The following is a 144,179-nucleotide window of genomic DNA, read 5'->3' as shown; positions in this document are numbered from 1 at the left end:
AGATAGATATCTATTCCAAAATAACAAGTATAGGTGACAGAAAGTTCTCTCACCATTATGCGGTATGTACTATTGTTCCCTTTCATCTCTGTCTGCGACATGGCTTCTCATCATCACACACTCACAGATATATAAAAAAATGTTGATCACAGGACGTGACTTACAGATGTGAGTGAAAGGAAAGAGTCAAATTATTTCTTACTACCTGGTTTTACATTTCATAAATAGATGGGTGTTGGCATGGGAACATGCCCCTGACTGCTACCTGAATGGGGACGCAGGGCCTCGCAGTCAAAGGAGCGACCCAGCAGGCTGCACATTTTTACCTACAGCTGTATCCATGACAACACAGTCCCATGCCCACTACCGGCCTCTACTATTGAATATTTGATTGACAGATGTCCAAATGTCAACCACTCCCTCTCAGGTAAACAGTCCAGGGATTTAGCATTTTCATTTTTCTATCCTTCACTTGCACAGACTGTATGTGCCGCTTGGCAGTGTCACAGGTCATGCACATTTTTTTATTTATTTTTTTGGCATGAGTGTTTGTATGGGCTTTTACTTCTTTTTGAATTGACATCGGCTCTGACTGCCAGCTCGCTGCTTTACTTAGCGAGTCTATTTTTATATGTGATTCGCATTAGCAGAGACAGATCCGCTATACAGAGCTGGGACATCTTTTATAGAAAAGAGACTGTATTAATCTCTCTCCTCGGCCTAAAAGAGGCACTGAACTTAAAGTACCACAGTGTCTTCTGTATTAGAGCGTCAAAGTGGAGATTCAATCACAGTAATGGTCAGCGTCTCACGGCGCATCTCCATCGATCCAGGGGACAGTGTATTGGTTGCATTAGTGAAAAGGAAATTGAGTGCTATTTTCTAGTCGTCACAATCTATTTGTCATTCAGAATTGAGACATGCAGGTCTATGGTTTGAATTATGTATGTCAAAGCTGGCCCTATCTGTGTGTGTGTGTGTGTGTGTGTGTATATAGAATACATAGTTTTGTATTGCAGGAGAGAGAGAGAATTCCATGTAAAATATTTAGTATAATATACTATGATACTATATGCTATAAAGTTTTATTAATAAGCTTACAGTATTTTAAGTAGCATATTAGAAATTGAGTATTGTATATAAATATATAAATTGTACACACACACACACACACTCACATATTATAAAATACAATATATAAAATACTAAATAATAAAATACCAATAATATATAAAATACTTGATATTTATGTATCTTGTATTTGTATTTTTAATATAGAGTACATAAACACACACAGGAAAACTAATATGATGTTCGAATTTAGAAGGTCAATTAATAATATATATTAAATTGTTATTTACCTTCATTAATATCTGATATTAATTTAATAGCATATTATAATTCAGTATTTAATATATGTGTTTCAATTTTGTGTGTGTTATTTATCTTTATGTAATTTGAATGACAGAATTATATACTTATATACATTATATATATAACTATGTTTGTGTGTGTTTTTCATTAATAATATCTACATAATGATTTTGAGGGCATATTTTATATAAAATACATACAATTTTCTATATGTGTGTGTATTCTATATTGAAGACTTAATAATTTGCTGCTCAAATGAAGAAGGTCAAATGTGTATCTAACTGTTACGTAATGTGGCTTTATTGTGCTTTAAAGCATATTACACATGATTTTATTTAGGGCAGGTTATTTGTTTTTTTTAATAAAGACACAAGGCAGCACACAGCCTGCGTAAAACCTTTTGTTGTGAATCATTACGAGCTCTGTAAATTCTCTTATCTCCAGCTCTGATAACCCATTCACAATCTGGCCATAAAGAATTTGATAGGCTAATTGAATAGGGCTTCGATGCACACTTTTGTAATAGAGCATTATAAATCTGGAACGAAGGTGACAGGGGTACAAAAGGGAGTGCTTTAGGGCGAGACTCCCTCCCTTTCACCCGCTGACTTTACAATAAGTTTTGCAGCTTTGAATGTTGGGCTGTAAAAGAGTGCTCTCTGCTTGAATCGATTGCCCCCACCTAACAAGTCCTCTGTCCTCCAACACGAAGAGAGCGAGCCATGGATTTGTTGAGGGCAGTGATACAGAGGCCTGGCTGCTATCTTGATCCTTCATGTGCTGCAGGGCCATATGGACCATTAACCCTCACAGTTTTATCTAACAGTAGTGATTAGCGTCAAGACCTTGCAGTCCTATTGACGGCGTGTGTACGCAAAGGAGATGATGCACGACTATTACCTCTCTAACATTTATCTCCTTTTGTCTGTCCTTTCGTATTTAGGGAGAGAATTAGTGGAGGTCTGCTGACTTTCTGATGTGATGTTGATAGCATTATTTGCCAGTTTGAATGAATTGCTTCCTTAATTTGTCTCTTCTCTTGTGGTTGAGACGGTATAGGATGAGGTGTAGTACTTTTTCTTCTGTCTGGTAACACAATGAGTTACAGGTTTATCCGTTTCAGCCACACATTCCATGTTCCTTCTTTTTTTCTATTAAGTGTTATAAGATTTTTTCAGTGTGCAATATCATTTTTCTATCTATAATCTTAGACATAATGTTAACATTTTTTGATTCTCTCTAATACATGATAACTTGTGCATTCAAATTGATCAATATATTAAAATGTACTTAATTAGGTAAATATAATTATATCTAGCATGGAACAAGGGTATTTCTCACTCAGGATAGATTTGTATTTTTCTTGCATATACTTTGGCTACAAAAAGAAGCTATCAAATATTTACATTGCCTAGCAAAGCAGGTTTTATATATATATATATCTATATGTATAATACATGTTGACATAGCAGGTGCACGGTGTCACACTATGGGGTGATTTGTCACAATTGAACATATTGGGTTTCAGCAATTTAAACATTTCTGAAATTGTGAAACACAAAACTATTTATGAAACAGCAAAATGTAAAAGATAACAAAAATATTGATAAAGTGTGTAAATGTACAACTCACCCATATATGTATATGTATGTATGTATATTATATATATGGTGAGTTCAGGCATAATGTTTTTTTGACACAAAAGAGTGAGAACAAGAGTGGTATGTTTCTCTTTTAGTTTTTGAATGGCCCTTGCCTTTCCCATTCTCAGAGTTTTTAAATAATATATTTATTTTTCAAGGACAGTAATTTTAATAAGAGCTCACACAAAGGTGTTAATATTAATCATGTTTCCCCCCCGCTGTTATTCATGCTATTTTTGCCTAAAACCTGCTCTGCTTTGTTATTCATGCTAGAAAATATTACAGCAGTCTGACACCAGTGTAAGTGTCTTTCTTACTAAAATCTGTCTTCTGTTCATTCACACGAACACTGAATCCAGCGTTCAAAGTACAGTCAATTAAGCATTTTGAAATCAGCCTGGAGTTCACAATCTGATCATTAGGTAAGTTTTACAGATGGTCAACCTGGATGTCCTTTGCTTTATTTTTCTCAATATGCTGTAATATTTTCTTTCCTCTTATGAAATTAGAACTCTTTCAGCAAATCCGAAAGGGTATGTTTTAATACAAATGTGATTTTATACATTTTAAAAGTTATTTAATAATTTTCACCACTTGCCTTTTGCGTATGAGAGTAAAAATGGAGAAAGCCTATATCAGAAAGCAGAGGAAATAGATGGAAAATGGTCCAAAATTGTTCATAACATGTTAAGCTAAAGCTATCTTATTTGGAATAATATCACTATGTCAACATACATAACTTCCACTGAAGCTCTGCTACAGAGTTTGACACTGACCTGCTTAAGGAAGCTCAGTATGACATTTAACAGAGGGCTTTTACTTGTGTGCACCTTACAGTCTGCCAGGTTTTTGTTTCGGCTCTCTGCGCTGGGCACCCCACATATACTCACACACACTGCACTAATATTTACGTGTGTTTTATCTGTAATGGTGTTTAGTGTGCTCTTGAATACTGAGGGTTGTTGACAGTGAGAGGGGAGGTGTGCGCTGCCATCACTTTACCTGTCAGAGCGAACACACACATCCACACACACACGCACACACAAACCTGTCAGAGAGGACGCTTTGAGTCAATGGTGCTACATGGAGAGGCCCGTAATGGCGTCTATTTCGACACAAGTGCTGTTCTCTTAAATTGAGTGACACTTACATTTCTGTCACTGCAGCACAGACAGTGCAATTTACAGGATTCGGTGACTTTCACTTCATTTATTTGTTTATCTCAAAACTGGTTAAACAACATGGAGTTTAATTGATGGCTTGGACGTTTCGCTCACATTAAGCTAAATGGCTTTATTTGGTTGAAGAAGTTGGAGAACTTTTGAGTCAGTCTTAAACCAGATTGTTTTGGTCAAAGGGTCAATGGCACATAATGACAGTGTCCAGATAAAGAAAAAGAATATGTCATTTAAAAGGCTGCTCAGAAATGTATTTTTCTGTGTTTATGTTGGTTTTGAAAAACCTCTATAATGTTTTCAGGAAGAGTTTCACTGACTTTAAAACAACTGTGCGTTGTGACTATTAAGTAATATATAATACTAATGCATTTTCCTTACACAATGAATACATGGAGTGTGCACATCTTAATAATGAAGTATCCCAAATTATTTATTCATAAGTATCATTTAGCTTTTTAGTAGTTGCACCATGTCACATTTTAAACCTGACTTAACTTTTCCTGGTCATAAAAAAGTGATAGGTCAAAGTGTCTGATATTGTAAGACATGTACTGAGCTAGACACAGTCAAATATTTTATTTATTAAGAAATAATATCAAAAGATGATGTGAACTATTTCATAAAGTTTTCTTTAAAAAAATAATATTCAGTCCCACTATATATTAAGTGGCCTTAAATACAATGTACTTACATTCAAATAAATCATTTGATACCATGCCGTAATTGTGTACATACATGCATTTACATTGCACTCATAATTACATCTGTGATTAGTTTCTTTAATTACATTTATAGTTACATATATATTAATGTTGAACCACCTTACACCTTAAACCTACCCATACCACCAAAGCTGTCACTAACCTTACCCACATCCCACTTCAGCAGTAGCAAAAGTGCTTTACAATACAATACTAGGAAGAACATTGCACCTTTTTACTTTTTTATGTACTGTAAGTACATAGTAGTTAAGGCCACTTTATATAAAGTGGGAACTAATATTTTATTACTAATATTATTATTTATCATTATTGAGATGGTTTTGAATTTTTCTTCATTTTATGGCCCCTAATAATATAAAATAACTAAAAATTAAAACAAGCTTATAATAGAACAGGCATATTTAAGTCATTGTATGGGTTGCATTTTGATGTATTTTTGAATAAATTAATAGATCAGGACAGTCTAAATGTGTAAGGAGTGTGTCAGTGATCGAATAAAGCTGCAAGTGCACTAATTGGAACATGGGGATTGCTGGAAGTAGTAAGGAAAGAAAGGAAATGCAGATGATACGATGATGTGCAGTTGTGCAGTTCTCATTTCTGTTTGTAGGTGGTGCTTTAGCTGTGCATTTGGTCTGGAAGATAATTTACAATTTACTCCATTAGGGAATATATTCAAAGCCATAGCCAACTGAAATCTAATTTCAAGGGGGCCTTAATTTCACTTAATTTCGTCCTTACCTTAGATTAAATTTTCTCTCTATTGTTTGCGCAAACCTTGCCATATCCAGCGGCCCTCAGTTTTTGAATGCTAATCAAATTCAGTTCGACCCCCAAAGTAAATATACACTTTATTTTCTCTCTCATTTTTTCCATCTTTCCCTCCAGGCAAGCAACTTTCTCTGTGAAAAACGCCAGTCAGCGCGTGTTTGTTTGGATGTGCGCGCGTGGGGTGTTGTCTACGGGTGAGACAGGGATGTGAGTGATTTTGCCAGTTGCTGAAGTGGGATGCAAACTCATCTTATTTAGCCTACTGGAGAATAGGCCAATTAAGGCCGTGTCGGGAATGAGCTGTGGTGCAGGAAACCAAGTGAATGTTCCTTTGATTAGCAGCTCTCTTATTCACAGTCTCTCATGAGCTCACGTGCCGCTGTCAGCTGGGGCTTGCTCTCCACTCCTTTTCGAGGAGCAAAGGTTTGGGTGTCAGCGTGGAGGTGACACAGGCCAGTGATTACGTTTCCGTCTCCTCAAAGACATCAGGATGTCATCCAGAAAAATGAGGCGCGATTAGCTCCAGCAACTTTTCCTGCCGCATGAAAAACAAGAATTCCCAATTTGCAGGAAATGGGAAGTTTTCATTGAGAGATGGCTCTGAATGAGCGCTCATGCTGGCGTTACTCGCGTGTTTGTGGAGCGTAATGGATGGTGTAAAACATCAGCGCGTATTGACGCTCTTTCTCCTAAAGCCCTGCTTCCCCTTTTTTTTTCGAGCCTTGCCTAAATTTGCGCAAATTGAAAAGCGATAAAGAAGCAGACTCGTCTAATAAGCATTACTTATCATATTAATTAAAAGAGGATGACACAATATGGCTGACAGCTGTGGGTTTTGATTTGTTGTGTTGCTAATGTGACACTCATTATACAGGTCATGGTGAGACAAAGCCGCAGGGGTAGCCGTGGTAACATGCAGATGCTGAGACTGAGGCCTGCTACACAAACACCGGGGTCTCGCCTAAACAGCCCATAATTACCTCAACGCGCAGACAAACAGTAACCATGGAGAGGTGAGCTTCAGTTATGACCTCAGAGCGGGACATGGATTCAATTCTGTAATTGTTTTTTTAATGGAATTAGTTTTTGCCGGATTTTTCGAGAGGATCCGTCTTTCTGCGCGAAAGCTCGCATTCAAAGGCGCCGGCGTTAATGACAGGATGAATGCTGAACTGCCTGTGCTCGGCCCTTTATCTTCCATCTCTCTTTCATTTTATGAGGTTTGTTGAATATGTAGAGCAGCGCAGAAAACATATTAGCGCTCTGACCCGCGAGGCGACTGTATCTCCCTGTATTGCACCTATCCCGTTTTATTACCAGCCTACAATTCATTCGGATTATTAAAGGCAAGCATGTGAGTACAGAGGGAGCTTTCGGTCGCTTGGAGAGTTGCGAGTTGCTCCGAAAGGGTCCATGGTGGGACAAAATATTTTGGGGGGGGGGGGGGGGCTTCTATTTCTAAGGTTTTGATAATTGACTCTTAGATGAATGTTCGAAGTTACGCTCAATCCACCACCTAACTTTTACATCTCTCATTTTCTTAAAAAAATAATAAATAACTTGGCCTACATTGCAAAATCAGTATTACATTCTACTGTTTTTTTGACGTGGCAACCCATTGCTTAAAACCTTAAAACAACCATAAAATGAGCTTGCATAACAGAAGAATGGATGTAGTGCTTATGTAAAGTTATAAACTTCACATTTATTTGTTTAAATTCTCCAGAAAATTTTCCCATTCACTTCTGTTATTTTATTAAGAAAACAGGGACAAAATCAAATTATTTTTGCACCAATCAACATCTTGCTATATATCAACATTATTTCACAAGTATTGAAACTGAATATTACTTTTTCTTAGTCACTGTTATGTCATCTAAAACATATATATATATATATATATATATATATAGACACACACACACACACACACACATATAATACATAATGTATATGGATTCCATTTCCCTTCCCATGCAAATGTTGAAATGAAACTGCATTATGCAAATCTATTCATACTGTATGCTATATAAGGTAAACCTCTCTTAAAGCCTTTTGAATATTCATAGTTCCATATGTGTGTAATCTGATATGTTTGTAACAGTATCTGACTGACAAAACATATGTGCTTGATACTGTGAAGGTCGACATGGGCTGTGTGAATTATTATCCAGCATGCTGATCAAAAAGTCCTCTCATGCATATTGATTGTTGCGTTGGCATGCAGATGAAAATAATGTTGTTGGCTGCATACTAAGAGGGGGTGTGTGTGCGTGTATGAGAGCATGTTTTTAGATGAAAGACAATATAACTACACGTAATGACCTTTCAGTGTGTGGCCCAAGAGGTGGGACGTTTTCTGCCTATTTGAGCATTTAGGTAGCCGCTAGAGATGGTTCATCAACGCTGTGGTGTATTAAATGGGATCTGACAGGATCTTATGGAGATTCAGGCACAGACCAGACAGGGGAGCAAGTGAGGTGATGACGAGGGGTCAGGATTGGATGCCCTGAAACGCCAGAGGGCACACAGAGCTGGAGGTCACCGTGGTTGGGTCAGCTCAGAGGTGATTCAATTCCCCTCTAGTTTCAGCTTTTCTAGATTGTGCGAGATTGTGTGTGGGTCCTTTTGAACCCGCTCCACTCGAGGTCAACAGAAAGAGATGAAGAACCATAAAGTATCATAACAACCCTGTGTTTGTATGCTGGTGTGTGTTTGTGTAGCTGTGGTCATTTTTAAATTGATTTCCCACTAGTTGAGTGACAAGGGTCTGAGTGCACATGTAGAGTATATATATGTTTGCGTTTTTATATGTATAAATGTATGTGTGTATGGCACATTAGTGCTGGCACTTGTGAATCTAAGTGACATTGACTGGGCCAGACTGTAATTAGGGATTGGGTTGGATGGTCTGTGAAAGCAATGCATAATGGGATGTTTCCACTGACACTGAGCATTTCCCAACAGCTGCCTGTCAGTCTGATCTCGGTCCCTTTAAAAGAGGACACTTTAATTAGTCACAATCCCTAGAGGAGCCTCTCATTTACAGTCATGCCCATCTTGATGTAAATCAGCTTTCTACCCATCACTCTTTCTCCTTTCACTCTCTTTTTTATCTAGCGTTTCCCTGCATCACTCTGTGGCTCCATCATTATGTCATTTTATTCTCCGCAGTACACCTGTCTCTCTTTCTCTCCGTCTCCGAAGTTCATTTTCTCTGCCCTCTCCATCCCACCTATTCATTTCCATCATCTTCATTTCCTTCAGTCCTCTCAGACTTTAGCTCTGCCAAAATGACTTCTCTAGACCATCTTGGTCAGCCATGCTTTTTTAGTCCACACTTTTAGCAAAAGGAGCCAATAGCATCTTGCTCACTTTTTTGAATGCTTATATTAATGTATTCAAAACAGCATAAAACACTGCCACAACTTTATACATCTTCTATGATGAGCAAGTGAGCAATTTCTTTATTTTATTTTTAAATTAAATCTCATTTCCATGTATATTGGGGGTTATAAAATCTGAAATATATATTTGTGTATGCTTGTGTGTATATATTGTATATGCACACACACACACACACACACACGCACACACACACACACACACACACACACACACACACACACACACACACATATATGTATTATGTATGTTAGAATGGAACATTTCTTACCTGATTTTCATAACATTTCCATTTATTATTATTGTGGACACTCATTTGATCCATAAACCAGCATGGCAATTCATGTAAATCTGGTGTTTTCATACGCCACGTGATGCTTTGCTCATTTCTGTACATCATTCCTGTTCCAATTTTCTAATGTGTAGAACTGCCACTTACTTTCTCTCACCATCATCTTGTATTTTCGGTCAGACAACATGTTGGCCAGCCTGGTGTATTTTCTGCCGACCCCAAGAGTGTTTTTGTGTGGGAGGTGACATTGTTTCCTGACCCTGGGGAGATCCTGTCACGGTGCACACTCATCTGGTCCCTGATTGCTTTCTCTTTCTCCTTGTTTTTCAATAGCATGCAGTATCTCTCCCTTCATCTCAACACACATTGCCTCATGAGGAACAGTTTCACCTTGACCGGCACAGAGTTTGAACCGAGCACCTTGCTGCCCCATCCTTAGAAATACAGGATGTTTGCGGTTCAGTGAACTATTAATGACCGTTATTTAAGATTCTGGTTTGCCACGGATCTACAATTGAAAGCATCTTCTTTACTACATATAGTAAACCTCATGTCTGTCTTTTACCTTGGTTTCTACAGTACATTAGAGTTGTTTTCTGGCAATTTTGTCCTCATTGTTTTCTTTCCATTGTTCATGCTCTATTGTGAGCTCAGTGAATTGAACAACATCGCTGTGTGTTTCCTGTCAGTCACGTTGGTTTTAAAGGAGAGGGTGAACTCATCGGCTGTTGACTGTTGTGGTGCCGTCAGAGCTGTCCATCTCTCAGTGTCAGCCAGTGAAGTTGTCATTTCCAGTGTCATTCTGACATGGGAATAATCAAGTCAAATGTGTTTCACCCTTCTTTCTTCATCACCCTCTTTGAAAAGTGTTTGTGCTCCTACTCACTAACCTCATGTGGTTTGTTGATTGTCTTTATGAGGCTTTGCAACTTTGACATTGGAATTTTTTAATGGTTCTTCTGCTATGTTGGAGTTATGGCATGTGATAATTTTTTTGATGTGTCTAGCAAGTGTCAATATGCCCATCCCATAGCTTTTCACTCCAGATTGCCATGGTTACATTTTAAGGATAGACTGCATGACTTTAACATTTAAACAGATTTCAAAACACTTGTCGACTTTATAAATAGTAACAGAGAAAAACTGGGCCTCATACACTAAATGACTACACTACTAGTCATTCTGAACACAACAAACTCAAACAGAATCATGCACCCTTAAATGCTTGAAGATGCGTGACAACTGAAAATATTGTGTTTGAAAATTGGCACAAAGTATCAAACATGTTTGATTTATTCTGACTGGATGAAATCATTCAGACAGTTGACAGATTGGGTAGATTTCTGTGAAAACTCAACTTAGAATGCCCAAAATCTGCAGACTTTTGTCAAGTAGCGTAGACTTTTCCAAACTAAAAATCTTTTTGCATAAGATGTTCATTGCAGCCTTTAAAATGAATATTTCTACTCTAGTTTTCTTAGCAAATATAAAGATCTCTTGAATAATTTTTTGTTTTGTTTTTATTTCAATGTCTTTCAATAAGCCACCAATCATGGGTGAGAGTTATGACATCAAGAATGGAAAGCAGTTCAAATGCACTTGTATAATACCGGTATACTCTGATGTGTACAAAGAAATCAGCCTCTTTAGTGTGCTGCCAGAGCTCACAGCCGCTGGTTTGACAGTGTGTGTCCATTAGACTAGGGTCATTTTCACTTAGAGAAGGCCGAGACGGAGCCCTTGAGGCTTTGGAGTCAGAGGGTGAAGGTAACATAGAGAGGCTTTTTTAGATGTAATCCTTCTGAGGTACTGTAGACTCTTCATCTTCAGACAGATTAGGGTTGATCCAATATAGCTGCCAGAGGGATTACTGGCGGCTCTGTTTTTGTCATGCCCCCTTGATCCCTTTTTTGTCGGGAAGTGTCCCCCTGAGTCTCACGTCAGATGTCTTGGGCGCAGTAAGGCTATGTTCACATTACTGCTCTTAATGCTGACTTCCAATTTTTTTGTTCAGAAGTGATCCTTGTGCTGCTGCTCACACATTTATTTGTGTAGGAGAAACGTATTTGTCACTTGCCCTGCTCTCCAGCATTTCGTCAGTGACCCCTTACATGGGAGTGAGTAGAGTGGCATAGTGGTTATGTTAATGTGCTTAACTTATATGAGTATCATTGGATGTTATTAAAACCCCTTAAAAATTTACTTTAGAAAATATGAAAATGCTAATTGTAACAGCAACAAATCATTATTATTATTGGGTCTCTCATAAGGGTGTCTTTGGGTATTAAGGTACGTTTCCCCCATTTGTTTATTTGTAGTTTACTATTTTTATACTATTTTATTTTATACAATCATTTATACATTTTTTTTTATTATTATCGCAATAATAATAATAAAATGCTTTTGCCATTGTTAAAGTGTATGTTTTTAATGGGGAGTCTTTGCGCTAACTGCATGTTGGGTGTTGATGAATATTAGGGGAGATCCATCATCTGGTAATGATGGATTGAAGGACTTTAGTGAAATCATGTTTGTCCTGTCATTCCCAGCTGCATGGCTCCACCTTCGCCTGTTTACGCCATCACAGGCTGACACACTTGTCACAAAGCTAGAACATTTGTTATCCATCCTTAATGCAAATGAGCCCAAAATGACCCATTTATTTATGAGACGTCAGTTAGCACCCTTTTCATTCATTTTCATCATATCAGCTGGTTAAGAATGAGAGGAACCACATAGCATTTAAAGGGATAGCTTACCCAAAAAATGAAAATTCTGTGATCTTTTCATCTTTTTTGTTCCAAAGACTTTCTTTCTTGTGTGGGACATAAAATAATATATTCTGAGAAATGGAAGTCAGTGGTCAACAAAACTGTTGCTAAAATCTCTTCTTTTGTGTTCCACAGAAGAAAGAAGCCATACAGAATTGGAACGATGTGAAGGTGGATTTTACTTTAAACTTGAAGTTACAGCTTGTAGAGCAGAGAAAGAAATAGAAAGTGTAACCACCAGAGCATTGACAGAAAGATGTCCATCTAATCATCTCTTAAGTGCCATATGTGCTGAATTCTTATATAGCACTGTGTTACTCAGGGCCGATGTCCCATGAGTCTCTGTGGAACCGTCAAGCTGATGAGACAGCTTTATTTTTTCTCTTCTATTAAGTGATTTTTAATCAACCCAATGTTTGCATGCCCAGGGGAGCTGACCAGAAGGGGATGGGTTTTGGAAGGGTGGGCTCATGGGAGATTTAACTCCAGCAGTTCTTGAGATGCTCAAGATGAGGATGTCCTATTGCAGACGCCATAATTAAAAGGTTTAATCTCCTGCATTAAACATCACGGGTCAGAAACACGTCACATGTCGGTTTCAGCTCCCTAATTTTTTTCATTCAGATCAGCTAATGCGTATGCTGAAGGTCTTTTGGATGGATGTTGCCATCACACGACGGCGGACATTGGCTCGGTTTCAGAAAGAAGGTTGATGTATTTCATTTCTGTTTATTTAATCTGCGCTTTGCAAACAGACCTGGGGGCCACTGCTCTCCATTCCCCTTTTATTGTGTTACAGCCTCAATACACTCAGCCAATTCTTGGTGTCCCTTCTAAGAGAAAAACACATACGGGCTGCCATGGCCCCAGTGGCGGGGTTCAACAGAGAAGTGACGCTTTCTGAGGGACATTTATTGGGCATAAGGATACTTCTGTTTCTCTCCATCCTGGAAACCAATTATTGTGTCAGCCCTAGAAAGCACAGTGAGGTAAATGTCAATAAGTATCATGATAGATTTCTGAATATGTCCCTTTATTCACGTCAGCCATAGTTGCAGTCACGCATCCTTCCGCAGCACATGGCAGTGCACGAGCACATGCACGCAGTCCAACAGACAGTGCCGGGGAGATAACTCCTAACTTTGTTTTGACACTTTTGATTAAGGACCATTGAAGGGACACCTGTACTGCGGAGATGAACAATAACCGGGCCCCAGGAGAGATTGATTTTCTGCATGAGAAGAGGAGTCTTTGTCTAAAGCCACACGCTCCTTTCTTATGCTAACGAGCCGTGGAAGATTTCCAATTCAATTTCACCTGAGCGCTGGTCAGCTCTTCGCTCTTTTGTGTGCCGTCCCTCGAGCCCCCCGACACGCTCGCACACGCACGCCCAGCTGCAATTTGGCTTTGGTGGGTGGGGAGTCTGCGGGGAGGTGGATGGATGATTGACAGGTGGCTTGGAGCTGTGATATCTCTCGGCCCCATTGCATCACAGGAGAAGCGGTGTCAACCTCCCAGGCCTTCACCTCAAAAGGCGGATCAGGGGCATGCTGGGATTGATCTGAAATACCCGATGCTTACAGTCTGTGCATGTTTTTACTAAGCTATTAGTGTCAATTCTAATTTATCCACTCTAGCGTGACATATATATCACTGCACCGACTTATCCTGGACTGCACAGAGATATTAAGACGAAAAGATGACAATGAGCTCCAGTTATTTTCGTTTTTATTCATGGTATTACTGTAACTGGCAAGCATTGTTGGTGATGCAACAATTATACCCAAACAAAAACAATGTTGTAATCCTCCATGATGACTGTGCCTTCATATTTACAACAGGACTCTGGAGCTCAACTCACTCTCTCCAGCAGTTGTGCATTGTGCCTTTGACTCCTTAAATTGTATTTAATGTTTACCCTGTTGTGAATCTGGTTTGTTTTAGCCTATCCTTTATCACAAATATGATAGCTTATTACATCAGTTGCCTCTCCTCGACCTAAAGGGATAGTTCACCCAAAAAGGACATTTTTAACATCATTTATTCACCCTCATGTCTTTCTAAACCTGTAGGACTTCCTTTCTTCTACAGAAAGAAGGCCCCATTAGCTTTCATTGTATTGACAAAAAAGACAGTGAAAATAACTTGTTTTGTATTTATTATATTTTTATAAAAAATATACCGTAGTCATTTCACATACTGTGCTTTCAATATGAAATCAAACATTTCTCATAAGATACCAGATTTATTTTAAAGCTCTGTAATATTACTGTTTGCCAAAATGGACTAATTCCTATCCATTTTTACTATCTTAGGCAACTTTGGTTTTTAAATGAAGCATAAATTAGATTTCTATTAATCCCCATAAACCACAAAAGGGCAACCTTAGGCTTTTTGTTAAAACAAACAAGAGATACTAAACATACAAAAAATATTCCTATTTCTATTGTATCAGTGTGTAGATGAGAAATGAATTATCTTCAAACTTAATTGAAAATTTCCTCTTTTAAAGAGGACCTTAATTAAAGCATAGACGCATTATGGGGGTAAATGGCACAATGACTTTGCAGTATCTGAATGCAGGCAAAACAATAAAATATTAATACAATGCTCATCCTAAAGCAGAAAATGAAAATGCGAAATCTAACACTTGAATAGACTTTTTTGCCTCTTCTGCTGTTTTAATGCTACTATAGAAATTCACTAGAGATTTGCGCAGAGTTAGTCAGAAAAGCAAGTGCTGTCTAATTAATTTCTCTCAGTTGATAGAAAAGCACATATGGATGAATCTGATCCAAATAGTGCTTTGTTTTGGGTGAACGAGCGCAGAGCTCCATGAAACCTCATGGCCGAGTCCCTCAGATAATAAATCATCTCTTTCCAGATGTTGGGTTTGTGTAGGTGAATTATTAAGAGGATAGAGTTTGTCAGATTTTGTTTACACGATTTAGTGTAACTATTTAAACATTATACCAATGTGTTTTTACTGAAGTGTTGCCAAAACCTCATGGTGCCACCTCAAATGGCTTATATGAAAACAAGAAATTTATGATGCAATAATCTGCAATTATGTTGTGCTATCATGCAAGAGTGACTCAGCCATTAACAACCCCCCCCCACCACCACCACCATCGCATAGCAAACTCTTAATTAATTTGTTTGCTCATTTGAGCATATGAGTAGCTGGTTTTCGTTCTGTCTTTATTAGGTAATTCGATACCTCAGCTAAAGCAACATGTAATCTTTGCCTGAGGAAATGATATATTTAGTGGCAGGGGTATTGTTGGGCCTGTTACTGTGAATATGAAAAATAATTAAGGCTGTTTGATCCTGAATAGATGCATGACTGTTCTTTGAGATGTGCTTTCTTTGGACTCAGACTGTAAAATCGTTTGAGTGCTGTTTCCTGTGGCTCTTTGCAGTGTCCTCTGAGCACAGTCTGAAACATGCTCACCTTTGTAGCACACACAGGGCCCTACAGGCCCCTCTCAGAGCAAAAGGAAAGTGACTTAAAGAATAAAGGAAAAATTGAACAAACACCGTTCCTCCTGGGTTTAGTGTCTTGGTAAGATCCCAAATCCCCTCATTTTTAATTTTTTTTAGACTCCAATGCCGATTCTACGCTTGCCAGTCTTAAGAACAGGATTTCCTTGGTCTGTTTCCCATATTCCTGTCTTTCAGCCTCCCTCCTCCTCTCTGCAGTGCTGGAGGCATGATTAGGGGTGTGCAGCTCCTGCCCCCGCATGTTGGTTACAAGATGCCCCCTTCTCCTCTTCAACTCCCTCGAACACACGCTCACAACCTACATTCCTTACCTTAAGAAGCAGCGGCGCTCACACAAGCACTTGTTTTATTAATTCGGTCTGATTCACGTCTTCATCACCTTCAGTCATTGATTACTAAATTCAGATCTCGGGCTTCTTTGGCATTTTTAGGATGAGAGTTGATTCAAGGCTGCCGAATTACAGGACTGTCATCATCAGAGCTGAGAGACGAAACATGAAGTGAATAATCAATCAGCTCATCCAAGCGTCCAAAATACAGGACCAATATGAATTTTTGACTCCGCGACAAGACACAAAATTATAGGTCAGAATTTTGTGTCCTTAATTCTGACACTAATTATTATTATTTATTTATTTTTTGAGTCTGTTTTTTATGATCCCATATATAACACCCCTAATCCCTGTTTGTTTGAATGTTAGGGTTATGAATTCTAATGTTTTTTTTTCTTTGTGAAAATATGATATTCAGTCAAGTCAAAGTTTATAAATACAAATTTATTTATACAACATAAGTTATTTATTAACAGAAGTTGACCCAAAGTGCTCTTAAAGTTTGGTGAGTAACAAAACCTCAAACGCAAAGGATAAATTAAGGTAAAACAGGTGAAATACAACAATAAAAAAAAATACATGAACAACAACAGTAGTCGTATTAGATGGATTAGATAGATTCTGCTCACTTTTTTATCTTGTAACATAAATTTTATTTTTTTGCATTTATTTAGAATTACAAAATGTTGCTGTAATTGCTAGTAATTGTAAGTTTTCCATTTTGAGACTGAAGAGGTTAATAATGAAAAGTGTGATTGTTTTGCTCCTGGTTCTTGTGCACTATGAACTGGAAATAAGGCCGTGGATCAGACACATGACCTGTTCTTTGCTTTTCCCAAGTTTTAGTCCCCTAATGACCATTGGAGCTGTCATTCAGTCACTCTGTCTCATAGATCAAAGTCGGACACCCTTACCAGCCACTGGCCTTTCATCTATAGAAGATGAATTGAAAGCTGTTATGTGATGCCTCTCAAGTTCACGTGTAAGGTCAACAGTCACCCGAGGGTGTATCTGAGACAGGTAGAGGAGCCGAGGTAAAGTTTCACCTGTTAGACGAGACAGGTGCGGCGGTAATGATGTTTAATGTCTCTTCCTCCTCCTCTCCACCCACATTTACTTCATCTCTGTCCTTCTAGAAACCCACATCCTCCTTTAAACTTTTTTTCATCAACAGTGCTGTAAACAATCACATTTGTACCTTAAATGGCGAGCATACTGGTTTATATTATTTGTATGATGACTTGTAGCTGTAAACAATTCAGCACAGTGTGTGTCAATTAATAATAGTAGTAATTCAGCCGACGAGCTCATTAGCGTTAGACCCAAGAATGCCACTGTAATGCTTCTGGTTTAGATGTTAAGTGACTTTGTTGAGTGCTGCAGGGAAGACATATTTTTGTAGGTCAAAACCCAGACAAAGGTTTTTGATTTTCTTTTTAATGTGTTTTGGTTAAATGCCTGAAATAAGGTCTGTGGCTAACAAAAGCTCAATATATTTACACAATTTATCCCATGACATACAATACATTAGTAATACTTTGTCTAAAAAAAAGGTAGATGCTAACATGTGGCTAAATGGGATTACATGTTACGCTGAACAGGTACATTTATCTGCTATATAGTCCACTTTTACAGTTTGTGTTCATAATCATTCTATTGCAAACTAATCTAATTTTCTCTAACTATTTTCATTTTGAGTTAAAATGCTTTTAAATAAAGACTGAATGAGTTATCATAAGCCTAATAGTTGTGACGTTGGCATCATGGTGTAGTTCTCTGATAGCCTATGTTTAGCTTTTTACCTCTGGGTGACTGTATTCAAGGCTTCAAAATTAATCAAAACCTGTTCATTTGGGGAGGTTATTATGATGAACAAAACATGTAAGAATCATAAACTTTTATTAGTTGCAGAGTTTATTCTTCCAAAAGCCAATGGAAATCTCAGTGCCATTTCAGAGCCAAATAGTGCAGTGCAATGAAATGAAATAAATGAAATATTTAAGGCTGTTTAAACCAAATATAGGTGCATGATTGTCTTTTGAGATGTTTTCTTTCTGCAAAATAATGTCAAAATAGAAAGCCCCTCGTACTGTAAGGGTATTACTTGACCTTTGGTGTATACTTCATAAGCATACTGTAATTGTTGACCGGAGGGGTTGTTTATTGGATAATGTGTTAGTCCAGCAGTATTTATTGGCATAGAGTGGCGGGGCATTGGCGAGCAGCGTGCTGTAATTGTGTAATGTGGTTGCTGTGGTTGTGTATTGGTCGGACTGTTCATTGGCGTGTAATGGGATCATCCCTCTGTGCTGCTGGATATCACAAAACACCATCAGTGGAGGGAGCGGATGATGCACCGAGAGATGAGAGGCCTAATCCTCTCCCTCTGCTTTCTGCTGGAGGGGGAACGCGCTCTCTCTCTCTCTCTCTCTCTCTCTCTCTCTCTCTCCCTGCCTCTCTGTCTCTCTCTCCCTGTATTATTATCCCATGCTTGGCGTCCTTCCCCTGCTTCTCCCAGTGCCAGCCAGTGGGTAGAAGAGGCAGCAGGGGAATTTAGAGTCTAAATATACTCACCATGGGTAAATATGTCCGCTCACACTGAGAGAGAGCAGAATAATCCTACAGGCCTGAGAGAGATTAGAGATTTCCATGTTTAATCCACTCTCCCCCTCCCTCAGGTTGGCTGTTAGCAAGTGGGTCCTCTCCACTTGTCATGTTGCTCGTTTTTCCTGGCATATAATCAGGTCTTTTTTTAAAGTTGTCCTCAACACTCAAAATTTTCCAAATCAGCGAGAGGACAGGAGAAAAATTAGAGCCTCCGTTTTTTACTTCAGCCACCACACTGTGTACAACAAATGAGAACATTTTAACAGTGAACAAATGTGGTGAAAGTGAAATAAGTCGAGTCAAGTCAGTGAAGTGTTTCTATTATATTAAAAGTTTATTTATAAAATGCATAAATATAAAACATGATTGAGGGCAACGGAATGTTGTTTGTGCAAGCTCCAGATAAAACCTTTTTAGAATCACAAATATTAATGTAACACATAAATCAGTTCAAAAAAATTCTTTACATTGAGGTTGCATTTTTTTAACATTAGTTCCTGAACATAAAACGAACAGTAACTAAACATTAATTACATTTTACAATTATTAATTAATAGACACAATCTAGCATGAACTAACAATTGATAGTTGTATTTTTATTAATTAAAGTTGACAAAGAATAATAAATACTGTAAAAAAGTACTGATCTTTAATATTAGTTAATACAACTAATGGCACATAATTGTACTGTAAAGTGTTACCAAAAAGTTAATAATAAGCTAATAATAATAAAAATAGAATTAAGGAAGTGAAAGAAAAACAAGAAAAGAACATTATATATATATATATATATATATAGTGTAACTGTGTTGAGTATTGAGTATTGGTAGTGTTGAACATAAAATTTGAGTTGATCATTAAGTCACATCAATAGACAAACACTAAGAATGACACACAGTGTTTAGCAGCATCTTAACTGAAAATGGTATGTCAACATGTAAACAACATTCTATGTACATTTAAATATGGATATGAAAAAGAAAAGTGTGCACAATTTTAAAACTAACAGTTAAAAACAAATATACAATGTGCAACTGCAGGTGAGCAAATGTTCTGAAAAGTTAACTTTTTTAAGCATATTTATTTAGGCTAGTAAAAAGATTGAATCACCAATTTGCAGTTGATTTTAATTCTGTTTATTTTGTGTTCATGTAAACGAACACTATTGTTTTTAATTCTTATTTAAATTATTTTACATGATTTTATATTTCAGGTTTATATTGCACAATTGTTACAAAATTGCAGATTTAGCATTTACATTTTTGGCAGATTTAATTGCTAATCTGGAATTTGAGATCCCGGAGCACCCGTTAAATCCTCAGTCCTGGAGTCGAGAATGTGTCTCGTATGATACGGCTGCAGTGCTCAGTATGCAGCCAGAGTCAAGACTCTGCAGTGGCTCCTCAGTCAAAAACAGCCACCCCTGTTTTCACGCAGACCTTGATTAGTTTACTGTCGCCTGATTAGAAATTAATTAAAATGATGAAACAGACTCCAGAGGGGAGGTGGGGGGACGCTTTAAAGGGAGGGGGCTGATGACTTTCACACAGCTATTGTACCTCAGTCCGAAGGGATGCACTGTGTGTCTGTGTGTGTGTGTGTGTGTGTGTGTGTGTGTGTGTGTGTGTGTGTGTGTGTTTGTGTGTGTGTGTGTGTTTGTGTGGGTATATTTTTGAGCAGAACAATCAGAATTCCACTTATGGTTGTCAGAGTAAGGAAGAAGGCCGGTTCTGCGGTGTGCAGTCCCTTCCCCCATCGCTTCGTGTTTTCTCTTTTTCTCCACTCGTATTCGACATTTCCTCACAGATACTTTGCTTTCATGCCTCTATTTCTTTATTAATTTCATATTCTTTTAAAAGCCTCTTTTATTTTGTACAAATCTGATCAGCTGATTGATCATTTTAAATATATCTGTAGCTTTGTGCAACATATTCGCAGTCTAAACCTGCAGACTGAATCCTGAAGCACCAAAACATGGGCAGAGATACAGCCAGACCTGGACTTAATTATCAGAATTATTGTAGACAAGCCCTCTAACATTATGTAATGATAAATACTGTGCCATATTAGGGCCTGATAACATCAGTGTTGTGGATAGCAAGCAAATTGGCGCTCCATAAGCGGTTTATACAGCTGTTGCATTTCTGCATTTCACAGATGAATGAACCTGTAATTGGAGACTAATGAAGCCCGGAGGGGCTGTGTAGCACGGAGCGCTCACTTCGCTATTTATTTAACTGTGGACTCTTCAGATCAAAAGGCTCCTGTGTTTACCCCATGGCTCTGTGGATCATCTTTTCAATTTAGCCTGACAACCGCTGAACAGCAATCCCTCAGAGACAGACTCAGTCTCAAAAAGGTGAAGAAAGAGAGAGTGGTTAGAAGCGAGTGTGAGTGTAGGAGAGAGAAAGGGAAAGGTGGAGGAGACAGCCGTAGTGGGTGGAGGGAGACGCGGAGAGTATTGTTTTATGACAGGAATTTATTTGATAGAAAAAACACAGGATTTGTCTTGAATATTGACATGCCTGTCATGGTGTAAGTGTCGAGTGCTGCTGGGATTGACAATTTTCTCATCTGTCGCCAGTGACGTAGAAACCACTGGTTGCAGGCATAACTCTCAGATATTGTTTGTAGGAGCATCAACTTGATGTTTATGACTGTTTAAAGGCAAGTCCATGCTAGTTTTTAAGTTCTGTCATCATTTACTCACTCTCATGTTGTCCCAAATCATTGTTTTCTTTCTTCTGCAGAAAACAAAAGAAGATATTTAAAATAAACTGTTTTTGTCCACACACTTCAAGGGTTTCAAGGACATAAAAGTAGTGTAAAAGTAGCGAAACAATTCTAATGGTTTACTCTTAGTGTCCTGACGTGATATGCCATAAAAAATTTTTTTTTAAACCGACAGCTGTGCCAACAATTTACCGTGTCAGGTATGAATCATATAACATATTAATGCCTGTATATTTAACAACTTATATAACCATATATTAAGTGATGTAATGTTAATATTCAATTCTATGTGAAATACCAAAATGCTTTGTAACTTAAATGTACTTATAGCCACCATGATAATACAGGAGGCACAATAGAAGACAACATAATGAATCAGAGTTCACAGACAGTGGCTTGTCCATAAGACCTGGACAATACTCGTACACAGATGGTGCGCACCATACACACAAAGACAACACACCATCAGGGTGACACACATGACACTAAAAACTACATAACATCAAATAAAATACATCACTGAGAACAACAAAGAGGAGAAACTGGGTTATTTATTTAAAATATGATTTGTGTTACACTATGGTAATGTACTTTAACAGTTTTTCATTATTTATTTATTTTTTCTGCAGCATTTATATACATTAAGACTCATTTCATATGAGTTGATTGGTGATTTGATTTGATTTGAGGGTGAATCAAGTTTTGGATTACTTATATGTATAGCTTGAAATGCTTTGACCACTGACTTTTATTGCATAGACTAAAAGGTCGTACCGTTATTCAAAACATTTCTCTTGTCCCACTGGAGAAAGAAAGTCATACAGGCTTGGAATGACGTGAAGGTGAGTAAATGATCAAAGAAAGATGTTCATTTTTGAGTGAATTATCCGATTAAGGTTGCTGCATGGTTGTGAAACCAGTTTAGGTGGTGCTTTCCCCTTTATTAGGCAGAATCGGGGTTGAGGAAGAGTTAGAGGAAGTGTTCAGATACATTCACAGCTTTTTCTCTCCGTGAGCTCTTCCTGATGCATGGTGGTCTTTTTAAATGAGTGTGTAAAGCCTAATTGGAAAATGCTTTAAATAATTTCTAATTAGATGGAGTGTGGTTGTAATTGGTTTGGTAATCTCTGGATTTATTAGCAGTGCTGTGTAATGTGTGTATATGTGTGTGTGAACAGATGAATTAATGGGACTTGCAGGTTTCTTGCAGAGCTCCATCCACACAGCATGAGGCATCTTTGTTTGTGTTGTTGTTCTGTGGGTGGCCTGCTGCACCTGCCACACCACACATTTATTTCCCAGCATTAAACCGAGCCTATCAAAATACCTCAAACCCAATAGTCTTGTCTCTACTTCCTCCAAACCACACTTTTGCTTCTCAAAAGTCCATCTAAAATCTGCCTCAATTTAAGATGGGAATGGAGCATTTTAAACCTATCCTCTCGGCCTCTTCGATGTCTTCTTCATTTCCACCACTCTTCTGCATTTACTCCCTGTCTCTCATTCTCCGTGCCTTCTCCTCCTCCAAGCTTGGTCCTCTTGTACACAGTGCTAAGTGGCCACTCATGCAATGGATGGAGGAAATGAGGTGAGCTCTGGATCTCTAGACCCCCCTCCCCCCATTACTCCATTCTTACCTCACTAAGAAATGCAAGAGGAGATGAAAAGGAGTGAGAGGCCTCTGGACACTTGTTGCTTCAAGGCTCTTATTGAAAATATTTCTTCACAAATTGATTCAAGATGGTCATACGGGAGAAGAGCATCCCGGACATTTCAGGAATTACACATTGCTATTTTTAGACTGATTTTCATTTAAATTTAGGCATACTACATTTGTTTTTCTCTACCTTTGCTGTTACATTATTTCCTAATATTTCCTTAAGCTTTTCATGCTGTTTTATGTTTCTCTTTAACATACCACATACACTCCCACACACTGACTTTTAAAATCCTGTAATTTTTCCATTTATACTCAATTTCTAGTATATGTAACCATAAATTAATTATAGAGCACTTAATTACACTTCTTAACCACATTTCCGCCGTGACATAGAGAATAAGTATAAGGATCTCAATAACACAAAGTCTCTTTTTCGAAGATGTTTAGCAGTGAATATGACAAATATTTTCTGCAAAACACTGTTTTCTGATAGTGAATGTGTGAGACTAGCCCCATAGGTAAAAAACTAAAAGAATAATGAAGTGCAGTGTGTATATGATTACAATAACACATTTCTATAACATGACAACAAATACAACTTTGCAACATCAAGCAGCATAATGTACTGATTTTGTGCAACTAAAATACCTAGAAGCGGATAACACCAGAAGCCCTGCACGTTCAATAAAAAAATGTCCAAGCCCGGTCTTATGTTATAAATAAGGTGGATAAGTTGGAACTGACGTAATGCATTAATGTAATCTACCAATGCAAAAACCAGTGCCATGTTTCTAACCTCTATTCTTGGATTCTAAAGTACATCTAAAGGCAAGTTTTGTCTCTGGCTTGGCCCAACTTAATCCTGACCTGCATGCTTTATTCTAAAACCTAATGTATATAGGGGACGGCTGCTCCCCTGGCCTTTTCCCTGACATTTATTGGGCCTGTGCAAGGACATGCCCTTTTCTCCGTCTCCCCGGTTCCTCCCTGTTAATCGGAAGGGTGGATGGGGGGTATTGGGGGGTGGCGAAAAACAGGCAGATAAGCCCATTGTTTGGACTGACAATGTCCTGATGATACGGCCAGAGAGGATCGCTAGCCTGCGCCTCCCCTTTCAGAGCCCGCCTGCCACCAGAGAGAACTCATTACTACAGAGCAACCAGGTTAATTAGCTCACAGTGAAAAAAAAAAGAGACAGAGAGAGTGAGCGAAGATGGACAGAAGACCTCAGGGTATTTTAAAGAAAAATAGACTGACATCTGTATTTACTCTAGAACAAGTTTTTATGAACGGATTTCCATCTAGATGAAGGCTACTGTTCACTTGCTTCCTTGCATGAAGTGAGGATTCTGGCTAATACCAAAGCCTGTCATAGACTGTTAGCTTCCTAAATGTTTTGGCCATGCATATGGAAAATATGTTTTACTTTCAAAATTATCTTAGCAAATATCATGAAAATGTTGTACTTTAGGAACTGATCAACAGGGGGAGCTCCGCAACCCCACAACTCACAGCCCTAAGCAAAATAACCTGCAAGCAATCAGAGGTCATCCATGAGCACTTTATTTTATCATGGTTATTTACTGATGGGCCCTGTCTTTTTGTGTCCGTACGCCTGCAGCTTTATGGTGTATTTGGGAACACCTGTACTAGAGCTCCTGTAGCTCAATGATACTATCAAGGCCCAATTCAGACAACATGCATACTGAAAGAATAATTGACTTAAATGCACTGTAAGCTGCTTCGAATACAATTTAGTCATGCCAGCAAGCTGTATAACTGTAGATGTGTGCAAGGCATTGGGCAGCATAAATGTTTTTTTTTTGTTTTTTTTTTGAAGAATATTTGGCCACCCTTTTCAGTAAAATCAAGTGAATAAGTACTGGGGCTGTAAAGGTTGGAACAAGACAAAAATAATAATAAATAAATAGACATAATAAAAATGACTTAACATAATAAAAATGACACTATATTTAAAAGTGTTGTGTATGATACTTATGTGTGACAAACAGTATATAATCGTGAAGTTTTTAAAGTCAAATTGTGAATTCTTTTTTCTTTTGCATAAAAAAAGTGAAAAAAATGTGACGTGACATATAGCCAAGTATGATGACCCACACTCAGAATTTGTGCGCATTTAACCCATCCAAAGTGCACACACACCGAGTTCAGCCATTTATGCTGCAGCGTCCGGGAAGCAGTTGGGGGCTCTGTTACTTGTTCAAGGGCACCTCAGTCGTGGTATTGATGGAGGGAGAGAGCGCTGTACATTCACTCACCTACCTACAATCCTGGCAGCCTGAGACTTGAACTCGCAACTTTTTGGAATTTGGATTATAAGTCCAACTCTAACCATTAGGCCACAACTTTCCCCAAATGAACCCGTGAATCAATTAAGTCAGTTCACAAAGCGAGTTTGAATAATTTATTTTTGAATCTGTTCTCTATTTCAACTTACTGTGTCAATAATCTCAGCAGCCCATTGTAAGATTTTAAGTGAATAACGAATTAGTATTGTTTGTCGAACTAAGCTATAGTATGACAAGAGAATCCTTGAAATAGTACACAAGTGTTATAATACGGTGGCTCAGTAGAGCTCAACGAAATCTCCACAATGCGAGAAACAACCCGCAACAACTTGATCCAAGTGCAGATTATGATTTATTATTAAACAAAAGAAAATACAAAACAATACAGAGCAACTCTGAAACTTGGAAACTAAGAACGGAGCACAACACAGAGAAACAGGAGAAGTTGGAACACAAAAAACTAAGTACCAATACCAACAAAGTCAAGACCTGACCAAAAATATCGAAAACTCTGGTATAAATGCACAGAAAAATGGATTAATAAAAAGTTTATGTAAACATCCTTTTGTTTTCAGTGGATGAAAGAAAGTCGTACAGGTTTGAACTTTGGAATAACATGGAGGTGAGTAATTTAAGACAGAATTTTAAGCGTAACTATCCCTGGACAGCCAGTCTTCAGCAAATGCTCAGATGCACAGCAGGTAAAGATGCTGGGTTGAAATGTGTATTTGCAGCTCGTTTTTACTGTATCTGTAAGTCTACATCACTTATAAAACCAGTAAAAGTGCAATAGAAATACAGAAGTGTTTCTTCTAAGACTGCGTGTATGTATGTGTGTCCACTTTTTGAAACATGATATCAGCTAAACTAAATATCTGTGTTTCTGCAGCTCAGGGGGCTTTGTTAGATTCTTGCCTTCATCAGTGCGCTCCATAATTTGGATCACAGGGGGTGAGACACCTTTCAGCCCAGTCACTTTGCAGCCTACATTAGAGTACATTACTGAAATAGGGCACGACAACAGGCACCTGTTCAAGTCCTCTATAATCTTTGTCAGATTGACTCTTACCTCCCTCTCCTATACAATGCCATGAAGATGAGAGAGATCTAGAGGCATTTTCCCCCCTTTCTATATCATTATCCAATCATTTCTCATGTGTCTGTGATCCTCCTGATGCAAACAGATGCACTTTGCAGATGGTGAAATGACAGAGTTGGAGACGCAGCTAAACTGCACTCAGATGAGAGGTGTCCTGCCCATTTGAAAAAAGTGCTTGGTCAAAATACTTTTAATATGATTTAAAACAGTCATATTTGAGGAGCTGTGAGAAATGAGTCCAGATAGACAGAGATTATGCTTGCCGCTCAAAAATAAACTTTGAAATGCAATGCATCTTGTAAGGTATAATGGCTCTGTAAAGAACAATGTGCATTCACTACTTTACTACTTAAATTGTAACATATTTAGATATATGTTTATGATGTATTTTGCTTTTTGACCCTGACAACAACACAACTGACTCATTCAAGGCCCAGAAACTACTGATGTCACATGGACTATTTTAATGATGTCCTTAGTACCTTTGTGGGCTGTGAACGTTTCAGCTGCTTTGTTGTCTATGCAGGGTCAGAAAGCTCTCAGATTTCATCAAAAATAACTTAATTTGTGTTAAAAAGATGAACAACTGTCTTGTGGGTTTGGAACGACATGAGGGTGAGTAATTGATGACAGTATTTTCATCTTGGCTGAACTGTCTCTTTAAGGGACATAAATAGGATAATTTGCTAATTTAGTTGTCATAGCACAAAATGTAAAATTAATTATATTAAAATAACCCACTACTGGGGTAAGATGTCCTCCTATCTGGGACAAGAATCCCCCCAGGTAAACTATTATAGAATGTAGAATATCATTTTTATTAATATTTATATATATATTTATAGTGTAATTAATGTAATATGCTAAATCAGTTATTCTATTCAAAATTGTTTTGACAATTTGGTTGAATAACTAAATAATGATAGACAAGTCAAAGACATTCATTTGAAAGGTAAAATAATTATAAATGCATATACTTATATACAAGCATATGGATATTTACATATTTAATTGTCCATATTTATTTGAAGATATGTCTTATAATTGCTGAAATGTACATCTAATTCATGGAATTACTGAAAAATTATAATAAGTATTAAACTTAAAAACTATAACACTTGTACCAACATGCCACTCAAGGGTTTCTGTGGTAATTCTGTGGGTGCATCTTACTTCAAAATTATATTTGGAGAATGTGCTGCTAAATTTAGCAAGGATTCACAGTTTGTTCTGGCAACACTCTGTTCTGTTACAGTATCAGACAGGCAGCATGTGTGTCAGACTGTGAACATTATCTGCCTGCCACAGTATCAGAGCACAATCCCATCAGTAGGCTGGTGTAAGGGCCTGTTTAAACAGCTGATGGGAAATAATCCTCTCAGATCCTGCCCTTTGCAGTGTTTACAAGCGTGTGTTGTGTGTTTGCGTGTGCACGTGCCTGTAAATGAGGCTGTGTTTACCTACACCGGCCCCGTCGTTCTTTACCCCGGTTAAGTTACAGGTTTGATGGGCTGATTTCACTTCTCCTTCCCCTCCCTACAACCCTCCACCCATCCACTCCCCCTCCTCCTCCACCCCCCCCCACTCCTGTCTCTTCATTCTTTCTTTTCTTTAGAAAGAGCGAGAGGAGATGAGTGGAGCAGAGCGAGCCATTGTGTGTCAATCACAGTGTGTGTCATGGTCTCTCCCCTTTCTGGTGATTAGCTCTCTTAGAGCAGCTCCTCCGTATCTTCCCCAACAAATGCATCCAGTCTGCAGCCAGCCAGCGAGGCCTTGAGCATGAGCAGTACACACACACACACACACACACAATCCAATTACTCACCCTTTTTGTCACACCCAGCTAACACCACACAACACACTAACCGTACTATAAATTATGTTACTGTGCAGTTCTCCCACCATGACCACAGAACGGACAAAAATGTTACTGCAAGGAATATCATGCAGTGTTACAGCTGATAATGTGCACTTTAACACTCCCAGGGTCATTCATACAGAACACAGTTCACCAAATAATCCTTGCACTCCCATAGCACACTCTTAAAAATACTTTTTCTATTTTATTTTTTATTATTGACATTGATGGGTTCATGAAGAACATTATTGGAACCTTTCTATTGCACAAAATGTTCTTTATATTGTAAAATGTTCTTCACACTAAGGTTCTATTAAGAACTGTTCACTGAAAGGTTCTTTTGAGAATCAGAAGTGGTTCTTCTATGGAACCTCACTTTTTGAACCTTTATTTTTAAGAGTGTAGCACAATCCTATGAATACTATATGAAATTACTCCACTTGTTTAAATGTGAGGTAAGTCCACTCGTAAAGCCGCTTAGAGATCAAGGCGGCCTGACTCCAGCAGATACTCGCTAGAACAACAGGATAAGATGCTGGGGAGGTGATGGAGACAGTGAAATCGGTCTGTGTCTGTGGCTTCTGCCTTTGTGCTCTCTGTCAGTGAAACTTCAACATATACTTTGGTAGTGGGCAGCTGGAACGTTTCCTGCTTCACAGCAGGAAGTCTGGAAACAGGAGTCATCTAAATGTTCTGTTGTTTGGGTGTCGTTCCTGAGGATGTAATGAAAAAATTCTTAGCAAGTATTCATCTTGTCGCTTTTTGTTTCAGAGTTGTGGTGCATCGAGATTCAGAAAAGCGTGAAAAATGGTAGTGATTCTTCTTGAAAGTTTTTTTTTTGTCCTGCAATCAGATCATAATACTCGTAGTCACCCAATCAGATTTGATGCAGTTCTTGTCCACTAAATAGTACTTTGCAAATAAAAGTAAAGACTAAGTAAAGAAGTTTATTTTAGCATTTGAGAATACAGCTCATCTTTCCTCCAGCGTTGAGGGCTGTTTGAATGAAAGACAACAGAAATGGAGTTCAGCTCAAGAAAGAGGTCAAGAACAGCTATTTTCTATCTGTTCACAACATCTCTTTGTTCTTGAACAGATTAACCTTCCACTGCACTACATTATATATATATATATATATATATATATATATATATATATATATATATATATATATATATATATATATATATAGGGAATTATCATAATATTTTTAGAGTACCACCATTTAAAAAAATATATATATATATATTTAGAAATGAATCAAGACTGTTGTTGTCCTATAAAGATTAAAAAATGGGGGATACAATAACAGTTTCAGGCTGTTGCAGAACTTTTAATTGTTTAATGCAATTAAACCCTGATATGATTGCTGTTTTCAACTTAGTGAGCGTGAGTTTGGCTGATGTTTTTAGGTTAGAGCTGAAATCTATACAGTAATCATGACCTGGGGCTTGAATTCCCACGCCAGCTGTGGTGCCATCTTACCAATAACTGAACAGCAGAAAATCTGCCTTTGTTTCCAGATGATCTATATCTTAGATGCAGCAACGAGAGAAGATTATGAGGAGAAGAACACAACATGGCACATGAAAATAATTAGCATTTTTACTGCAGTTCAGGGGAAAAATGACTTTGGCAAATATACATGCAAAGAGTTTAACGAACATGTTTTATTTTTTTATTTTTTCTAAGAAAAGCATCCCATAATTTCAAAAGTATATAACATTATATAATTATATAATAAAAATCAGTTTGTATAAACGGTAAAGGTGATAATCATGTGTTTCAGTAATTGTATCTAACGAATTTATTTCACTCCTTGGGAGACCGTTGCTGATTTTGACATTTTATAATTTTTATTATAGGCCTAATTCCAATGCATCTAAGAAAAATAGTATAAAAAAATAAACCTGCTTTTAGGTCCACTTCAGTGTATTTCAATTGATTTGCTTTCTGATAATTATTTGTAATATTTCTTCTGAATCAGATCAAAGTGAACAAGTGTTTTATATTAAATACTGAGTTTGGTCATTTATTTATTTATTTTTATTATTATTATTAATGGCCAATTTATTCTTCTCTCCTAAATCCGTTCAACTGTACCCCATAATTTGTGTGAAATGGGCTAATGAATCAAATATCTCAGATAAATGAAAGGTGCATCGGTAGTCGCTCGCTCTCAGGAGTGAGCACCTGGTAAAAGTGATCGCGCGCCCGCGGAAATGACAGGCGCGCGGAAGAGCTCGCGCTTGCGGTGGGATGCTAGTGATGGAGCGGCTGCTGCTGCCGACACTGGAAGATTAGCGGTGAGCGGTGAGCTGCACTTTCAGTACACGCCGGTAATTTGGGTAATTTTATTGCAGGGTTTGTCTATCCTAAAATTACGGCGCCAGTGTCTTTGTGTGCGCTGTAATTTCCCTGTTTCCCTCGCAGTGATTGAAGTGAAATGGAGGCTACCGGCGCCCGGGTTTTTTTCTCAGAGAATAGCTGCTGCCTCTCACAGTTTCCCCCTTTCCTCTTCTGCCTCTCCACCTTAATTCATTCACCTCTCATCTCTTTTCAAGTGAGAAATAGAGAGTGAGTGCAAGTGTGTGTTACTTCGGAGGAGAAAACCAAACCCCTCTGCGTTCCCCTCTATTGCTGTCTACTAATATCATAATTTATCATCTAATTGGTTATTTCTTAAATAGTTTTAACAATTGTGGCTACATTCGAGCTGAATATTTTATTTGTTTATTTTTATTTAGCATCCTCATAATGGCAGTCTGAAGGCCGTTGTCTTTTAACTTCATTGGGTGACTTTTGGAGAACAGACCGGGACAGACAGGCTGGCTATGAAACAAGAGACCCACTTTGTAAAGCCATTATTAAAATACAGCTATTACAAGAAACTCAGAATCAGTCAGTTAGCATTGCTTAATGTTTTGCAGAAGACAAATTTTTTTTTTTTGCAAACAGGTGTTATTTAGGGCGTGGCTAAAATATAACAAACGTTCCTTAGCCAATTTTAACATTTTTAAACTATGTAGAAAATGTAGTTTGAGCATTGTGTTACATGCTGTAGTAACTGAAAAAAAAAAAAAAAAAAAAAAACTGCCCATATCATACAACTCATTTTAAAATAAATTAATAATTAATTTAACAAGCAAATTATCTAACTAAATTACAGAAATTTACATTGAATGTGCATATCAAAAATGTTTATCTTTGCATTTTTTTCTAATGCTGTCTCTACTGGAACGTGATATTTTTCTATACTATTTTTATTATTTTTTTGTATTTAAAGCCTGAGCCTGACATTAATGTTATAACGTAGTGCATTAACTATTGTACTTTTAATCTGTTTTTGACAGCAAGGTTTGGTGTATTTTTTTCTTTTTTTCTTTAGATTTGTGCAAATTGATTTAGTGTCATTGTCTGATCTAGTTAAACATTACATGCCCGGCGGCTGTATTCTGTGGATTTTGCGATGACGTGGAGTCTGGGACCATGAATAGAGAAAGCATATGGCAGGTTCTCTTGTAGCAAATAATGGTATAGGCCTACATTTTGTCCTGATTGTGGCCAAACTGTTAAATCCTGTTCAGGGTTTGAAAAGAGGTCTGTGACAAAATGCTCTGTTCTTTACCATGGAGACCCGGGTAGCACACTCTCCGTTTCTTTGGTAACCGAGGCCTTTCTCCGTAGCGACAGCAGTTGAGCTCCCAGGGAGAGACAAAGGAGCGACCAGCACTGGTAATTTCTTATCTGGAAAAACCCCATTAGTGCCTGAGTTTAACTGGAGCCCACTCAAATGTAAGGAGAAATTATTGGCATGCAGCCCTGCTGATGGGTAGGAGGAGGGATGGAGGGGCTTGTTAGGCCCTCTGTTTGTGTGTGTGTGTGTGTGTGTGTGTGTATGGGTTGGGGTGGCCTCTTGTCCCCTCCTTAGTTATATCAAAAACATACTCTTGCAAGTTGCTACTCTATCACAAACATGCTGTACAGAGAGCTTTAAAATTGTTTGCACTCATTTTATTCTGTGCTGTATGAGAAGAATATTTTGTTGCATCGGTCTAAAAACAGATAAACAGAAACTAAATAAGATTAATGAACAACCTTTTTAAGATATAGGTATAGATATACTGTAGATGTAAATGACTTTGTGTGTTTCAGCTGTGAGGTTTTAAAATTCAGATTTTGTTCTTAATTTCTAAAGATTCAAAAGAAAAGAAGTGTTTTCTTCTTTTCTTTATTAATTATCTAGATTATGAAGGAATGAAGTTTAAATTATTTGTGGACAATTTTTAACAGGCACCCCTTAAAGCTGTGATTAAGTAAGAAGAGAAAATCAGAAAAGAGGGATGAAGTCACATGACCATAGTAAAGAGTGATATTAACTTCTCTCCATTTCCCCCCAGAAATCCAGTGACCTCTCTTGTTGAAATGGCACAGCCCGCCCTTCTCTTGTCGCTGTGCACCGATGTGACATTTGACAGAATCGTTTGGAGAATATCTCTTTTTCATTTCGTCTGCCATTCTCTCGTCTTTCCCCTCTCCCTCTCTCTTCATCCATCTTGCAGAATACACATATTCAGAGGCAGAGTTGTACAAACAGAGCATGTAGGATCAAGTAGCCATTAGTTGCTTTGAAAGGATAGATGGGAGACAGGCCTGGGTGGCCAGAAAACATCTTCACTCTCTTATTGTTATTTCACTCTTAATAGACTTAATAGAGCTTTCTGGAGAGAGCAAAATCTTTTCGGTATTTCAAGAATGCTCACTTAAATTCCTCACTGTTTTAAAATACAAAAATAGTGTATAAAGCTTGCTTGGTTATAGAGGAGTAAGTATTATATGTAATATTATATTTATTTAGATAAAATAGCTTAGCCATGATACTGAATTACATTTAACTCTGTGTGTTTACTGTAGGTAGCTGGCATGCAGAATTGTGTCTATGGACCTTTTTGATTGACATAAAGATTTGAGGTTCAGTCCATATGGATATGTTAGAGAAAGTGTGCATTTTAGTTGCTATAACTGCTCTAAATTTTTCTTCATTTTTTCTTCATTTAGAAAAAAAAAATAGATATTAGTTCACACCAATATTTCTATTATTTGTTTAGAACTGTTGGTTATTGTTTGGGTCAGTGCAGCATTACTGAAAATCTTGTACATCATTTTTCTTTATGCCTTGCACACTTTTCAAATTTAAAAATTCTGCTAATTTACGTTTATTAATTTTAGCATTTTGTCAGCTAAATAATGCTATCTTGCTGGATGAGTTTTTATTGAAATAGCAAAACTGATGGGATCATTTGGAAAGCAGTAGTATGCCATAATTTTCCAGTAGAAGTGTGTTTATGAAAATATCAAGTTACATTATAGCTGTATGTAGATATTATAGTTTGTTGCATATTTTCTCTTAAGAAAAAAAATCAAAATTGATAATTATTTTGTGTTAGAGCCACTGAAAATGAGATGGAGTATAAGCATTTGGCAATGTATTAAATGTCATGTTCTCATTTTCTGATGTGTAAAGTGATATGCGCAGTGAAACATGTTTTATTTTATTTCTGCAATATATATAGCAGTTATTGCTGGCTGTAATAGCTAAATGGTGCTGAAAGCATCATACCGTTACCCCTTTTCTCCTCCCTCCCCGTTACCTCCACCTCCTCATTGCCACCCCCAAATTTCCCAAAGTGTATCGTTGCCCAGTCTTATCAAAGTCTCACAAGCCCTCTCATTAATATGTAGTCCAGACTGCTGACTCCAATGCATCATTGTCTAGCTGTAGAAGGCGGGCTAATCACTCAGCTCCTATCAGCAGGCGGACAGAAGGCAAGCAATCATGTCTGTCAGCCAGCAGGGAATCATGGGAGATCAGGAGAGGTTAAACAAGGCTGACAGACGTGATAATGACGACTCGGTAATAAATTAAGATGTGACGACGATAAAGAGGAGAACCGGCCAGAAAAGAAAAAGAACAACCTTATGCCATCTCCAAACCCAAGAGCTCCGTTTCGCTTCGTTTGTATGAGTTTGTTGCACCATCATCATTTTTGGTGGGGTGCTGAATGAGGCCGTCCCGAATCAGGACAGACATCTGATGATATGTCCAGCAAGTTTGCGCTATCTGACAGGAGTTTCCAGTTTGACAAGAGATGGAATTGGAATTAGAGAAGGAGGCAGAGGGGTTAAGAAAAGAAAGGGCGCAGTAATATGCTGTAATGAGTTGGGGACCATTTTGATTGCCAGTAGTCCAGTCAAGCCGCTATCTTCCTCTTAGATATAGAGGTAGGCAGCTGCGACTTCTCCTTCCCTATGGAGGAGATGGACTCTTATCTGATGGGAAGTTTTTCCAGTATATCTGTGTAATTCCAGATAAAGCGGATACAGAACTGACATTTTCCTTCTGTAGCGTGAGAGATTAGCATTGCAGGACCTTTAGTGAAAGCTGACAGGGAATTAGGAAAAGCCGGGGAAAAGTAATCCATCCTTTATTTTCTTTTGTTGTGTGATAGTCTGTTTGATCATAGCTGTGAGTACATGTGCGCTATATGAGATGCCTCTCTGTAATTGATAAGCTTCCTGAGGTGGAGCGGATTTTGCTTCAAGGATGATTGCATCACTCTGAGCGCTGTAGCTCTCTGTTCTCTCGCTCTCTTATTTATGAAATCTCCATTGTGTTTGTATCTCCGTTTGTCTTAGCGCCTCTGTTTATTTGTGTGTGTCAGAGGTTATTCCCATTTCCTGTACTTCAAACTCTGTCTCAGCTGGGGTCAGAGGTTAAAGGGACAGCGCTGTGTTTCACGCCCCTCTCATCCTCCATTTGACAGTAAGTACTCTCAGCTCGCTCTTCCGCACCACCACACCTCTCTCTCACACACACTACAACTGACACGAGCGCTCGGCCACTCAAATGCACACACAAAACAAACACACATAGTTTTACCTATTGAAGGGGGCCTTCTCGGCCTGAAATTAAAATAATTTGGCAGTTTTCAGTCGTTCGCCCCTCTGGTGGAGATCTGTTTCTCTTCAGTATTTCTTCTCTATTTTTCACATCAGTGTTGCATGAAGTCTTTTTTCTCCTCAGTGATAGTTAGCTGCTGTTTGAGCAGATTCCACAAAAAGAATAATCTCTGGAATGCATTTTTTTTTCACCAGAGAGAGAAAAAGAAAAGGAATCTCAGAAAATGAAAATTGGTCAAACTCAATGTCCCCCTTCTAGTTATTGGATTAATGATTTTTTGATTCTATTATATCAACTGTGAGTGAGAGCGAAAGAGGGATGAATTGATAGAGAGAGAGAGAGTGCTTATGGAGGCAGAGATATGCTGCTGTTGTTAATTTTTAAATTTCTGGTTAAGGCAGCAAATGTGGTCAAGATACTTAATTGTGCTGTTATGGAGGGAAAAACTGCATAATGTTAAAAAAATCTAGATAAATTCAGAAGGAAATTAAAAATGGAAAGAGCCCAGAAACCTCCCACAATTCCAGGTTTCCATTCTTTAAAGGAAACGGCAAGATCACTCAATAAATAAATAATTAATCAACCAACCATAATTTTACGAAGCTACGAGAATACTTTTTGTGCACAAAAGAACAATACATAACAACTTTATTTAACAATTTGTCTCCTCCTTGTCACCTTAGTGCCATTTTGGAGAGTGTTCACTGAACGCAAACAGTGTATGTTGTTCTGTGTCAGCCGGAATCACACGGATACGTTGTATTACGTCCAAATCAAAGCATAAACAACTTAGAAAATGTAGCTGCATAGCGCAATTGACGCAGAAAAGCACACGCTGTATGCGTTCAGTGGATACACTCCAAAATGTTGCTAGGGTTACACGGAGGAGACAGATTGTTGAATAACGTTATTTATTTTTCTTTTGCGCACAAAAAGTATTCTGGTAGCTTCATAAAATTATAGTTAACCCCTTATATCACAATTATTTGACTGATTTCCTTGCTACCTTTCTGAACGTTGATCGTGTAAGAACCCTTGCTGTCTATGATGGGAGGGTCAGAGAGCTGTTAGATTTAATCAAAAAATCGTAATTTGTGTTCTGAAAATGAACGGAGGTTTTAGGGGCTTGGAACTACACAAGGGTGAGTAATTAATGACAGAATTTTCATTTTTGGGTGAACTTAACCTTAAAACTTTGTGCTTACCCTGAAATTGCTCTAATTTAAATCCATTTTTTAAATCTGGTCTGCCTGTTCATTGTGGATTTATGTAATAACCATCAGTGCAGCACCAAAGCGCTAGCTTTTATATTATACTTGACAAATCGCATGATAATATATTAAATGGCATGGCTTCAAATGTAATTAATTTGTGTGAATGCACAGTTTATTTAAAATAACATTTATCTTAATTATAAATGTTTTGTCATGAAGTAAATCTATTAATTAAAACCATATTAAGTCAATAGAGTAATAGTACTCTCACAACCTTTTTGTTCAGACAGTGAAATTAATTAGCAGTTTTAGAAACTCCAAATGTCTTTTCTGGTTCACTGAGCCGATCAGCCCAGGCCTTGCTTAATGGAAGAGTTATCTATGAACTGGAATGTCAACTAAGCATCTTCATTGCAGTAATGATTTTAGCACAGAAGAGGTTATTAATTGAATATAATTGAGTGCATAACTTAAAGTATTAACTAAGAAGTGTACAGACGCAAGTCTAGCTGCATGTTTCAGATCATTCAACAACTTTTAGTTGATTTCTCCTGCCAAGCAAATCTGCCCCTTCTTTTGGGTAACAATTATGGATACTACACTTATGCCATTTTTGTAAGCATTAGCAGAGCCTACATTTAAAACAGATTTGGGCGAGATGTAAAGATATGATGGCAGGTCAGGGTTCCATAGCTACTGTAAATTTGATTTAGAAGTAAAGACATAGAGGTAGCAATTTTTAAGTAACAGGTGACCGTTTAGGTTATCTTTTTATTCAGGCTTTCCAGCTTTTCAAATTGTAATAGCAGTTCCTCACCCCCGTTTGAAGACAACAAAACAGGGAGGACAAATGTGTGATTTTTATTGAGATTAAACTCTGATCCAGTAGCCTCTAGCTAAGGTGAAGCCCACCTGGCATATTGAAGGGTGGAATTTGAATACTAAATAAGCACATTTTGTTATTATATATATTTACATTTATTCATTTAGCAGATGCTTTTATTCAAAGCGGCTTACAAATCAGGACAGTGGAAGCAATCAAAAACAACAAAAAGAGCAATGATATATAAGTGCTATAATAAGTGTTATTATAAATAAGTATATATATAATTATTATATATAAGTGTTATTAATAAGTATATATATAATTATTAGATATAAGTGTTATTATGAATCTAAAGAGGTTTCTTCAGAAAATGGTTATAATTTCACATATATCTCAGGCAGATTCATAACCCAATTTCACATCTCTGGTTTGAAAACTAAATTGTTTTGGTGACAGGTAAATGATCTCCCTGGAAAATGGAGGAGGCTGGAACTATACTCTCATTCTTGCGAAATAATCAAGGAACTTTGCTGCCGTACCATGGTAGTAGCAAGTGCAATGATATTACGCAGTGCCTGACAATAGCCCCCAGCAACTCTGCTGTTGCTGTAGTCTCGCATAGCCAAACCTTTAAACTGACAGCTGAAGGTCTGGAATCTAAGGCAGCTTTCATTGGCTAAGGCCCGCCCATGAGGCCGTTTGACTGACATGTCAAACAACCAATCACAGTTTGTTTCATTCAGCATTACGTTTCGGGGGGTGAAAATGTCGCCACAATAACAGTGTAAAACTGTTGGACGTATTTTAAAGATTCTATGCCATGAACTTTATATATTTGACATATATTTGAATATATAGTTGATCATGATAATTGCTAGTCATCACAGTAAACTTGACGGCTTTCTTCTTTCATGAGAGGGTTTGGCGACCACAGCATTTTTGTTTCCAGGTGGATTGTTTAAGAATGCAACACACACAACTCCCGGAAATCCTGTGTAAGGAAACCAATCCGATGTCAACTTCGACACTCCTGAAGTTTTCCTGAAGCACTTTAAAATCAATCCTAAATGTAACTGGAAGCCAGTGTAAGGACCTGAGGACTGGTGTGATATTCTCAGATTTTCTGGTTCTAGTCAGAATCCTGGCAGCAGCGTTCAGGATGAGCTGCAGCTTTCTAATAGTCTTCTTGTGAAGGTCCGTGAGGAGACCTTTACAATAGTCCACCCTACTGGTGATAAAGGCATGAACAAGTTTCTCCAAGTCTTGACTGGAAACAAAACATCTAATTCTTGCTATGTTTTTTAGATGATACAGTAGTATGCAGACTTAGTTACTGCTTAGACATGACTACTGAAACTAAGGTCTGTCTCCAGAATCACACCAAGATTCCTGACTTGATATTTAGTTGTTAGACTCCCAGAGTCAAGATATGCATTCACCTTGACAACTTCATCTTTGTTTCCAAATGCAATAAAAATTCTGGCATATCCAACTGTTCATTTCATCAATACAATGGCAGAGGGAGTCAATGGGGCTGTAGTCATTTGGAGATAAGGCTAGGTAAATCTGGGTATTATTAGCATAGCTGTGATAGGCAACTTGGTTCTTTCTTATTATTTGACTTAATGGGAGCATGTACAGCCTAAACAAGAGCAGTGCAAGAATTGAGCCTTGTGGGACTCCGCATGTCATGGACATCCACTTAGACTTATGCTCTCCCAGACTCACATAATAACCTCTCCCTTCTAAGTATGACCTGAACTATTTGATTATTATCCCAGAAAGCCCGACCCAGTTTTCCAGTCTCTCTAGTAGTATGTTATGATCAACAGTGTCAATGTAGCACTTAGATCTTGTAGTACCAGCACTGATATTTAGCAGAATCAGAATTTAAGCAAATACTGTATAATTTATTATCTTAATGACCACTGTCTCTGTACCGTGATGTGGTCAGAAACCAGACTGAAAATTGTCCAGGTATCCATTTAAGTTTAAGTATTTGTTCAGCTGATTAAAGACTACCTTTTCAATAATCTTGCCTATAAAAGGAAGATTTGATTTCTCTTTTTCAGAAGGGGTTTAACAACTGCAGTTTTCAGGGAGTTTGTAAAAGTCCCAGAAAGAGATCTGCTTCTAAACAGTTTAGCACGCTTTTGAAAAAAATATGTGAAAAGTGTGTCAAGATAACAGGTTGACGATTCAAGGTGCTGACTATTTCTTTTCATATGTCTTTTCTGTCTTTTCTGTCTTTTCATACTCCGAACTGCTGTTGGAACGGGACAGTCACAAGCCTCCCGGTTTTCATCCAAAATTTATTCAATTGTGTTTTGAAGATGAACGAAGCATTTACGGGTTTGGAACAAAATGGGAGTAAGTGATTAATGACAAAATTGTTATTTTGGGGTGAAGTAACCCTTTAAAAGTTGGTGATATGGAAAAGGTAATTGAAAATGACAACAATCGTTGAGGATCTCATTGATCTGAATGTAGCATTGGCAGATTTTCTTACTGTAAATACATTTACTCTATTTCGAAAGCATCTTCTATATGTCTGAGCACAATATAAATATACAATTACCGGTCCCACTTTATATTAGGTGGCCTTAACTACTATGTACTTACATAAAAAATAAGTACAATGTACTTACTGTGTTCATATTGTATTGTAAAACACTTACTGCTATTGAGGTGGGATAGGGGTAAGGTTAGGGAGAGGGTTGGAGGTATGGGTAAGTTTAAGGGTGGGTTAAGGTGTAAAGTATGGGTCAATAGTGTAATTATAAATGTAATTACAGAAATTAAATACAGATGTAACTACATGTCGTGTTTTTTTTTAATATAAGTACAATGTAAAAACATGTATGTACACAATAAGTACATTGTACTAAATTATTAATTAAAATGTAAGTACATAGTAGTTAAGGCCACTTAATATAAAGTGGGTCCCAATTACCTTTACAAAGTCTATTCCTAAACATTGACCAATTCAGCTGATACTTACTTCCCACCTGCTCTTTATTATTATATTTTACCTCCTCTGAAATGTTTTAATTGAATATCAAAATCACCCTCAACCTGCTGCCAGAATCATGTTAGATACAGAAATGTTTGATACTAAACTTGTTTTGTGGTGTGAACTTGTGCATGAACTTGTGCCATGCGATGTTACCAAATGGCCACTCTCAACAAATGACATTTTCCAATACTTTCCAGAGTGTAGCGTCAGACAGTCAATCTGATATGTCCTTAAATGATGAAAGCAGTGAGAGTACAGATGAATCGGGTTAATTAAGTCTCATGCTATCTCTGAGCACAGTACAGTTAACCCTTGTGGCGATATTGATGAGCAAAGTCTATTATTGACTATTGACTGGATGTTATTCCAATCAGGAGGTAATTACAACCCTAAATCCTGCTTGGGGGATCAATGATCTGGGATTCAATGCTTCAAACATCACTGTCTACGCCAGTTTAAGTCAAAGCAGTAGGGGTGACAGATGTCCTCTCTGCTCTAAGACTCCCTTAATCAAATTGATTGTTTCAGTTACATATGGGGAAACAACAAGAGGCAAAGGTGAATGTATCCAGATCCAGTGAGCAGACAGAATAAGCTGTCAGACCTAATCCTATAAACCTGGTCTCTAGACACACAGTGTATCAGAGCCAGCACCGGGGGAACGGGGCAAAATACAACCAGTCAATAAGTACGCTTGAGGTTAATCACAATTTGGACGCATGAGAAGCTTGTGAGGGGTAAAAAGCACAGCAATACATAGATAACATTTATATTTACTTCAAATACTGTCGATAAAACACTAGAAGAAGAACATAACACAGTAAACATATCCAGTACACTTTTCTGTGACCTTATGCACATTTTGTTTTCTAATGTGGTTTGTGCAGAAAGAGGTAGATGTCGAACAGCTGCTAGAAAATGTAAATGATGAAAAGATAAAAGATAGAGAGCTGGAAATGGTGTAATGGATTGAATATGGTAGCTACATACAGTATGTTCATGTGAGGCAGGGAGGGTGAAAGAGGGAATGAGGAGGGGTGCAAATTTGAAAGAAGTCTGACAGAGGCGTCCCATCAGCAGCCCCAGGTGTCAGTTGGTGAAAAGGCGAAAATTCAAATTAGAAAAATTAATAACAGTGTGCTAGATGGGGAAGGAAAAAAAAACACATATTTTGGAATACAGCTGTGACAAGACCAGAGGAATTAGTCCAATTTAAAGTGGTAATTGCTCTGCTAATTCCTCTGCTAATTTCTTCTTCAATTTAACTAAGGATGATAGCATAAAAGCTGGAGACTTGAATTTAACCCTTTCAGAGGACCTCTCTCTCTCTCTCTCTCTCTCTCTCTCTCTCTCTCTCAAATTCCTGGATTGTGTAAATCCTTAAAATCTATTTTCTGATCCAAATGCAATAATGTGATGATAAAACCCAGAACACAGAGAACAAACATGCAATGCAAAAACATTTCTGTCTATGAGGGACAACAATCTTTTTGTTATACTTCAATAGGGATGGGTACCGAAACCGAAACCTATGAAACCAGTATGTGTTAACCGAATCAGAACACAGATTTCTGTGCCTCATTTCAGTGCCATGCCTGAGCGATCGATTGAAATATTTGATTTAAGAAGCAACATCACAAACAGTGTGCGTAAAAAATTATTTCACGACTGAGAAAAAGCATGTGAACTCAAGTCAGACCCTTACGAAAGGAAAATATATTTACCAATATATTTCTTAAAATATATTGTGATATTGTCACAGCCACATCTTCTACACTCCCGGAATCGGACACTTACGCCACACCCACTCGTCCCCAATCACCCGAATTCCGAACTCCTGTGCATCATCACCAGAACCACATATAAAGCCATCAGTCACCATCACTCATCGTCTGGTCTTGCACCGATCTCCTCACTTGCCTGAACGCCATTATTAAACCTACCTGAACTCTTGAACCCTCTTCATCCTCGTCAGTCTTCCTGTCCCCATCGTCTTCATCTGAGCACCATCTGGATCACCGTTCACCATAAGGGAAGTTGTGTTGTCACCGTTCTATCCACGTGTCAAGATTCACCTGTGTCTGAAACCTCTGATTCACATTAAACTACCTTATCACTGAATCCTCTGTGTCCTCGTCTGTGTCTGACAGAAGACCAGACCGCATGCAGAGCTCTTCGGACACGGGCGAGGACCGCACCGCGGATCCCTTCACGCAACTGGTTCATGCTGTACGGTCCTCACTGATGCAACAAACTCCCCCTTCTTCACCGGCTGTCAACAACTCAAACACCGCTACAACTCCGGTCACTTCTTCAGTTGCCCCTGCGAGTCCCATGGCCAAACCAGCGACATACAGCGGCACGGCGGAGGATTGCAGCGGGTTCCTGCTACAGTGTTCCCTCTATATGGAATCCAATTCTCATTTATTCACCTCCGAACGCAGTCGAGTAGCCTTCATCATCAACCTACTCTCAGGTAAGGCCCTCCAATGGGCTGAATCTCTCTGGGACTCGAACTCACCTGCCCTTGGATCCGTCACTACCTTCTATTCCCAGTTAAAATCCGTCTTTGGCCATCAAACTTCTGCATTGTCTGTCCATGACCAATTATTTACCATTCACCAACAGAGAGATGAATCTGTGAGTGATTATGCCATATGCTTCCGTACTCTCGCTTACATAAGCGGCTGGAATGAAACTGCCTTAATTACAGCATATCGCCACGGATTGAATGACAAGATACAAAGTTTGATAGTTCTGTACGAAGACTCACTAGGACTAGAGAATCTCATTCAGAAATCCATTCGAGTTGCCCAGAGATTCACTGCCTGTCATTCGCTCACTCCCGCTGTACTTCCTCCGCCCGCTATACCATCTGTCGCTCCTCCAGCACCTGAACCCATGCAAGTGGACTCTCACCATCTGTCCGCATCGGAACGTCAGCGGAGGATCAACGCCGGGCTATGTCTCTATTGTGGGGGAGATGGACACCTCTTACCATCCTGTCCAGTTCGACCTCCACGCCCAGCGGTGAGTACCATCCATATACCTCCTCAAACTACTCATCTAACTAAGACCTGGGTTACTCTAAGACACCTTTGCTCTTCTGTTTCAGTACAAGCCCTCATCGACTCCGGTTCGGCGGGGAACTTCATCAACCGGCAAACCTTAACTCGTCTCAACGCCAAACATAACCGAAGCCCTGTCGAACTCAAAGTAACCACCATACAGGGAAAGCCGCTGGGCAAGGGTCGTGTCCTCTATTTCTCCCCCACAATCATCCTCCGCGTGGGACTCCTGCACGAAGAAGACATCACGTTCATGGTGCTGGAGGAATCCACCGCAGACATCATCCTGGGACGCCCCTGGCTTAATCTCCACCAACCTCACATCCATTGGCCCACTGGCGAGATCCTGAAATGGGGAATGTCCTGCCATCATACCTGCATCACTCCTCCAGCTAAAATCCCCAAGGTCAGTCCTCCCTTAAGGAAGTCTTCCCTACCGGTCCAGTCCACATCAGTGGAGAGCCCCGACACGAAGATGGATCATATCATCCCTCCTGAATATCGGGCGTTCCAGGATGTGTTCAGTAAGCGGTTGGCAACGAAGCTACCACCTCATAGGCCATGGGACTGCGCCATTGACCTCCTGCCTGGAGCAACCCTTCCTAAAGGACGAATCTATCCCCTGTCCATCCTGGAGCAGAAGGCCATGGAGGAGTATATACAGGAAGCCCTCGCTCAGGAGTTCATCCGACCATCTACTTCCCCTGCCGCTTCCAGCTTCTTCTTCGTGGCCAAGAAGGACGGAGGCTTGAGGCCGTGCATCGATTATTGCCACCTCAATTCACAAACCGTCAAATTCAGTTATCCTCTTCCCCTGGTCCCAGTGGCGTTGGAACAACTACGCGGAGCCAGGATCTTCACGAAACTGGACTTGAGGAGCGCCTACAACCTAATCCGCATCCGGAAGGGGGACGAATGGAAGACCGCTTTCATCACTCCTTCCGGGCACTATGAATACCGGGTCATGCCGTATGGGTTATCCAACAGTCCATCCGTCTTCCAAAACTACATGAATGAAGTCTTCAGAGATTACCTTAACAAGTTCGTAATTGTCTACATCGACGACATCCTCATCTACTCCACATCCAAGCAAGAACATATCCATCATGTCATCCTCGTACTCCGAAAACTCCGGGAACACCACCTTTACCTCAAATCCGAAAAATGTGAGTTCCATACGCCCTCAGTCCAGTTCCTAGGTTACATCATCGACCCATGTGGCATGAAGATGGACCAGGGGAAGGTGGACGCCATCACACACTGGCCTCAACCCGGCTCCATAAAAGAACTTCAACGCTTCCTGGGCTTTGCCAACTTTTATCGAAGATTCATCAAGGACTACAGTTCACTCAGCTCCCCTCTAACTTCTCTCCTCCAGAACCGGCCCAAGTCTCTGTCCTGGAACCCCGAGGCCACTGAAGCTTTCCACCTGCTCAAACAAGCCTTCAAGACCGCTCCAATCCTCATCCACCCTGATCCCAGCCACCAGTTCATCTTGGAAGTGGACGCCTCATCCACCGGGGTCGGAGCAGTCCTCTCCCAGCGGCAGGGGAATCCACCACGACTCCATCCATGTGCCTTCTTCTCGAAGAAGCTATCCCCGGCGGAGCAGAATTATGACATCGGTAACCGTGAACTACTGGCCATTAAGCTGGCTCTGGAAGAATGGCGTCACTGGCTGGAGGGAGCCCAGTTCCCTTTCGAGGTGGTAACCGACCACCGGAACCTGGAATACCTCCCTGAAGCCAAAAGACTGAATCATCGCCAAGCTAGATGGGCCTTGTTCTTCACGAGATTCAACTTCAAGGTCACCTATCGCCCTGGCTCCCAGAACAATAGAGCCGACGCCCTCTCCCGTCTTCATCAAGCAGATCCCGAACCCGAATCTCCAGAACCAATCCTCCCTCCAGCCATGATAGTTAGTCCTATCCAGTGGAGTATTGATCATCTGATTGCACAGGAAAACCTTCAACACCCTGCTCTGCCGGGAGGTCCAGAAGGGAAACTCTTCGTCCCCCCTCAACATCGGATTACCCTCCTGGACTTAGCTCACACCTCTCCGGGCTCTGGACACCCAGGCAGGAGGCGGACCCTCTCGCTCCTACAACAGCGTTACTGGTGGCCATCGATGGCCTATCTGGATACGGTCCGCTACCTCAAAGGATGCTCCGTCTGCGCCATAGCAGACACCCCTAGAAGACTCCCGGAAGGTAAACTGGTGCCTCTGCCCATTCCTGAACGTCCATGGACCCATATCGGCATTGATTTCATGACTGACCTCCCTCTCTCTCAAGGCTACACCTGTGTACTGGTAGTGGTCGACAGGTTTTCAAAATCATGTAAACTCATCCCTCTCAAAGGACTCCCCACTGCGTTCGAAGCGGCAGAGGCACTATTCCACAACGTCTTCCGTCACTTTGGCATCCCAGAAGATATCGTCTCCGACAGAGGCCCCCAATTCATCTCTAGAGTCTGGTCAGCTTTCTTCCGTCTTCTAGGGGTGTCCGTCAGTCTCTCCTCGGGATACCATCCTCAGACCAACGGCCAGACGGAGCGTAAGATTCAGGAGCTGGGGAGGTTCCTGAGGATTTACTGCCACCGTAACCAGGACTGTTGGAGCCAGTACCTACCCTGGGCCGAATATGCTCAGAACTCCCTCCAGCAATCTACCACCGGGCTCACCCCCTTCCAATGTGTCCTTGGATACCAACCTCCGCTCTTCCCATGGTCAGGTGAGCCCTCGCAGGTCCCAGCGGTAGATCACTGGTTCCGACAGAGCGAGAGGGTCTGGGACTCGGCTCACGTGCATCTCCAGCGGGCAGTGCGGAGGCATAAGGAGCAAGCGGATGCTCGTCGAGGACCCACGCCGCAATACCAACCTGGACAACAAGTCTGGCTCTCGACGAGGGACATCCGCCTCCGACTGCCCTGCCGTAAGCTGAGTCCCCGATACATCGGACCATTCACTATTGAACGGCAACTGAACGAAGTGACCTATAGACTCCAACTCCCTGCACAGTACCGTATCTCACCTTCATTCCATGTCTCACTCCTCAAACCCTTCACTGAACCTTTGTCTCCTCCATCCACAGAACCTGGTGATGATGCCGTACCTCCTCCTCCGGCCATCGAAGACGACAACGACATCTTCCGTGTGAGAGGTATCCTCGACTCTCGACGACGGGGTCCTCAACTGGAGTACCTTGTGGACTGGGAAAACTACGGCCCGGAGGAGCGTTGCTGGGTTAATCGTAACGACATCCTGGACCCCAGCCTTCTCACTGACTTTCATCAAGACCATCCAGACCACCCCGCTCCCCGTGGCCGAGGTAGACCCCGTCGTCGCACAAGATCCCAGCCGTCAGGAGCCGCCCGTGGAGGAGGGGGTACTGTCACAGCCACACCTTCTACACTCCCGGAATCGGACACTTACGCCACACCCACTCGTCCCCAATCACCCGAATTCTGAACTCCTGTGCATCATCACCAGAACCACATATAAAGCCATCAGTCACCATCACTCATCGTCTGGTCTTGCACCGATCTCCTCACTTGCCTGAACGCCATTATTAAACCTACCTGAACTCTTGAACCCTCTTCATCCTCGTCAGTCTTCCTGTCCCCATCGTCTTCATCTGAGCACCATCTGGATCACCGTTCAACATAAGGGAAGTTGTGTTGTCACCGTTCTATCCACGTGTCAAGATTCACCTGTGTCTGAAACCTCTGACTCACATTAAACTACCTTATCACTGAATCCTCTGTGTCCTCGTCTGTGTCTGACAGATATATTGTAATTTATTATTTTCCCTTTTTATTTTCTAATATTTTATATATTTGAATACATTTAATAATATATTGATGATACATATATTATATAATATATTGCAAAATATACAAATGATTGCCACTTTCAATATATTGCAATATATTGGAAAAAATAAATATATATTAGAATATATGCCTAATATATTACATGATATTTTCCAATATACTGCAATATATTTTAGTTTCATAAGGGGAAAGCTCACTTTCGGACTTAAGTACAACTCGGGAAATGAGAGGATCCGAGAAGCGTGTAAATGCAGTAATTACACTTTCCTTAAAGGCAGGAGGTAGCCTTCCATTAAGTAAACTAAACATGCTTAAATTAAAATGCCTAAAGCCAAACTTCCCTTGTATTCACCTGTTGTCCGACAAAAGAGATGTTGTTTACTCATTTACAGCTATAATAGCAATGCCTTTGTCCATATAAGGGATTTCCTGGAGGGTCACGAGTTCCTCTCCAGTATGAAATAGACATCATGTGTTTATAGTGCTAATGGCCAATCCATAATTTTGGGGGGAATTTTTTTTTATTATTAAGTATCGGTTCAGGCACCATTTAGGAACCGGAACCATTTTAAAAGTATTGATTTGGCATCTAAAAAAACCCAAACGATACCCAACCCTATCCTTTCACTCTCAATATTTCTGTTCTGAATATCTTTTCTGAATTGAATATCCTTATAATTCATTGTTGGAACAGTATAATGTTGATTTGTGTATAATATGTAAAGGCGTGTAGGTTTTAAATGCATTTTCCCCATGACCTTTAGACCTTGTCCTGGATTTTCCATTTTTGGTGGTAATTGATTTTTTTTTTCATATATATATATATATATATATATATATATATTTTTTTTTTTTTTTTTTTTTTTTTTTTTTATTCCCGAACCTGACTTCTGAAATGTGGCAATTTCTTAGTATTTTTAATCAGTTTTCTTTCGTAGAAATTCCTCACCTTTTGCTTTTATTCAGAAATCTAAACCTAGACGTAGTTTGAGGTTTGTTTGACCTTGTTGTGAAGTTTTCATCCTGTGACTGATGACTTTATGATTGGTCTTAGAAAACTAAACTAATTGGTCTGAAAGGCTGATATGTATTGAATTTGTTTCTCATCAAGTGCTCGTGTTGCCAGCATTTGACGAGGAAACAATAGGTAAAAGACTACAATGGCTTGTCTTTGAGGAAACTCTAAATTTGATTAAGGGTAAGCATTGTCAGTTTGATTTCACATTCATCTTCGTCTTTTTCTGACAAAATTGTCCAAGGATAAAATTTTAAAGACCATATATTTGACAGCTGAATAATAAATACCATTAATGATTGCAAATGCTGTGTACCTCTAAGTATCTTAATGACCATTTAAAACACATTTTTCTTTTATATGTCAGTTCCACTGCTGTCAGAGATTGAGATAAGTGTTTGCAAGACCAGAGGAAATGACTCTTGACATGGTTCTGAGTGAGTTCAGTCAGTCACTTTAATTCCCATCTGTCATGGTTAGTTTCACAGTTGTCATCTGTTTTGCTGCTGCCCGGTGGTCTCGCTGTAACCTTTAACCTCAATGCATTCTAGCTAAATCACATTAGCAGCCCCGGTGTTCTATAGCTTCCCTTTGAACCAGCTGAGTAAGACATCTGCCCTGTTGTGTTCTAGCTCTACACCCTCACTTGTTTCCTCATGCTCCCTGTCTTATCTGATTTTATGCTTATTAGGTGTCAGCACAAGGGGCCGGCCAGCTAACGGCCAGAGTTCAGCTCCGTCTGAAAAAGCGGCATGCAAAGTAAGATTTCATTTGTCGCGTTTCAAATGAGAGCGATTTGTTCCTCCCCATCAGCGTGACACGGCCTTTCTCTTCGACTTTATCAGTTACAAATGTCAGCGAGGAAACAACGGTCCTGATTCCTGCATGGTTAATTGTTGGGTCTTAATTAGCCTTGCAGAACAAGGTGTGCAGCTCGCTGAAGAGCTTCCATTCAGGCAGCTTTCAGAGTCTGTGATGCAGCAAGTGCCTAACAGCAGATGCAAATCTAAAGAACATGCTATTCCTATTCAGGTGCATCTCTCAGAGGAACGAGGGGGTTTTGGGTAATGGGATAGTGAAACGGGGGGAGGAACGAGAGTGTGCATAAGTGTTAAAGGAGAAAAATAATAATAATGTCCTCAAACACCTCCCATTTTTGTCACATTGTGTTCCTGTCTTAAATCAAGGTCGTTGAGGATCTATTCAGAGCACTCATACTTATAGTTCCATTAATGGTATGGTTTATTTAAAAAAAAATTGGGATGTGTGTGTACTATAGGATCAAGTGCTTCCCTCCATCAGCGGGGTGATGTCTTCAGTGCAATAGAAATAGCTCTATTTTATATGGACACAATCAGAAATGACCACTTTTAGTCATTTAACTCCGTTCCATAATATGTCAGACCTCCTTTCTGTGGCTGCAGTAAAATTCCTGTGTGTTTTGAGAAAGGAAGCCTTATCATATTGCACGCTCCAAAGTAATTTACAAATAAAACCACTTTGAGACTGCATTTAATTTAAGTTTCATTTGGTTTACATTTGTAAGTAAATACTAATAGACTGCAAAATGTAGTTACCTTTTCATGTCGATGCAGAGCAGTTGTCAGCTGGAAAAATACCACAGAGGTTAGTCGACGCACACACAATTGCGCACAAATGCATGCTCTGCTCTTCTGCATAGCTGGATGGCAGCTCTATTTGGTGTGGCCTGTGGTGAATGGCAATTTTGTACTGCGTTACAGTCAATACTGATGTCTCCATCTGAAATAAACATTGTCATTATCGGTATTCACAATGGATTAAATTACCTCAAGCTTCTCTATGGCAGAGCTCAGCACAGCGTCTTATTGTGTAGATAACAATAGCTGAGAGATGTGCGCGCCCAGCGTTTATCACTCCACCGCTGACCTGTAGAATAACTCTGGGTCTCCATTCTAACGTATGGCAGAGTTCGTGCTGTTGTGTGATTGTGTGCCTGCCATAAGCAAGTTTGCTCCTCAGGCCTTGAGAAGACAAAAGAGCTGCTCATGTATTTCTTGTAGATCGATAATAGACAATAGGAACGCCATACGTTGGCTTCCGCAAACTGATGTGGTCCTCACTTGTCCGAGCACGTCTATGTATTTTAGTAGATCGTGAGAGAATAATTCCTCACTTTGGACTCTGGAGGGACCTGCGGTTGCAGACTGAAGCTGTGGCATTCTCAGCCCATCCGAGATATATTCCCATGCACAATGGTGCAGTGGTGCATATTCCACTCAAGGCCAGCGCATCGAACTCATTATGGGGTCAGGGCGTCATATAATGGAAGTTTATTCAAGGCCACATGACTGAGAGAGTGTGTGGGTTGAAACCGTCAACCTAAGGATATGTACAGACACAGCCTTCCACAGCCCTTCGCTCACTCTTCGTGAGACCGAACCCAAGGACAGGCGCCATTCAAACATTGCTCTCAGAATTCACATTCAATCCGCCAGAGCTCTCAATCAGTGTTTAGCTCATGAGAGCCACCTTGACTTAGTATGAGAGGAGAGGTGGGTTTCAGTATGGCCCCGATGTACAATAAGTGGGTGACAGTGGGGGGTGATGGTGTTGGGCTCGTGTCACATTCTCTCTGTCTTTGTCTTTTCTTACTTATGTTCTTTGTTTCCTTTTTGGTTTACTCTTTTGTTTATTATGAGCGTCTACCAGTCCTGAGAAAGCAGTCAAGACTAATTTGATTTTCAAATGTTTAAAAGACATTTGCAAGTTTTGATTCCTACAGCAAATTGTGCATAAATATCCACCTCATCCAGCACTCTTTTTGTTTTCTAACCTATAAAATATCCCTTTTCTATTTAGTGTGAAAAAACAATGCAAACGATTCAGTCCATGAGTGCATGAATGAATTCATCAGAATGAACCAAACTGAACTGCAAACAGTTTCTGACCTTTTTACAAACCAGTTTGACCATTTAGATCTAAAGAGTGATTCATTTGTGATCTAGTATCGCTAGTTCATATTCTAAAAAGCTAATGGAAAATGCATGACATGACTGCTAAAATATTATCATTATCATAATTCTTATGTCAGTCTACAGAAATCTCCATTGACACATTAAGGATTTGTCAGAGGGTTTAGCAACACCCCTGGTCTCTAGTACCTTTCCATGGACAAAAAAAAAAAAAAAAATTGAAATGTGATTATTTAACTCCATATTCTGGATATCTTGCAAAATTGCCATTCATTTTTATTAAAGTGGCCATTATTACAACTATTACATTTGCAATAATCTACAACTAATAACTATTGTGATTTAAATTGACTCACCTTGATTAATAAATAATGGGAATGTCACTTTCTCTAAAACATAGCAGTGAATAAGGGATTTGATTTAATTGCATTTATTCATTCATCCATTCAATATTTGAAGCTTTAAATACATGTGATGTGTCACCTCTGTCTTTCGGAGCAAACACAAAACGTGGAATGAATGAATGATCCATTTATATATATTATTTGTGTATTGCTGTACACCCAAAGCGCTTTACAGTCATATGGTTGTCTCAATTGTAAAAAAGTTCAATTGTAGTCCAAAATAACATGATACTAAATCATTTACATGACATATCAAATAACTGTTTTGCTCTGACTGAAATCACTCTTTTAAAGTGCATATAAAGGTATTGACTAATATAGCCAACATTATTTATTGTCATGAGCCAGTCGGGCTGTTAATAACAGTAATGCTAAATTATTAGTAATTAACTCCTTAAAGAGTAAAGTAATTGTGTAAGTGTGCAGAGATCCTTCATGTGGCTTCTTCCATATTTATACATGTACTCACCAGCTCCCTACACCCTCCCTTTTTTAACTCTAAATTAAAGGTATAGGGAAAAGCCAGGCCTTTCATCTTTCTTCTTGTTTATGTGTGTACCTGTGAGCATGTTTGTGGGATTGTGTAAAAGAGTGTGCGTGTATTCATTTCTGCGTGTGTGAATGTGTGAGTGTGTGAGTGTGTCAAGGAACCAATAAACGACAACTAATAAGCAGGCCTCTTGCTCCCTCCACCTCAAGCACGAGGACCTTAGCTCTTCCTTGCTCTCTCTCCATCTCTCTCTTCTCTGTCTCTCACTCACTCACTCACTCTCTCTAACACCTGGCAAATATTATTCATGGCTACAAGAGCAGCATTTTTGAAAGGGGCAGTTCAAAGCCTTTGCCGCTGAGAGCAAAGTGAAGGTGTTTTTGAAAGACTGGAGTGCACTTTTACGTGTGCTGCAGAGCACAGGGCCATTTCCGCAGATGAAATGGTAGGGGGGAAGGGTTTTGCGTGCATGCGTTCAAGTGTCGCGGTATGGACGGTGGCCATGTAATAATAATATGGAGCTGAGGAGACAAAATGACATTATGATTTGTTTTCAGGAGCTTGAGCATTTAAACTGTAACTGCATAGATAACTGTGGGCAGCCCAGCTCAGCAAGAGAAAAGAAAAGGCATATTGTTCCCTCCGGCGTTCAGGATTGTGACCAGGCTGGCTTGGGAGTGAAACCAATCCTGCGAAGGGTTAACGAGCAAACAGACCGCTGCTCATCAGGCCAGCTAATGAGTTCTCTCACGCAGACCTATCACATGACCTCTAGGGTCACATGACCCATCAAGCCCTGTCTGCCTTTCCCTGAATCAACTGAATATTTCATTTAGCTGCAGATTAACACCAATCAATTAGTCATCAGAGCATGGGCCAGAATCAGTCGCCTGGAATAGTACACTCATAAAGAAGTTCAGGGGTGAAACCTGCAGTCTGCCCTACAGCGTGACTGTCACTGCCCTCTGTGAGATATTAGCCACGATGATGAACAGGGTTAGGTTGCACCAGCCGTCCATAAGGTCTTACGCTGAGGAAACTTCTCACTAAGGGCTTAGTAGCTACTAGTTAGTTTGTAACTAACTTTATACTGAAATAAAGGTTTCAAATGAGTGTTTTCACAGTGATGCTAGAAGAAGCAGTTTTACAAAGAACCTTTCAGTGAACCAGTTTTTTCTTAGAGTGAATAACATTTTAATAATCTGAAAACCCTTTTTCCACTATAAAGAACATTTTGTGGAACCAATGGTTTCTATGGACTAAAAGTCTGAAAGACAAGACGTAGCCTAGCTAAATCATAAGCTTTCCAGAAAGAAAAGTGTAGTGTCATATTATGGCATCTTTCTTCATTGATCCAATAAGCAGGTTTCAAATTTGTAAACAGCTGTTGAATAGCCATGGATTTACATTTATCTTATGGTTGATGTATCTTACAATTGCAGTTTTGCCACACTTAACTGTCAATGGTAAGGAGTGCATTTTCATTAAAATATTATGCATAAATGTGTGTCAGTTTTGATAGCTTTCCATTTATGTATGCTTTGTTAGGATAAATATACAATATACAATATATACAATATCTGGCCAAGATACAGTTTAAAAATCTGGAATCTTGAGCGCGAACTAATATGAACAACAATGAACAATTGCAGTTTTATTTGCTAACATTAACAAAGATTAATTAATTCTTTAAAAATAAATTAATAATTGATCATTTTAGCTCATGCATTGATGACAAAAATTGAGATCTTGTAAAGAGTTACCAGTAACACTTTAGTATAGAGAACAATTCTCATTATTAACTAGTTGCTTATTAGCGTGTCTATTAATAACATATTGGCTGTTTCTTAGTGCTTATAAAGCACATATTCTGCATGACTATATTCTACATCCCTAATCCAATACCTAAACCTAACAACTACCTTACTAACTAATAAGCAGCTAATTAGGAGTCTATTGAGTCAGTTATTTGTTAATAACGAGAATTGGTGTTTTTTTTTACTTTTCAAGAAATATATCTGAATGTGAGGAGTGCACATGGATGTGTTTTGCCAATAGGAAGCTATTTAAATTTATAACATTCTCTCTCTTAAATAGTGTACAACAGTGCCAGCAACAGTCTAAAGTATCATAATGTCTAAGGTATTGCCTAAAAATGTGCTCATTGATGTAAACTAACCATCTGTCATTTGATTCCATATGTTACTCTTTAAATGAGTCTTGCTCAAAGATTTATTCATTTTTTGTAGATTTAAATTTAAATTTAATTTAAATGTAGGGTTATATTTCAAGTAATTTGCATACAACTAAATATTTAAACATTGCAAGTTGGCAACATAGTAAAACTGGTGAATTAGTAAAACAGTGTGACAAGTTGTTATTAGTGGTACCAGCGGTTAAAACACCCCAGAAGTGGAGATTTGAGTGAATGCATGGACACGATGGACTGTGATGACTTGCAGGTGTCAAACACAAGAGCGATGGTAGAAAAAAATTGCCTCTCATTTCCAGTAGTTCGCTCTTGAGTGGTTGTCCCCACTTATTTGTCAAGTTTGGTTACATAAGATGTGTTTATGCAGGCTGTCATTAACTATTTATGTTGAATTAGTGAGGTGACTACTAAGGGTCAACAGCCTGACGTCAGGATTAAGTGTCACCTTTTTGCTGCTGGGCCGATCAGGTATCAGCGCTGTTTTCTCCGTTGCCTACGCATTCGCAAATCTGCTGCATCTACTGCACGTCTCTGGATAAACAAGAGAATGAAAGGACAAAGGCAGAATTAGAAGGAAAACAAATGTTTCTTCACCTCTCAGAGTGTAGTGGGGGTGTGAATATGTGATTTGATGGGATTATGTGGATTTTTAAGATGAGAGGGGGTGGACTCAAGCCTTCCCAAGATCTTTGTGTGTGTGAATGTGTGTGCGTGTATGTTTTTAACCTTGTCTTGTGGCACATGTATCCTGTGTTTTAACAAAGAATATGACATGTCTTAAACCCAAACATAAGAGAATGTCGGCATTATAGAAATCCCCAGAGACGGATTCTCCTCAGTAAGATCCAGAGAAATGCCTTTTCAAATTAAAGCCCCTGCCAGCCATATTGATTTGTCTGTTTCTCTTCTCCCAGAAGCACTTTTGTGAGATTTTTGCACACCACAGGAAGTAAGTTTGACCACAGGAATATCAGAGATACATGGATCTTCAACAGTTTAAACTTTGTTCTTTAAGAATTTGATGCAGTCTGTTTGAACTTGGGTAATACTACTGTAACACATTTAATTAACCTAAAAATATTGTAAATACTTTATTGCTTCTGAGTAAAGAAATATTCTATACTCTTATCCTGTATAGACCTTATGAGGCTCCGCCCCTTTTAGCATCATGCCTTACAGTTTGTACATCCACAGAGTGAAGGTAAGGTCAAACTAATTTATGAATAAACTGCTCATTTTAAAATCTTCCCGGACTACTGACATTGGTTATTTGTTAACTTAATTAACTCTATAATAATAAATCCACTTTAAAAAGTTGTCGTTAATATGCATGGGCACAATTTCAGTATGAATGCATCCCTGATATAAGTAAATTGTGTATATTGCAATTGTCCACTATTTTGTCCAAAAAAGAAAAAAAGAAAATACAAAAAATTTTAATCCAGTTTTAAATGCAAAAAGTGAGTGTAGGCATCATATTAGAATGTTTAATGTGAACAATGGATATACATTTTGGAGATTTGCTAAAGATTATGCTTAAGTGTTATTCAATTCAATTTTTAAAGATTAAAAGTTATTTAAAGTTAATCTAAATTAAATGAGCTGCACAAATATATAATATTGATATGATAAAAAATATCGAACTCTTAATGGATAAAAAAAAAATCTCTAATATCCCCTGATAACTGATATGGAACCACTATATTATGCATCCATAAATATGGATATAGATCATAATGATTGGAGTTAAGACAAAAATTATCTCCTGTGTACGATTTCGCAGTGAAAGACTGTTTGTATCTGTGAGTTTCTCGACGTTTTCTCATAGATGATAGAAGTGGTGTTGAGTATCCCATTCCCAGGCTGTTCTAGGGTGGTTACTGTCTGTCTGAACAATAACGTGGGAACTGACTCTGAAATCTATCAGATAATGACCCATCTCTGTCAGAGGAGAAATTGCCAAGGAGTTTGCCTGCTTTTTGTGTGTGGCTTTTTAATTTCATTCTCTCTCCTTCCCCCACTCTCCTCGCAAAATTCTCCTTGCCTATCACTATTAGAAAGTTTATCAGACATTACATGCAAAAAATAACTTTATCTTGCACCAGCATGAATATTACTTGTGCAGGTGTGCCATAACTTACCCTCAAATAGTTCCTCTTCTCCACTGAGCCAGAAGCTCCCAGGGGAGGTGGTCAGGTTATTAAATATGAATGGGAGAAGGGAAGGGGCGGTATATATTCCCTTGAATTTTTGTGTATTATTAAGCAGGTAGCTGAATATGATAGTGCTGGCTGTCATGTCTTTAATTAGGGGCTATTTTCCGTCAGCTCGACTTACAGTGGAGCTCTGCTGTTCATCTGGAGTTCACACGGCTGCTGGCCACCACTTACTCATTTCATCCAGTCACTCCCACCAACCTCCCTCCTGAAAAATGATGTACATTTAAGTCAACTTGCATTATTTTACAGGTTGCTTTTCCCAGAAACCAAGAAATTATTGATGCTTTAAAAAAAATATATTTTTAATAAAATCTTATCTTATCTTATCTTATCTTATCTTATCTTATATCGTGGATATAGTGCCATTTACATCCACCTGATTTTTCTGATGACTTCTGGTGGTTTTAAGTCGCAGTGGATCATTATTTCTCTTTGAGGTCATTCTAATATTTTGAATGCCCACCTGTTATTTAATCTTAGGAGCGATCGATATCACCGTGCTGATTTTCCCACAGTGCCAGGGGGGAGTCGGTTCAACACTTGCTCACAGGTTGTCACAACAGTTGAGAGTGATGGTGTTATTTTGTGGGTCTTGCTGTTGTTTATTGCTCGGTTTGGGGTATTTCTAATGATTGTTGTTATTCAGCTAAATGAGGCAGCATTAATTAGCATGCGGCTGATAATTAGGCTCCACAGGGCTGTAAAAGAGAAGAGGATGTGTAGGGATAGCAGAATACAGGTGGACTATCTGACAAAACCAATATTATGTAGTCCATTTATGCTTATTGTGCAAATGATAATATTTTGCAATGCACAGTATAACTTGTTATCATCTATTTTTTTTTATTTACTGTATTTTCTTTTCATGTATTGTAATAGTTCATGCTCATTTCTATTACCTGTGCCATCAACTAACGCTAACCTATTAATCTTTAAAAACAATAGTAATTTAATAACTAAATGTACTAAATTAAGTAATGATCTACACTTGTAGAAATATATATATATATATATATATATATATATATATATATATATATATATATATATATATATATACACACACACACACAAAATAGTACTGAACTTTAACATCAGCAATCTATTGTAACTCATTTATTAGCCATATCATAAAAATAATTATTGGCTCATCATATCAAACTGAATTTTTGATTTATGATATGCATCCCAAATAACATAGTATGAGTCAACTCATCTGTATTTGATGTCCATTTTCTATGAAGGCCAGCAGGCAGCCATCCGTTATGGCCACTGGGGAGTTTACAGTAAAGAGTTGCTAGCTAGAAGCGACCAGTACAGACTTATTGCTGCAATGTAACAGTAATGATGACATAGTTGAAGTGCTCGTCACAGCAGGCAAAATACTGTGCTAAAGTCCAAATCACATGTGTAACATTCCCTAAAACTTACAACACTACAGATGAGTCTCCATCTCTCTCAGTCCTACAGAGTCAAAGTGAGTTGCTTATGGCTTCGATATCTCTCAGTGTCACACAGGCTCACTTTTAATGAGATGATTTAAACAAGTCTCGCCTCTCCTATCCTCTCTGCTCCTCTCCTCTCTTCTCCTCTCCTCTCCTGCTCTCCTCTCCTCCCTCCTGCTCTCAACATTGTGTTGGTCTATCTGATCCTGGGCTCTTTTGTTGCTCTTTGAAAAGCCCGACCCGACACTCATTATTTTCTCCTTTATCTTCCTCTCTGACGCTCTGATTAGGATGGTCGGGTTTGACAGTCGCCTCCACAGAGATCCTATCCATTACGCTGTCACCAGGGGCAGTGTGTGTGTGTGTATCCATGGGTTTGTGAGTGATAATATCTGTTTGTGTGTGTGTGTATGTGTGATGTCACTGAAAGCACATGCACAGGATTAAAGAGAATTTATATATTTACAAATATATTTACATAAGCCTTTGTTTCTGTTAAACTACAGGTGTATTTGTTAGGCAGAAAATATTAAACTGAAGGTTATTTAATAATTAATAAAATTTAAATATCTATTATATAAAATATGCGGACATATTTATGTGTTCCGTGAATATAGATGTTGATACAGATATGGCATTTAAAGATGTATCTATGAAGGCAGAAATATAGAAAGGCAATGGCAGCTTGTGTCTGATGCATACAGTCTGTGTGTGTATATGAGAGGGAGTGTTTTGAAGGCTAAGTGTTCAGTGTCAACAAAAAGTGTTGTGCGAGCATCAGGAGCCCATCTCCAGCTAATTACGCCAACCTCCTTGTTAATTAAATCCTTGTTAGAGGTGGAGGCAGAGAAGCTAATTAAACTGCTCTCTCCTTTCATAATTGCGGGATGATATAGAATCCGTGTGCAGGACTGGGGGAAGCACCGTAATTCTCCAGTGTTGTTGTGGATGGAGTGAATGTGTTTGCTGTGCTAGTATTCTGGAGTGGAGGAGAGCAGGCTGTGTGTGTTTTTGTTCAGTCTCTCTCACTCACTCCGCATCTCTCTATTGCTCTGTCTCTCTCTGGAGGGTTCGGCCCGCTCCATTGTGTCAGGAGGTGGAAGGGGAATAGGCAATATGAGTGCATGGTGCTTTGCTGATGCAGCCAAACTATTTTGGGCTATCCTCTTGGCTGTCATTTGTTGTCAAATGACCTAGTCCTGCATCTTTTGTGTTGCTGTAATTGTGTGTGTGTGTGTGTGCGGGAGAGGCAGAGGCGGGGAGTGAGAGAAGAAATATTACTTGAGATATTAATTAATTAGTTATGTATAACAGTCAGTACAGAATTATATTTAGGTTTATTTTGTAAATAGTGAATGCTTACACACACACACACACACACACAATTATGTGTGGCTGATCAAACAATGAATGACTCAAATTTGGCTTTTTTCTTTTATGTTTGACAAAAATTAATTGATTACATGTCCACTGATCTGAATTTGTGTCATTATATAATAACCCAATGATAATTTTTTAGAGAAATGTATAAATAAGTAAAATGTAATGGAGGATTGAAGAAAATTGTGATACTTTCACATTTCAGTATTTTAGATACAGTCCACAGCCCACATACTACTAATCACTGTGGTGCAGGAAAACCTTTTATTAATAAATACATTTTAGGGAATTGAATTGAATTGAATTTCAGTGTGTTTTGTGTACCTGTGTATGTGTAATATATTCCTCGCAATATTAAATGGCCTTTGGTCTTTATGATAAAGCTGGCAACATGATGCATCTTTTCATCTTTGTTCATGAACATATTCAGTTTCAGTCAGTTTGATGAATAAGTCACTTCTCACAACTGCCCATTTTTAATAGCATCTAACATCTTTAAATAAAAGCTGTCCTTCTTTATCCATCTCCCTTTCAAATAAACCTCAGCCTCATGTTGGAACCATTTTTGTGTGGGTTGTTTTCAGCAGTAAGTCAATTAGAAGACTCTTCCTCGTGTAATATTGTCCTTATATACTGTATGGATTGGTTGTGAAAGCCTTCTAAAGGATTGGCTGCTTTGTGCTAGCATGCTGTACTAATACAGGATTTTTTTAGTGGACAGTGTAATGAGAACATAATATTATCCTGAGCGTCAAGCTAAAGGAAAGATTAGCATGGCATTATAGCTGTAGAAATATTATGAGGCTTAAAGAACTGAAGGACGGAAGCAAGTATTTTACAAAGTTATGCACTCATATTATAGCTAAACTTAAATTTACATTTGCCCAGGATTTATGGATTTTTTTTTTTTTGGGGGGGGTTTGTTTTTAAACATTTATTTTCTCATCATGTGTAATGGTCTGAATGTCATTCACTCTTAAATTGCATTATCATAACCCAACAAAACAAAATATAATAAACAATGTTCACCTGACTTAATGGAATATGCATTTTGAGGCTAAGTAATTATCTGGGTTTGCAGGAAATAAATGTGTTATTTTACTGGATGGGACTAAAATAAATTTAAACATTAATGGGTCCCTTGATTTGCATCAAAATAGTGTGTTATTGTCCCTCAGTGTGGGCTGATATTGGATGTGCATTTCTGTCGTTCCAAACACTTTAAAAATTTTAAAATGCACTGCAAAGTTAAATATGCTGATTAGAGGCCTTATCTGCGACATGGCCCATCTCATCACTTCTGTCAATGCCTGCTTCATTTAAAAAAAAATGCATTTTAAAAACCCAGAGTGGGTAATCGAATATAAGTGAATTAGTGGGTGGCTTTTTCCCCCTCCTCCCACAATTTTAACCTCAGCCAGTTGGCAGAAAATATAGCAGTAAGCAAAATTTAGTGGGGGCTTTTTAGAGGACCCGGCATCTCGGGGCATGATGGGGCTCCTTAGAAGCTACTAGTCAATAGGAAATTTCAAGACATAAATGAGAAGCGAGAGAAAAGAGAGAGAGAGCGAGGAGGGAAGAAAAGGGCAGGTGTAGGTAGGGGGCTTTGATCCACTCAGACCTCCTTTACAATGATGACCTCATTTCAAACGCTGGGAGCCAGGAGAGGGAGAAGGAGGTGCTCGACTGTTACACACACACGCCAGCGCACGTTCACACACTCAGAAAAGTGGTGGGGTACCACGTTGACCCTTTCTCATGAAAAAAAAGGACCAAAGAGCTTTAATTTGGCTCTGGGGAGGCCCCTTATAAGGGACAGGCTACTTCCTGCTATCCTTAGGCTAAAATTGCACCTCCTCCCTGGGGAGAGCAGGGGTTTGGGGCAGAGCAGGGGAAGCATGCTGGGTCATTGGCTGGTGTTGACTTTATTGCTGAGAGGCTTTTCGGTGTGTGTTGTTAGCGTGTCAGCTGTAATTAGTGTTGTGTAGTGAGGGTTAAATGAGATTACACAGTCTTCAGACCCCGCTGCTCAGCTCATGGGCATGTTAAATAGCCATTTCACACACACAAACACACACACACACAGTCACAATTCCAGCATATTCCAGTCACTGACTGAGTTCGGATGCTGAGTTCGATTGTGATTTGTTAATTAAGTGATCTCTGACAGACCGCTGTTGTACCAAGGGTGTACAGATTTATTGCTATTGTTAATGGATCAGATATTTGTTTAGACATTTTTCCACCAACAGCATTTTTAGAATTGCAGTTAATTTAACCTATTAATTAGGTTTCAGTTCAATCTGACCAATTTAGTTTTTTATGTTTTGTAAATACTGATCAATCGATGATGTTTCTTGGAAATGTTGTATCTTTCTCATTTAGTGAGTGTTGGCTTGTTTTGTGCAATATATGTACAGAATATTGCTATTGCTTGACCTGCATAATTGCATCAATTCATTTGGCAGATGGTTTTATCCAAAGAGGCTTACACTGTATTGAAAGCGTACATGTTTATCAGTTCATGCATGTTCATTTTGCTGGGTATCAAATCCAGATTTTGATCAACTGTTTGAGATTCAGTAAAGCACATAGAAGTATAACTTTTCCTTCTTTCTATTTGAAACGTAAAAAAGTTTTTAAAAATGGCTAGTTGCAAGTTATCACAGTTATGGACCGTTCTTCTGTCTTTTTTCTGCTCTGATTTATTTCCTGTGTGCATATATTTGGTTTTGTTCCTGGTCTCATTTAGTTAACCACCATCACCTGTGTTCTCCTCATTTACCCATGTACTTAAGTCCTCCTTTGTCAGAAGTTTAGTGGCCAGTTATTGTATTTGGACGTTTCCTTCATCATTCCTTGTAGATTTTTTAAAAAATAATAACGATTTCTGTCTTGTCGTGCGCTCTCTGTCCTCAGTTCAGCACATACCATGACAAAAATAAGTTTTGGTTAAATACACTTCCCAAAATCATGTTCTCATGTTTATTTTTGTAATGTGTGAGAAGTATTAATGGTAAAAGTTGAGTGAGTTAACATGATTTTTTGTTGTTGTATATGAACAGTTTTGAATCCAATTAGAGTCAGTTTTACCACCACCGTAACAATCATATACAGATTTTTTTACCTGTTAGAGACACACACATTTAACCCAGTAGAGATGCACACAACGCAGAGGAAGGATGACTGGCAAAGTCACTGACATAGCAAATAATTAATATTTAAGATTATTTAATGCATGAGTACGGTGAGGCTATCTCACTGTTATTTTTCATTTAGCTGGGGCAGTAATGAATGTACTGTAAGCCGCATTAGTCTCATGCTGGAAATCCTCATATTGAAGGATAACTTTTTCTGCCTGTGTGTGTAATAAGATTAAGGATATTAGGAGAGGTGTGAGCCATGACCCCATGAGGAGATGAGATGGGGGATTATGCCCCCTCCCTATTCGAAAATGAACTTTATTTCAGTACTTACATAGGGCCGCTCTGATCACACTTTCAAAGGCTACAAATGCGCTTGTGGCTGATGATACAACTCTGAGTGATGATCTCATTTCCAGTCGCATGTTTCATAACACCAATCTTTTGTGTTCCGTTACAAAATAGCCGCATAACGCATTAAAATGTCACATAAAAGTGATGACATTTGTCTGATGGCTAAGAATGATGGCTCAAAGACTGGATGGATTCGCATTCTTTTGTTGCAGAGCCTGAATGCTGTGGAATTTGGCATTAACAGCAAATGCAATTAGCTGATACAAAATGACTTCCACCAACTAGGACCAATAAAATGAAATTCAAATTACTCACCTTAGTACCACACACACAGCTTTCAAAGCACTTTATAGAGAGCCTTGGGACAGCTTGCAGAAATTCCCTGACCCTAATCATAATTAGACAGGCAAAATACAAAGTTGGCTGAAAAGTTTGCTGTCTCCAAACTGGAGTACAGTTATGTCAAAGTTCTTGATGTGGAGCATCACATCATGCTGTTTCTTCAGAGCAGTGAAGGCTGCAGTGGCTTTATCCAGCAGACCGAGGAGTGTCTGTGTAATTCTCAGAAAGTCAAGCATAGCATCCGTCACCAATAATAGGTACAGCTGAGAGCTCTGGTGCTAACAAGGCCTAAGTGGGAAAGTGGTTAACAAGGAAACCATCGCTCCGTCTCTCTAATGCCAGCCCCTTCTTTTCCTTCCTTCCTTCCCCCAACCAACACTACCCCCTCTCCATCAGCCCTCCATCCACTGCATAGCAACCATTGTGCCTTTAGCACGTACTGAAAATGACATGTTTACTCTTGACCAATAGGACTGGTGTAGTATATTAAAAGGCATTGCATTGAAATGCATTAGCGCCGTAAGATCTGTTCATCTTGCGCCCTTTTCTCCATCATGAAAATTCTCTCACGATTTCTCTTTGCTTACATTTTCTTGTCTCTCTCTCTCTCTGTCTCACCCCTTTGCCTGTTAACATCCCCCTCATCTTCTTTGCCGTCCTCTCTCCCCCCTCTCTGCCTTTCTCTAGTGTTTGGGGGTCTTGCCTGATACCCATTAGCGTTAGGGCTTATTACCTGGGTAATGAGCGACACAGTGTCTAATTAGCCAGGGCTTGGAGAAACTGACATCACTCCAGCCCTGGAGCTGCCACTGCCATTAGCAGAGCTCCTCTAAGTGATCTGTCTGTGGTCTGTTAAAACCATTACATTCATTATGGATCAATCAAAGGAAAAGGTGTTGCGGCTAATTGAGGAGTGGAACAATGCTTAAAATCTTGCCGTAATTGATGGGTAAAAAATGAAAATAAGAAAAACACCCCATCGATGTCTGGATAATGGGTATATACGCTCTCTGTGTGATGGATAGATTTTCTTGCATAATGGATGATTGGTTTCTGAGTGAACATCCTGTGTCTTTTAATGAAATTATCTTCAGCAATACCTTAACATGTCCAGTGAGAAGAGCTGCAGCATTATTTTAAGGTAAACGTTCCTATTAAGCGCACCAAAATCTATACTGAGACATTTTTAGTGCACAAGATATTGATTTCCGTACAAAAAGTTTATAGTATTAAAAGTATTATAAAGTATTAAAATAAAATATGAATCTCTCACGCAAAATATCAAATTTTATTTTAAATGACAAAAGCATTTCAATTAAGATATGCATCAAGTTCTAAAAGTCTGGCTGTGCTTAATGGGTGCATGTCTGTACACTTTAAGCACACCTCTGTTCCCATTAAGCTCACATCATGTTTTATAAAAAAAAAAAATATTATTTTAAGATAATTGTTTAAAGAATAATTGTAAAAATATATTTTTGAAGGTACAAAGTCAATAAAAAAAAAACAAAAAAAACATGATTTTTGCTCCGATTTTCCACTGATTTACAGTCTGGAGAAGTTGATGCTAGTTGTCAAAGTTCAGAGACAGTCTGTAGATTTGAATCTATTGTAAATCAATTAACTTAAAGTGATAACCATCAGTTATTATTTAGAGTGTTTACATAGACATTCAATATGGAAGAGCTTAAAGAGAGCTCATTGAGCTTATTTTTTTATATATATATATATATATACATTTCATGTAATATTTATTAAAATGAAAGGATTTTGCTTAATAAATAGTCTAGGTCATGTAATATGAACAAATATTATTAACAATATCTATGAAATTATACTTTTTCTTATTGATGTCACTCTAAAGCTGTGTGATTTTCATAGTAGTGCACCTTTAAGCTAACCTTAAAATAATATGAAATCTTTAAGAATGACAGCAAAACGACAGACCAGCAGTAAACTGTCAATTTATAATATTATAGATGTAAAACCACAAGCCAGTAATGCCTGTGAAGTAATATATTAGCATAGCACACAGTCTTATGCAGCTAGTCAGCTAACTGTGTTCTGTAGCATCTGTGCTGTGTTGCTAAAACTATCTTTTGGATCTTATGTAATTATTTCCCACATCCAAGTTCTTGGTTATAATATGCAAAAGTCTGAACATTAATCTCTTCATTTTACAATATTTAGCGAAACCTACCCAAAATAAAGGTTTACATATTTAAAAAATGCACATTTAAGGGGCTCCTGATTCGGTGAAAGTTTTTTGACAGCTTTCAAAATGTCCACCAGGCAGTGTGAACACATGCAAAAATTAGGAGGTATATAGTAACAAACACATCCATTGGTTAAAACATCAAGCAGGATAATACATTTTTATTGCCCTTTTTTTAATCTGAGCTCAAATATGGAAGTGTGCTTAATGCGTATGTAAGCTTAAGGTACATTTACCCTAATACTAAAAATTGTCCAAACGTCCAAACTGTGAAACTTGACTCAAGGTTTTGCATTGTATAAAAAACAACAATAATATAAGTAGTAGCAATAGCAGCAGTAATAATCATAATAATGAATTATAATAAGGCATATACATTATAATAAAACATTTTTGTTTGTATAATTCATTATGTATTTTATTATTAATAAAACATTTTTGTTTGTATAATTCATTATGTATTTTATTATTAATTTTTTTTCAGAATAAAGAATATGTAAGGTCTAGTAAACATTTGCACTGACCATTTGCTATAATGCATTTAAACTTTTTATTACTGAAACAGTCCTTACCAAGTGTTTTTTTATAGACAATATTTTTTATTGTTTTTTGGGACATCCAGCTTCTCTCTGCCACATTTTGTCTTTAATTTGAGAGATTGGGTAAGTTAGCACAACCAAGGCTGGTGAAGTTGATGCATTTGATGGCAGGCTTGGAGAGGAAAAGAAGGACCTCTTCGGACTTAAAAGCCCCCACACGCTTTTAGACTTGACCCCACAATTTTTCTTCCCTTTTGGTCTCATGGCCTCATCTCTCTCTCCTTTTTTTGAGTCTTAAAACATACGAGGCAGCAGACAGCTCTGGACAGAGATATGAGGAGCCTTCAAAGCCATGTTGTGACTGCTGTTTCATCTCAGTACAAAGGGTTATGCCGAAATGTGTTCCGCCTTTCAGTATATTTTGCATTTATGCTAATGATGCATAAATCAACAGGGTGCTTTTTTCGGCACCACCATATGAATCTGTAAACAGACCGAGAAAGTTATGCCATCAAACAGAATTTCACTTTTACCATGAGCTCCGGAAATTTTCTGTGATTCAAATCATTCATTTTTTTATTTCCTACTACTTTTTTCCCCAGTAAACTAATGGCTTCAGCCTAACCTTGTAAAATAATTCAAGCAGATCGAGTTTGCCTAGGGAGTCAATTTAACACTGATAAAACTTGATGAATTGAGGTACCATTCGATTAAACTAAATGATCGGCAAACATTCGTGACTTCACTCAAACTAATCCTCATAATGAGAGTGTAATTGCCTAAAACAAGCAAATAATTCCGCCCAGCAGAGCGATATCGACAAATACTAATGAGGCCTGCTAGTGAAGGGTTACTATGTTTGTTTACACAGGAGAGCGAGAGAGCCTGGGAAGAGCTGTGGCAGAGGGAAAAAAGGCAGGATTATTTGTAATTATGTGTGCCAAGTGTTTAATGCAACAGATTGGACACAATAGCAGAGGCAGAATCAGCTGCATATGAGTCCTCCATTATCCTGCAGTGGTGAAGTTGGGAGACAGATTGCCACAGTAAGCAACACAGACAGGCTTGACACCTGCTCGCTGCTCTCCTGCTCATGCCACCACTGGGGAGAGGAAACCTGATTAACCGTGCTGTGCTAATAGAGAGAGGAAATTAACACAGCGGTATCCTGGTGAAGGAGAGCTATACTCAGAGAGGGGTGTTTAACCACTGGCAGCCAGAAATGCCATGGTGAGAGATTAATGAACTGTGCACTGATGGAGCTCAGAGTCGTGCTGTTGATGGGGCTCAACAAGTCTCTGTTTGGGGTTAATGATTCGGCGAAGACACTGCACACACTATGGCGTTGGATAGCGCCTTCCTCCACTGCCGAGCATGAACGCACATTTCGGCATTAAATTAAGGGAATGTAGACATGGATAAACCTAATCGCTGCCTGTTGCCATGTAATTACTTTTCATAACACTGCTCATTATATGCTAGAGCATAAAACTATTCAGTATATTCATTGCCATTTGTTGTGGTTGTTTGGTTAAATCTGTGTAAATATGTGTAGTTCCTATCAACATGTTGAAGTTCGACCTGTGTTTAATATGTATGAGGGAAGGAGAAATGAATTCGATTGAGTGTGCAGAATCAGAGTGACTTGCGAACTGACTCAGTGTCTGAGCGTGATGGTTCGACTCTCCCGCAGTGCTTGCCTTCAGGTATTCACAAGTGACAGGCTTCCTTTTCATTGGGTATCATGAGGTATTTGATCAAGTGTAGACTGTCTAGAGTATATCCATAAAGTGGTCATTGCAGCATTTAACTTGAATCCCAGGGAGAACCTGCTTGGAAAAAAAATGCTATTAGATATTTGCTGCTGATGGAAAGACTTCATGCTTCAAGTTTTTGTGAGATGGTATTTGCAGTCAGGTTAAGTGGGTTTGTGGAAAAGCAATTTAAATGTTATCTTCCACATGCAGCACGCACATATGTTTTATGTGTTAGCCTTACTGATTCCCTGCACTTTATCCTACCTGAAAAGTTTTGAATTTTGATGGCCGGAGGGAGACTGAAAAGATGCCCAGAGTATTAAGAGAGGACAGAGGTCATCACTAGACCGGAGCCGGAGGCAATGTAAAAGTGTGCCATCAGATGGCAATGACGTGTCTCTCAGTGAGTTCATGTAAACTACAAATCAACAGCTTTTCACTCTATGAAAGCCTGTCAGAACCATGTGGTGGCAAGCTGCTCCTGCTGCTGCAGCCCAAAGCCTTGAATGGCATCAGAAGGCTGTTAGATTCGTGTTTGCAGCTTATATTTTATAGTTATTGGATATATGCATTATTTTGACAAAGTTGTGCCATGTAGTCATACTGAGCAATTGTTAACTGGAATAATAATTTATTATGCATTATTCCAGTTTAAGGATGTATTTCAGCTAGATTTACAAAATAGAATATAATGAAAATATACATTAAGCAGAAATATATATTAAGTTTAACCAGTATGTAAATCTTATGTCAAATTAAAATGTACACATATATGGCTGTAATGTAAATAGGCTCTCACTAATCTTTTAAATACACTTATATAGCACAAAAGACATGTAAGGCCCGGCTGTAAACAGGGCTTTGTGGGATCATGAAGATAAAAAACTTTTCAGGACAAGACTGTATGAACAGCAGACTTAGTGGCAAAATAAAATGATTGTAAAAAATGTGTAAAATGTATTTATGCATTAGTCTATAGTGTGCAAATATTTTTGTGCAGGGAATGAGCTTGTTTTTTTTTCTTTCTTTTTTTCCCCCTTTTTTTTTAGCACCAGCAATAAATAGCCTAGCAAAGGTGCTTTATTTTACAAATATCCTTAAATCATGACGAATCGCATGTTAACGGAGAGTGAGAACGACCGGGTTAATTAAAGTTATTGAGCGTAATGCTCTTCAGAGCCGGGCAGCAGGGGCGATGGGGCAGACTTTTGTGCTGATGTCGGAGTGAAGGCTGCAGAGCGTTTTTCGGTGATGCTGCCGCCGGGTCCGTTCTTCAAGTTCGTTTCCAAGGAGGAGAGACGCCTCGCGCCAGGGCTCCGCCCCCTTCTCCTGAATGCGCGAGCAGCTGCTTTCAAATCCAACTGCTCAATTCCATTCATCCTCGAGAGGGAACAAAAAAGTGGCTATTTATTAGAATACTTGTTTTGTATTGTTCCGCGTCACACAAAAGAGGCTTTATTATGTAAGAAGGAACCCTTTCGCCGGGAGAAACAATAACTTGAAATTGTCTTTAGTCTATAATAAATTTTATGTTCTTGTCTCTCTCCTCAGTGTGTAGTGAGTGGTGGGACTGGGAGCAGTCATACGACTGGCCTTGGCACACTAAGTGTAGGTTTTAGCAAGGATGGCGGTCTGGCGAGTGGCTTTGGCTGGGTTAGGACAGCGATAGAACCGGTAAGGACGATTTTACATCACTGCAAATGAAGGACAGTGCAAGTTTATATAGCTTTAAAAACAAGATTTAGATGGATATGCATTATCTTCTGGGGAAAATCTTACCTTTGGATATTTTAAGAAATTGTAAATTAATCTTCTCGTCTGGAAACGTGATATAGTCTACTGAGACAATGATGTCGCCTTGACTAACTGGTTATTAGCAGAATAGAAGTCCGGTGCGTAAGTAGCCTACGAACTGCGCCGTGAAGCCTGTTAACAGAAAGCTGAGATCAGTTTTACTGAGCTTGATCGCATGATGTGCTGTCTAACTGTACTACATCGGATAAGAGACGTTAACGCGATTTTTTTTCCAACGACGGTCCGGTGATGTAGGGTATTTCAGTCGGTCCAATGTAGGGTAAAGTCGCATTTTAGAGGAAGACTTTCATGCAATCATCTAAACACTTTAACACGCATTAATGTTTAGCAATTCTTGATGGAAGTCAGACAGCTAGCACTTTATTTTTTTTAAATATAGTTCAGAAGTTTTAATTCAGTACAATAATTAAATTAGACTATTTAATTAAATTAACTAAATATTTAAAGGCCTATTAAAATGTGTGATTCATTGTCTGTTCATATGTAGGCTAATGCTGATTAAACGTTTTGTCTGTTTTTGTTCCCTGTAAAAATAAAAACTTTGGCCGTGTGACTGTTATAGGAAAATAACACTTAGTTGGAGTTTTGATCAACAGATTGCCACTATCGTCTGTTTAACAGGATGTCATTTTCAAGCGTCTAAAAGCCAACGTCTTACCACAGCCCTTGTGAAGTCAAGAAAAGCCACACAAAGGATTTAAACAATCAAATTAGGTTAAACAAGGCTACAGCCACAAACAAGTTCAGCACGCTTTAATTTTTGTAGTGAAACGCTTTCCTGTTAATGAACAGTCACACACACTGAAAGCTCATATAGTCAAAATAATACTTAGCCTACTAATATTAAAATTATTGTTTTATTAAATTGTATAATTTTAATAAAACAATTCCTATTTCTCTTACTGATATTTTGGATTCATGAATTACATAGAGCATGTTATATTCCCGTCTCCTTGTTGCATCCACCATCCACTAAATAACGTTTCGTGATCTGGACGATGGCAAACACCCGTGACAACTATTAAACTGTCACTTAATTTTTACGTTTAGGTTTGTTTCGTTCTTTTTCAAATAAGACGGACACCTCTGTAATTTTTTGACTAGTCGTCTGCGTTTTGGATAACTGCTGTAACCCCAGCTCTCGCACGTGCGCCAACAGTGCCCTATTGCCCCCAGCGCGCGCAAAACAAAGACACTGTGAAGAGCGCGACACTGGAGCAAAATGAGAACTGACAATGTACGTTGTTCCAGGAGAGTCACAGTGTGGTTTAGCTCGCTAATCCGAAGGACAATTAAATATATTAAATAACATAAAATTGTTGTTATTAAATCTGCCTAATCTTCACCATAAAACTAACAAAACGTTTTGAATCATCATGACAACATTTTGAATTAAATTCAGATTTACAAATGTAAGGTTAGCCTGTCGGTGTGGGAAACCTTTCATATTTATTAATGCGCAATGTTAAGTACTGTACTAAAATGATTGCAATTCTCAAAATATTAATGGTGTTTTTAAATTAAAATACATAACGCAGAAAATAATAATTTTATCAACATAAAATGAGTGGCTAGACACCATGACTGAGTAAATGAAAAACCATAGGCTATCTAGACTGTTGTTACGTGGGCATTTGAAAAGCCCTTATCTTTTGTCAAAACATATTTTTGATTATTTGATATATTAGCCTATCGTTCCTGTCATATATTCAAAATATGACAAAGTTCCTACAGAATATATATTCAAGTTATTTCTTATGTAACTTGGAATCAAAATTGATGGCAAGATAATAGTTTTGTCTAGTGTTTCACAAACATTTTGGGGTCGGTCATGCGATTGTATCATAGGCTGTACAATGATCAATGCAATAGTAAAATAAAAATTACAGTCTGTTTCCTTATAGACATCACCTTTATTTCTTGCCTTTCAGTGTCTGATGTTTTTTTTATTTCGAGATAACTTGAGAGTTTCATAGTTTCCCGTAGGCTATATGCCAATTTACAATCATCTTTTTCACGCGCTTCAAAATCTTACCAGTGCACCACCAGACGGCAGTGTCCTCGATTTAGGAACCTCTATTTAAAATCATGTTGTTTACCTCTTAAAATATTGTGGTTTTCATATTGCTTCACTTAATGAATAACTAGCCTGTTTATAAAATTCTAAGTGGGAATTGTGTGTGTGTTGATAATGTCTGGCAAAAAAGATTTAACCTATTCGAATGCGAAGTGAAATTACGCTGTTTTATCCTGTTGACTTTTTGACATCCTATTTTAGAACGTGCACTTGTGGAAAATTCATTTTGACTGATTTTTTTCCTTTAACAGTTTTATACTCACAGACATTCAGCATGCAGTGGACTGTATATCAACATAGCTGACAAAGTTGGCTACCCTTTACACACAAAGATTTGGCAAGACGTCACGAGGGGAGCATTGGAGCTATTACAGTTATTATAAAGAATTAGATCGTATCTTGTAATGTCATCTAAATGGATAAAATCTACCATTTGTCCTCTTGTTCATTTATTGCAACCATTGAAGAGGCTCAAACTGCCACCTCAGTATTTACTTTACTTTAGAGGGGGCGGTGTTGACCCTCCGTGCACCCCGCCTACTAGTTTTTTCCTCGTTGTCGACGTCACTCGACCAAACTCCATGCAAATTGCTCCTCACTGGAACGCCATTGGCTACTCGCTCATTTTAATCGCTGTCAAAACGCATCATATGGCCGCCGCTTTAACAAACTCTTCAACTCCACTAGGAAAAGTAACTCAAATGCACGTTCAATTAATGTGGATGTGAAACGGCAGTCGGACACGACACTAAACAGGCTACAGGAGCAAAAAGAGACCCCGAGACAAACTGCGAACGGTTGGGAATAAACTGTATTCCACATTTCACCGGAGCTCCACTGGCTTGTGAGGCACCTGCTTCAAGTGCGGACTACAGAGCGCCGAAAGTTTCATGCTTTTTCTCTGCTAGCGGAGAACTTCTAAGCCACTTGAATGTATAGCATGATGATGGAAACGGACCTTCATTCCCCGGGACCACAAACCAACACGAATCCGGGGCAAACGGGTCCAAACTCGGGGAGCAAAGCCAACCAAGACCGCGTAAAGAGACCCATGAACGCTTTTATGGTCTGGTCCCGGGGCCAGCGGCGAAAAATGGCTCAGGAGAACCCCAAAATGCACAACTCTGAAATTAGCAAAAGACTCGGTGCTGAGTGGAAGGTGATGTCAGAGGCTGAAAAGCGGCCCTTTATTGATGAAGCGAAGCGGTTGCGCGCCATGCACATGAAGGAGCATCCGGATTACAAATACAGACCGAGGCGCAAAACCAAGACCCTGCTTAAAAAGGACAAATACTCGTTGGCTGGCGGCTTGCTCGGCGGCGCGGGAGGCGGAGTCGGGATGAGTCCTGCAGGGGTCGGCCAGAGGTTGGAGAGTCCTGGGGGTCACGGAGGCTCGGCCGGTGGCTACGCTCACATGAACGGCTGGGCAAACGGCGCTTACTCCGGCCAGGTGGCCGCCGCGGCAGCAGCGGCTGCGATGATGCAGGAGGCGCAGCTCGCTTACAGCCAGCACCCAGGCAGTGGGTCTCACCATCACCACGCTCATCACCATCACCCGCACAACCCTCAGCCCATGCACCGCTACGATATGAGTGCCCTCCAGTACAGCCCCATCTCGAACTCCCAGAGCTACATGAGCGCTTCTCCATCCGGCTATGGTGGGATATCATACACGCAGCATCAAAACTCCAGCGTCGCTTCTTCTGCCGCCATCGGTACGCTGAGCTCGCTCGTCAAGTCCGAACCCAATATAAGCCCTCCGGTCAGCACACACTCCCGAGGCCCCTGCACCGGAGACTTGAGAGAAATGATTAGCATGTATTTACCAACCGGCGAGTCCGGAGATCCGTCTGTGCAGAGCAGACTGCATGCCTTACCGCAGCACTATCAGAGCACAACTGCCGGAGTAAACGGAACTGTCCCACTGACGCATATTTGAAAGAGCTGATGGAAAGTGATGGGTAACGCGCATTCAGAAACACTCCACCAAAAATATTTACCTCTTTTTTTCTTTTCTTTTTTAGATTGTCATTGAACTAATTTTGTACAGAATGTTTTATGATGTTCATGTAAATTAAAGGTAAATATTGTTTCGATTGCAGTTCGAATAGAAACTGGGATCTTATCAAATGTATCACTTTCAGTGAAACATTGTTTAAATATGACGTCTTTAAAAGTGATTCTGACAGCGTTTCTGGCCACGCCAAGAAATATGCGACATACTGTTATTCTTTAAATATTTAAGTTTCTGTGCAAATTGACTTTTGAGATGATAATAACAAAAGTCTAGCGTGAATAACTCAATGAAGTGTTTTGAAAGCCCATAAAGAGTTTCCTGCTTATTACATTTACCAAAACGTTTGTACACGTGAATTAATGTACCAGATTTATGTTGTAATATTTCTTGTAAATTGTGAATAAGTTTTAATATTTCAAAAGACTGGCACGTCACTGCTGCTGTACATAATTTATGACATGCATTCCTGCCAGTTCAAATCTTAACCTTGCGTTGATTCATGGTCTAAATAAAATTGGAGAAAAACTTACTCTGCTCCAAATTGGTGTTAGTTTTGTTACCTAATTCATCATACTTTGCAATTTTATATGTGTTTGATTTACCCCACTATCTAGTGGAAACTTTCTATTCGTTGATTGAGGACAAAATATCAGTCGGAAGATATTACTAATGGTTTATTTTGCTTTAAGATCTTTGTTTTTTTTTCTGTGCATTTTACAAGCTTCAATGTGCTGTTAAAGTATCAAAACAGGGAAAATGTATTTCTAAATGGGTCACACTCGATCTTACGCGTCAGGAACGTTAATCATTTTTTACAATTAATATGTATTAAGGACATAAATTATACAGGCATGTAGACCTTTTAATGTTTTTAAATTTACGTTTTAAAAATGTGCTTCAAAATGTGTGAATTTTTTTATGTCCTACTTTTGTTTTTAGTTCAAACGCAGTTGCATTTTATAATCAGCCGTCTGCTTAGGTAAATTAATAATATAGAAATAATAATTCAAAACACATAAAGAGAGTTTAAAAACAGGAGAATACTATTGGGCTAGTTATTATTGTTACAATAAAATAGGATATCGTACCTGAATATTGTTAAACCCCTGGTAAAATTTCAGTGTTTTGTTACTAAAGATAAAATACTTCAAATCTGTTTATTCAGAATTTGAATTGCTTGTTTACTTAAATAAGGATGTAACACTGTACTCAGTTCATCATTGCTTCTTCCATTGTAGACCTTGATTGCTACCCAAGGTGTATAATTCGGAGTACTTGAAGCATGAAAACAAACTATCATTATATGTGTATAATTTAGGCAAGGGCTTGACAATTTGCTTCACCTTTCGTTCAATGAATTTGGATTAACTGTGTAATTTCGTCTATCACAAAAATATTTACAATTCAGTTCAGTAAAGTTTTTCTTTAACTAGATTTTTTTTTTTCTCTACAGCAAATCTGTTTTCTTTTTTAAACATAAGAGCCATGATTTGGCAAGTAATGAATCAGGTGTGTATGGCTATATTTTGTGTAAATAATATTGGAGAAAAGTAGCCTAATTCACGCGTTTAAAAACTTTTTTTATTATTATTACTTGAGATGTTTCATCAAAATTTCATGTTATAAAGAGCCAACTCTAATTCTTTTAAAAGTTGATTTCATACAATGTATGTTTGAGTAGGACCACCGGTTAATCAAAACGACATATTTCTGTAGTGCTGCATTGACACCGTCTGTAGTCTCTGATTATATAAAAAGTGGAATCGTGTTTATTTTGTGTTATTTACTAATGTGTTCGTTATTTATTCTTGATTCCCTACACATGAAGAATTAAATCGTTAAGCTCTCAGTGGTTGAACACAATGTGATTTGAAGCAGAGACAGTTACCGGGATCAGCCAGCAGAGACGCTGACCTCTCCTCTGGGACAGAGAGTCAAAGGTTATTACAATTACCTGCTGTCTCCCTGGGGCTAGTTTAGCAACAAGTGTCAGAAGTGCAAAGCCGCAACACACTACTGCACCAGACATTCTTTTTCTTTTTTGGATGCGCATGTGAGGCCTTCAAGTCTGCAATTGCCACTTCACACACTTGAAATAAATATGAAGCAGAACAGGACGAGGAGTGTTATAACTGTAATATAGCCTTGTGTAGGCTACATCACAAACCGAACGATCTTGGTGCAGCATGACCTTAAATGACTTAAATTATTTTAACAGTTGTTCTTCATTTATAATGTATATATTTAGTTTTTTTTCATGATCTTAAATTAAACTCCATAATTCTGAACCCACACTTTCCTCTCCCCTTCACTATTGACTCTACATGAGAAGGTCCACTCAGAAGCCAATTGTATCTATCTGCAGATGAAAAACTACACGGATTAGCGCCGAAAATAGAGAGGCGGAGAACCAAGTCACGGCACTTGGCAGGTTAAAGAGAAGCGTTCTGGTAAATTTAACCAAAATAATTTACTACCCAGCCAAAAGAGTCGAAGGCACGCGGGGTGGGATGGGTGAAAAGGATGGGATGGAGTGTGAGGTGGGAGGGGTGGCGGTGGACTCGAACCAATAAATCGTCTCAACGTGCGATACCCTTATCTTGTAGCCACCGATATATTCTGTGCTGGGAAGCCATCAACACTGCTGGCTCGTACGAAAACTCCCGATCTCTTGCACTCGCTGTCCTAAATGGGGATAATTAGCATCACTTTATCACGCCTCTGCATATTTTCTCCCTTCTCCAAAAAACCCGGTACGCTGCTATTGGTCGCTGCTCTGTCACAGAAGATTACGGAGACAGATTGCACGGAACGAATGTGCTGAACGAGATTAGGGAGGAATAGAAATAGCAACTGGGCCAATAAATTCCTCGCGAGGGCCTTATCGTGCAATTACACGTTGACATGTTTAACAATCTTGCTGCCTCTTAATCCTGCGCCCTTCCAAGAGGCGAGATGCTGCGCCGTAATTTCTGCAGCCTGTGATTCCGGAGCAGTAATTTAAGCATGTATGCAGAACGCCACGAAAAAGCAACTTTGTTCAAACTTTTATATACCAAAATATTGCAGTCTTTCAGCTAATTATAAATTATTTGTTCCCCACCGTGTCCAACAGTCTTTTTTTACCGCGGCAGACACAGACCAGGGGCCCGGGTATTGTCGCATGTAAATCAGCCCCATAAGTTTCAGTACGATTTTTTGTCTGAATTGCGTCATTATTGCTCGGAAGCGCAGACAGTAGGCTAATTCAGTGGACTTATTTAGTGATGCACCCATGGGATTGCTTTTCACAGATTTTCTCGTGTTGTTGTGCATCACTGAGAATCCAATTACCATTATAAAACGAGCGCGGTTCAGAAAGTCTAGACTGCTTTATCTAAGAAAAAATGCTAGCTGACCGATGCAAGGTTGTATATGAATTTTCAAGGCGCTTATCAAGCAAACTGCTTGTTTAATAAACTAGCCTTCCGTACCTTAACTGTCTGTTTTGTCTCTCTCTCCCCCGCTCTCTTTCTCTCACCCTCGTGTTGGGAAGAGAGGTCTGTGTAAGGATGATTGTGAGAGACTCTGCTGGAATTTGGCAGGCCCGCTGCTTGGAGAGGCGCCCCACGCTGTGACTCCCATTCAGCGGTCCAGCGCGCTGTGAGGTTGGGAAGTTTCACTGAGCCGTGCACTCAATGGCTCCACAAAGCTGATTACAAGCCCCAGCGAATTCCTGAAGGGACCGGGCAGCCACGCAGGTGTGCGGGAAACCGGGGCAACCCTTCAGAGTTATAGTGACAGAGCAAGACAAACCGGGAGACCACACAAAAAGCAAAGCGTCCCGCGAAGTGGCCAAGGATTTGGTGGGAAAAGAACACCTTAAATGTCTTCTCCCTTGTGAGCGAAAGGGGAAGGGAGGAGAAACTTTCCGAAGGCCTATTAAAACGATGCCCAGTCTCATCAGGACAGTGAACTGAAATGCATTTTTAAGCATCGGAAACGAATTTCTGATTTTAGGTTTGCCATATGCATTCTGAATGATCTAGTGTCTCGCTTAGGGTTCGGGTTAACGACGATTCATAAAACGTAAAGGCCTGCTTTCCCTCACCGTGCCCAATTCATTTCTCTGGTGCTAAAAAATCTACATCAATGAAGCAGACAGCGTATTTAATTAGAGCGGAGTCTAACTATCAATTACTCAGGAAAAACACAGGATCCCCAAGGACCGGTAATCAGCGCGCCAACAGTCGGCCGCGCGCTCATTACAGCAAAGCGACAGGCGGGAATAATAATCAGGGCGCGGCGACGCATCTGCCTACAGTATTACCACTGCTTCCTGTTGCCTCTCACAAGTTTAATAACTCCTAGTTTTTGCTCAGTTTAGCCAAGTGGTTGCTCACTTGTTGGCGATATGACACTTTTTAATGGTTTTGCTTGCTGAATAAAATTAGCCCCACTGCCTTGTCTCTTTTAGTCTATAATATAAGCTTTTGTTCTTCACACAAAATGGAATTAAAATAGTTTGTAACATTTTTTTCGCTCATTCCACGTACATAACACAGTAACGCAGAAGTATACTTGGTGTTAATTTTTGTTATAGAATTTTCAGCTACCAGCATGCTTTTACATAGGATGATTGGAGATAGTATTGACATCAATATCTAAAATGACAAGCAATATGAAACAAAGGGGAGGATTGTTATTGGGATTTGAGAAGAGGTTATGTCATACTGACGTTTTTGCTTTGCGCTGAAGAAGAGCTTGACTTTAGGTTTAGTGTTATGATACACTTCTTAAAGATACATTTTATAAATGTCATTTCAGTGACCAGTGTTTGTCTTTCTTCCTGTCAACATCACATAAGACTACATTTTTCGTGTTAACGTTTGTGGTTGTTAACTAGTTAACAAATATATATATATATATATATATATATATACATATATATATATATATATATATATATATATATACATATATATATATATATATATATATATATATATATATATATATATACATATATATATATATATATATATATATATATATATATATATATATATATTTATATATATATATATATATATATATATATATATATATATATATATATATATATATATATATATATATATATATATATATATATATATATATATATATATATATATATATATATACACTCCTGAACAAAATCTTAAGACCATGGGATGCATCGCAAGTTTTACACATTTTGCACTAGTGGATCATAACCGGGTTGTAATTGCTGCTTCAAAATGCCAAAAGAAAAAACAGGATCAAGAGACAAAAAATAGAGAGTAGGCAATTTATTGAAAACTGCATTTAAAGTCAAACAGGCTGTTCATCAGCTGATCAAAAATTTAAGACCATTGCCCAAAAATAAACTCACAACAAAACTAAAAGTGTCAAAAAAGGACTCAGTAGTGAGTAGCCCCACCGTTCTTGTTGATCACTTCAAACACTCGTTTCGGCATGCTTGATGTGACTGTTTCCAGGAGGCTGGTGGAAACGTTGGTCCATGTGGTGAAGATGGCTTCACGAATGGGCATCCTCGGTCTGGAACTGACGTCCGTTTTTGTAAACTTCCCTTGCCATCCATCCCCAAATGTTCTCAATGGGATTTAGATCAGGGGAACACGCAGGATGGTCCAAAAGAGCAACATTATTCTCCTGGAAGAAGTCCTTCGTCAGGCGGGCGTTGTGAATTGCAGCGTTGTCCTGTTGAAAGTCCCAGTCATTACCACACAGACGGGGCCCCTCGGTCAAGAGGGATGCCCGCTGCAACAGATCCACATAGCCAGTCGCCGTTTGACGACCCTGCACAACCTGAAGCTCCATTTTCCCATTGAAGGAAAAAGCACCCCAGATCATGATGTAGCCTCCTCCACTGTGCCGCGTAGAAAACATCTCAGGTGGGATCTCCTTGTCATGCCAGTAACGTTGGAAACCATCAGGACCATCCAGGTTAAATTTTTTCTCGTCAGAGAATAAAACTTTCTTCCACCTTTCAATGTCCCATGTTTGGTGCTCCCTTGCAAATTCCAAACGGGCAAGTTTGTGTCATGGGAGGAGACGTGGCCTTTGAAGACGTTTTTTGTTCTTGAAGCCCTTCTCTAGCAGATGACGTCTTATGGTTATTGGGCTGCAGTCAGCATCAGTAAGGGCCTTAATTTGGGTCGAGGATCGACCTGTGTCTTCACGGACAACCCGTCGGATCCTGCGGCTCAGTGCAGGTGAAATCTTTTTGGGTCTACCACTTGACTTTTTTGTCCCATAACTTTTAGGATTTTTTAAGAAATGTAAAATGACTGTCTTACTGCATCCAACCTCGGCAGCGATGGCGCGTTGTGTGAGACCTTGCTTGTGCAGCTCAACAATCCTGCCACGTTCAAAAAGAGAAAGCCTTTTTGCCTTTGCCATCAGGAGATCTTGACAGTATGACTGCTTGAAGAACAATGACATGAAAGCCATATTTTTGTGCAGATTTGACCTTTTTATGGCTATGGTCTTAAACTTTTGATCAGCTGATGAACAGCCTGTTTGACCTTAAATGCAGTTTTCAATAAATTGCCTACTCTCTATTTTTTATCTCTTGCTCCTGTTTCTTCTTTTGGCATTTTGAAGCAGCACTTACAACCCGGTTATGATCCACTAGTGCGAAATGTGTAAAATTTGCAAGCATCCCCTGGTCTTAAGATTTTGTTCAGGAGTGTATATATATATATATATATATATATATATATATATATATTCCTCCCTCATTTTAGTTAGGTTAAAACCACTGTCCACTACTAAACCTTTGAAGTAAAATAATTGCTTATTAAATATAAAACATTTGGAATGTATCAAAATACCGTGCACATATGGAGAGTATGTGTTCTGCCAATATTTCCTCAGTTTGAGTGAGGGCTCAGTCTTACTTTATGCGGCTAATTTAATCCTCTGCAGAGTCAACAAGGGCTAATTGAGATCAGCGGGGCGCAAACACCCATTCACAATCAGTTTCTCCCGTGCAACGGATTGTCCCGTTAAGCCGTTTTGCGTGGGTTTTGGGACTCGGAAGTAACCATATCAAGGCAGTCTATAGATCAAAACTGTGTTAGCTTTGATTTCTGGATTATACTAATGGCAAAGGTCTCTGAGATTTAGGCTAGTTTCAGTTCTCATGCTTAGCCTTATAAATATGCTATAAATCTATTCCAGTCTTGGCCTCACCTGTGTCCTGTCACCCCTGCTGTCCTCTTGTGATTAGGGGACAAAAGCACTTACCCGGCCCGGCTATGGTAGTCAATCAACCACAACGGACTATGCTAATTGAGGGGAAAGGCGAGAGGAAGACGAACAGTGATCCCAATTGTTCGGCGAATTTCACAGCTCAGCGCAGCTGCAATGCTACTGTTCTCTCCCAATACATTCTTCCTTCACTTCCAACACAACACTACTGTAAGCTGAAGTCTGTGCGAAATTGAAAAATTGAATTTAAAATACTGGCGATTTTCCCATAAAAGTTGACAGTTTAGATTAAAAACCATATTGTTTAGGCGGATACAGCTGAAGAGATAAATGAGTATTGCTCTGAAGTTTTTGAGGAGCTGTCCAGGTCCTGAAATGAACGCGACTCAAACACACGACTGCATACGTTCTCTTTGGGCTATAGCATAAGCGAAAAATCTTAAAATACATCTAAGTTAATAAGTTTATTAGTAGCCCACTTAATAGAAATGTTTTCTCTATGTTTCCGTTACTCTATTCATCAATTAGCCTCGCCTCTGCACACCTCGTGTGAGTTGTTTGAATAAAAAAATGATGGTCAAAATTTGTGCCTCAGGTCTTTGGACAAATCCAATAAAGAAAATGAATGTTAGTCCTTCCTGTCACAGCAAATGAAGATCTGAACACAAAGTAATAACCATATCACTTGGTGAATAATAGGTATTTTAGCACAAAGGCAGACTTGAATTTGTTTATGCAGACATAAAGATTTTGAGTAGTTATTTGAAAAAATCTATTTACTGTGCCATTTTACAAGCCTAGTTACTTGGTACTGATCAGTCTTTGTTTTTGTTTGGCTTTCTCTCATTTTTCAGTCTGAGATCAAATATGTGCCTAGAAAACAACTTGTGGCAAATATACAAAAAGAATGACAACTTCAACTGTAAATTACTTTTTTCTCGCATCTAGTTTGACCCATCTCACAAGGTGCCCTTCCTCTCAGCAGGGGTCAGAAAATAGGCCTGAGAATTGTTTGTGTTTTACCGCTGCTGGAGTCCCACTGTGCTTCTGTATTTTGTGATGGGATAAACTTTGACTATGTCTGATTGTGTTGCTTTTACATCTGAAAGAGGGAGAGAGAGAGAGAAAGAAACAACAATAAAAGAAGTTGATGTTTATGGATTGGTCATTGATTTTGTTGCTCTTGGCTGTATGGGCCCCTTTTTTTAATAAAGACAGGCAAGGATATGGAAGCGTGTACAGCAGTGCGGGCTGAAGCTGTAGAAGTGGATGGAGTCCACGTGGACAGTTGGTGACAGTTGAAGTACCTGCCCTGAGGGACTGCGTGACGGATTGGGGGCAGCGGGGTTAGGGGTGATAATGACACACCCCACTGAGTGCTATTACTTAAAGACTGTGCTGGGCTGAAATGACATTGTAAAGGGATGGGGCTTTCTGCCACGTTTTCACTGCACTGGGTGCTCTAGCTCAGCAACTTACTTCCCGCTTCTGTGTACTCTTTTGTCTGCTGTGTAACTGCTTCTTTGCTGTGGCTGCTGCTGCCCCCCATCTATTTCCCCATCCCTCCTTCTCTCACACTTGCCTATTCTTTCTAGTGTCTGCTTACATGCATTACAGAGACTCACTTTTATGCATGCATAGGTTCCTGGCAGAATATGCTGAAATTTGGCACATAATTTTTTTGTTCTTCTTCTAACAGTGAAAAAGCTTATGTGTGTTTGTAGCTTCAGTGCACCTTACTGCTGAACACATGGCCTGTCTGGCTTAGATCAAGACTTGGGCTCTACAGCGAGCTTTAATGAGATTCCCCGCAGCAAAACTTAGGCACATGTAGGCTACTCAAGTTATCGAAAACTAAACACACAGATATCTTTTCTACATACATTTCTTTTTTGTTTTGCAGCGTATTGCACTCAGTGTTTGGTGGAAAAACAGGTATCAGTATGTGGTGTCCTTCTATATGAATGGACTGTAAACATATAGATTGTATTGTTTTTAATGCGTTTGCAGTTAGTTTGTGGTCTGCAGCGACAAGCCCCTGGTGTGAGTCAGGTTGCACTCAGATTGTGAATAATAAGCAGCTTTCCGTCTAATTGTTTGAGCACTTACATATAGATGGACTCCCTGTGTTCATATACAATGTTTTTTTGTTGTTTTTTTAGCCCTAGTGGATACTTTCCTTAAATACTTAAAAACACATTTAGATTGAGTTAAACCTTCAGGTCATTCAGATTGACCAGCCACCTTTCAATGTGTGTATGTGTGCTCTTGTTTTTGTGACATATCAGGGCACAACTCTGTATAATGACATGGGTATGACACAGGTATTACAAGGAGAGGGTGACTTATGAGGACATAACCCATTTCCCCATTTTTCAAAATGCTTATAAATCATACAGTTTGTATGGTATAAAAACCACTTTTCAATATATTTGGTAGGGGTGTAACAATATGGTCATGTTAATATATGATCCTCTCATTATAATTTCACCAATGCCAGAATAGAGTAATGTTTTTTTTTTATGTTATTAATTCTAAGACATGTGAGCTTGGACTTGGTCCTTCCATATTCAAAGGGCAATGGTGACCCTGAAATATTCATAATTCTACTAAGCTAAAAATACAGAATTAGACACGTATGCTTACACTGTGTACCTGACAACATCATTTTAAATAATGTATTTTATTAAAATGTATTTGAACTTTAATTTAATATTAATAATTAATAAACATGGGACCTCAGATGTTTGACTTTCTGGTTTTACATATTTAAAAGTCCAGTACAATATATTTGATGCTAAATTAAATGTCTATATAGGTTTGTGTGTTTGTATACAATAGTTATAATATGTATGATAATATAAAACATAGATTTCTGTCCCAAGATCTCATGCAATTAAAAATCAGTCAGAACAGGATTTAAAAAAATCTGGAGTGGTCATATTATATTGGCATTATTAAAGGATAATTTGAATTTGAATCATCGGGCTGTAATAAATAGAATACATAGTAATTAATTGTGCATTCACTCTTTTCTGGCCGAGTAACTCCCGTGGACTTTCCAACGGACAACTTTTATCTTTCCCTGCATGCAATTACTTACTAGTAATAATAAAAAAGTAAATTTTCTTCAGAACATTCAGCCAGTAATATCTTCACTCTAGCACAGACATGCATTGAGGCCAGACTCCCAGCAAAAGTGTGAGCAGCGTAGTATGAGCTATTACTGCGGTGATTCATGCACATGCTGGTTTCTGTTTCAGCCAGTTCCTTCTGAGTATGTGTATTACTCTGGCCCTGCACCTATAATGTGTTTGCTGAAGAAAAGAGTAATGCAGTTTCTGTGCAGAGTAACCTTAAACACAATGATGTCTTTCTGGCTGATGGACTTAATACGCTGAGCAGCGGAGCTGTTTTAAACGGCTGTGGTTCCTCTGTTTCTAATGTGGCAGTATTTCTCTGCAGGGCTGACAAAAAGCTGTTATTTCTCTCTTGAGGCGCAGAGCCAATACCTGAGACCTCTGCCAAAAAGCCAATCCTTTTACACTGTTAGCGAGAAATCTTTTACTGTACACAATACACAGATGCAAACAAAAATCCAAAAGGCATTTTTTCTCCCTCAATCAAAAACACGGGGAAATTCACTCTCACACACAGTTTGGTGATTATTTTAAGTAGAGGAGATTAGGTTAATGAGAGGTCAGGGGGTGACCATAAGAAACAACGACTTGGTTTCCTCTGGATGTCACTGATAGCTCTTACTGAAGCTGACCTTTGACACCCTTACAGTGAGTGATCAACAGACTAGATTACAATATCAATGTGATGGACACAGGATCCTTTTTACAAGGCTCACTGAAATATAGCTTTCAATGACAACCAGAATCGCAGCTAAAGAGGATCTATTTGTAACAATGACCTTACAAACTGACACATTTGATGCCCTTTGAAATTCCATTCAGGTTGAATCAAAACAAGTTTCTCACCTTTTGATCTATTTACACTGAAGTTCAAAAGTTTATTTTTTGGTGTTTTGTTATGTTTGTGAAAAATACTCACCAAAGCTGCATTTTGATCAAAAACACAGTAAAACAGTAATATTGAGTAGTGCAGTCATGACGTCAAAATCTGGAAGACTAAAGGCATCTTTACACAGGCATGTTAAGGCTGCTCTGTGCCTGCACAAAATTCAGTATAAAGATGCAATGCCACATAAAAGCCAGACTAAATTATGCCTGCCATGACTCACGTCAGCTCCTAGTATCAGAGTTGTAATTGCTTTACAAATGTTTTTATACATCATCTGAGGACAATAAACCATAAGTGTAATGACACCTACAGTAAATGCCGCTTTGCAGTGTAAATTTGTTGAAATTGACCAGTGGTTCCCTTGAGATTTCCCTCATGGGGGTTTTCAGTTCATGAGTAAAGTCAAGTCTGTGGTTAACATATGACAATACTTTGACATTTTGCTCTAAAACATAAACTGCACACACTCACACCCCTTATGTTTTGGTGTAGTTACATGTTAGAAACATACGTTTGTTTTTTAATAATCATAACTGCTTCAAAATTGATGTTTTTGGAATGGATGTTTGAAATTCATGTTCAAGTATTGTCTAGTTATGTTAACCACAGGCTTTATTTTACTCATAAATTGAAAAGCCCCATTATACCAGTAGGGAAATCTAGAGAAAACCAGTGGTGAATTAGTCTTGAGTTTTGATCTCATGGCTTCAAAACTCAATTTTTTTTTCAATAATGGTTTTCTATTACTCCAGACTTCAGTATCATATGATCCTTCAGATAACAGCAGCTGATTTGGTGCTCAATAAACATTTATTATTATCAATGTGGAAAACAGCTGAGCTGCTTAAGGATGCATCAAAATTATCAAAAGTGAAAGTAAATACATTAATAATATTACAAAAGATTAATTTTACAAATAAATGCAGTTTGATAAAAAGGAAACAAACTCCACCAACACAGAAGAATGGAAAAGTTTCCTTTGCTGTGTGAAAAGGTAGACCTGAATTTCGCCCCTCTCTTTTTCCCCCCTACAGGCATGGATGAAGTCATAGAATCTTTTATCTATCTCTTTTTCCCGCACCTCATTCTGGCTCCCCGAAGTTGAATGATTAAAGCCGAAACAAGTGTTATATGCCACAGGTAAAACTTTTAACAGACCAATTCATGAGATAACCTTGAACATATGGTTAGATTAATGTTACTTCAGAATATCTCTCAATTCCGTACAGCTCCATAACAGGACATAATTGCCAAAGCACATAAAATAAACCTCAGTTTTCCAGACAACCTGCTGTGAAAATCAATCAGTTCATATGTTAACATAATTAATTGCATACACGTTATATGACTTTTCACGTCTCGCTACTCTGACCCAGCGTTCTAAAGGTGACTCCTCAAATGAAGGTCTTCTGCGAGCGTGAATGCGACCGCGCTGTGATCGTGTCATGTCCGTACAAGTTTTCGAAGTCTTCTGGCTCCTGTGTGAGTTGAAAAGAGTAGATCAATTTCTAATAAACTTCTTCAATGGGCCAATTTTGCCTTTCACTGGCTGCTTTGAAAGGCTCCAGTTAGCATTTAGAGAAAGAGATGGAGAGTGAAGGATGATTACAGAGGAATACAGTATGCCACTGAAGGTCATCACTCAAGGATAATGAGCGCTGTATTGAAACTACACCTGTTCCCACCGTCTCTTTTTCCAACCCAGTCTACGTGAGTGAGAGTTCACTAAATCACATTGATCTCAAAACAACACGACTGATTGATGGTTGCATTTCAGGGTACGAAAAAGCCTCATGTCCTTTCAAAGCAAAGAAAAAAATTATAGAATTTAGAAATTTAGAATTATATAAAGGAGGGAGGCTGTTAAGCAGCATTTGATCACATTAAAATCTTCATATTATTATCGGTACAACATTTGTAAACTTATTCATCTTTGAGGGCAATTGACTTGTTACAAGCAACAGCAGTACTAATAACAAAGACAAATAAATATATGTATTTTTTATTGTTTAGTTAATATAAACATAATCTTTTTGTAGGAAGCTTCTTCAGTAAACAAACAACCAAAAGAGTCAAGCATCGATGACGGTCACCTTAAACAGTTTTTATACATTTGTTTAAATTCAGATTTTTTTTTTCACTGTAAACTAAACTGTATACTAACAGAATTGTTTACTGATAACTGGTATGTGTGTGTGTCCATCCATCCATCATCCATCCCATACACACACACTCACTTTTTAAAAGTAATTTATTTCTGTGATGGCACAAAGGAATTTTTTTTTTCAGTCAATACGGCAGTTGTCAGTGCCACATGATAGTTCAGAATCTTATAAATCAATTTTAATATGTGACCAGGGACCACAAAACCAGTTATAAGGGTAAATTTTGTGAAATTGAGGTGTATACATAATCTGGAAGCTGAATAAATAAGCTTTCCATTATTATATGCTTTGTTAAGATAAGACAATATTTGGCTGAGATACGACTATTTGAATATCTGGAATCTGAGGGTGCAGATAATCAAAATATTGAGAAAATCCCATTTAAAGTTGTCCAAATGAAGTCTTTAGCGATGCATATTATCAATAAAAATTACAATTAAATAAAAATTTACAAAATATCTTCATGGAACGTGATCTTTACTTAATATCCTTATGATTTTTAGCATAAACGTAAGATCAATCATTTTGACCCCTACAGTATATTGTTGGCTGTTGCTACAAATATACCAGTGCCACTTAAGACTGGCTTTGTGGTCCAGGGTCACATATGCTGATTTAGTGTTCAAGAAACATTATATATTATTATCCATGTTGAAAACAGTTGTTTTGTTTAAGAATTTAGTAGACATTTTTTCAAGATTCTTTGGTTAACAGAAAGTTTAACACTGCAATTAGAAATAATTGGTTTACTAATTTTTTTATTATTTTTTTTATCAATGTCACTTTTGAGCAACATAAATGTGAAACAAAAAGAAATATATATATATATATATATATATTTGATGTATATTTTTGCATGACAGAATTTCTTACATGACAATGTTTTTTAAACTGCCTTACAATGTAAAACACAAACACAAACAACTGATTTGTAATGTGACGGTCATCAATGCTTGACACTTTTGGTCAACTAATGCAGAGAAATGTCTTATTTCCTCCTTGCATATTTCCTGATTTATTCTATGAAATCTGAGGTGAACGGCCATAATGGGATTAGAGGCGGTGCTGCTGAACCCAGCGTGGCCCTGCTACCAGCTCACTCAAGAGAAACACACAGTTATCACACAACAGCAGATTGTTTTGAACTACTTATGAAAAAACCGAGCATCTGAAGACAGAGGCACTCTTGCCAGCGTGAGCTGGTGTTAAGTGCATGGTTGTTCCCGTTGTTTTATTTAGCATCTGCAGAATTCCCAGCATAGTTAAGGTGCTTTGGAAAAGGATTAACTGTTGCTGGCAGCGGCGAGCAAGCCTCGCAGATTTTCCCCTAGCAAGAAAGTACAAAGAAGAGGAGGAAGAGGGAGAGGGAAAAGAGGGAGAAAAGGCAAAGAGAAACCACAATAACAAGTTGTATAAACACGACCTGAGAGTGAGACGCGGGTAAAAGTATATCTAAACAACAATTATCCCTGAAGGAGGAAAGGAGGAGGCTTTCACTTGCCTACTTACAGTGTCCTATTACATCAGATGCTTCATTTCCATCGCTCTCTTCTAGCTAATTCCCTCCACCTCTCCCTCAGTGCCTTGTTTTTCTCTAATCATTTACTCCTCCATTCTGTCCTGTTATGTCCAGCTGTTTTCTAATGGGTGTAATTAGAGAGGGACGATATGGAAAAGCCCAAATCAAAAGATGCACGCTGAGGCATCTAAAGTGTCATTCCCAAATCATTTAGATTATTTGAGTTTTGTCATTCAGTATTTTTAACAGAATATAAGCGAATAAAATACACATCTGAATGACTTCAAATAGTAAGTATTTTCTTTTCACATCTTCACATGTACGAAATTATCTTTGCATCAGGAGTATTTTTTCTCCCTCAGGAATGTGTGCAGACGATTAAGTATTTTAATAATTTAAAGTCTTTTTGAGTTCAGTATGACCATGAAGCATGCCTGGCATTATTGTGTCCATTACATTGTGTCCACATCCCGAGATTTGGATGAAGACAAATCCATAGTGTTCACAAAAACAAGCTGACTTGAATTGAGATATTTGCCAGGACACTGTGATATCTCTTCTAAAACCTTCAAAAATGTTTTAAAAATGTGCAAATGTAATTGAAGTCAGCCACAGTCAGTCATAAGTTGGCACTGACCTTGATACAGGTAAAATAAACAGACATTTTTAAACCAATATATTCAAGTTTCCAAAGATGGGTCTGTTGTAACAAATGATTTAGTCTGGGAAAGTTGTAGCTGTATTCAGATGCTCCTCTGCTGTTCCTTTGGTTATGTTCCTTGTTTCTGGAGCAGAGAAACAAGATCCGGTCTGTTCGTAGAACTGCAAACAAAAGCACTTGACTGACGGCCAGATTTCTTCTCGTGGCTGCGCTCGGGTTTCCACGCTCCCAGTATGACGCTTGAGAGACGGCAGGTAACGCAATCTCAGGTGTGCTCGGGGGCGTGGCCGGCCCTTTTCTCCTTCTTCACCTTGATCACCCGCAGCGCAGCGACAAACACGGCTCCGTTTCAACCACTTATCCTGCTCCGCTGAAATAATCATCTGATCAGCTTCTTTCTCCCTCTCCCTCTCTCGCTCCCATCTCTGTTTCTCTCATTGGTTTCCACTCTTTATTGTATGGAAGTACAGTCTGTATTTCCACCCTTTGTCTGTAGTTATTCTGAAGCAAAATGAATAAAGCCCTAAATGTTAGTGGAGCTGGTTTTTCCTTTTACATTTTTTTTACCCCTATATAGAAGGTGTATGATAGTGAAAAGGATACTCATGGATGCTGTATACTCACATTAGCATGTGAGGGTTATAAAGGTTATAAAAGGGTTATAAGGGTTATAAAAGTGGATTTCATAAAAGAACCATTTTTGTTTCACAAAAGAGCCTTTCAGTGAACAGTTCTTAAAATATATATTTTTCTTAACAGTCTGAAGAACCTTTTCCACTATTTAAGGTTCTGTGGATGTTAAAGTGATAGTTCACCTAAAAATAGACAATTCCGTCATTAATTACTCACCCTCATGTCGATCCAAACCTGTACGACCTTCGTTCTTCTTCACAACACAAATAAAGATATTTTGTGGAAATTCGAGAGCTCTCTAAACCACCATAGACAACAAGAGTCCTACCATGATCAAGATTCAGAAAGGTAGTAAGGACATTGTTAAAATACAAATCCATGTGAAATCAGTGGTTCAACAGTAATTTTATGAAGTAAAAAAAGGTCATTTTATTTTATTCAATTATTTAGATATGATATCATTGTGTGGATAATGGCGAAGGACTGAAGATAAGTAATTGTTGAATAAAGTCCTTATTTTTGTTTTCTTTGCACACAAAAAGTATTCCTATAGCTTTGTAAAATTACAGTTGAACCACTGATGTCCCATGGACTACTTTACTGATGTCCTTACTACTTATCTGGGCCTTGATCGTGGTAGGACCATTGCTGTCTATGGAGGGGTAGAGAGCTCCTGGATTCCATCAAAATACTTTGTTTTCTGAAGGTAAATGAAAGTCTTGTGGGTTTGGAATCAACATAAAGGGTGAGTAATTAATGACAGAATTCTCATTTTTGGGTGAACTAACTAAGGAAACCGCAGCATAAATGCCTGAGACTTTGAAATACTGCTTTCGTTAATAATTTTTTTTGCTCAAGTGTTCTTGGTAACAACACAGAATGCATTTCCACGCCCTAACACAAGTGTTGACAAACTAGCACATATGATAGAAGTGAAAATGACGGCTCCTATTAGGCATAATATATAAATGTCATTTTTGTGATTAAATATGAAAGCTTTAAATCCATCCTTTCCGCTCGCTAGGTATACTGTATATTTTTGAGGGGGCCAACTCCCCGGCGTGCAGTAGTTTAGAGTGCCCATTTAGCCGGGCCCCCTGCTCTCCTGACAGCTGATGGAAAAGGCAGTGTAACAATGAGCCCCCACCGTGCCTCTCTGCCTGCCCCCAACCACCAGGGGAAGAGGAAGCAGCGGCAGCCGTGTGACACATTATTCTGTCCCCCCGGAACCTGCAGCCAGGCCAAGCCCCCCCTCCGGGTTCCCTTGGACCTCTAAGTGCCAAGCCATGGACTGAGTGACATTTCCAGAGTCCTGACCTTTGTTTTCCCATTGACTGGGAAGACGTTTGAAGGAGGTACAGTGCACACTGGTCGACTCTCGGCGAACGGCACACACTCGCAATTACACACATGGTTTTAGAGCTGCTCTCACAAAAGGAGAACTGAGCGCTATACTGTCACAGAACTTATGCGAGAGAAATGCTATATCTGGTTTACGTTGGATTTTAACTACACCGAGTCTGGATAAAAGGCACAGCAAACTTAACAAGACTAATAAAAAGTAACCTCGGTGCACTTTGACTAAACTTTAAGAGCAGAGTTTAATCTTCTCAAAAATGACCACTGGAGACCAAATTATGGCACATTTTGTGTTTCTGAAAAGCTCCCCTCAAAATGAAGTCAGATTATTGTACCATTCAGCGTTACATAGAAATGTCTACCACAAAATTAATTCGGGGGGCATGTTGGTTTGAAGTATGGGTTCTCGTAGGACTACATTTAAAAGCAAAACAGGAGAAAGGAAAGCCTCATGTGGAGAAAATGGCATAAAATGGAGTGTACTGCAGTGTTGATAGGTTGAGTCTTGGGCTTTATTAATGATATAAGCTGCCGGCCAGTGCTTTGGTCAAATCAGACACCTGCTATGGCTGCCACGCTCCAAGAATGGTGACATCACAGGGAGCAGGACAAGTCAGATCCGCTGTTAATCGCTCGCCTTAATTGAGTGCTCTGCTGAGTTCAAAATTGCTCAGTACAATCAAGACTCATTTAAGAGTCCCACCATGTGCTCTTAGGCCATGATGAGATATTGCCTTCATTGCCTGTTGTTTCTGCATATTAGCCTTCCTTTCAATACACCCCCTACATATTTGCCTTTTTTACTCCTACCCTTCAGGTTGCTGTTTTTACTGGCTTTGGTTTTCTCTAATTTCCCTGAGTTCCAGGTGGGGGAGGAAGCTATTGTTTTCGAACACCCTGGTCCCACTCCTCATTTGTTCCTCACTAATTCCAACTTGGCAGAAAGTATGGACCAAAGTTATTCTTTCTTTTTTCTTCCCATATCTTGTATCACTTTGAAGGGGGTTATTTTGCAGTATGAACTGCACATTATCCAGTGTATGATGTGGCTGCTCACCATATAAATATATGAAATATTGATTTGACATGAAAGATTAACTCTGAATTCTCGGAGGTAATTTTTACTATATAATCGATAACTGAGATGCAAGACAGCACCAGTTCTGGTGGTGAAACGAGAGTGTGAGTCCGCAGTGTGATACGCGAGACATGAAAGTAGTGCCTGATAAACAGTGTTACCATAGGCAATGGTGAATATGAATCAATGTTTGATTACTAGTGAGCCGTGCGATATTATTCATCCGAGTGCTTGCTACTAATAGCACTGTGACACTCACGCACTTATTTTGCACATAAAAGTTCTGCCTGTGCAACTCGATCTCATGGCAACTCATACATATTTTACAAAGATTTGTATGACCTCACTCGTACAAATTGGTATGATTTTTGCTAAATCGTATGTACAGTAGTCAACATTTGAAGTGGATCAAAGCCTTTCATCAAAGTTGTCCTCAAACCTAAAATCTTAATAGGTTCCCCAGTTTGTATGAATTTTAATTTGTTCACGAGTTCCCCAATTAATTTTTACAAATGACCTACCCCTAACTTCGACCCTAGACCTACCCCTACCCAACCCTAAACTTACCCCTCTAGACAAATCATACCAGCAGGGTCGTATGAATTCATACGAATTAGCTACCTTGGAAAATACGTATAAATCCGTCATGGGATAGCGCCCCACAGTCAAACACAAGACATCTTTACAAAGCTAAGTTAAGGCTGCTCTGTGCTGGCCAAAAGACTCAACTCTTGGTATAACAGTATACGGTAAATTATGGTGTAAATGCATTTATGCCACCTCTGAGCAGCAGTGTAAAGACACCTTCTGGAGTGTTTTGGTTCTACATTTGCAGTGTAAATTTGGGATCAATATGGTAAAATATATTAGTAAATGAGAAGCAGTAGCATGTCAGATGAATAATACATGAGCAGTAATATGGCATGTAGGCATATGAGCAAAAAAACGTCTCGTAATGTAATCTGACACACTAGCCATGAAGTTTTCATGCTGACTGAAGTTTATTTCTTGTTGCTGAATGCTGTTCCTTTGGCATCTGGGAAAACAGACACCACAGGTGCTCACACTGCATGTGGAGACATATAAAATATAGCTGTAAAGTTTTTAATGCATGGATTTAAAACAACAACAGTACATTTTTATAGAAATCATTTATAGAAAATTTGTTCCACCAAATGAAAAAGCATTTTAAGATAATTTCAATACAAATATTTAGTGCCCCCAATAGGCCAATCATTGTAATTTTTTAAATGTAAATTCCTATAAGACTCCTGTTGGTTTTACAATAAATAGATTGTGCAAATGTATACTGGTAGATGCCTTAGTGTCACCTAGTTAATCTTGTGCTCAACACAGCATGTCACAGATCACACGAGCCTCGGACACGCGCACACACATGCAGACACACACACACACACACACACACACACACACACACACACACACACACGCACACACACACACACACACACACACACAAGCACACACACACACACACACACACACACACACACACACACACAGTGTATTAAATGTGACCACTCCCAGCGCAGTGAAACTGTTCAGGCAATCCACACCACAGCGGAGTGAATGCCTTACTCTTGTAATTTATTACTGTCTGACCACAGTCACATTGTATTATCCAACGTTTCAGCCAAGAGTTGTCCAAGAGCCTCACCTGAGATGAACTCAAGCTGAATGGAACAGACTGCATCTTGCCCTTCCACGGTTTATTAAATTAAAAACAGTAAGAAACTGTACTGACTCAAACTACTCTCATCTGAATGCTTTATGGACTTAATTAAGTGACGTATTCCCTTTCAATACAAGTTAAGCTCAGCTCACAGTATTTGTTGAATAATGTTGATTATCACAACAAAAAAAAATTGTCTTCATTTGTTTTCTTTAAAAAAATTATGATGTGATTTGAGGGAGACGTTTTAAGGTTTTATGTAGCATTTTCATCTTATTAAGTTTTAGATTTGAATACAACTTTACACATAACAGGTTTGTAAGCAAAATGCTTGTTAATATGATTTGAATGTTTTGAAACAAAGTCATTTAACATTAAGGGACTGGCCCCATTAAAGGGTTAGTTCACCCAATAATCAAACTTATGTAATTAATAACTCACCCTCATGTCGTTCCAAACCAGTGAGACCTCTGTTTATCTTCGGAACATAGTTTAAGATATTTTAGATTTAGTTAGGGCAATTTATAATTTGTTGAAGCATCAAAAATACATTTTGGTCCAAAATTAGGAAAAACTATGACTTTATTCAGCATCGTCTTCTCTTCCGTGTCTGTTGTGAGAGATTTCAAAACAAAGCAGTTTGTGATATCCGATTCACGAACGAATCATTCGATGTAACCGGATCTTTTTGAACCAGTTCACCAAATCGAACTGAATCGTTTTAAATGGTTCGCGTCTCCAATAAGCATTTATCAACAAATGACTTAAGCTGTTAACTTTTTAAATGTGGCTGACACTCCCTCTGAGTTAAAACAAACCAATTTCCCGGAGTAATTCATGTACTGACTGAACTGCTGTGAAGAGAGAACTGAATATGAACACCGAGCCGAGCCAGATAATGAACAATAGACTGACTCGTTCACGAGTGAAGAACCGGTTGAATTGGTTTTCGGATCACCAGTAGTTCTTTCGGACAGTTCGATTCAATAAATCAGCCACATTAAAAAAGTTAACAGCTTAAGTCATTTGTGGATTAATGCGTATTGGAGACACGAACCGTTTAAAATTATTCAGTTCGATTTGGTGAACTGATTCAAAAAGATCTGGTTACATTGAATGATTCGTTCGCGAACCGGATATCACAAACTGCTTTGTTTTGAACTCTCTCACAACAGACACGGAAGAGAAGACAATGCTGAATAAAGTCGTAGTTTTTGCTATTTTTGGACCAAAATGTATTTTTGATGCTTCAACAAATTCTAACTGACCCTCTGATGTCACATGGACTACTTTGATGATGTTTTTCTTACCTTCCTGGACATGGACAGTATACCGCACACACAGTTTCAATGGAGGGACTAAGAGCTTTCGGACTAAATCTAAAACATCTTAAACTGTGTTCCGAAGATAAACGGAGGTCTCACGGGTTTGGAACGACATGAGCGTGAGTTATTAATTACAACAATTTTGATTATTGGGTGAACTAACCCTTTAACTTCCATTATACTGTCAGTGCCTTATTATAGTTTTACTTTCCTTATAGAAAAAGCGGCAAAAGCTATATTTATTATTAAATTGGAGATAATTCAGTCAGTTTTAAGTGTGTTTACGTGCACTTTAAATTTATTGCAATAGGAATAAATAAATAATACTTTCTTTATTTAAGTCTAAACAAAGATGCATCATATTAAATACATTTTGGTGAAAAATGCTGGCAAGATTCTCTACTGTCAATAGTGTAACAATGTGTGGAGTCACAGAAGTCACTTTCAAACCAAGCGGGTTTCTGTTGATCAGATCGTCGACTTGAACCATTTGCGAAATCTGCATGGGCGCATTTGCTAATCTCACACAAAATACATGGTTGCATGAATTCCTATTAAAATGAATGGATTTTGTCTGTGAGAATTTGCAGAACAAGGATAAATGTAAACTAGATAACTGCAAATTGTAACTTATCCCAGCACCTATGCATCTTTTGGACTACAATTAGACCTCATCTTATTTATGTCAAATACCAAATATTTTATCATGCATTGTGTCATACTTGGACAGACAGGAGAAGACTGCAACTCAACTATGAAAAAACTTGCTTTAGCTTGATTATAACCGTACATGTAAATGTACTCAGTGATCTATCTAAGGCCACACAGGCATTAACAGCCCATTAGGACAGGTCGCTCAGGGTGAACAGTCATGTAGGAACAACGCTGATCACAGCCATTGTGTGTTGTCATGGTGGGACGGCAGGAGTGGAAACCTAGTACCAGAGACCTCACCTGATCTGAGCTGGTATGATCCGTTCCCTACTTGCTGAGGCCGTGACTGTGCTATTGAGAGTGTGCTGAATGCTGACCTTAATTGCTTGACGGACAGCTCAGATAAACTCATATCAAACATGCCCGTTGAAACCGTAGACGCTGTGTAATTAGTGAACTCCAGGGAAACAGATAAGGCTGCAAATCAAAAAGGGAAGGGGCCTGTGCATGCTAGTTATTCATTTATAAGGGTGTTGAAAAGAATTACACGTTCAGTACTTCAATGTGCTCGACTTCTGATGTTCGAATGTGTGACTAATCAAAGTGTGTTTGTTTTTTTCTTTCCTATGCCCACACATCTAGAGGTGCACGAGTCAAGTATGTCACATGCTTTTCCTGTCCAGGTATTCCGGTGGTGCAACTACCTGAGGAGCAGGCCAACCCTGTCATTTAGCAGTAAATTTATCCTGTGGTGGGATAGAGAAACTGTGGGGATAAAGACAGCAGACCTATCCCATGACTAGGCTGGCGGAGGGGGGTGGAAAGCCTACCCCACAGCTGGGACAGGCCAGGTAAGGATCACTTACAAGCTGCAGGGTTGGGAGCATCATTGTAGCACCGAACTGCCCACAGTATTTAAAGCCCCCCATACACACTTCAACAGTCTCAGGTTCAGTCTGCTGTGATGGAGCAGATAATATGCCTCCAGAGGAACCATCTGGAAAACCGAGCCACCACTCTCCTGTTGCTGCCCCAACGTAAATTCTCATGCACCTGTCTGCGGACCAGACACGTCTCTGTTTTTTTTTTTTTTTTTCTCTTAATAATGGGGCATGTGGTTACATTATTGCGAGTAATAAACTCTATAAACTGTATGTAATAAACTGAATGTGTGTGTGTGTGTGTATATATATTCTTATATTCTTTTAAGAATTAACCCTAACTTCCTTCCTAATAAACCTGACCTGACATTATATAATACAAATAGTGTTGTCTCTTTGATTAATTGATTTTGTTGTTGTTTTGTAAGCTGTTCTGAAGTGTCTGCTAAGATAATTGAAGATTTTTTTGTCCATAATAACACGTAGACAATGAGACAATACTGTTTTGCCACAGTGACCAAAATACCCTTATTCTGAGAATATATACAGTAGTTCAACCTTTCTGAGATTTAAAGTTTCTTTAACATATCCTAGCGTTCATTTACTAAAACAAATCCACTGTTACAGAACTCATAACCTTACTGTAATCCAACTTCCCAATGAGACAACCAGCCTCTTCCAAATAGTGACATTTGTAATGACAAACCAGTAGCAAGTGAGACAGCAGCTAAATTATATAAACAGTGGAAAATAATCTCCCTCGGTTTGTTTTACCACAGGTGAATGCTCAGCGAGATAAAAAAAAAAAACCCACACAAACAAAAAATGTGTGCTATTGGTATTTGCTGATCATACCTCAGTAGACCAGCTTCTTGGTCTGTGAAGAAATGTCAACCTCTCATCATCACGCTATATGGACACAGCAGGTGTCAGTGATGATAGTTTCACTGTGACAGCTGTGTCTAAAGGGTCCAGAGCTTCGACATCATAATTATAGGTATGTAGACACACAGAGTCGGTCTATACTTTTCAGGCTCATGTCCCAATACAGAAATTACCTAATTATCTTATTCCTGCATTGATGTGTGATTGTATTAATGAGACCTAGAGTAGATCAAAGTACATGACTGTCTTTTAACGTCTGTTGTGATGGAATGAACTACTCAACCAAAGAAGCACTGCAAATTATAATTGAATCAGCAACAGCAGTACAATATAAAACTAGGGACTGCAAGTAATGAATTATAGCCTAAAATTCAATGTATTTAACAATTGATTGCAAAATGTTAAAGTATGTACAAATATACAACATTTTTAAGTCTCTTTTGCTCCAAAGGCTGCATTTAACTGATCAAAAATAACTCTTCACTGGACTTTTGTAATCAATAAATCCCGTTTAACAGCAACGTTGTTGGATAAAGTCATTATTTTTGTTTTCTTTGCGCACAAAAAGTATTCTCGTAGCTTCAAAAAATGATGGTTGATCCACTGATGTCACATGAACTATTTCAATGATGTCCTTACTACCTTTCTGGGCCTTGAATGTTTTAGTTGCATTGCTGTCTATGCAGAGTCAGAAAGCTCTCGGATTTCATCAAAAATATCTTACAGGTTTAGCACGACAGGAGGTTGAGTATTCCTTTAAAACTGAAAAAGTTAAAATCACTGGTAGCTTTTACAGACACATTTATCCTCACTTTATCTCAGAGGTTTACACATTACCAAAAATGCATTTCTCTACGGACAAAATAAATTGGATTTATGTTTCCAGGAACCCCACTGCTGTACTCTATTGTTAATTCCTGGGGAACTGAAATCACAAGACATGCAAGACTTTCCTCTCTACATTACTCTGTGCGAGTATGTTTGTGTCCGCCAACACGTTTAGAGTTCTGCAGTTACACCTTTGTAAATGAGAGTGTGTCTTCTTGCAGTATTTGTGTGGGTGTGGGCGGTGTGTAACTTAACCTCTTGCTCCTCCTAATCACTAGCCGTCCATCACACCAGCCTGGAAGTGCTTTCCTTCCTCGTGCTCATCAGAGTCCTCGAACACACTTTCATCTCAGATCAGGTGACCTCAGGTTTATGGAGAGCGAAGCCAGCAGGATGGATGCGGTTTATCAAGGTACAGGACATGAATGTCCTAGTGACGTTGACACACGTCTCACCTCTCTCCCCATGGCGACTGTCCTTCCTGCTACAGACACAGGCTTCCTCTTTTCTTGGTTTGAACCATTTGTTCAGGGCTTGAAGCACTTGTCACCTCAGGAAAGCATAATGTTATGCCATCATTTGAACGAATGGGAGAGAGAACATCAGTTACACAGTCTTTCTTAATGTCACCTATAGTATTCATGACCTGTTGTCCCCTAGTGGTTTCATCAGTAAAACATCCATGTCATCATTTACTCACCATCATATTGTTACAAACCTTTCTTTCTTATGTAAAACTCAAAAAATATACTTTGAAGAACTGTTTGTGTCCTCACAATGAAAGACAGTGGGGTCCAAAACAACTTCGGACCCCTTTGATTTTCATTGTAAAGAGTAAATGAGTAAAAGATGATAATTGGCCAAACACTTTGTGCCAAGCTTGCTATTTGTCCAATCATAAGAAAATATGTGCTGACATTATAAAAGGGACCCAATTTCATAGCTTTAGAAATCGTAATTAAATGCCCTTGGTGACACGAGAATGGTTTTCTCAGAAAATGCATTGCAGTCTTGCACAAACTCATTTGAGGGGATGAAATCAATGTAAAAAAATCTTTGTTTTTCTCATTAGAAGCCGATGGTGGAGTTAATTGATTTCGAAGCTGCGAAAAGATGCTGGTTTAAAAACCTTCCTCGCTGATCTTGATAACAGTGTGGGCCGATACCTAACGAGGTGCTGCATTAATTGTCACCCTCTGTTGACGGCGTTCATTTGGTGTTTAACGGAAAGATTGATGTACTGTATTGATTGAATGAGCGGAGCAGCCTGGGAATGGAGCTGAGCTGGTGTTCTCAGTCTCGCCTCTGATGGACTTCAGCAAAGAGAGCGTCTCCAGTGCTGACACTGAGGCTGCTGGGACTGTCAACTTGCACGAGGGAGGTCTGTTCCGAATCTGACTGCTAATAAAGCTCTCTCATTCAAGAAGTCATGGGCTGTCGCTGGAATTCTTGGCTGCTTTTCTTATGAGGAAGGCTGTGCTCCTCTTTTCTGCCAGGGCTGGGGGGGAGGCGTTGGATGAGGTGGGGGAGAGTTGTAAACCGTGAGCAATAGGGGGTCGATCTCTCCAATAGATGTCACGTATTTTAACGAGCAGTTTCAGCCCATCTCAAAAGACACGGAGCACAGCGGGGTGAACAAAGATGGTCTTTGTCTGGGTGTATGGATGGGTGGGTGGGTGCGATGTGTGTGTGCACACTTAAGGGAAAGTGGAGAGGTGTGTGTTCCACTACTGTTGCCTTCCAGGGGCTCCTAACAGTGGGGTATCTTGGATCTTGGGAATGAAAAGGGTCACGACTACATGTAGGGTTCAAGATTTGTGCTAAATTGTTACTTACTTTGCACCCTGTATGTTTACTAGGCCATATCTAGATTCCTGCATTGAATGGCCTTCATGCATGTTCTCAGTCTGCATCACACTATTTGTCCTGCTTGTTCACGCGTATTACTGGGTAAAAACAATCTAATCATGACAATGAAAAAACAAACAAACATGCGGTCGAACATATAAACAAATACAACTAAATGTTGATTAACAATCAATTTCAATGCTGTTTATATTCAGTTTGAAAGTAAGGCTGACAGAACTACCTCTGTGGTGCACTTGAGATAAATATTTGATTTAACATATACAGATGATGTCTGAAAGTGTATGGTTTGTTATTTTAGGATTTTGATAAATTGATAAGTTGTCACAACAAAATATTTAAGAAATAGAATCATATGCTCAGAGTTCACATTTATACATTAATTGTCATGTCACATATTAAATGAATGTACATTACCATTTGCTCTCAGAAAGAAATGTACAAAAGCTGTCAATGGTACACTTTTGTACCATTCCTGTAGTGGTATGTAAACTTTAAAGTACCAATATGGAAAGGTTGCTGCTCCAGTAACAGCTTTTGTACTTTTCTTTCTTTCTTCATTTTTTTTGTCAAAAGAAAAGAGAATATTTTTAGTAAATGTAAAATATAAACGTCTTTATGAGTTCATGTCGCTTGAGTGATGCTGTCGTTAAAGGAAAAGGGTGATACTATTTACTGTAATTCATGTTCAAATTTCAATTGAACTCTTTACTCAAATCATAACGCCAAAATAATTTGTAATGGAAAAAATAGCAGCACAAATCATTTTAACACTAGTAAAGTAGTAAGATCTGGCTTTGCACTTTATCAATGTCCCTCAAGATGGGAATGGGCATGTTTTAATTTTTTGTTTTAGTAGAGGTCCTTGAATCCCTCTATGTAAGACTTGAATGGAATGTATGTTGGCAAGGCTTTTTCTTTAATAGCTGTATTTGTTGAGCTTTTAAGTACAGTTTTTTAACAGCTCTATAGAAGCTGGAATAATACAGACCTCTGTTCATTCTGTAGACGAATTGGGTGTTTAATACTGAGGCTGAACAGAAGCGTATGTGTATTCCATTCATTCAAGAGTCCTATCAGACCAAAGACCTGAACCTTATGATCAATGAGTGGATACTGAACATGCTGTCCAAGGTTTAGTCTGATCAATGGCCATGCATTTGCCTGCATGGAGAACAGTTGGAGAGACAGGGAGGCTGATAAGTGTGTGTGTGTGTGTGTAGCTTTGAGACTTACAAGCAAAAAGAAATGCTTTACACTTTCAAGTGCTTTGATTGGGCCTTGGGCAGGCGATGAGTCTGTCTTTTGTTTTGGGAGGATGTGGAGGTTGGATTCTGTGCACTCCTTTATCTAATGGCCCAGGTTGGGATAAAATGGCCTTTGCATAGAACAAAGGGTCCACTAATAAAAATTAAACAATGAAGGGAGACAAGCAAGGTCAGTGAGCAGAGCGGTGAGGACTGAGTATTTGCTACTCTTCTGTCTATTTATCAATTATATTATTAACATCATTCGTTTCTCAGTGCCAGAAGTGAGGATGAAAAAGATGGAATGTACACTGCTTTGTAGGAAATCATAAGGAGAAAGATTCAGGGTTATATATATGCCAATTTATAATTTGTGCAGAGGAATGACAACTGTTGTAAAGTTTTCTGCAAAGGTTTACAGAAAGGGCTCTAATGTACTAATATATATATATATATATATATATATATATATATATATATATATATATATATATATATATATATATATATATATATATATATATTTTTTTTTTTTTTTTTTTTTACATGAAAAAGTGTCCCAATCTTATTTTAGGGCAAATGCCTATGCAAATCTAGAGGTATTTGTATAATCCATTAAAGGTGAAGTGTTGATTTTTTTTTTATGTAAACATATGCATACATACTGAATTTAAATGTGTATGCACCTAGGTTATTTTTTGGCATCTGTGGTTCCGTCCAGAAGCTTTAACATCCATGGAAACTTTCCATTCCACTAAAGGTTCTTTATAGTGGAAAATAATTCTGTAAATTGTTCCTCACATTAAAAAAAAGGGTGTTCTTTCAAGAACAGTTTACTTAAAGGTTTTTGGGGACCCCAAATGGTTCTTCTGTGGTATCACTATGAAACTTTCTTGTGGAACCTTTATTTTTGATAGTGTTAGACATTTGTAAGTTGCCATCTAAAATTGTTCTGTTTTGAGCAAATACTGGCAAAAGTTTAGAGCAGAACTTTCTAACACCCTGTATATGTTTGTTAAACTGGTTTGTCATTATGTACATTAAATACATTATTTATGTATTTAAATACATTTTTCTGAGAAAGCAATTCATGCTGCTACAACTAAGCATCCAGAGAAGATGGGTGAGAAATACTATGTTCAGCTTTTAAAGTGACAGTTCTTTGTGAGCCCAATAGCTTTAGTTGAGTCAAGTATGTGTGACTCTAGTTGGTTTGCTCTCTTTTGTGCACTGCATTGATTATTTTCAGATTAATGCTTGGTCACTGAGTCTAATAAAAACATTTTTCCACCAATCTGTTCGGAGTAACAATACGAGTAGTATTTCCATTAGAAAATGGTTCATTTCTATTGCAAAATGTTTCGTGTTAACTATACTCAGAACAGGGAAACTGTGTTGGTGGAACAGCTTTAGTGATATGCCAACTCAGTTATTCACTTGTCAGTTGCTAAGGTAAATCAGGTGTGGTGAGATTACTAGTCTAGCTAATATTTGATCAATATATTACACTTACAGATCATTCACACCAATGTTTGTTTACCAGTGAACATGTCATCACTGACGTATTTGTACACTCTATTCCTGATTTCGTACCACCATGGAAAAAGAAGAAGAAACTGTGTAACTGTCTGTCAACAGTAACCATTCAAGTGGATGGTGGAAAATCACATTATGTTGATACTTGTGTGTGAGAGCGAGAGAGTGAAACAATAATAAACAAAAATTGTAACGTGATCCTGTGTGGAGGAGTTCCTTTCGCTGAATGCCGAACTCAGTGATGTGATATGTTGCGTTGCAGGAATCATGCTGTATGTTGAAGTTGTGGTCGCAGTGCTGTAGATATGCAGAAATCGTCAATGCAAATGAACCCCCTGCACCTGTACCTTCCAATTACCTCCCAAGAATTGCATTAAGCCTCTGGATCCAAGGCTCACTTGAATAACAGAATAACAGATGAGATGGCAAAATTACTAACGCGCCCGGCAGGAAATTGGAAAATGGGAAATCTGTCTGGTGAAAGTATTCAATTACTGCGCTCCTTTTCCACACGTTCGGCCACGTTTCTGAAACATGGTAATTTCCGCTTTTCTCACCGCCTCTTGTGCTGAGAACAGAGCCTACACCAATCACAGATTATTATTACACAGATATGAATACGACGCGCTCAAGTTCATGGCTGTACTCTTAAAGATTTTCCCTCAGCTCTTTTCCTGGCTCTGCTGTTATGCTTTAAAATGACGATGAGTTTAAGATAAAGAAGGGTGGAATTTGGCAGTATAAAGGACGACATCAGGCTCGCCTGCACCTTTAAAGTCAAATAAGAAATCTTTTATCTAATCGCACACTTAGGCTGAGTACAGACACACATAAACACACACCCTCCATCTCCTCTTCCAAGTCAGTTCTGCTGTTCCTCTCTTTTCAGCTGGGAGATGCTATGTGTCTAATTCCACGTTGTTATTGATGCTGGCTGCTCCCCTCGATAAGAGCAGGCGGAAAAATCAATCACTCCCATTAGACGCTGAGAGAGTGACAAGAGGGCAAACCCTGGCAAGGACCCCCAAACACCCCCTCACTGTATTTTCCTCTGTGTGCTTCTCACTGCTCTTTTACTAGATCTTTCTTTTAAGTTTCTCTTTTACATATCTGTTTGTCTTTTTTTGTACCATTCACACTTTTAACAGCTCAGCAGTTCTGCTTTACATATTTTTAGCAAGGTTGTGGTCTTTTTATTTTTTATAATAACTGCTACACATAAAATGACTTTACAATAATAATAAATAATAATAATAATAATAAAATTGTACTTTAAATTGTACATGTTTGTTTTTTTTTCTAAAGAGTTTATGAAAACTATCTTTACAAGTGTCATTGCGTTAATAATAAATCATGAAAAGCAGAGACCTGATGGAATTTCTGCACAATTTACTCAACCAACGCAAAGGTTAATAATGTTAAAGTTCTCCATTCCCCCAAAACTCTGGCTTCTGTTCATAAGAGAGGGTCACGATCTGTGCCAGAATCAGAAACCCACAGCTGCAAGTTTAGGGCAGTTCAACTGTCCACTGTCAGAAAACTTATTATCATTTCATTATATGTAGCAGCCATCGTCGATAAACAGTTTACAGGAAACAAAGACACCTGGATCCATGATGTAATCAAGCTGCACCACATGCGCTAATAAGCTTTTGGATGTTTGCTCTTCAAAGTCCAATAAACAGGATTTTGTATCGTAATGATACATTTAAAAAGCGTAAAACAATTGATTGCAGAATTCAAAAAGTTTTTTCAGCACGCACGGCTAGAAGTCTAAAAGCAGAAAGTCCCTACAGAGGAAGTAGTGACATTCTAAACCCTGTAAGAAAATCGTGAACTGATCCGTAAAGACACACCTGAAGTCAATAATGAGCGAGGGAAACAGGACAAAAGAATAAAAGAGCGAAACTGTGATTCATCAAAACAATTTTAGCAAATAAATAACAGAGCAATCTTCGAGCTAATGGAGCCCTTTCACAGCCGAATAACTCAGCACACACACTCCATTAACTAAACTCAATACCAAGATCATTATTATCTGATAGACATACAAAAGAAGCACCCCATAGTCAAGCCTTTCAGTCCACATGGCGATTAATTACTTTAATTCATCCTAATGGTAAATAACAATATATGTGAGAGTATGTCCTGCAGAGCCAGACTCACAACAAAGCAGCATCTGTAAATTGTCTCCATGGTCATCTCAGCTCAGATTGATTATCTTATCTGCATTCACTTGCTTTACAAGTTGAATTATTTTCCTATTAGTCCCAGTCTGCATTTAAATCTTATTCTCTACAGTAATGTGCTTTTTCTCTCCTGAAAAAACAAAGGCACAAAAGTGGCTCCCGTTTGCTTGCAAGACCCAATAAAGCATGTGTGTGTGTGTATGTGTGTGTGTGTATGACGAGCAACAGGATCCGTGTGTTTGGGTCAGCATCACTTTCAATGACCCCAGTTTTATAGCAATGCAGGAGTTTAAACTCTTGGCAGCCATCCCGATTTTTTCTTTATTTTTTATTCCCTTTCCATCTCCGTATTTCCTCCTTACTGTTTTTTGATCCTGAGCTTGGGGGTAAATCCTGCTTAGCATTGCCAGTCAATCCCGCACATAAAATCCATTTCTTGGCTTTCCCTTCTCTTAAGGGTGAATCTATTCAAAAAAGAAGCTTATGTATTGCGTTTTTCTTCTCTCATTCATATACACTGCCAGTGAAACTACAGCTTCAGTTTAGGAGCGTTGTTAGACCCTCAGTAAAAGATCACAGACCTGACGTGCGTTTTCTATCAGAACTGGTGAGGCCAGAGTGTTAATAAATCACTCTTTTAATCTAATCGGTCAAACGGGTTTGCAAAAATGTCTGAAATGGTTCACCATTTAGGATGGTTTTTACAAACATTTATTCATGTACAGAGCGTCTGCAGTGGGTTCTCACTTAGAAATAGAAACAGATCTTGCAATTGCCCTCTTTAGTGATAAGCAGCCCTTTATTGTGCATGCAATAGATTTTTGGTAAAAAGCATTTCTATCCATATCTATGCAAATAAAAAGAGTATAAAAATGATCAGAATATCACACCACTTTTTGATGGTGGGCTTCAGTACTGATGAAAGGCTAGAAGGCTGGAAATTCTAATTCAAATCTAGTATTATAAAAAGCTTCATAAAAAAATATAAAAAATAGACCACAACTATCTTGTAGTAAACATACTGTAGTAAACATTTACATAATATTTTAAATAATTTTTGTTGCATTTTTTGTTTTCATATATATATATATATATATATATATATATATATATATATATATATATATATATATATATATATATATATATATATATATCATTATATTCATATGTTTTAGATATATTTTATTAAGTAAAAATATAAATAAAAAGAGTTCTGATCTTAATCACATCACTCTTTCTATAAAGGACTGCCTGCAATAGAAGTTAGTTATAGAACAACACTGCCATCTATTGGAAATCTTTCTGAATCACATCTATTTTAATACGGTACTGTACTTCAGCTGAAAACTGGAACAACATTTTTAAGTAAAAAAAAAAAAAAATTGTTTCAGTTAAGAGTTCTCCCAGTATTCATTGGTAACTGCTGTCAATAAAAACAAGATCACAATGGAATATAAAAGCTATTTTCTTTTAGGTGAGCTTCAGTCATGTACTGGAAAAAAATATATTTATAATGAAGTGTGAGCTTCTTCATTAAACAAGTTACTGGATGACAAAATGATTGCACTATAAGGCTTTTCACACTATCATTAATTATCTTCCTAAACCCTGGGTCAAAGAGACATTTAGCCCTTAGTAAAGCAACTGTGGGTTGGTAGCACCTTTAACTCTGGGCTAGATGGTTCAGAACAGGGCTAGCACTACTTTTTTTGAGGGGGTAACTGAACTGCAGTGTTAAAGGAATGACGATGTTGTGCCAGAATGTTACAGTGAGAGAGTTGTTTAACAACAGAAAACAAACCAAAAACTCAGTACTTACCTCTTTAAATATGCATGTGAGCTGTACAGTTCCAGAAACATTCACATTATTTCAGCTGTTGTCTGGCATCTATGGGGAAAATGTGAGAAATGTGCAATGATGAAAAACTGTTTATAAAGAGATGATGAAGTGACGTGATTAACTATGATTAATGACTAACCCATGGATTGGCACAGTGGCTCCTGATCCTGGAGGATCCTCAGAATGCTGCACATTCTGGATGTCTCATCAGCTCCTTAGTAGAGAAATGTGCGAGACACATGAAAAACAACAACCACAACAAAAACATACAAAATAGATAGGGACATTACAGTTAGTGAAAAAATGTAATAAAAATACTTTACAAAAGTCTGTTTTACACAAACGTCAGTAGATTTAGCTTCAGTTGAAATTTGATTATTGGGCATAATAATACTACAAAAAAGCCCATTTCTGGCACAACAGAAAAAATAAAAGTCATGTTATGGTAAATCATAATTATGACATAAAAAAATGAGATAAAATGTTGGCTTTTACGTAAAAAAGACATGATAAAATGATGATATAAAAGTCATAAATACATAAATTGGTGTAAATTGGAATTACATAAAAATATTTCATAAATTGGCTGAAATTATTACAGAAAAAGTCAAAATTATAAGATCAATTTAAATTATGAGATGAGTCAGAATCATGACAAAAGTCATCATTATGACAAATATGTCAAAATTATTAAATAGAAATTTGGCAGAGCTTACATTTATTATAATATGTCAAATGATTAGATAGAATAATTATTTTGACAAAATTCTGTTGTTATAATTATTATTTTTTCTTATTATTATTAATAATAATCATAAAATATTAGTGGTTATTAATATCTACTTATTGTTATTCTTATGAGGCAGAAATGGGCTTCCATATAATTGTTTACCCAAACAGTCCATCATCATTTATAAACATCTGTCAGTTCACTAAAGGGCGGTCATTTCCCACTGGATCCAAGGTTACTGGTTTCTTAACTGTTAGACAGATGTTGCAGCACCACAGCTGCCACACAATAAAACATACAATCTGTACACCTCTGAAATTAATAGCCGATTCATGAACAATAAGCAGCATCACTTTGTGATATTTCACTGTTCTATATCATTCATTCTTACATGGTCTGCCATATGGCAGTAATAGAGTAGTACTACAGCATACTGTTGTTGTATTGTATTATATTAAACATGGTAATGTAACATCTGTTGTAATATATTCTTCCATAAAGACTAGAGTAAATTCCCGGAGCTATAAATAGATGTTTTATGAGGCAGTCTCTGTGTCTGAGCCCCACAGGTTACATGGGGACACGAGCAGTATGTGCTAGACTAGCATAGACCGTTTTCAGACTAGCATAAACAAAAACGTTTTCTCAGATACGGTTTTCCTTTGGGGTGTAAAAACGACTACCTCACGCCTTCCATGAAAGACTGCCACTGAGCTCGCTCACAATGATATGTTAAATTCAACACAATCCGTGGAGAATTTGTGAATGACAAATCCTACTAAGGCGAAGGCTAGCTTCTTAATATTCATGAGGACGGCCTCGCCATTGGAAAGTTACCCGGCGGAACGTCACGACCTAATTAATATACACAAGCCAAGCTACGCCATTGGAAGATTTGGGAACGACGTCAGCGCAACGTGATTGAAATTCAAAAGCTAAACTCTGCGCGCTGCGTCAAGTGTAGGGTCACTAACAGACCGCTTGAGGGTGCTGTGAGATACAGACAGGACTAGCGCTGTCACAGTGTGACCCCGGCCGAGAGGAGGAGGAGGGACTTGCAGAAAACAAGCAGAAAATCTGGCAGAGGCGACAGTGAGCAAACGGCTAGCAATGGAGAGAAACGAGTCAGTGATAAAAGGGGAGAATCGAGCAGTCGCGGGAGCATGTTGATATGGACAGAGCCCAGCATGCACCAAATCTCTCTTAGTAATCTTTTTAAACCTGACGCAAAAGGGGTGGACGCAACCCAAGAGCGGAAACAAAGGCGCTTTGGTTTGAACAAAATACATCTGAAAGAAGGGTGATAATTGGTGAGCAACAATTTCAGTTTTCAGAGGTTTCGTTTTAAAAAGAAAGCGCGCATCACACGCAGAGTGACGCTACAGTTGTGCTGTTCTTCTGTGTTGAACTAATCGATCGGATGTGTGCTGCTGTGCTGCACTTCTGCAACATTGCGCTAAAAGGTTTACGGGAATCTAGTTTATAATCCACGAAATGTCACTTGCCTCGTTAGTGTCCTAGGTGTCTGATCACTGTCTCTGTCAGCTGCCCCAATAACTTATTGTCTGCGTCGAATTTAGGTTTCCCAGATTTGCAGCACACTGTTTTCTTCTGGTCGAGACAGTCCAGTGGTCATTCACATGGCCAGGCATGTCCCATGTGACGGCCGATCTGTTAAAGTACAGCTAAATAAACTCAATAGTCGGTATAATTCGTGTAAGGAAGCTGTCACGTCTGATTTTGTAACTGTCCTTTATTTTTATTTCTGATATGTGTACAATATTGTCGCTGGTTGACAGTTCAGTAAACGTGGATCTTTCCATTTGTCAGCTCTTTCAAAGCCTCCCTCGGTCATCCCTGGGTTAAAAAACCCCCCAACGTTAACCAGTTTGCCATTCTTAGTTGCAAGTTTGAGAGGAGTTTTGGACACTTTTCAGTTTGTCAAGCAGTGATACCAGCTAACTTACCAAACTGAACACAAGGTTGGACAGGCTGTGAGACCACCATAAGTTGGTTTGGCTCTTTTTCAGCTAAAATAATAATGATTTTTTAAAATGTTAATAGTTTTTATTGACCGCAAAACAGTCAACTGCCTACTGCAGAAGTCCATTGCATGGCCCAATGAAGCAGGTGGTCTATCTGTTGTATGTTTGTATAGGTTAAAATAATGTTAAAAAAATTAAGTAAATGTTTTTGTCCAGAGATGCCACAGTTTGATTCAGTCCAGTTTCACCCAGTAGTGGGTTAAAATGTGCCATATGCCATAACATGACTATTAAATATGTAACTCAAGGAGAAATACTCCAGCATGTGTCAATAAATAACACTGGTATGCTACTTTTTATTAATGAATAGTTTAATTTGAATGTACATGTTTCAGAACTCTCATTCACCAGATTTAATGAAAACACGGAGATCTGAAGTGAGCAGGCTGATGATAAAGTTAGAGCCTAGTGTTTGTGTTGAAAGAGAAATCAAGCAAGAAAGACACTTTGATGTTTCGCTTGAGTGGATAGGAGGTGTGTTTTTGGACGAGGCAGATTAGAAGTGTTGTTCTGCACCACATACGTGAAGATGTGCTCAACACCGCTTCCTGTGGAGAATGAGATTGTGTATGTGATTTTTGTACGATGGAGGGAGTAAGCAGGATTCATCCCTAATAATGTTTATTGTGCCTTGCTATGGTCATCACATGCTACAGAGATGAGAGGGACTTCCCTTTTACTTTTGGGATGTGTTGTTTGGTCTGATCTGTACCAAAGAGGAAAAATGATCAAGGAGAAATGGAGGTCTTGCATATTCATTTATCATGAATAAAAGTACAAGACTAAAACCGATTTTACAGATGACCTGTGCTCTGATAAGGTGTGCAGTAGATTTATTCTCTGCTCAGGATTCTGCATTTTAGTTACATTTTCTTTATTAAAAGAGTCATCTGCCTGCTAATTAAAGCTTTATCACTTGTATGTACAGTAGCTCGCTCCCTTTCTATGAGTCTGTAAATTCATGTAAGTGATGGAGAGATGTCCATAGTTTGTCCTCATTTTTATATGTAAATTTTCTTTCATTAACATTTCATTTTTGACTAGTTACATTTAATTGTTGTCTTTCAGGTCCCTCAGCATGAGTCGAGATGGATGGAGAAAAAAAGCCAGTGAAGATGATGGGTGGGGAGGACGGGTAAGAGTCTGTTGTTCTTTATTATGAAATGTGTTTATTATTGAAAACAGGAAGCTTCAGCAGCTGTTTTTTTTTTATTATTTTTATTTTTTATACAGTTCTCTTTTGTGCTGTGTTGTCTTTCCAGACTGCCCCTCTAAACATTGTAAATGTATTCTTTTTGCTTTAATTTTAACTTGTCCTTAAATTCCCTCATAACCATTGACTTCCAGTCGAACATTCCCATTCATGTGAGAGCTGGTGTGTGTGTGTGTGTGTGTGTGTGTTGATGCTGAAGTCTAGACAGCTTTTCATTTGTATTACACCAGTGAGTAATCTCAATTTTCCTCACTAGTGACCAGCACCTCTGCTCTGCCGCCACAGTCCGAGCAGGGCGAGAGATTTGATATGGTTCAATATCCTCGTGTTCCTCAGGCATTACCAGAACCACACTGGCATAAACATCTCCAAGAACTTCTGTCTTCACTGATAACAGTTCACCACATTTCCCTAGAATATGACGACCATAATGTGTTGCCACCAAATCTGAGAACCGAAAGGGTGGAGCTTGTGCAATTAGTTGATATTCAGTTAATAATTTAGTAACTTGCTGGGATAATGCAGATGTGAAAGTGAAGCCAGAGTATGTACAGTATAAAAATGATTTTATGCAGAATTTTTAAATTTAATTAAACACAGTGGTTGCCTTCAGGCCTTGTGTGTTTTCCTATCTCATATTAATTAAGTTCAGGGGAATTTCCTGTCAGTACAGGTGGAGCGAGTGAGAGTTGTTGAGTATTTTTGTGTGTGTGCGTGTGCGAGTCTGTTTATTGGTCCAGGCTTACCTCCTGAATCCCAGCGTTCCCTCCATTGCCATGGAGACAGAGAGCCGCTGTGCCAGCAGGGCAGAGTTGTACCTCCAGTCTTATTGAATGTCTGAGGCATAATCAAACGCTTGTCAGTCAGAAGCTGCACATTTTCTTTGTGCATATCTATATTGCAGTCTGTTCGTGTTTTTTTTTTTTTTTTTTTTTTTTTACAGGGGTTAGAATTGTTTTTTTACTGTATAAGTATCTGCATAGACTGTGTGTGCTCTCTGCTTTTCCTCATTACTTGATTTTATGAGGTTGTGTTGATGTGAGTGGGATTATTTTTTTGGGTGGGGGGGTTATAAATCAAATTAACTGATTAATTGAATTAATTGACATTTTTAGGGTGGTTACATGGCTGCAAAAATCTCTAAGCTTGATGAGCAGTTTCAGAAGGATGCCCCGAGAGAGAAGCAGAAAGAGGGAACGTCCTCCTGTATCTTCAGTGGTGTGGCTATCTACGTCAATGGATACACAGGTCAGATCTCTTCCAGCATCCTCACCACCCACGTGTGCTGTGAACAGGAAAACAAACTTTCTTCCTGAGTTGAGGCTAGTTTTACTGCATAATGAATCTGGAGCAGCATCATTACCATCATTATTTTTTAAAAAAATTGTGTGTTTTATTATAAATGTTAATACTAATACGAACACCATTTTACATTTTTATAGATCTTTTATAGAGATCATTAACATTTATTGTTGTTATTTTATTTATAACGTTTTTCATTAATAAATATTATTAAAACAGTAGTTCATCCAAAAATGAAAATTCTGTCATTTGATGACTCACTCACATGATTTTCCAAACCTGTAAGACCTTCGTTCATCTCCGGAACACAAATGAAGATATTACTGATGAAATCCAAAAGCTCTCTGACCCTCCATATGAGCAATGTAACTGGAATGTTCCAAGACCCAGAAAAGTAGTAAGGACATTGGTAAGACAGTCCATGTGTCATCAGTGGACAACACATGCATGTTGTGGTACTGTCAGTGTCAGTAATGGTGGAATATGTGATTTTAAGGAGAAGAATTTTTGAATAAAATACATTTTTGTAATATTGTTTTCTTTGCATACAAAAAGGATTGTTATAGCTTCGTAAAATTCTGGTTGAACCACTGATGTCACGTGGACTATTTTATCAATGTCCTTACAACATGTCAGTTGCGTTGCTGTCTATGCAGGGTCAGAAAGCTCCTGGATTTCATCAGATATATATATTAATTTATGCTCTGAAGATGAACGAAGGTCTTGTGGGTTTGGAAAGACACGAGGGTGAGTAATTCATGACAGAATTAAAATGTTCAATAATACTCAATAACAGTATTATTGTTTGTTTTTATAGAAAGATGAGCATAATTTATAGGAAAAATGGGAAACAATTTAGTATAGGGAACAATTCTCACTATTAACTAGTTGCTTATTAACATAGCTATTAATAATATATTGGCTGTTTATTAGTACTTATAAAGCACATATTCTACATGACCATATTCTACAACCATAAGCAGCAAATTAGTTTGTTAGGCAAAAGTCATTGTTAATGGTTTATTAATAGCGAGAGCCTTTAAATAAAGTGTGACCAAAAAATGAAGTTGAATGATGCGAAATAAATGTTTTACCATTTGCGCACTATATCGGTTTTGTGTGTTCTTAATAATCTTATGATGCTGTTTCTTTTGTGAAGTGCTTTGGTCAGTCTTGTGGCTGTTTTAAATGTGCTATATTAATAAAGTAAACTCATGTCAGGATGGTGAGAGCTGTGCCATCTTTTATTGTGTATTTTTTGTATGTAGATCCCTGTGCGGATGAGCTGCGCAGGATGATGATGCTGCATGGTGGGCAGTTCCATCTCTATTACACTCGCTCTAGAACTACACATATCATTGCCACCAACCTGCCCAACAGCAAAATACAAGAGCTCAAGGGAGAGAAAGTAGTACGGCCAGAGTGGATCACAGACAGGTGTGTGTGTGTGTGTGTTTATGTGTACATTGCAGGTTATAGAAGCACAATACTATATGCATACAATTTTGTTTTTGTTTTTGTGCAGTATAAAGGCAGGCCGCCAACTTTCATATGTACAGTATCAGCTCTATGCGAAGCAAAAAAGCTTGAACTTTACCAGTATCTGTGCACAAGGAAAGCCGGATCTGTCGTTCAAACCCAGTCCAAGCCACCCCCAGTCAGACAGCATCAAGCCTCAGCCCAGTCACACTCAAACCCTCTCAAAAGAAGTTCTCAAATCCACAGCCAGCTTCACTGAGCGAACCAATCACCAGCTAGATGTCAGACTGTAAGTATGCTTTATAAACAGGGATCCATTGACGCATGTGAATCTCAAATGCTGCATGTATTTAAAAGAAAGATATAACATGCAACACAACAAATTGATAAAAAACATTTTTATTGATCATATTGATAATTTTTGGATATAGAATGTTTTAATTCACCCAATATTTACATTTAGTTGTAAATGTACATTTATTCATGTTGTCATGTAATCTTTAAAACACTAATAATTAAAAAACACTGTCAAGTGTACTATTTATCATTTCTTTTTTTTTTAGGCAAAATAGTATATAATTTAATCAGCCATTTATCAGTTTTCTGCTATAACAGGTAAATCACTTTTACATTTATCGTATTGGCCTGCTGGTCAGATAAGACTGCTCTGACGCAAAGGTTTTACACCCCTTCTTTACACTTAAAGGATTAGTTGACTTCCAGAATAAAAACTTCCTGATAATTTACACACTTTAATGGCTATACTCGATCCCAGATGATGAATAAGGGTCTTGTCCAGTGAAATGTCACTAGACATTTAGCCATTTTCGAAAAAAATACAAATAAAATAATATATGTACTTATACTTTATAACCACGAATGCTCGTCTGGAAATCCTGGATTGTTTTTTCTAAAAAAGTTTCATCTTGGATGACATGTGATAAGTAAATTATCAGGAAGCTTTTATTCTGGAAGTGTGAATTAATCCTTTAAATAATTTCCCAAATGTTTTTATTTAACTATGGGTCTTTTTTTCCTCTCTCCTTTTGTCTTTCAGAAATGGTTCCTGTAGCATAGTCTTTGAGGACGATGCAGAGAGGCCTAGAGTTAATGGGATTCATTATGGAGATGATGATGACACCTGTGCCCTTTTGCCAAGAGGCTCACAAGACCCTTTGTTAACTAATGGTTATGTCCACCCTGTGAATGGTGCCTTAAAGCCTCTGCTGTTTGCAGAACATTCTCCTCATGTTGTTGACACAGGGTCCCATCAGTCTCACCTCCCACAGACTGAAAGCAGGGATATGGAGAAGCCCAGCTGTTCTTCTGCGGGCTCAAAATCAAATTCCCATCAGAGGTCCTCAATATCCATCGCCAGTCCTGCAAAGCAGCCTGGTCTTCACAATATGCAAAAGGACCTCCATCCAAAACCAACATCTAATCCAGGAACTTCAGGTGCTCCTCAGAAGGGGAATCTTCATGATCAGACAAGAGTTCGACTAAACGGGAGCTATCACACGACCCCTAGCTCCTCCAATCTTGCAGTAATCTCTAGTAATCATCCGGGAAGGTCGGGCCAAGGAGCAGAGGCTGGAATCATATCAGAATTCTTTTCTCACTCAAGGCTGCATCATATTTCTACGTGGCGAAATGAGTTCTCCGAGTATGTCAGTGCCCTTCAGAGCAGGAGGCGAGCTGCAGGAGGAGCTGTTTTCTCTGGAAAAGAGAAACTGAAGAAGCTCAAAGCCAACTGCAGTTCAGGTAGCTTGTCTTTGTGGTTTATGTTTGTGTATTTCTTTTAGGTTGTTGAGAAGCAAGTCTTTGAGATGCAGCATTTTGCCAATAAAAAGTGTTTCTCTTTTGCCCAGGTTCCTTAATGGCTGCTCCTCAGGTGCGTCAGTCCTGCATTCTTCATGTGGATATGGACTGCTTCTTTGTGTCAGTAGGGATCAGACACAGACCAGATCTCATAGGTACATTTCAGTGATTTGGAGGGAAGTGCTGAAGTTTCTTGTTGCAGCTTGTTGACTTTGATAAACTGAGCTTTACTGGTGGTCAATCTGTATCCAGGGAAACCGGTTGCGGTGACTAGTAACCGTGGTCCAGGCCGCGTTCCACAGCGACCTGGTGCAAATCCTCAGCTTGAGTTTCAGTACTACCAGAGCAAACAGAAACAGTATAGGAAAGGTAAGCTCAGGTTCTAGGAGGAAGATGTTGGTTAAATTAACTTGAAGTCTAGAATTCATTTCTTGTACATTTTTGAAGTTTGAATTTAGGTGACTATTGCTCTTTCTGCTTTAGAGAAGACAGACGGTGATCTTGAGATGACCCCATCTCCACCATGTGATGAAGTTCCCAGTAATGGAGTGGATCTGGACCTGGCTGCCCTCTCTATGGCAGAGATTGCATCTTGCAGTTACGAGGCCAGGTATTCATTGTAAACATGCCAGACTCCTCTCTTGTGTAGTATGATATGAACCCCCCAAAAAGATTGTAAAATTGACATGTCTGTATCCGCCAAACATCCATTCCATTTTTATAATAGCAAAAACTAGATGAGTGGTCCTTAACTTTTTAAATTCCATTGACCTCCATTGTCCACACTTCTAGCAGTACGTGTTACTCTGTTTTTCTCTCTTACAGGCAGGCTGGTGTGAGAAACGGCATGTTCTTTGGCCGGGCTAAGCAGCTCTGTCCTGATCTGCAGTCTGTCTCATATGACTTCCAGGCATATAAAAGTGTGGCACTGTGCATGTATGAGACCCTGGCCAGGTACCACATATAATATTTTCTGCAACATTTTTTGTATTGATACTTTCCTAATGCCAGCAGACAAAGGCAATAATTTTTTTATTCCATGGTTTCTTGTTTTATAGTTACACTCATAACATTGAGGCTTTGAGTTGTGACGAGGCGCTGATAGATGCCACAAATCTTCTGGTTGAGCTGGGAGTTACACCTGATGATTTGGCTCGAGCCATCCGTGAAGACATAAAGGAAAAGACTGGTTGCTCTGCCTCAGTTGGAATGGGTAAGAGAATTTATTTACTGACCTGCATTTTGTTCCAAACCTTTATGACTTACTTTCTTCCATGGAACCTTTTAGGAATATGCTACTCTTTCTCATTTTATTGCAAATGCAATAAATGGGAATACTGAAATGATGCAAATGTGCCACAAATGTAGCATAAACTTCATGAGCTGTATTGTGTAACTCTTCTAAAGCCATAAAATAACATTGTGCTTTTCTAATGAACTTTTGTGATAATACCAAAGAGTTCCAGTCCTCATTTACTTCCTTCTAACTTGAAAAGAGTGGCCAGGGTATTCTTTAAAAATTCAACTTCCAACAAAGTCATAAAGGTTTGGAACAACATGTTAGAAATTAAGTTTAATGACAAGGTTTCACGAGTTCACCCTTACATCTAATCTGAAGGCAAATAGTAGGCATATTTTGGCGTGCTGTCCTGGGGGAGGGGTCCGGGCCCGGAGCATAGCCCGAACCCAAATAACTCCCCCTATCCCTAATTTGGGATAAATAGATTAGAAGTGAGGAGTTGGGGTGGAGGAGGGTTGCCGAAAAACTGTCGTGGGACAGGAGGTAGGAAGACTGGATATATATACGCTTGCGTGCTATTTAAGATGATTAGCTAAACGAGATGCACCTGTGCCAAATTGGATGATTATCTGATCGTGCTTCTCCCGAACTTTGTTAATAAAACCACATTTAAATTTTTTGTTGTTGTTATGATGTTGCTAGTATTCCTTAATTTCTCTAAGCTTTCTGTAACTTCCCTTATACTTTTTAATAGGTTCCAACATCCTTCTTGCTCGGATGGCAACCCGTAAGGCAAAACCAAACGGGCAGTACTTCCTCCGATCAGAGGAAGTGGATGATTTTATCAGGGATCAGCCTGTATCCAGTTTGCCTGGTGAGAACAGAGCATCCTACATCCAGTACCATTCAGAAGTTTAGGTAGATTGGTACTTTTAAAAAATGTTTTTGAAAGTCTTATTCACAAAAAGCCTGCATTTATTTTACAAACAATAAAACAAAAATACTGACACTTTAAGGATTCTTTGAAGAAATTGACACATTTTCAAAAATGTATTTTGAAATTAATTTATAATACTAAATGTCTGTACTGTCATATTTAATCAATTTAATGAATCCTTCTTGAATTATAGTATTAATTTCTTTCTTTCAAAAAAAAAAAAAAGTTTGACCTCAGACATTTGAATGGTAGGGTATTTTAATCTGAATGCAGTGTTTTACAGTGGAATTTATTTCTGTATTTGTGTATGTCTGGACCGGTGCTTCTGTGTTCTTATATGCAGGTGTGGGTCGCTCAATGAGCTCCAAGCTGACCTCCCTGGGAGTGAGCACCTGTGGTGACCTGCAGCAGTTGTCCATTTCTCGACTGCAGAGGGAGTTTGGGCCAAGGACAGGACAGACGCTTTTCCGCTTTTGCAGAGGACTGGATGACAGACCTGTGCGCAGTGAGAAGGAGAGAAAGTCTGTGTCTGCAGAGATGAACTACAACATTCGGTTCACACAGGTTTTGAAGTTATAGCAGTCATTGCAAATCATCCTGTATCTGTCATTGTCCTTAGTCTGTTGACCTCTGTCATAAGTTTCCCATCACCTCTAATACTTGGCTAGGTTGAAGAGGCGGAGTCTTTCCTTACAAACCTATCCATGGAGGTGCAGAAGAGGTTGGAGGGGGCAGGGCTTCGAGGTCGCCGGATTATACTGAAGGTCATGGTGCGGAAACCAGGGGCTCCAGTAGAGCCAGCCAAATATGGTGGCCATGGGATATGTGACAACTTTGCCAGGTGACTTGCACCAGGATAAATTAACAGTGTGCTCTATTAAATGCACTACAGATCATTTCTATTTTGACATACATCTGAGTGAAACAGGATATTAAAAAAGAAAACAAAATGTTGGTAAATTTGTTGGTTGTTGATTAGATGGAGGCAGATCTGAATGCAAGCTTGCAGTTGGTTTGGGATTGGTGTTTAAGCAGACTAATAAATAGAGATTAAATTCTCTCTCTCTCTCTCTCTCTCGCTCTCTCACACACACAAAATGTGCAAAACTTGACTATTTCATAGAATATCTGAATATTCAATAGCAAAACTAACAACAAAACATACTTACAGTAGCTGTTTCAGAAGCACCACATTGTCACAGCAAAGTCAGAATTACCTCCTCTCTAGGTTCACCAAATGGTTGTCCACAAAATACATTGCTGTTCTGTTGTAAGTAATCTTAAAGATTCCAAATGCATCTACTTTCGTAAGGCCAAATAAAGTGCTTTTGCTTTCACATAGATACACACAGCATCTCCCTGACATGGCTGCTGAAACACTAACTGCGGTTACTGAAACCACGGCTTCTTTCTTTACATGGACATTTGGGCGACACTATGCAAATATTTCCACATAATGATGTAGACATGTGGGGGCATGTTTGAATGAGCCGTTTTGGGGGGCGTGGCAGAGTCAAACATTGCAGACCTGTTACTTGTTCAGATGACAATATATAGTGGAAATTCTAATTTGGGTCATATATTCCAAGACGTAGGCTAGAATCTGTTATTCCAAAGTACAGTGAATATCCACACCAGTGCGGTGACTGACTGATACACGTACTCAAAACATTAGATTCATCCGTGCTGGAGCCGTGTCAGCGCACAAGCCACACAAAGATAATTCTGCAGACAACTGCAATTGCAGGTTTTCAAACTGAGATGGCGACAGAGGCAAAATTTACGGACTGCAGCTTTAACATTGACCAAACTATTTTTGATATACGTTTGACATTCACATTACTGTCACATTGCAGGTCTGTTTTACTTGCTCAGCCCACAGACAGTGGTCAGCTGATTGCTGCTGAAGTCATTAAGCTATTCCATGCCATGAAATTGGATGTAAAGGAGATGAGGGGAGTGGGACTTCAGGTGCAGCAGTTGGAGGGATCACATACAGACCCATCAGGACAAGGGCCCTCTCGTGGTCGCTCAATCAAAGACCTGCTACTGGCCAAACAGCCTACCCACAGCCCCACAAAAGAGCCCCCAGCACCTCAAGGTTGGAGCAGTGTGGTTAGGACAGGGTTCTTCAAATCCAGCCCTGGACTGTCCTGGACACTTTTAGATCTAGCCCTGGTCAAACACACCTACCGGTTAATCTGAATGCCTTGATTTTCTCACACTCAGGTGTGTTTGATTAGGGTTGGAGCTAAACTCTGCAGGGCCAGATTTGAAGATTCCTGGATTTATAGGATATGTGTAGGATTCATATTGGTATCTAACTCTTAACATGCCTTCCCTGTTGCTTGTATTTTAGATGGTTTTACCAGCCCTTCTTCATCCAGAGCTTTCTCCTCCATTTGGGAGAGAGTTACTCCTCCATCCTCACCACCTTCCACCAGCTCAGATCCAATGCCTGGAACAAGTAAAGGAGGACTTCACCATCCACACACCCCCAACCATGTCAGGACATGCCTAAACATCAGCATTGAGGTGCCATCTCCCTCTCAGGTTAGATTCTCCTCGCTTGGATGCACCTCAGAAACAAAAATTACACAAACTATACCTAATATCCAGACAGCAAGGTCATCATCTATAAGAAATACTTTTATTCAAAAAAAAGGATGCATTAGATTGATCAAAAATTACAAAATATTTGTTACAAAATATTTATAATGCTCTTCTTTTGAACTTTCTATTTATCAAGAATCTGGATGTACTGGTAAAAATGTATCAGTTGCAACAAATATATTAAGCAGCACAACTGTTTTCAACATTTTGAATACTCAGCATTTTAGAATTTTTTTTAAAAGGGTCATGTGACCGTGAAGACTAGATTAATGACTCCTGAAAATTCAGCTTTGTCATCACAGGAATAATTACATTTTAAATTATATGGAAATAGAAAATGTTATTATTGTACTTAAAAAGTACAAATATTTAACAGTATTGCTGCTATTTTTACAATTTTAGTGACTCTAGTCTTCTGTAGAGTAACATATTAATTGAATGGTAAGCCCCTGTTTTCCCTTTGATTCAGGTGGACCAGTCTGTTTTAGAGGCTTTACCTGTAGACATAAGGAGACAGGTGGAGCAGTCCTGGAGACACAGAGAGGAGCAGCCCAGCACCTCGTCTCATCTCTCAACCCCGCCTCGAACCTCCTCTTCTCCTCCTCCAGGTCCATCGCTTGGCACCCTTGTACTGCAGCTCCCAGACCAGCCAGGTCAACCATGCACAACGGGCATTATACTGGAGCTCCCCGACTTCTCCCAGGTACAAGCTATTAACATCCCAGCCACAGGGAGGAAACATGGGATCAGAAACTAGTATTTTAGATATCCTAACCTGAACTTTTAACAGGTTGATCCAGATGTGTTTGCAGCTCTTCCCAGAGAGCTTCAGGAAGAGCTTTGCTCCGCTTATAGAAACAAGAGAAACGCTCAAGCCCTTGTTCAAGCTCAAAGCAGTGCTGGTGAGTAAAAATGAGTTACAAGTTATCTGCACCATAAACGTACATTTATTTCATCTCTTGAAGAGTGTTTTCTCTTTAAAGGGATAGTTCACCCAAAATGAAAATTGTTAACATTTACTTTATTAACAAAGTAGTATAGATGTATAATATTTAGTTAATTGACATTTGTCATAAAATAACATGACTCTTTTCAGCTAATTGATTTAATATTTAAGTTACGCTATACACAATGTCTCTAACCTTGCTCTCTTGTTTCTAGTCGAGCAAAAACACACATTTCCTCAATTAAAGCAGCCTGCAGTGGGGAAATTGAAGCGCCGCTACAAAAAGAGAAATGCTAGTCCTGCCAAAAAGGGGCTAAGTCCACTAAAAAAACTATTTCCTGGAAACAGCCCTGCCAAATCCAGCCCCTCCAAAACACTTCCTCTGCCACTCAAAGTAAGCCTGTTTTCTTCCTTTTATCTATAATATCTTCAGCCACTTGAAACACTTTAAATACATCGGTGTTTAAAATGTCGACAAATTTTTTGGAGGGGATTATTTATCAGAGATGTTTTTCATTGGTAGACAGAAAATGTACAGTGCCCATCCTCTACGAGCACGGATGTCCCAGAGACGCTGTCCAAATTTAATCCCCGCCCAGTCCCAACCCTAGCCGGAGCTTATGAATTCAGTGACATTAGAACTCTGCTTCGTGAATGGGTCACCAGCATCTCAGGTATGGCAGAACAAGACCTTTTTACATACAAGTATATATTTGCATTGTGCAGTTGGTTAATTTGTGTGGCGCTGCATATTGACAGAACCTATGGAGGAGGACATTCTCCAGGTGGTGAAGTACTGCACAGAACTCGTGGAAGATAAAGACCTGGAGAAACTCTATCTTGTCATCAAATACATGAAGAGGTATGGCTCTGAATTTCCAGCTGATTCTTACAACAAACACAAGTACATTATAAATGTTTTCAGTAGTAATAATACACTACCGGTTAAAAGTTTGGAGAGTAAGATGATTTTGTGTGTGTGTGTGTGTGTGTGTGTGTTACTATTGTGTTACTATGTTTCTATTTCAAGTAAATTCTGTTCTTATAAACTTTGAATATTCATCAGGTAATCTTAAAAAAAAAAGAGGTAACTGTTTTCAACATTATTCTTAATAATTTTCATTAAGCACTAAATCAGCTTATTAAAATAATTTCTGAAGGATCATGTGACAAATACATTTTTATAAGATATTAAAATCAAATACAATTATTGCAATTAAACTGTTATTTTGTAATATTACCATTTTTAATTTATTAATTTAATTTATTTAAATTTTTTAATAGCCATGCAGCTTTGGTGAACATAAGATACTTCTTTCAAAAAACATTTAAAAATCTTACGGACCCCAAACCTTTGAACAGTAGTGCAGGTTGATTGGGCCTTCCTTAATTTAACTGTTGCATTGTTTTAACTGTTGGTTTCAGACTTATGCAGCAGTCCTCAGAGTCAGTATGGAGCATGGCCTTTGATTTCATCCTCGACAATGTGCAGGTAGTGGTACAGCAAACCTACGGTAGCACTCTGAAGATCACATAGGAGGACCGTCCTAACCTCAGTCACTGTGACATCAGCCTAGACCTGCCACCTCATCATGACGTGTGAGAGACAAACAAAACCACTTGAGTCTGCCAATCATCGTAGCATCGCTTGTCCTCTCCTCGGAGAACACAGAGGATTTCGAGATCATGCCAGTGATGATGAGGAACAGATGAGCAAACCAGCTACACTCAGAAGCAGCTGAACACAGAGTTTTTCTTTCATCATGATGTCAAATCTACACTAATGTCTAGAGGTATTTTGGTAACCCTTTTCAATCAGGTTGGATTTGTTAACATTAGTTAACGCATCAAGTGTCATGAACTAATATTGAATAATTTTTGACAGAATTTATTCATCTTGGTTATTGTAAATTCATACCTGGACTATTTTACTAGTTCTTAACCAGTATTAACATATGACCTACATTTGTAACATTTAAAGATGTATATGTAAAAATTAACATTTTACATCTTTTAATCTTCGTTAAAGCATTTTTGATTTTTAGTTCATGTTAATTATTGGGTTAACTAATATTAACATGTACAACCTGGTTATAAAATGTTACCAGAAGTTTTTTTTTTTTTTTTTTGAACGTTTTAAACCTAAAGCAAGCCTCTTTGCTTTCTGTTAGCTTTTCGATTTTTTTTTTCTTGTCTTTCTTTTTCTTTATTTCTCGTACTCCAGAACAAGTGTTTATATTGAAAGCCTCAGAAGTATTTACAGACTTTGTAGCAAAGCAAAATGGAGTGGCATGTTATTTGCCTTTTATTGGTCAGTCTGAGATGTTAAAAGTGGAAGTCGAAAAAAAAACAATCCCTTATATCAAAGTCAGTTTAGCATGTGGATACTAACATTTTATGTAAAGCTAACATTTATGTTTTTAGAAAAAAATATTATTCCTCCTTTATTGAGCGTTTCTTATTGTATGTTTGTCTGTATCTGTAAAAGAGCTAAGAGAGACAGAAATATTTATGAAGAAAAAGATTAAAACATTGGCTAGGTTAACTTTGCTAAATTGAGTTTCAGATGTCCTGTCATGCTTCTCAGTCTTTTATTCTAAATTTGTGGATGTGGTGCTGGAAGAAAGGAAGGGTTTTTCAATCAGGCAGATGTGAACCTCATAATGTGTAAAGGTGGATTCTTCAGTGCAACATTATCCTCTTAAGTCTTGTTCAATGTAGGTTTGGCTTTATGTATTAACAGAATGTACTCAAGTCCTCAAAGTTTGTACTTTCTTGGTTTTAAGAAGCTGTTCAAGAGACAGACATCTGTTATCACATATTATACATGACATATACAGAGAGGAAGGCCTAAAAATTCATGTTTGGTCAAAAATCTGTCATGACAGAATGACCCGTGCCTGAAGACCTGAAGCTGTGACAAAATTTGTACGTTTTCTAAATTTGCAAATAAATTTGGATAAGTGATACTGTCTTGTTTTTTGTGTGTGTGCGTATTTATTATTTGTGGATCAAAATGGATCTTTAAACAATGTCACCAGCAATGATAATGTAACAAAAACATCTTATGCTAAGCTAATTAAAGAAGATACCTAAAAAGGACAAAGAGGAAGGCACAAGGCATCAATTTCTGGTGAAAACAGTGTAGCTGTAGATGACTATTTAATAAGACTGAGAAAATATATAGTTAGTGGGTGATGTAAAACAATAAAAAAGGTACAGAATTATAATTTCAATGGTGCATTTGAAGAGGCAGTATCCACTTCATAAATGATTTATTAAATTTGTCTTGCATTTATATATCTGGTCATATTTGATAATGTAGAAGAATACAAATACAATTTGATATGGATCTAACGTAAATTATAAACAACAACAACAACAAAAAAATTGAGCGCATTGTTTAAATGTACTTCTAGCCTTTGTGTAATGTAGCAAAATTCTAGTTACAGTAACAAAAATTATTATAACTGTTCATTAGTATAAGTAATTGTGATTACCATGTCCGTAAAGGTAAGCCTGGTAATGGGGGTGCTATTTTGAAATCGGTGAATGCTTTTTTACATTTGCACAGAACTGTATGACAGAACAATAAAACATAACTATTCTATCAGTATGAATAAGTGCGTTCACACTGAAAATTCCAAAAAGAAAACTTGCAATTTAAATACCCGGATGATGCACTTAACCTCTGCACAACAAACGTCGGGTGTTTATCACCTTGTGGGTGTTTTCAAACTGCTGGGTGTTTCTAAATGATGCACTCAAAATGATTCCCCTTACCCAACCCCACCCCTAAAGCTAACATCACTATGACGTGATCTGGTAACTCCCATTACTTTCCTGCAGAGACCCATATGCCGCGTTTCCACCGAAATTACCCGGAACATTTTTACCAGGAACTTTTTTTCCCAGGAACTTTTTTCCCCCCAGACCTGTTGCTTTCTGCGTTTCCACCGCGGTGTAAAGTACCGGGTAGATTAGGCAAATAGACTGGTGACGTAGGTCTGCGCGCGTTTCTCAATACAAAGTACTGCTGATTTGTTTTTGTTTTTTTTAAGTACGCTGATTTTGGACGTGCATCCTCGGTAGTTAGTTCAGACTTTGTGCATTCGACTCGGGAGTGTGATGTCCGCGACGACGCAAGTCCGGTAAATCTATAAACAGCAGCGTACTTGATAACTTCAGTCAGCTCGTCTTGGCTACTGCAATTTTCCTATTTACAATAAAACGAAATGGGATATAAAATACCACTGCCTCCTTTGGTTTTCATTTAAGCATAATAACAGCTGCAGAAATGTACTTAGTTCAGGGATATGTGTATATGCAGCCATTACAATGAAACGAAATATTATATAAATTTGCCTTTTTTATTTTCATTTTAACATATAGATAAATTGAATACAGACCAAAGAAAACCTGTTAGATTTACCCCGCAGCTGAATTATATGTTATGTTTAACCACTAAAGACACATCAGAGCCAGCGGCACATATCAGAAGGTCTAGCCGATTTGAGGCTGCATCTCGGCGGATACATGAGGACTGAGCTCTCGCTGATCGAGTGGAGCTCACCGTCGCAGAGATCGGCGAAACACATTTTTTAAATAGGCACGGTCTTTATAAATAAACCATAGATTTGCGTTTTAAACAACTACATTCTCGCCTGAAATACTTTTAAAATTACATTTCATGACACAATAACAGTAATATTTGAAAATGATCCAAATAAATGGTGGTTGAACTCAACCAATGCTGCGTGAACTCAGATCGCTTTGGCTACTGCAATTTTCCCCTCAGTACATTTACAATAAAACGAAATAGGATATAAAATACCACTGCCTCCTTTCGTTTTCATTTAAACATAATAACAGCTGCAGAAATGTACTTAGTTCAGGGATATGTGTAACGTTATATACAGCCATTACAATGAAACGAAATATTATATAGACTTGCCTTTTTTATTTTCATTTTAACATATAGATAAATTGAATACAGACCAAAGAAAACCTGTTAGATTTACCCCGCAGCTGAATTATATGTTATGTTTAACCACTAAAGACACATCAGAGCCAGCGGCACATATCAGAAGGTCTATCCAAGGTGAGGCTGCCTCTGGGCGGATAGATGATCACTGAGCTCTCGCTGATCGTGTGGAGCTCACCGTCTCAGAGATCGGCGAAACACATTTTTAAATAGGCGCTGTCTTTATAAATAAACAACAGATTTGAGTTTTAAACAACTACATTCTCGCCTGAAATACTTTTAAAATTACATTTCATGACACAATAACAGTAATATTTTGAAAATGTTGATCCGAATAAATGGTGGTTGAACTCAACCAATGCTGCGTCAACTCAACCAATCAGGATGTTTAGCGCCAAAGTCCCGCCCCCGAAAGTTCCTGAACTTTAAAAAAGTACCACCTCGCCAGCAGGGACTTTCTGGGGGGCATTTTTTTACCCGGAACTTTTATTTAGTTCCTGGTTCCTGCGGTGGAAACACACCAAGTACCGGACCAAGTCCCTAGTTCCTGGGTAAAGTTCCTGCGGTGGAAACGCGGCTATAGACAGTAAAAGGTGTAACCATGGGTGTAACAGTCGATTCTGTTCCCCTCGGAATGTCTGTTTCCCCTCGGGTTGCCAGGTCCGTGTAATAAACCGAACCAAATAGTTAATCAAACATTTTCCCAAAGTAGCCTAAATTTCACGGATTTGGCAACATTCCCGCATGCAAATACACCCAACACACCTGGATGTAAGGAAAGCAAAAAGGGACAAATTTATTGCTACACTGCAGCATAGTAAAAGGATCCTCACACTCACGTTTATGTTCTTTTTTTTTATTATTATTCATCTTGCAGTTGTTCCGTTATTTTTGTCTTATGTTTTTACATTTCAAGTTGAAAAACCTCTCGTCTTAAATTTATTTTATTTAAGTTTAAGATTTAGGACGGTATTTTGAACTATTTGACTTGCCGTACATCCAGTCACGCTTCTTGCGCACGTTAGTTCTGATCGTACGTATAGTAACTCGGCAACTACGCAAGAATTGTAGTATGTTTGCGTAAAGGGGAACAGAATCGTCATTTGTCAGTTTATACAACAGAGTTATTAGCAATATTATTGGCCTTGCAGTGGTTAGAGGAGAAAGAAATAATGTACACAGTTATTGCATCTGATAGTTATTCTGCACTGGAAAGTATAAAATCTGGCAGGTCATCTTTTAGAATGGACATAATTAATGAAATTTTCCATAAGATATATAATTTGAAGGTTAAAGGCAAAGAAACACAATTCATTTGGGTTCCTGCTCATGTTGGTGTGGAAGGAAATGAGAAGGTGGATATTCTGGCAAAACAAACTCTAAAATTAAAAAAGTTCCATTAAGCAAAATGGAAGCTAAAGCATATATTAGGAAATATGCGTACTCAGTATGGCAGATACATTGGGATGATACTGAATTAGGCAGACACTTACATAATATACAAAATCAAGTTGGTTCTGGGAGGAGGGAAAGCAGGAATCGTAGAGAAGAAAGTATTATAACTCGGATGAGAATAGGTCATACAGGACTTAATAGTACACTATATATAAGATTGCAAAGCATCCAACTGGGGAATGCATATACTGTTGTCAACAAGAAACAGTTGAGCATGAACTTTTTCATTGTATGAAATATAATAATGAGAGACATCACCTTATTCAGTCACTTAAGATAGCAAAACATCATGACTTTACATTGCCAGGTTTATTAGGGAAAAAAGATAGCAAGTTGTATGATTATATTATTAAATTTTTGAAAGTAAGTAAATTATACAAAAGAATATAATTTGTTTTGATTGTTTGTTTGTTTATTTGTTTTGTATTATTTTCCAGTTTGTTTATTTGTTTTGATTGTTTTTTTGTTTATTTATAAGCTATAATATCCCTATCCATACTCCATTCCAGTCGGTGGCGGTAATGCACCAATAAGTTAGGTTGCCAATCTCCAATAAACACCAAAGAAGAAGAAGAAGAAGAAGGAACAGAATCGACTGCTACACCGGCTTCGGTAAGTGCTCTCTTCCCTGACCTACATGAAAATAGTAATATGTTTTAAAATGTCATGTTAGTTAAATTATTTCTAGTTTGTTGTTGCTTTCTGGAGAGTGTTCTTTCCGATTAACCAGGCAATCGATAATTATTAGTCTTTGTTAGCGATCAGAGCTGCTGTTACCATGGTGCTTGGAAGCCCAAGCAACACGCTAGCACTAGCACGATTTGACACAAAGCCCAACCGGTCTTATTTACAAAAGCTAACAGCCTGTGTTGAAATCATCAACTGTCGATGAGACACAGACATAGGTACTAACGTTAGAGAAAGTCAAGTCGGCATGTTTGTCTTTATTCGAATAATTAAGTTCCCTGTCTACTCTTTTTAAATGGTATGTTAGGCTTCTTGTCAGAATGTAATTGCAACCAAAATTGTGCTGTATTTCTAAGAGGCAGTGAGAGGAAATGGCCAGTCAGTCCATGGAGGTTGTTGCGAAGGCTCTGGAGCAGCAGGTGCTGCATTCAGCACGGATGGTGGAAGAGCAGCTGGATGCCAAACTGGAGAAGTTAGAGCGCATGGATGAAGATGAGCTGGAGCGACTGAAGGAGAGAAGGCTTGAGGCACTTAAGAAGGCTCAGAAACAGAAGCAGGCGAGTATTATTTCTGTATGTTTTTAAAGAAATCTTGATCTAAATTCTGATCATGTTTACAATGTAGCATTACAATGTTTATTCAAAATGAGTGAGGATCTAGGTGGGGGGCTTATTACAATGCATTGAAATAGATCAGATTCCTTCACTTATGTGATTAAACTTTGTGATCTGTTGTATGTGTCTGTCCTCAGGAGTGGATATCTAAAGGACATGGTGAATACAGAGAGATCCCAAGTGAGAAGGATTTCTTTTCTGAGGTTAAAGAAAGCAAAAGTGTGGTCTGCCATTTCTACAGAGACTCTACCTTTAGGTATTTGAGGACATTTTTTTTCTTTTCTTATGTTATCCTTGTATTTTTGGATTTTAAATCAAATTTGCAAACAGATATTTTCAGTATTTAATTTATTTTCCAAAGATGCAAAATTTTGGACAAGCATCTAGCTGTTTTGGCGAAGAAACATCTGGAAACAAAGTTCATCAAACTAAACGTTGAGAAGGCTCCATTCCTAACCGAGAGGCTGAGGATCAAGGTCCTTCCCACACTGGCTCTGGTGAAGGACGGGAAGACTAAGGATTATGTTGTGGGCTTCAACGATCTGGGTAACACAGATGAATTCCCTACTGAAATGTTGGAGTGGAGACTGGGCTGCTCGGATATCATTAACTACAGGTAAGTGAAGGAGAGAGTTCGATAGTTAAACACACTGAGGTGATACAGGGTGAAATGTCATTTATTCCTGTGATGGCAAAGGTGAATTTTCAGCAGTCATTACTACAGTATTCAGAGTCACATGATCCTTCAGAAATCATTGTAATATGCTGATTTGGTGCTCAAAATACTTTTCTTATTTTTATGTATGTTGAAACCAGAATTTTTTTATGATACTTTAATGAATCGATATTTCAATAGAACAGCATTTTTTAATTATTATTTTATAATGTAAATTTCTTTACTGTAACTTCGGGTCAATTTATTGTGTCATTGCTGAATAGTGAAAAGTATTAATTTCTTTGTTTTATTAAAACCACTTTAAATTTCTCTCTTTTTTTCCTTCTAGTGGGAATCTATTGGAGCCACCAACTACTGGACAGAAGTCCGGGTCAAAGTTTACCAAGGTGGAGAAAAAGACCATCAGAGGCAAAGGTTATGACTCAGACTCTGAATCTGATGAGGATTAGAAGACCAAAACATCAAGCTCCGTCTTTCTCAGGGCTTCCTACATAACAGTCCTAAATCTTGTAACACCACTTTGTGGTCACATTTTTGTTTGTATTTTTGCAGTGTCTTTTTAATTTCTTGTCTCTCACCTTTCCCTTATGTTTGCCCATGTTAAGATGACTGAATACCACCTGATAGGGTATTTATACTTAATTTTATACCTCTTTAGGTTTTAATGTACAGACGCAAACCTTTTCTATGGAGCATAATTCTGGTGAAGCTTCTGTCGTTAGCACTAATTCTGAAAATGGCATTTTTGTAAGACAGAAGAATCAGATGCATTTAAACAATGGTGCAAACTTAAAACTCGTTATTTTTGCCTCTGATGGACTGATGCTCAGATCAGCAAGCATTGGACAAGTGCCAAGGAAGCAAACTTCTGTATTCCACTAAGAATTGCCACCTCTTTCTCCCATTGATGAGAAGGATGTGCATTTTTTTTTTCTTTTATAGCAATACATGACTTATTAAAAAATTATATAATATGCCTGTTTTGTTCATGTCAATTAATATTGTTCAGTTTTATTTATTTTTTTTGTCTCAATTAATATATTAGTAATTTAAATATTACATCACCTCAGTGACTGATGTTTTATAGAAGACAAAGATCTAGTAATTTTCATTTTACATTCATGCAACTGGCTGTCAATATTATCCAAAGCAACATGTGTATCCTAATGTACACATTTACCCATACAGGATACCCAAAACAAATGTGTATCCTAGGTACAAATTTACATTTTATTGGTTCTTGCTTTCCCTGGGAATGCTCTACTGTTTGAGCTACAGTAAAGAAGACTGGTATTCAAATCTTTATTAAACAACAAAAACACAGCACAAATGGTAGGCCACACAAATTCTATGATTCAATGGCTTTTTGCTCAAGTGGTTTCAAGAGACGTTTCACCACCAGCTCGCCTTTGCTGTTCAGATATGTGTTCGCCATGTCCTCCTCAGCAGGCAATCCATAGGGGAGCTTGAGAGGCTCAATCCTGCAGATAAAGATATTATTTTAATACGTTTTTTTTTTCTAATGGTACGCAATCAGCTTGAACTGATTTAAATGTGTAAGTTCAGCTTACCTCACTAGATGCTTAATGATTTTCAGTAGATTATTCACTGATGGGGTGTTCTTGTGGATACGGGGTTCATGTGCCTGGTAATACAGAACATGATATAATGAATAATTTTTCATTTAAATATGATAATTACTTATTATAATACTGTAATAAAAAAAAATAAAATAAAAAAAAGACCACATCTCACCTTCATAAGCCCCAAACTCTTCACAACCTTCTTTTCCCAATAGGGTCGTCTCATTGTGCTTTTAACTCGTGTCACTATGTGCAGTTTATGTGGGTGTTCTGGATCACCACCATACTTGTCATGTTCTTTTGCTCGTTCCTCAAATACCTGCAGGACAGGAAAATATGGTGTGATGTAATTAAGTTCAATAAAATGAATCGAATAAAACGATGCAGAAGTACATCTGAACCGTCGCTTACTTGTGGAGGGATGCGACTCTTAGTGAATTTAGTGCGACACGATGTGGCTTGTGTCAGATTCTGAAATGAAAATTTTGTTAAACGCTTTTTTCGACATGGTTATCAAATAAGTTAGCACGATGAAATGTGAAAGAATCTCACCTTTGTGACACTGGAGGCAGATGTTAGAAGAGCTCGATACAGTCCTGCCATGATTAACGTTACACACTGACTGACGTTGACTTCAACGCTAACGTTACTTAGGAAGGTTATTAGCTAGCGAGCTAGTTATAATTAATCATGTCCAGTTCAACACTCAATAAATAGACTAGCGTTATACAGTGACCACAACTGCATAAAATAATTTAATGTTATTCACTTAAATACCCATGTTATTGCGATATGTTAACGGATAAACGTACCATAACAACTAACTACATTACATTGCATGCGCTACGCAAAGTAGCTTGACTGGAAACGGAAACGACTCTTTGTGAAAAGAGTCATTTCAAAATAAAAGTTCCACTATCCGGAGCTGGGAGACTTGGGAGCTGGAGCTATTAGAACGGTTCATTTCAAAGAACCGGTTAAAAATTATTCCACGATTCTACCTCGATATTACGTGTTCTAAAACTTTAACTCGTTTATTACCATTTTATGAAAAAAGTGTAATTTCATGTGTCCCAGTTTGCTGCATGTTTATACTCATAAAAAAGTTAATTCAAAAAGTCATTTTGAACCTAAATAATAATTTACATTTAACAATGTTGGTTTTCCTCCTTCTTTAAATTAACCAATTCAGACGTTCTAAATGTTCGAAAGAGACGTATCTCAGTTCTCTGGTTCAGGCTAGTTTTTAACTCTTTTTAGCTCTTTTAATTTTTGACTGTTTCACTAAAATATCCTACTCGAATTAACGATTCATTAAAAAAACATTTAAATCACTCTCTTCCTCAGGGGCAAGACTATAACTTACTCAATTAAGAAAGGAAAAAGTTTGCAGTCTTTCAAGTTAATTGCGATCTTCGTTGAATTTGCGATTTTGTTTCGCTTATAGAATGGGAAAGCGTGTGTTGGCACTGCTGTGGTGTCTTTGATGGAAGTGAAATTCACGAGGCGTCTGCGGTTCTGGTTCATTTGTGCCGTCAGCAAGCTACTGTAAATTTACATCTGAACCTCCGATTATCAGCTCTAATAATCTCCAATTCATAGAATGCAATAGCAGAGCTCATAACAACGCATAGTATAATACCAATGCAATAAACAGTTGATCCATCTAGAGCACATGACTAGTTGAGTTAATTTTATTTATATCAGATCACTTATTTATTTAAACATGGAGATCGCACAACTGTATGAATGGATAGTAACACATTGCACTTCACTCCTGACATAGAAACAGTGCACCTATTAAATATTGTACATATTTGTTCCTTTTTTTTTAGCTGTTAAATAATTTTCATCCTACCTTGCAAAGTAACATAAAAAATAATTAATATTGTTCTTTTCTAACCTTCCCACAGGTGAAGATATTTGCACCCAACACTGATCAGATGAATGTTGTAGATCAGTTGAAAGGCTCTCCAACAGGGGAAAAGAGAAATGTGCTTGTGGAGAGTGCCAGACTTGTCCGGGGTGATGCAAGACCTCTCTGAGCTCAACGTAAAAGATCTGGATGCCATCATCTTCCCTGGTTAAAACACTACTTCTGGATATATTCTGTCCATATACTGTTCAGCTCAGCATTTCGGTTAGTGTTGTTTTAACATTATTTTGCAGGTGGCTTTGGAGCAGCCAAGAACCTGTGTAGCTGGGCTGTCCAGGGTAAAGACTGCTCGGTCAATGAGCAGATTAAAACATCGCTGGAGGCCTTCCATGCTGAGAAGACCATTGTGCTGCATCTCACCTGTGCTGGCTGCTAAGGTTTTCCCTGGCTGTGAAGTGACTGTTGGCCATGACAATGAGGTAAATTATGTGACTTTTAGTAAATATAAAAGTTGTGCACAGAACAAACTCAAACATATAGAAACTTGTGCTTAGAGCTGCATGTGTTTATGTCATCAATTTGCATACAAAAAGTTTGTTGTCTTTCACACCAATACCCAATTTTTTTTCTCCCAAGAAATTAATACTTTTATTCAGCAAGGATGCATTAAGCTGATTGAAAGTCATGGTAAAGGCATTAATATATATTTTGTTCATTTTTATTTTATAGTTTTCCTTTTAATAGTAAAGTTTTAGTAATTTTGAAGATTTAATAATTTAATTAGATTTTATTCTATAGATATTTGATCAAATAAATGCATCATTGGTGAGCATAAGAGACTTGTTTCAGAAACATTAAGGAAATCTTATCAACTTTAAACATTTGAATGCTAGTATCATTGAAATAATTTGTCCTTGTTTAGCAGAACATGATGGAACAACAAAGAAACTGATTTTAACCCACAGAAAAGGCAGAGCTCTGTTTATACAAAGTCATGTGTTTTATACACAATTATTTTTTTTAGATTTTGATATTAATATGAAAAGACAACACTGTGAGGTATCCAGATGTTCCAGACACAGCGGAAGCTATTTCTCCACTTGGCTGCAAGCACATCGGCAAGCATGTGAATGAGGCTCATGTTGATGAGAAAAAATATATTGTGACCACCTGCGCTTTCATGTGCAAAGCACCACTACATGAAATATTTGATAGGATTGGAGAGATGGTTCAGGAGTTGCTGAAACTTTCCTGAATTCCTGCAAAACTAATCAATTGGCCCTGTCTTTTTAATATTTGTATATAACAATTCCAGTGTCTGAATAAACAAGTGACATATTTGTCTCATTAAGACTGTTTAGACTTTGTTACAGATGGAATAATGAGGAGAAATTGGAGAAATCCTTTGTGATGACATCTGAACATCGAATGCCTTTTTTTAAGTCTGAAGGTCAATCAGTTACATAACTTTAGTTTGTCCCTGTTTTCTAGAAATACACCATAAAGGTGATAAAGTACCGCTCAAAAGCTTTTATTCAGCAAGGGGGGAATTATATTGATCTGGAGCATCAAATCAGCATGAATTTTGAAGGATCATGCAACACTGAAGTCTGGAGTAATGGCTGCTATCATCACAGGAATAAATGATATTTATTAAAATATAAAACTGTTATTTTAAATTGTAATAATATTTCACAATATTACTGTTTTTGCTGTATTTTTTATCAAATAAATGCAGTCTGGCTAGGCATGAGACTTTCAGAAACATCAACGTTTTCAGTGGTAATGTAAATGACTTTATTAGATAAACAACAAATACAACAAAGATCATTTCAACATGGAATAGAATAAAACAGAAACAGAACAGAAAACATAGTGATGTAAAAACAATGCAAAAAAAAAAAATGATGTGAAACCTTTCATTCAGAAATGTGAAAATGTACAAAACTATTGTCTCCCTCCACTTTCAGTTTAAGAGAAAGGAACTTACTCTTCACTTTCTGGGAAAAACTGCATTTGATGAAAAAAACATTATTACTTAATGCTGTGTATTTAAAAAAAAAAAAATCTGACATTGCAGAAATACTGTAAGGTAGCCAGAATACACTGAAAAATGCATGTCAAATATATAGACAAGATCCAAAATAAATACTTCCTAATCACAAAGTGAGAGTTGGTTTTGGTGAGTACATAATTCGGTTGTAATATAAAATGCAGATTTTAGATTTAAGTCACAACACAACCTCATTAGAATTTATATTTACCATTTTTACCATCCAAAAGTTGGTAGGAAATATTTCAGAACCATACGTGGTACAAATCTACGAACGTGAGAATAAGGAACAAAGTAATGACAAGTTTCAATATGATACTTATTATTATACTTATTATACTTATTATGATATATTAGCATAAATTTTCATTTAATCATTTACCATACACTTTTATCCAAAGCGACTTACAAATGAGAACAATAGAAGCAGTCGGAGCAACAAGAGATCAACAACAGTATACAAGTGCCATGACAAGTGTCAGTTAGTCTAGCACAGAACGCGTAGCCAGGTGTTTTTTATTTTTTATTTTTATGATGCCACTTTACACAATAATTCAGGCCAAAGCTGAGTAGCGGCGCTCATTTCTGTGCATCACGTGCTTGTTAAAGTGCATGTATGACCAAAGCATTGAACAGTCTTGATTTGTGTCCAGACGGTCTACAGTGTAAATAATACCCTCCACAACATCAGAGGTCAGCACAGTTGAAGCATTAGCCCTGAACTTCCTCTCCAGATCCTCATGACTAAGTGGTTTCCTCCAGTGACCATAAAAAGTGTTGCAGCGCGCAGAGAACGTTTCCCCCTGAGTTGTCTCCACTGCAATTTCGCAATACATTTTTTCAAAGCTCGAGTGATTGTCTTGTGGATTTTCCAAATGTACTTTCAGAAGCATCTCCTTTAGGGCACTCCTGTTTATCTGGCTTTCGCTGAAGGAGTCGACGGTGACCTCTCCATCCAGCAGTGCGGTACAGCAGTTGAACTGGAAAGAGTGTCTGGCCTGGTGCTCGCTTTGCGGAAGAGGGCAGTTTACATATCTGGATGAGGGAACTCTGAGAGTGATCTTCTTGATTTGACTGAGATCTGCATTTGGAAATTTGTCCAAAAATTTCGCCCTCGCTTCTATTGCTGCATCCGCCACCCAGTGCATCCCGAGGTGGGCGGGAAAGCGCTTCTGTGCAATGTTCTGGTCTTCTAACACCCACCTGTAATGAGAATTAGGGCTGACCTCAGCCAGTGGGTGAGGGACATAATCTGGATAGAAGGCCCCGAAGCCTGATTCCAGATCCAGAATCTGTGTGTTACCCTCCAGGCCGAGGAGAGCGAGTTGGGAGGCCTCCAGACCCCCCCGGGCAGCATTGCCCATGTGGAGAGGTTTGGTTTGAGTCGCAGCGTTTGCCATGGGTGCTCCAGCAGATGAGCAGGCTATCGCTAGAGCTGCTATGCTCTGGGCCGACGGGAGACCCAAAAGTTTAGCGGTAGCAGCTGCGCTGCCCATAATCCCAACAACTGCAGGCGGGTGGAACCTGAGAGGGACACATGGATTAAAAATAAATATATATAATATATGAAATTGTCTTTATTTATTAAATGGTGAAGGTGAGGACAGCCTTTTTTTTTTGCATTAAAATCAGTTTCCAGTAGAGCTTTTAACAATTTAGAAATTTGTTCTGCTCTAATTTTATGAATATAGGCTTACAGTCATTAAAATATTTCATTAATATACTTAACTGAACATGTTCATTCCAACTGTTAGAAACATCACCACCTCAGTGTGCATTATTTTTCTAATAATTCAACAGCCTGTCATCAGTTAGCTATGCCTTACTTAACTAATAATTAGTTTGTGTACATTCCAACTGTCAGAAATGTACACTGATGTCCAAATATTTAGAGTTAGTACAATTTTTCAATAATTTAATACTTTTTAGTTTTAAGTGATCATAAAGACATTTCACATTATTATAAAATATTTCTGTTTGAAATAAACACTGATCTTATTCATGAAAGAATACCAAAAAGTGTCACTTTTTTAACATTGATAATAATAATAATGAGCGTTTACTGAGTAGCAAATTAGCCTATTAGAATGATTTCTGAAGGATCGGTGACACTGAAGACTGGAGTAATGCTGTGGAAAATTCAGCTTTACACATAAAAATGAAAAATGCAATGCCTCTGATTACTTTGAAATGTCAAACATACATCAGAACATACAAAGTTTCACTTTCATCCCCAGGTACTAAAATTGAGTGTACATACTTCTCTTTTTTAAATTCAAAATCACAGGCTTTAAAATTAGGGCCAGTTATTTTATTTGGTTTTATTTGACTTGCTATATTTCATTTAAATAGTACATAAATATACACTTTAGCTTTACCTTTTGGGAATGTTGTATGCCTCTTTAGAAAACCTCAGGAGTCTCCCCTGAACCTCTATGCCTACATTGAAAGCCAGCAACAGCTCGAGGCCGGAGGGTTTAACAGGTAAAGTTTCAGCCAGTGCTAGGAGAGCCGGCAACACAGCGCCGGAGGGGTGAGTGGCTGGATGCCAGGTGTCATCAAAGTCCATAGAGTGCACCTAAAAGATCACAGAAATGCATCCCATTATCAGTCTGAGAGAATACATTCATGCCTTAAAAAGAGAAATAAGTAAACAATTGTTTTTATCACAAGTATATGTATTTACCAGAGTATCTGAACGTGATTATTTAAAATGACCTACCGCAACTCCATTAACAAAGGCAGCATAGTGAGGTGGAAGAGATAATCCTGGTCTGCCCCAGACCTTGCTGTTTTCTAGCGCTTGCTGCCTCTGATTTATAAATGATCAAAGAAATGTACATAAAACATGAGATACATTAAAAAAGGACAACTGAATACTATTCCTCCATTGTAAACACTATCCTTACTTGGCTGAACTGAAGTACTGTGTTAAAGACTGGGGTGCTGGTTCCAAGCAATCCCACTCCCAGCGTGTCCAGTATCATTCGCTTACTCCTCCTTATCACTTCATCTGTCAGATGAGATGTGCTCAGACAGGACACTGCTGCCCCAAAACTCTCAGTAACTCCCTGAGGAAATTATTATTATTATTGAATTATAATATTTTGCATAGTCTGTCAATAGCACAAATAAATTTTGGATGCATTATAATTTTAAAAGTAGCAAAAGAAGAAATATATGTGTAGAGAATAGCTGGATGAATTACATTGATGTATCTGCAAAGAAATACTACAAGAAATAAATGATTAGAAGTACCTTTCTGATCATTGTGTGAGGTCTGAATCCTACTGTGAGTTCAGCGTGGTACCGTTCGCCTTATATACATGTTCCTATAAGCAAAACTGGCTTGCCAACCACTGACTTTCCAAAGTTACTTAACCACAACAGCGTGAAGCATTGTTTCACAATTTGAAACAACCTCATGGCATTAAAGTTCACATTATTCTCAAGAACATGGCTAATTTTCAATAATACTGTATGTTTAGATTTTACAATATATTTCAACAAAATATTATTCATAAAAAATATGCATAAAATGTAAAACCAAAAAATAAATAATAACAATTATAATTATAATTATTACTGCTTTTATTTAGAAATGGTATTACACATTCACACATTGGAAAATATTTTAAATAATATATATTTAACATTTTATTTTTTTATTTTACACAAAATGAAAATCATTTCACGAAATCAGAGTGAATTGAATGAAACTGAAAACAGGTCCATTTTCAAATCACATGATATTATGATATGACATCATATTTCATGAACTTCTATGAACACTAAAAGTGTGCATCTCCAGCATTTGTGAAATCTGGAATTTCTTTTGCAATAGTCAGAGTCTGTCTTCTGTCAGTCACTGGTTCCTCAAAATGTCACAAGAGCGTGACCCCTGTAAACTGAAAGAAAGATAAGACTATAATATTGTTTAATGTATTTTCATAGAGTATTAAATTATAGACTTTCCTGTGGTTTTAAAGATTCTAAGTTTTAAAGATTCTAAGTGTTGGATTTATTATTTGAGTGTCTTACAGGTGTTTTATAGAACAGTTTAAAGTTTAAAGTCACTTTTCCTGATGCTTTTATAGTCTTTTCTGACTGCTAACACACTATTCATGAAATAATTCACAATTTCTCACAACTATAAACGCAATCTCAAGACTTCACACAAACTTGTGCAAACTTCAAACTTCCTGGTCAAAATCAATATAAAAAATATTTTAGTCAAAAAAATAGTTTAGTCAAAAACATGTTCTCTTTTGTCAGACTCAAACTTTGGCCTCAGGTGATTCACAAACCTGTCAAATACACACACTACTTCACTGCCTAGAGAACACTAGTGAGATCTGTTCAAAACATTGTTTTTAAAACCTCCTTTTGGGAAATAGAAACTCTTTTGTTAGGTAATGTCTGTTACAGTATACAACATAAATAGAAGGGTGCAGATGCTGTAAAATTCAGCAATAAACTTTAACAAAAGTTTACTTCCACTACACTACTGTACAGAGATCTTACAGATGAAAAATATTAGAAGAGAAAAGTTCAAAGACCAAACAATGGAATACTGTCAGTTACTGTAAATAAATCAATAAATTCCTTCATTCAGCATCCTCTGCCAAACTTTTGTTTGGTTTGATCCTTATTTGTTATAGTGGTTTCTTAGTCTTCTGACAAAAGACTTCTCTGCCTTGCCTAGACAGTCAGTTCTGCTAAAAATAGAGTACATAGGGACTCCATTTACCATTTACATAGGGACTTGGCTAAAAATCAGTTCAACAGTAATGAGTTTGAAGGTGTACAACATGTGCTACAGTATCTCACTACATAGAATAATGAAAGTTCTCTCATCTGAAGTACTGTTGCCATGTACTGTTATTATATTGTATGTGTAAGTATTGAAACCTAAATGAGCCTGTGGGCCAACTTCCCTCGTGATCAGTCCATGCAGAAGAACTTGGTCAACCAGAGTGCTTTGTAAGGACGCTTTGATCTCATTTTAAAGCCAAAAATCAGGAACTCTCGCAAAACACATGCCATGCAACAAAACAATAATATTTCTAATCTGACGGGAGATCTACAGTAGAAGAAAACCATTTTCTCATATGCCCCTTCACCCATTCTTTGCCCCATCCCCCCATTTTTTATTTTCCCCTCCAATTCCTCTTTGTCTCCCACTACCAGGATTCATTTTCCAAAACACATAATCACTTGTGCTCTTGTTCATATTATCCTGAGATTCTGACCCGTGTGTCATCAGGTTTGCTGTTCACACATGGATAAATGTGTTGTTTGAGTTCATTTTTGATGCTTGAGTTAATTATATTGTGTCTTAGGGTCGCCGTGATTTTGCAAAGTAAGACATGTTCCTGGATCAACATCTTTTGTTGATCCTGGATCAATATTACTGTCCAAAAATATAGACTAAACCCAATTCCTACACCTAAACCTAACAATAACCATAATTTATTACTAAAATCAGTGTGAAATGACAGCTGATTAAAAAAGGTGTAGAACCACCTTACCCTGATCATAAGCCTAAAACAGATATTTCCTGAAAAGTTATCCCTCAATTCTGATTGGTGAATTGGAATATTGTTCCAGGACCAACAAGGAAGTTGAACCAGGAACATGTTGTACTGTCTTAGCCCCTACTAGTGGACAGATCCTGGCACAACCTTCAATTCCACCCTGGGCCTTAGCCCCTTCTGGTGTACAGATGCAATCAGAGCCTTTAGCTCCAGCCCAAGCCTGATTTTTTTTTTTTATTAATTAATTAAAATTAATTGTATTACTGTATGTTCAATTTCATATATATATATATATATATATATATATATATATATATATATATATAATTTATCCTTAGTTGTACTTTCTTAAATTAAAAAACCTGCTTTCTTTTTTTTAACATGATTTCAGATCAGGATTTTTTTTTTTTTTTTTTTTTTTTGCTCAGTGCATGTTTAATTTGATTTATTAAAGGGTTAGATTTAATAGTTTTGATAAACCAATGGAAACAAAATGGCTGACTCCACATATAGACTGTAGTCAGGGTATCGCCACATTTAATTTTTGATGGGAATGAAATTGAGCTTTTGAGGGAGAGAAGAGAAGTAGGCTATGTGTTCAGTGGATTGTAGGCCTACTATTGTTTAACATATTGAATGGTCCGATGATAGAATAGTCTTTTTGAGGAAAAATACCAGACAAAAACTAAAAAAAGCTAAGTTTTGTTTTGTTTTACTGTTAGGCTGCACTTGTGAAGACAAAAGCCAAATTTTATTCCAACTTTACACCACTGGATGTCGCTATTCTCCTTTGTCATGTGGAGCGCATGGGAGAAAATGTTGACACTGTAATTTCTAAGACAATTTGTATCCTCGGTTTGTGGTGAAGAAGATTCCTTTACCCATATGTCTTTGCATTTTCCCATTTATTATCTACATTTAAGTGTAATTTATCCTTAAACATTATGAGTTTTCAAGAAACATCAGATAAGAGTCAGAGTAGCATCTAAGAAGCACTGACAGCAGGAGGCACGACACCAGTTGGTCCAATTTTGCCACTAAAGCGTTAACATCATCCGTCTTCTCTCCCCTCCCACAATCTATTTAAACAAAAATCTGCCCTTATCTAGAGTCTTTATGAAGCCCGTTGCACACAGTCGCGAGTGACAGGCTTATCAACAGACGTGATGGCTTTGGCAGATCCCGAGTGTGGAATATCAAACGGCGCGGATTCCGCCTCCCCGTTTTCTGACATTATTGAACTAAATGTGGGAGGACAAGTGTATGTGACACGGCACACGACTTTAATAGCCGTGCCGGATTCTCTTCTGTGGGACATGTTTAGTAAGAAAACACCGACAGAGCTGGCACGGGACAGCAAAGGTCGCTTCTTTCTGGACAGGGACGGCTTTCTTTTCCGATACATTTTAGACTACCTACGGGATTTAAATCTGGTTTTGCCTGACTATTTTCCAGAGAAGAGCAGATTACAGCGGGAGGCTGAGTTTTTTCAGCTGCGGGACCTGTCCAAGCTCTTGAGTCCCAATATGAGTAAAGACAACTCCATCACCGATGAGATCTGCCAGAGTGACTCGGAGGAACCGAGCGCGCCTCCGCTTCTGGGACCCGACGCCTCGCGCACAGTGTCCGTCGCTGTCACCACTCACTCGCCCTCCCTCGAGTCCAAAAAGTCGGGCTACATCACAGTCGGTTACCGGGGCTCATACACAATCGGAAGAGACATTCAGACGGACGCCAAATTCAGGCGAGTCGCGAGGATCACGGTGTGCGGGAAGACCTCTCTGGCTAAGGAGGTGTTTGGAGACACTTTGAACGAGAGCAGAGACCCGGACCGTCCTCCGGAGAGGTACACATCGCGCTATTATCTGAAATACAATTTTCTCGAGCAGGCGTTTGACAAACTGTCAGAGTTTGGCTTCCATATGGTCGCGTGCAGCTCCACTGGCACGTGCGCTTACTCTAGCAACGACCCAAACGAGGACAAAACCTGGACAAGCTACACAGAGTATGTTTTCTGTCGAGAATAAGCCAAAATGTGTCGCATTTAAGCGTGTACAGTATATAGGCATTCCACTACAAGAGTAAAGTTTCATCCGTGCTGGAGAGGTGTAGCCTATTGGAGTTATTCTTATTCATAAATTTCTAGTTGTGTGCCTAATAAAATTGGCTGTTTACTCCGAGACTTTTTAAATAGCCTACTACATGTATTACTAGTATTAACACACGCAGATTAACTAGCTATCATTGCACTTCTCTTCATAGCTTCGTTTTGTTTGCAGATAAAGTAATATTCAGATTTGAGTCTCTGTTTGTAAAAAGTCCCAGATGTGTTTTGTATTTGCATGCATTTTAATTAATAGTTTTCTTCCCGGATCAATGATTTAACGGACGATTCCACTTGGAGGAAATATAAAGTCTGTTACTTACACATTAGGTAACATTTTGGAAATATGTGTCATTCAGCATCCTTTGTGTTCATCAGACTGTAGATCTCAATTACACTTTTCCTTCAATTTCAGTTTCATCTTTTCACTGTGAATAACCCACTAAAACCGAAAAGTTTAATTGCTGCCTTAATGTCTTTGGTCAAATTAAAGTGGTGCCAAAGTTACCCTATAGTTGATTCATTGCACTTTTTGACCACTTTAAATTTCAGTACAGATTGAGAAAATGGAGTGTAACCTCTCAGAATTTGAAATCGAAAGAAACTACAGCTTTTTTAAAGTGAGACTAATCTGTTTACTGCATACAACTGTATTGTATTGAATTTTGCACATTTTTTGTTTGGGCGAAGAGTGGGAATTTTTTTCTGTCGTCTTAGGTTTACTGTTTCTATATCTGTATTACAAGTGAGATCTCTCCTTTTTTTCCAGCATTGTAAGCATTTTATATCTGTTGTCTGTTTAAAAGCTGATCATTCAATAAATTGTAATCTGTCATAATCTTTCAGTGTCAGCATCATTTTATTTGTTTCCAGTGTGTTTTGTGAAGCTCTAAAGGCTGGAGGGCTAAACAAGAACATATGTAACCATCTGCTGAATAACCCAGATTTACTCTTCTGTTTCATGCAAATGCAGCCTCATGCTTTATACGTGCATATATATATATATATATATATATATATATATATAGAAATCCAATTAAATTGGATCACTGGAAAAATGCATGTTTGAATTTACATAGGATAAATTATAAAATTATTTTAA

At 38.3% G+C, this 144,179-nt stretch overlaps 6 protein-coding genes, 1 long non-coding RNA gene and 1 pseudogene across 7 annotated transcripts; 5 read left to right on the top strand and 3 right to left on the bottom strand.

Annotated features, from left to right (window-relative positions):
• Window positions 1-69,219: 69,219 nt before the first annotated feature.
• Window positions 69,220-74,137, top strand: LOC127964507 (transcription factor Sox-1a-like). The gene is made up of 2 exons (XM_052564727.1): window positions 69,220-69,320; window positions 71,790-74,137. Exon 2 carries the CDS (start codon window positions 72,470-72,472, stop codon window positions 73,475-73,477), a length of 1,008 nt encoding a protein of 335 aa, XP_052420687.1. The 5' UTR covers window positions 69,220-69,320; window positions 71,790-72,469; the 3' UTR covers window positions 73,478-74,137.
• Window positions 74,138-85,950: 11,813 nt separating this feature from the next.
• Window positions 85,951-107,402, bottom strand: LOC127964550 (uncharacterized). The gene is made up of 3 exons (XR_008155069.1): window positions 107,325-107,402; window positions 107,165-107,233; window positions 85,951-86,301 (listed from the first exon to the last, which is right to left on the bottom strand). It is a non-coding gene; the product is annotated as an uncharacterized LOC127964550 (long non-coding RNA).
• Window positions 107,403-108,898: 1,496 nt separating this feature from the next.
• LOC127965396 (DNA repair protein REV1) lies at window positions 108,899-124,477 on the top strand. Its single transcript, XM_052566207.1, has 22 exons — window positions 108,899-109,225; window positions 111,029-111,095; window positions 112,289-112,421; window positions 113,744-113,912; window positions 114,001-114,243; window positions 115,012-115,715; window positions 115,823-115,927; window positions 116,025-116,141; window positions 116,256-116,382; window positions 116,598-116,726; window positions 116,831-116,985; window positions 117,767-117,886; window positions 118,293-118,513; window positions 118,618-118,790; window positions 119,806-120,050; window positions 120,309-120,502; window positions 121,032-121,265; window positions 121,353-121,464; window positions 121,724-121,902; window positions 122,032-122,182; window positions 122,268-122,370; window positions 122,934-124,477. The coding sequence occupies exons 2-22, from the start codon at window positions 111,039-111,041 to the stop codon at window positions 123,043-123,045; spliced, it is 3,783 nt and encodes a 1,260-aa protein (XP_052422167.1). The 5' UTR covers window positions 108,899-109,225; window positions 111,029-111,038; the 3' UTR covers window positions 123,046-124,477.
• A 3,962-nt stretch (window positions 124,478-128,439) lies between these two features.
• On the top strand, window positions 128,440-130,898 carry txndc9 (thioredoxin domain containing 9). Its single transcript, XM_052566323.1, has 5 exons — window positions 128,440-128,559; window positions 128,991-129,191; window positions 129,386-129,504; window positions 129,610-129,864; window positions 130,253-130,898. The coding sequence occupies exons 2-5, from the start codon at window positions 129,006-129,008 to the stop codon at window positions 130,371-130,373; spliced, it is 681 nt and encodes a 226-aa protein (XP_052422283.1). The 5' UTR covers window positions 128,440-128,559; window positions 128,991-129,005; the 3' UTR covers window positions 130,374-130,898.
• A 314-nt stretch (window positions 130,899-131,212) lies between these two features.
• mrpl30 (mitochondrial ribosomal protein L30) lies at window positions 131,213-132,393 on the bottom strand. Its single transcript, XM_052566324.1, has 5 exons — window positions 132,060-132,393; window positions 131,919-131,978; window positions 131,680-131,826; window positions 131,496-131,569; window positions 131,213-131,405 (listed from the first exon to the last, which is right to left on the bottom strand). Exons 1-5 carry the CDS (start codon window positions 132,108-132,110, stop codon window positions 131,273-131,275), a joined length of 465 nt encoding a protein of 154 aa, XP_052422284.1. The 5' UTR covers window positions 132,111-132,393; the 3' UTR covers window positions 131,213-131,272.
• Window positions 132,394-132,532: 139 nt separating this feature from the next.
• On the top strand, window positions 132,533-134,991 carry LOC127965501 (glutamine amidotransferase-like class 1 domain-containing protein 3, mitochondrial; annotated as a pseudogene).
• A 165-nt stretch (window positions 134,992-135,156) lies between these two features.
• Window positions 135,157-138,806, bottom strand: LOC127964351 (cis-aconitate decarboxylase-like). Its single transcript, XM_052564521.1, has 5 exons — window positions 138,695-138,806; window positions 138,346-138,507; window positions 138,159-138,248; window positions 137,815-138,014; window positions 135,157-136,960 (listed from the first exon to the last, which is right to left on the bottom strand). Exons 1-5 carry the CDS (start codon window positions 138,704-138,706, stop codon window positions 135,991-135,993), a joined length of 1,434 nt encoding a protein of 477 aa, XP_052420481.1. The 5' UTR covers window positions 138,707-138,806; the 3' UTR covers window positions 135,157-135,990.
• Window positions 138,807-141,564: 2,758 nt separating this feature from the next.
• Window positions 141,565-143,917, top strand: LOC127964481 (BTB/POZ domain-containing protein KCTD12-like). Its single transcript, XM_052564699.1, has one exon. The coding sequence runs from the start codon at window positions 142,140-142,142 to the stop codon at window positions 142,998-143,000; it is 861 nt and encodes a 286-aa protein (XP_052420659.1). The 5' UTR covers window positions 141,565-142,139; the 3' UTR covers window positions 143,001-143,917.
• The last annotated feature ends 262 nt before the right edge of the window (window positions 143,918-144,179 follow it).

Source organism: Carassius gibelio, chromosome B9 (assembly GCF_023724105.1).
Source record: "Carassius gibelio isolate Cgi1373 ecotype wild population from Czech Republic chromosome B9, carGib1.2-hapl.c, whole genome shotgun sequence".
In the NCBI taxonomy this organism is placed as follows: domain Eukaryota; kingdom Metazoa; phylum Chordata; class Actinopteri; order Cypriniformes; family Cyprinidae; genus Carassius; species Carassius gibelio.
This window is presented reverse-complemented; position numbering and strand designations above follow the sequence as displayed.

Coding starts and splice junctions, on each gene's coding strand:
- LOC127964507 (XM_052564727.1), top strand. CDS start 72,470: ATGTATAGCATGATGATGGAAACGGACCTTCATTCCCCGGGACCACAA.
- LOC127965396 (XM_052566207.1), top strand. CDS start 111,039: ATGAGTCGAGATGGATGGAGAAAAAAAGCCAGTGAAGATGATGGGTGG. Junction 116,986..117,766: donor CTCTGCCTCAGTTGGAATGG/GTAAGAGAATTT, acceptor ACTTTTTAATAG/GTTCCAACATCCTTCTTGCT. Junction 122,371..122,933: donor GTCATCAAATACATGAAGAG/GTATGGCTCTGA, acceptor TGTTGGTTTCAG/ACTTATGCAGCAGTCCTCAG.
- txndc9 (XM_052566323.1), top strand. CDS start 129,006: ATGGCCAGTCAGTCCATGGAGGTTGTTGCGAAGGCTCTGGAGCAGCAG. Junction 129,192..129,385: donor AGGCTCAGAAACAGAAGCAG/GCGAGTATTATT, acceptor GTCTGTCCTCAG/GAGTGGATATCTAAAGGACA. Junction 129,865..130,252: donor TCGGATATCATTAACTACAG/GTAAGTGAAGGA, acceptor TTTTCCTTCTAG/TGGGAATCTATTGGAGCCAC.
- mrpl30 (XM_052566324.1), bottom strand. CDS start 132,110: ATGGCAGGACTGTATCGAGCTCTTCTAACATCTGCCTCCAGTGTCACA. Junction 131,827..131,918: donor AGAGTCGCATCCCTCCACAA/GTAAGCGACGGT, acceptor CCTGTCCTGCAG/GTATTTGAGGAACGAGCAAA. Junction 131,406..131,495: donor ATCATTAAGCATCTAGTGAG/GTAAGCTGAACT, acceptor CTTTATCTGCAG/GATTGAGCCTCTCAAGCTCC.
- LOC127964351 (XM_052564521.1), bottom strand. Junction 138,015..138,158: donor CCTTTGTTAATGGAGTTGCG/GTAGGTCATTTT, acceptor GTGATCTTTTAG/GTGCACTCTATGGACTTTGA. Junction 136,961..137,814: donor GCATACAACATTCCCAAAAG/GTAAAGCTAAAG, acceptor TGTCCCTCTCAG/GTTCCACCCGCCTGCAGTTG.
- LOC127964481 (XM_052564699.1), top strand. CDS start 142,140: ATGGCTTTGGCAGATCCCGAGTGTGGAATATCAAACGGCGCGGATTCC.